Source organism: Myodes glareolus, chromosome 20 (genome assembly GCF_982192425.1).
Source record: "Myodes glareolus chromosome 20, mMyoGla1.1, whole genome shotgun sequence".
Taxonomy (NCBI): domain Eukaryota; kingdom Metazoa; phylum Chordata; class Mammalia; order Rodentia; family Cricetidae; genus Myodes; species Myodes glareolus.
The window spans coordinates 47,314,103-47,458,281 of record NC_142045.1 but is presented as its reverse complement, the minus strand read 5'-3'; the positions used below and the strand labels follow the sequence as shown (position 1 = coordinate 47,458,281).

Sequence of the window (144,179 nt, the reverse complement as noted above, 5' to 3'; positions counted from 1 at the left end):
TTTCTTGTATCTGATGAGACTTGCTTTGTGTCTGAGTATGTGGTCAGTTTTGGAGAAAGTTCCATGAGGTGCTGAGAAGATGTATTCTTTTGTGATTGGATGACATGTTCTGTAAATATCTGTTAGGTCCATTTGGTTTATCACATCTATTAGCTCTAGCATTTCTCTGTTAAGTTTTTATCTGAATGGTCTGTCCACTGGTGAAAGTGGGCTATTGAAGTCTCCCACTATTAGTGTATGAGGGTTAATAAGTGATTTAAACTGTTCTAGTGTTTCTTTTACAAACTTGGGTACCCTTGTGTTTGGGGCAACTGAAATATTCATCTTGGTGGATGTTTCCTTTGATGAGTATGTAGTGTCCTTCTCTATGTCTTTTGATTAGTTTTGAAGTCTATTTTGTCAGATAATAAAATGACTACTCCAGCTTCTTGATCTATTTGCTTGGTATATATTTTTCTAACCCTTCACTCTGAGATAATGTCCAACCTTGATGTTAAGGGATTTCTTGGATGCAGAAGGATAGATCCTATTTCCCCATCTATTCTGTTAGTCTATGCCTTTTTATTGGGAAATTGAGACCTCTGATATTGAGAGCTGTCAATGACCAGTGATTGCTGATTTCTGCTATTCTGTTGGTGGTAGTAGTGATGTGTGTGTGTGTGTGTGTGTGTGTGTGTGTGTGTGTGTGTGTGTGTGTGTGTGTGTGTAAGTGCGTGCATGTGGAGGCACTCATGCTTACCTCTCTTCTTTTGGTTTGGCTGATATGAGATTATTTATTTCCTGTATTTTCATGGATGTAGTTAAGTTCCTTAGGTTAGAATTTCCTGTTTAACACTTCTTTAGGGCTAGATTTGTTAAGTAGAAATTTTCAATTTGACTTTTTCATGGAATATCTTATTTTCTCCATCTTTTGTGAATGAAAGTTTTGCTGGTTATAGTAGTCTTAGGCTGGCATCTGTGGTCCCTTGGAGTCTGCAACTCATCTGCCCGGGCCCTTCTAGCTTTTAGACTCTCCATTGAGAAGTCTAGTGTAATTCTAATTGGTCTGCTTTTATTATTATTTGGTCTTTTTCCCTTGCAGCTTTTAATATTCTTTTCTTGCTCTTTGTGTTTAGTGTTTTCATTATTATGTGGTGAGAGGACTTTCTTTTCTTAATTAATCAATAAGGTGTTCTGTAAGCTTCCAACACTTTGGTGGTTATCTCCTTATTTAGGTTACAAAAATTTTCTTATATATTTTATTTATAATATTTTTTACCTTAGGCCTGGGCTTCTTCTCCTTACCTGTTCCTATTATTCTTAAGTTTGGTCTTTCCACAGTGTACCAGATATCCTGGATACTTTTGTCAGTAATTTTTTAGATTTAACATTTTCTTTGACTGATGTTATCTATTTATTTTATTGTATCTTCAACACCATAAATTTTCTCTGTCATCTCTTGTATTCTATTGATGAAGCCTACATCTGTAGTTCCTATACAAATTCCTAAATATTTTATTTCCAGAATCCCCCAATTTGTGTATTCTTTATTGTTTCTATTTCCATTTTCAGGTATTGAACAGTTTTCTTGTTTCCTTCAATTATATTTTCTTGGCTTTCTTTGAAGGATTTATTATTTCCCTCCAATTGTTTGTGCTTTCCTGTATTTCTTTTAAATTTAAGGGATTTACTCATTTCCTCTTTAAGGATCTCTACAATCTTCATATAGTTGGTTCGAAGGTTATTTTATTGTACTTCAGCTATTTTGATATATTCAGATCATTTTGTGATAGGATAACTGGCCTGTGGGGAGATATTGTCCTGGCTGGTATTGTTCGTGTTGTTATGCTGGTGTCTAAGAACCTGGGTTTGGAGTGATTGTAGGTCTACGTATTGATTTCTGGGTTTGTCTTTGTTGGGTGGATGGGTTTTTTTCTTTGTTTCTATTTTCTCTCTGGAATTTCTGGGTGTGATAGCTGTGTGTTGTCTTCTTACTGGCCTGCCCACCTGCTATATTCACAGGGAATGCCTGATGGTGTTGGTATCTGGGATTCAAGGACAAGTAGAAAGGAGAGAGGTTAGGACAGATGATCTGTGGGATCCCAGGAGATGTGGGCAGGGGCAGAAGGGAAAGGAAGGCTGCAGCTAACGATCTGAGGGATTGGGTATAGGAGAACAGAGAGAGTAGAGCTGTTGGGTCCATCCTTGGTATTTATTTTGTTCTTCACATAACAGCACTGAAATTAGTCAGTAAAGAAACTTAGGGCTAGGGATGTGGCTCAGCCTGCAGAGAGCTTGCCTAGCATGAAGGAAACCCTGAGTTCAATCTTTAGTACCATACAAAACAGGGCATGCTGGTATATGCCTATTATGCCAGCAGGAGAATCATAAATTCAAGGTCATTCTCAGCTACATGGTCAGTTGGAGGCCAGCTTGAGCTCTGTTGAGAACCTGTCTCTCTCAAACACCTACAAAATCTAACCTAATTTGATTGTAATTTTTTAAAAAGATGATTCATCAAGTTAAAAATAACGAGATCTAATGCTAAGAGGGAAAATTCTGTTGTGCTGGATCTATGATAGGAGAGTGTTGTTCGCACTCAAAATAACCCCTCTCTTGGTTGCTCTTTCTCTCCAAGCAAGTTTAGCGTTGCTATTTAAATGCCCTACACTTTCTAAATGCCTGTAGCGCTCTGGCAATTTCATGAAATGAAGAGTCTCCAATTTCAAACACCCTAAAGGGAGGACTGACCCTTCCCAAAAAGTGATCCACCTGTTTGTTAGGACCCTGTGACTGAGGATAATTTCATGTTATACTCATAGACTCTCGTTCAGTTGTGTCATTATGAAAAAAGTAGTATGAGTTCATGACATTTGAGATGGTTACAGAAATTCTGTTTTGTAAGAAATAGGTATTTACTCCCAGCCCTCTTTATGCCCTTACAAGTATAAACTTGGCTTTCTGCGGTTCCCTTGGCCTCACACTTTTCTGAAGTGACTGTCTTCAAAGATGGAGTTCTGGATAAGGCAGTCCTACCCTACATCTGGTACCGGCCTGCTTAGCTCTGACACCACCTTTTTAAGTCCTTCTATAGATCCAAAAAGTAGTATGTCCAAGAACAGTAATTGCCAGGAAAGGACAAGTTAGAGGAGTTGGCTGACCAAATGATTGATTAAAGGGGGAGGGCAGAAAACAGGTGGGGCCATCATCCTCTCCACTATTGGTAGTGGCCAATTTTTTACAGGGCAAAAGTCATTGTCTTAAAGAATAATTGGGAGGCGGGGGAGTGAAGGAAACACCATCTATCAATCAAGGCTAGTCTTTCTTCCAAAACAGGCTTCTCCAGTTCTGCCTCTAAGAATTTGGATCTGATAGTGAACATTAGGGCAGACTTCCTCCTGTCTGTGCTTCTGACTCATAACAAGTCTTTCTTCTTGTTGAGGTGACTTTATTACTCACAGAAGTAAGCCACACCTGCCAAACTTGAAAACTGGCTTCCCTGGGGATCCTCCCAGAAAAGAGAGTACATATTTCACAGCGCATTATGAAATTTACTCCACCTTTTATTAGGTTTGTACTTTTGCTCTACATAAGTGATGCTGGCTATATTGTGTATAGCATGTCGTGATGGGACTTCCTTCTGCTACTCTTGTCACACCTACATCAGAAGTCACCACATTTTCCATCAGAGTTACATGGCTAAAGCACACAGCAGATTGGGCCTTTTTTATGCTGCTTTCTTTCTTCCTTTCTTTTTTCTTTCTTTCTTTCTTCCTTCCTTCCTTCCTTCCTTCCTTCCTGCCTTCCTTCCTTCCTGCCTTCCTTCCTTTTCTTTTTTTTCCTAGTGCAAACATCAGTTTACAGAAATGCAATCTTCTATGAAGCCTTATAGGAAGAAAAGTAACTTGAATATTCCACAGTAATATGATTCCCAAAGTCAGGCAAACGGAGCAGACACCTCCTGATACTACCTATCTGTGCTGAGAACGTTACCAGACCATTGGCCCTTCTCTGGGCTACCCACAGTTTTCTGCACCTTTTCTTTTCCATTCTTAGCCAGACTCATATGGAAAGTGCTGCTACCTTTGCCATATGCATTCTCCATCCTGTTGGTATTGCCTTCTTCCTTATTTCACTGAACCACACACAGCTCTCTCATTTACCTACCTCCTACAATACAGAAATAAAACAAAAAGCCTAGGCTAAACTGTTCCATTGGTCTCCACCCACAGCTTCCTCTTCTATGTTGCCTTCACTGAGAATGGAACCTGTTTCCACTTGTAGAGTTCTGGTAGGCCTGCAGTGCACACACTGCCTCATGGCCATCTTTACCCTTGGCGGCCCTTCTAATTGAAAGGTTCTCTATCTTTGAATTCCGAGGGATGTTTCTCATTTATTCTCCACCTCTTTCCTTTGCTCCTCATCCTTTTCCTCTCCACATCCACTTGGAGGTAAATCTCATCGACATCTGAGTATTCCAGCTGCTTACCTCCAGCTCCATGATATTTAATAACTGTACTAACTCACTGGCCTGTTCCAATCTGATGACTTGGCTCCCTGAATCACTCAAGGTAGACCAGATGTCTAACACAGGCATGGTTTCTTCTTCACCCTGTTGCTCTTAACAGTACTGCCTGCCATTTCACTCTGTTGTTCTCCTGAACACACACACACACACACACACACACACTTGGATTGCCACTCATCCATTTTTGCTACACAATTATATGTTAGAACTTGGATCCTGAGTTTCCTTCTGAGCTTTTATTCTACATTTAGCTATCTCCCAAATATTTCCATTTGATTTTCCTGTTATCATCTCAAATTCTCAACCTTGTAATACACAACACCTTTAAAGTTTTACTAGCGTATATTAATTATTCATAATAACGAATTTCATTATATTTTATGCACATATATTATATATTTTAATCATATTTACTACAATTACCTCTTCATGTACCCTTCCCAATACTTCTTCTGATCCCCTTCCTCTTTCCAACTTCTGTGTGTGTGTGTGCGCGTGAGTGTGCATGCGTGCGCGTGTGCGTGTATGTGTATACATATGCTTGTGATGAGACTTGCTTATATCACCGCAGGTCATGGGTTATTTACAGTAGCATGGGCACTAGTGGGTACACCACTAAAACAAACATTGCACTCTACCCAACAAAGGTGCAGCCTCTAAGCTCCTCCCTCAAATGAACTGTTACTTACCTGGCACCCTTTCCCACACACAAATTATTCTTAGTGGCGCTACCACTCCCTTACTGAGTGTTGTTTCTTCTTCCCATTCTATCTACTAATGCCCCCTCTTATTTGAAATTTGTGACAGTGTTTTGCTTTGTTGCCTATACTGATCCCCAACACTTGACCTCAGGAGTCCTCCTGCTTGAACCTTCCAAGCATCTGAGGTTATATTACACACCACTGCTCCCCACTACCATACTCTCTTCATTCTTCAATATTCTTCTTTTTTCTTTCCTTTCTATTTCTATGGTCACCACCTTGTTTTCTATGCTTCATCTGCCATTGTATTCATCTTCATAAAACCCTGCTCACAAACATATATTACCTATAGTGATCAAACTTTTAATCACACAGTGTGATGGCTGGGAGTGTAAGTTAGTGGTAGAATATTTGTCTAGCATGTGCAAGGCCCTGAGTTCAAATCCAACTACTGGAAAAAAACAAATGAGAAAGAAAAGAGAAAAATGTATTGCTATACACCCAAATGTCAAGGATAAGTGCCTGTAGGAGTAATGACATCTAGACAAGCAATTCTGGAAAATATCAGCCTCCTTTCATCTTCAGATAGGTTCCTCCTAAGCCTTCGCATGCACCATGGCACAGTAGAAATGAGGCATTGTTCAAGGGAACACTCTGTCAACTGTCCAGCAGAATTCCCAGTACTGCTGATTTACAAGACCCAAGTCAGGGAGTAACCAAGGAGTCAGAAGGGTGCTCCCAAATTACACAGAGTAAGAAGAAGAAAGCACGGTTGCCAGAGAACATAAGGGTGCTGTTCCAGAATAGAGCATCTATTCTGGGTAGGCAAAGCAACAGATGTCCACAGCACTCTCCTGTGACTGTGATGGAATTAAATTCCCTCAGTCTGACACTCCAGCCTTCCACTCAAGGTTGCCTAAAATTTCCTTTCTTACCCAACATAAGCCCTTTGTCGGATTCACTCTTAACTATGCTCTGTCTCTTCATTTCTTCAGGGTCTTCCCACTCTCTGTAGCTTTGCTAATGTCACTGCCAACATCATTTCTCAATTTTAATTTCCATCCTTCAAACTCAAGAGTAGTCCACCTCACCACCCTGACTGCAATGATTCCACGCGTCATTACATAGATCAGACAGATGCAGTGGTCAGTGGCTACCATCAGATTGTAGACACAAAGTTTGAAAAAGGGAGAAAAGGTATTGACATTACTATTTATAGTGAGAAAGATAAATTAAAACTAATTATACATTTTGAAAACCTGAAACATCATAAACATTATAAAATCAAAAAATAGTGTTTTTTAATAATTAACTGCCTGGACTCTCCCACAGCACAGTATGTACCTGCTGTTTGCTTTGATCTTCATTTCTATGTGCTGTGTATTCTTTAAACCATTCATTTGTAAGACATTCTTTAATGTTTTCTATTAATTGAGAAATAACTCAGTATTTTATTTTTTGGTTTTTAATCAGTGGTTCATTCCAAAATTTATTTCATATTCAAAATTTATATTTGGTAATATTTACATAAATATTTATGATGTCATATTCAGAGAAATCTCTAAAGAAGTTGTTGCTTTATGTTTTGCTTTTTAAATAATAATCTATAGGGTTTAGGAAACTTTTAACAAGACTATTCTCTGGCTTCTCATATCGTAGAATGTGTTGTTTCTGTTAATCCCAGCTAATGAGAATAAGACCACTACCACAATTTGTAACCAAATTTGAAAGACGGTTTATTAAATACAGGCTGATGGACGCTGGCCAGGTCCATACCTGGGATTTCCAGAGTATGACTACAAATTACTTTAGTCTTGGGCTTATAAAGGCAAATCCCACAAAGCTATGCACTTCCCACCTTCATCCAATGGGGACAAATATACATAGTGACCTACTTCCCGACTAAACACAACTCACCTATGTGTGATCAAGCACATCCTGCACAGTTAGAGCAACCAAGTTTACATACAGAAGCTAAAAACATGGCTTGTTATCCTACATGAGCAAGAGTCCCAACATTCCAGGAAGTTATATGTCCTTGGGCAAGTGGGGCTTACAGGTTAGAGGGATTTTGTTTTATAGAGCTGTTAAGCACAGTAATTTAAACATAAAACATAACTTTAGCCCTCACGCTTCTTCTCAGCCCATTGCCTCTGTACCTGGGGCTGTGGGACACAGTCAAGGTAAGACTTCTGGCCCTGTTCTCTTTTAGCTGAAGAATGGCATGTAGATCCGCATAGAGCTGGGGAGGAACATTGATAAGAGTCATTTCTTTTCCTACACCAGATGGCCAGCCAGCTGTAAACTGTGTGAACTGCTCTAGGTAAATCTCACTGCAGCTGTTTACAGCTCAGCTGGACCTTAGCCTGGATTTAAAACACTCCAATACATGGAGGGGATATTCCAAAGCGAAAGTAAATGAGAAAAATCACTTATGGGTAAAATACTTAACCGTTGAAAATTCATAAAAAAACATGTGTTGGCTTTTCAAATGTGAATGATTTTTAAATGGATCAAAGAGTGTGTGTGTGTGTGTGTGTAAGAGAGATGGGGGGATAAGACATTGGATATTTTATCTCATACAACTTATATGATTCTGTAAGGCCTGGCACTTTTTATGTCTCTGGGAAACAGTCACAGCTTCGTGTGTAATATAGTAACATAGAAGATTGCCTTTATGGTTCACCAAGGCCAGTTGACTGAGACTGAAGGAGCGTTTGATCCAACCAGATTCTCTGGAGGAGGCTGGATTCCCTGAATGTGGCTGACCCGAAGTCTTTCTAAAAAGCCATTGACAATGACTCTGGGACTTGTTTCCTCTGCATATTCTGGATTTTTTGGGGATCCAGTCTGTTTGGATACTCACCTTCCTGGACCTGGAGGGAGCGGGGAGGAACTTGAACTACCCACAGGGCAGGAAACCCGGACTGCTCTTAGGGATGGAGAGGGAAGAGGAGAGGGAGTGGGGCGAGTGGGAGGGTGTTGGGAGGAGGGGCGAAAATGGAAACTTTTATATTTTAATAAACTTTAAAAAAAATAAATAAAAAAAATAAATGACACAAACACACACACACAAAAAGATTGCCTTTATGGGCATACAATCTAATCTGTATTATCTTGTGGAATACAGACCTATTCTTCATTTATGGGTACTACTCTTCCTTTGTTGTAGCTGAAAGCATAAAAGGCATGGGGCGGGGGGGGGGGGAACACGAGTCAGATAATCCCAAGCTAACTCTAAAAGATTCCAATATTATTCTTTATTGCAAGGGGGAAACTTGTGGAACAGGAACAGGCAGTCCAACCTCAACGTGTGAAGCATGGGAACCAGAGAGAGAGAGAGAGAGCTGGGTGGGCTGGCAGTTCTCTCTAGGTACCCAAACAGTCATGCCCCAAGCTGGTCCAGTCTCTTAAAGGTCATTGGCTAAAGGAGATTCCCCATCACTCTGTACTACTTGTAACTTTTTATTGGTTGTGTTATTAATTAATGAGTTGAACAAAATATTTGATATATGTTTATTTGTATGAGTGTTATGATTTTATCTTTAAAAAAGTGTGTGTGTGTATGTGTGTGTCTGTCTGTCTGTCTGTCTCTCTGTCTGTCTACCCTTTGGTTTAGAGTTAGAGCACTTGGTTCAGTCCCAAGAGTTATAAAACATATCAGGCTGGTCTTTACCCTTTAAGAGGACAAATGTAAAATTCGCCCCATCTTCCCTTCTTGAGCAGGACTGTCTGTCTGCAGGTACCAGCATCTGCTGCTAAGTTCCAGAACCACTGAGACCAGTTCCATTAGTGCACCCTCGTGGAGAGAAGTGCAAGGCCAAGGAGACTGGCCAGAATGGCAAAGCTAGTGCTTGAAGGGTCTGAGTTACAGTGGCTCATCCCAAATGACAAGGTAGAAACCTCAAATGTCCACTTACTAAACCATGTCCCCCAAATAGATGCTTTCCTGTACTAGATCTCAGGAGAGAATGACAGCTGCCATTAGTAACCCTACTACTAATCAGCCAGGGGCCTCTTTCTTTCCCTTTTCTTTAACTGAGCTGGTAATCTTACAATGACTGCAAGAGAAACATTACATGTAAAACTTATGATAGAGCTGCATTTTTGTGGCCTTCAGTTAGAAGTAAAACTCAGCTTCCAGGTGCCAGTCTTCTTATGGAAATGGTGCTTCTTTCCTGGAAGCAGCAGACCTCCAAACTGTAATAGTAACAACAACAACAACAATAAAAACATTTTTAAAAGCATGATTCAGGATAGTCTGAAGTTTTGAAAGAAATTAAGTCCTCTATCTTTAATCCTTTAGGATTCTTTTGAATGACTTTAAGAACCAAAATTTATAGTTAATACAAAGCTGGAAAATGTAGTTTTACCAGGAGCCAAAAGATTTCCTTCGGTTGATTAAATGAAGCTGAAAGGGGGGAAAAGACAAAAGTTGAACACTTGAGCCAAAGTCCTCTAAAATTCTACTGAATGTAAGATAGGAAATTAGTGTCTAGTGACTGTTACTATGTGTCAATCATTATATCCCTACTGATATGTGCCAAATCTTAGTTGTAGTGACTGTAAAGGATGAAAAAGGGTTAATTATCATTAAATGCCTGGTGGGTTATTTAAAAATAAAGATCAGAAATAGCATACACACTTTGATATTATATAATAGGTGCTCAATAAATCTTGGTTCCTATTGGCTTATAAGGAATGCTTTGGAGTTTTGTAATATAACAGGATTTATAAATATATAAAACCCCAGGTCGGAGCTCTGGTACAGAGGGAGGGAGGGCAGCAAGACAGCTCACTGGGTAAAGGAGCTTCTTGCCAAGCCTGATAATCTGACTGGTAATCTTAGTGCCATCCTCAGAAGCCACATGGTGAAAGAAAAGAACCAACACCCCCAGGTTGTCTTCTGACCTCCACACATGCATGTACATGCACAAAACACACACAGAGAGAAAGTGAAGAGGGAGGTATAAATAAATTAAAATGTTAAATTCCAAGAAGTATGGGGATGCTTGAAGAAACTCATAATCTTTAATATTTAGTAATGCTTTTATCTTGGTGCAAAATGGGGATACAGATAATACTCTCTAATTTAATTGTAGGAAAAAATGAGTTCACTTTTTATGGCCCTAAAGAAGAGACAAAAACTTTCTCTTTCTAGACTCATTTTTAAATAAAGTTCATTGTTTTGTAGTTTTCATTTCTTTGTTTATTATATGTGTGTATATATTTATGTGCCATGGCATGTGTGTGGAGATCAGAGGAAAACTTTCATGGGAGTTGTATTAGTCTGGGTTCTCTGGAAGAACAGAAGACATGGAGTGGATCTCTCTATATAGGACGAGTATAGTAATGGGCAGTGGTGGCGCACGCCTTTAATCCCAGCACTCGAGGCCAGGAGGCAGGCGGATCTCTGTGAGTTTGAGTTCAAGGACAGTCTGATCTACAGTGTGAGCTCCAGGAGAGAGAGAGAGAGAGAGAGAGAGAGAGAGAGAGAGAGAGAGAGAGGAAGAAGGAGGAGGAGGAAGAGGAGGAGGAGGAGGAGAGAAGAGAAGAGAAGAGAAGAGAAGAGAAGAGAAGAGAAGAGAAGAGAAGAGAAGAGAAGAGAAGAGAAGAGAGTGAGTATGTCTTACAAGCTTTTGGTCCACCCAACAATGGCTGCCCACTAATAGAAGGTTCAAGAATCCAGTAGTTGTTCAGTCCAGGAAGGTAGATGTCTCAGCTGGTCTTCAGTATACTCCAGAATCCCAAAGTAGGTTTTAATAACAGTGAAGGAATCGATCCAGAGCAAAGAGAGCACAAACTTCCTTTATCCATGCCCTTTGCAGAGGCTGTCAACAGAAGAGGTGTGGCCCAGACTAAAAGTGGATCTTCCCACCCTAAAGATCTGGATTAGAGGGAGGGTCTGTCTATTTCAAATGCTTTAATTAAGAAAAAGTCCCTTACAGGTGTGCCCGGCCACTTGGGGTTTAGTTAATTTCAGATGTCGTCAAGTTGACAACCAGGAATATCCATCACAGGCGTCAGCTCCCTGGTTCCACCATGGGCCTTCAGATACAGCCTCAAGTACCCATACCCACTGAGCCAGTTCACCCACCCTGATCAAACTGTGGATCTTCATGGCTTTAAAAAGCTTAACAACGGTTAAAAGACTTCTGACTGATCAATGATCCAAACTTAATTCAAATCAAACACAATGAATCGGAGGCATTTTTAGCCGTGCTTGCCCATGTTGCCTCTCAGTTCCAGTGCAGATCTGATCCTGAACACATGTATTCTCCCCTATTTGAAGCACTATGCTAAGTCATGCCAATGTATCCTGTTGACTACCTCAGCTCGGATTTAAAACTGTTAAATGTTGGGATGTAGACTGTCTCTTACTATCTAGGCAACGTTATCAGCTCCTGTAGAAAAATAAGAGCTTAACCCTAGAAAAGGTCTAGACTTTCATAATTCCTAATTTTATTCTTCAGCATAAGTATCAAATTGGTTTATCTCTGAATTATATTATGCTAGGATGATTTTTTTAAACTTCCATTTTAGTTGTTGACTTAAATTTCATTTTAAAAAAATATATCAATTTTGGGTTAGGATGAGGAGAGAATTTCAGTGGCTCTCGATTAGAACTTAAGATTTGGCCTTTCCGTGTAGCTAGTATGACACCACACATCAACAAGAATAGTTTTAAAGGTACAAAGAATATGAAGGGGATGAAGTGCTTAAGAGTGAGTGCTTACTCAGGGGACATGAGTTCACTTCCCAGCCCCCATGTTGGATGGCCACTCACAATTCCCTGTAAATTCAGCTCCAGAGAATCTGACACCCTCTTCTACACTCCATGGGCACCTGCACTCCCATGCACACAGACCCACAGACATATGCACACATACACATAACAGACAAATATTAAATAAATATTAAATAAAATACTCTAATAGGCGAACATGGAAATCAGGGTGTGGTGGTAAGTGCCTGTCATTGCCAAAACCAGAAATCAGGAGGCTAAAGCAGAAGATTTTAGGTTTGCACCCCGCCTTGGCTATACAGTGAGGCTGTGTCTGAAAATACCAAACAAAACAGAAAACAAAAACAACAAAATGGATAGAGGGTGATTAATAAAGAGGAAAATAATCCAACGTTTTAAAGAAAGTCTACTGTATACCTAGAAATTCAGACACAAATACATCCTCCATTTTAAATTTATTTAAAATAATTCTGAGAAATAATTTTAGTTCTATGAAGCGCAAGATGGGACTGAGAATCTGGGGTTCTAGCTCCTACAGGAAATTCCGAAGCAGAAGCTTGGTGTAGACACTGTGTGTGGAGAACACATATCCATATCCACAGAATGGTGGCAGCAGCTCACTCTAACCAGGAGGTTAAGTGTCCGGTAAGATTTAAAACAAGCAGTGTAAAAAGTGTAAGATGAACCTACTCATGGATCTTTGCTTTCTTTCATTCGTTTTTGAGAAAAAGATAAATGTAAGCAGGCAGAGAGATAAGACCTTGATGGCACGTGGGGCTGAACCCTCCTGATCACTCAGCCAATGAGAAAGTGGAGAAAGGACCTGTGTCCAGAATGACAAAGGTTCTTTGCACAGCGCTACAACAAACTGCCTCACTCTCACTGTTCTGAGTCCCTCGTGCTCTGATCATGACATGAAGATCTCTGCTCTGCAGAGTATGACCTTTGGTCTTTCCGCGTGCTGGGATTACACACATGCATTGCCCTGTCATGCAGTGCCCTGTCGAGCAGGGTTTCTAAGGCAGTGCTTTCACATAGAACACGGGGATTGTGATAGAAAGTGTTAGCTGACCCTGAATGAGATCTCCTCTTTCTTAGAACAATTTTTATTCAAAATAAAAAGAAATCTGTGCTTGCTTTGGTAGCATGCCTACTAAAATTGGAACAATACAAAGATGATTAGAATGCCCCTGTGCAAAAAAAACCAAAAAAAGACATGCAAATTCATGAACTATTCCATTTTTTTTCTAAAATACATAAAGAACTTTTTAAAAACTGGACATCAAGAAAACAAGTAACCCAAATTAAAAATCCGATGCAGATATAAACAGAGAATTCTCTAAAGAGGAAGCACAAACAGCTGAGACGCACTTAAAGAAATGTTCAGCATTCTTAGCCATCAGGAAGATGCAAATCAAAACTACTTTGAGATTTCACCTTTCATCTCTGTGAGTCATCTCTCCAACCCCAGAACTTCTATTTTTATCTGGATAGTATTTCTCAGCCTTTCTTGAAGATGGTTATGACCATGTGACTGAATTCTGGCCAAGAAATCATGGAACTATTACACGGATGTATAGAATACATTAACAGCTTCTCCCATAGGTGGTCATTCATGTGCCTCCCTTCTCGGTCTCTAATTCTTGATTATCAGCCATGGTCTCTAGCTGTGACTTAGATCATTATTGGCTGGAAACTTTGCCCTTTCCTTCCTAGAGCTTACCTGCCTTTCCTGTGGGAGTGATGAGTATCCGTTTCTCTAAGCACCTTCTGATGAGGTACTCAGATACACCAAGAAGCACATTTCTATTAAGCACCATAGAAGCTGACTAGGTTCACAGCCTGCCCTGGCTGCCTGGTCACCCCTCTGTAAGACTCACTGTGAGACCGGAGTCCAGCTCAGAACCTCAGCAAGCTTGAGGAAGCTCACTGTCTCCTGGCTGGCCTTCTTTCCAAGGTCTCAATGTGGTATGTCTTTCTTCAAAAACACATCTCTGTTTATAATGTCCCTAAAATACTTCCAACTAGGAATTGTACACTCTATCTCTTCAAATCAGATCACCCTTGGCTACTGACCCCCACATAAGACAGTCTGAACTTGGTCATATGCCACCTCACCAGTCCTCAAACTGTTATACCTCCCGAACAGTAAGACACTACATTACACTGTTGTTATACACTACCCTACAGAGTTACAGGAGTATGCTGTTGTCAGTAGAGCCCTTTCACATTTAGTCGCATATCTGTCTTGGCACAAAATATCTGCTTTCCTAGTATTGTCATCAGAAAGTCATTGTGTGATAGAAAGAAAGAGAAGTAGGGACATGAAGCCTTTTTCGAAAATTAGAATTCGCCCTTGGAGTCCAGTTTAAGAGCACTAAGTTCTTATATGCACTGAAGTAATTAAATTTGTTTTTGATTGATCATATAGACATAAAAAGGCTGTACAACATCAACTAATTTCATTAGTGTCAATGAAGAGCAAGCTTTAAATGTGACTTCCCAGCTCACAAGGAAAGCTAATCCACTGAAGAGGAAAGTTGGAGAGTTTGCTACAATTTCATGCTCCATGATAGAGTGTGGAAATCCAATGGAGAAGTAAATTATTCTTTGCAAGTTTGCTACTGGAATTGAAGACACATTAGTAATCCAGAGTTTGTAAGAGCAAAGGGTGCAAGTGCATTTGGGCTATTCATGACGTCTCTGGCCAACCCTTCCAGGACTCTGCAAAACAGAAGGAAGGAAAACATGAAATTGCCTAGGAACACATGAGTTTCTTGTGGGTGTTATGGTAAACTCATTATTAATTCTGGAACCAGATAGAGAAGAGTAAGCAGCAGGAAAAAAGAAGGATAGATTCCGTTGTGCTGATCCAATATGCACCCTACCCTACAGGGAGTCCCGCTCTTCCTCATTCTTCTGTAGAGTTAGACACGGATGCTTTCTGCCTTTTAAACTTGGGGTGTGCCTCGAGTACAGCAGGCGATGGTTTTCACTTGTCTGTCTCCCAACAAAGTTTCCAAAGAGTCAGGGCCTAAGTGCAGTGTCTAGCACGGGGCCTGCCAAAGTGCTTTGAATGAATAAGTAATTAATTGCATTCCATAAATGAGTACAAGTGAGGTCTAAACTTCCCATAGAATGACACAGAAAGGAGCTGGTGAAGGCAAAGCCAAAACCCGCTTCGCTTGATCTTTTCTGCAAGATAAAAATATAGCAGGTCGAATCATCTCTCTGTGATTTTTAGAAACATGTTATTTTAGGAATATGATTCATGGGGGGATAAAGACCACATTCATGTAAAATGTCTGTCAGTGTTGTAAAGTTCTGTGGTATTTTGAATATTCCTTTTTTTCTACTTGAAATTTGAATCTTGAAATCAATTCATATTATTTAGGGTTCTCCAGAGTACAGCTAATGGAATGCATGAATCATCTTTCCTTCACCTATCATTATTATCTATCCACCAACCATTATCTATCATTTGTGTATCTACCTGTCATCTACTATCTGTCTATCTATCATTTAGCCAAAGAAATGTATTATAAGGGATTGGCTTATGTGATTTTTGAGACTGGTAAGGACAAGTCTACAGTATGAACAGCCAGCAGGGAAAAAGGTGATACCATAAATTCCAAAGGCAGTCTACTGGAGAAATTCCTCCTCCCGTTGCAAGGTCTTTCCCTTCCATCTTCTTCTATGCAAGTCTCACTCTTACTGGACAGGCTTATCCAAACTGTACAACTTATGCAACCTGCTTTATTCCACCAACTAAAATGTTGATCTTGTCTAAAAACACCATTGAAGCAACACTCAGAATCCCATTTGACCATTAAATACAAAATTAACTGTGCCAGCATTCATGTGGCAAGGTCTCTATAGACCATTTATTGTCTATCACTCTGCTTGGCAGTGTCTGAAGGAAACAATGAAGCTGGATACTGCTGGTTTTGTGTATGTGTCTGGCACAGACTCTTATTTCAGAGATATCTGAATGCTAAGCTCTATTGAGCTAATGAAATAGCAGTGATAATACAGAATTAACATTTTTTATCCCTAAATTTTAACATAACATTTGGCTTTTTATTGAAAATAATTTTTTCCATACAATTCATTCTGTTTATGGTTTAACCCCCCTCATCTCTCAGATTCTCCCACCTCCCTCTCTTCCAATTCCATGCCTTCTTTCTCTTTAGAAAGCAGATAGGAAATCAAAAAACCAACCAACCAAACAAGCAAAAGAAAAAGCACAAGAAACACACACATGCACACACAAAACCCATAAAACACAAAATCAGAAACTATAATATATAAGTAAAAGGCCTCTAAGATAAAAAAAAATCCCAAACAAAACATTATGAGTCAAAACATCTCCAAAAACATCTACTACTACTGTTTGGAAGACACTGTTTCCTTGATGTCTTCCATCCCTACTGGCTCTTACAATCCTTCTATTCACTCTTCTACATGACTCCCTGATTCCTGAAATGAGGAGTTTGATGAAGACTTTGAGTTTAGGACTGAATGTTCCAAAGTCTCTCACTCTGCACATTGTCCAGCTGCGGGTCTCTATATTAGCTCCATCTATTGCATGAGGAAGCTTCCCTGCTATGGCTGAACAAGACCCTGATCTATGAGTAGAGCAGAATGTCATTAGGAGCCATGCTATTGCTGTGTTCCTCTGGCAGAACAGTAGTACTTGGTTTTCCCCTATTTCCATGGCCTATCTCGTCGCAGATTATATTGGCTGCCTGAAAAGTGTCAGTCAGGCATGGGTTCCATCTCATGGAGTGGGCCTTAAGTCCAACCAGAGAGTGGTAGGTGACTCCCACAACTGTTGTGCTACTATTGCACCAGCATATCACTGTAGATTGAAGTGTTTGTGAATTATCACTTTTTCTTTTTTTTTAAGACTCTTGTTATATAGTTCTGGCTGACTTGGAACTCTCTACAAAGGCCATATTTCTTTAAAATTTCTTCCTGAGTGCTGTAATTTCAGGTGTGCATCATCCTGCCCAGCCTGTTGAATTGGTCAATGGCTTTGGGCATTAGGAAGCTCTCATTTTAAGCATGTGACTGGTGTATTCTATTTTCATGTGCATCAAAACTTCCACTTCCAATGTAAGATTAGAAATGATGTCAAAATAACCAACAGCCAAAATTTTAGTAATACTCCTGATGCATAGTACACCGGGGGAAACAATACATGGAGCTGGGCATGGTGCCGCATTCCTGTAATCTTAGGATTCAGAAGCAGAGGAAGGAAGATTGACAGGAGTTTGAAGCCATCCAGAGTTACATGGTGAGACCCTGTCTTTAATTAAAAGACCTCAAGATACTATAAGGTCTTGCTATTCCTATTGGTGGCCCTCCAGAACTGAATGCTAAGATCCTACTGCTGAAGACAACACTCACCTTGCTTTTCAAGATGCAAAGAAATCAAGCTGGAACTGAGCTGGAAGCTGCTTCCTTGCTGGCTAGCTTTCACAGTGGTGGAAGGTGCTATGCAGGCTGCTGGGGTGAAAAGGAATCAAAGGTCTTACCAAGTTGTGAGACTCATTGACTCTAATACCAACCAGCCAGACAAAATGTCCCCACTGGTACAATAGAATATAACTCTTAAGAGTGTAACCAACTATGATTTTCACAACTCTTTGATTGGATTTGAGACCTATTCCACGAGGGGGAGAATTTATGGCTGGCACTCAGTCAAAACCTCATGGCTGAGGTGTTCTTAGGTCCCAAGAGTTGTTCAGCTAAATTGACAAAGCATCAAACTACTTTCTAAATATTTATGCTTATATACATGGGCAATACTCCTCCTAGACTTAATCAGAGAAGCTTCTCTTTGCAATGAACAGTGTCGAACACAATGTGTCTACATGACCATTTAGCGTGCTGAGAATAAGTGTTGAGTGCTCAACTCCAAACAGGGCATTAATCCCATCCCTTGTAAATTTCAGGCATCACTGCAGAAGCGAGAAATGATGCGAGAGAGAGCTGGAAGATAAGAGAGGGGTGGTGAAATGCTATTGTGCTGGTTAATTTCTGCCAAGCTGATACAAACTAGAGTCACTTGGGCTGAAAGAATGGAACTGAGAAAATGCCTCCATCTGATTGGCCAGTAGGAATATGTGGATGGATGACATTTTCCAGATTGTTAATTGATGTGGGAGGGCCCAGTCCACTGTTAGTGCCATTCCTGGGAAGGTGGACCCAGAACATACAGGAAAGGTAGTTGAACGTGAGCCTAAGAGAAAACCAGTAAGCAGATTTGCTCCGTGCTTTCTACTTCTGCTCCTGTTTTGAGTTCCGACCCCGACTTCTCAGAATGACCAACCGTGATCAAGGCATGTGTGCCAAATAAAGCCTCTCCTCTCTAAGCTGTTTTTGGGCAGGGCTTTATTACAGAAATAGGACGAATGCTAGAACAGCTGTCTTCTGGAGATGCGACTGCCAGTGTAGTCATGGTTCCGCAGCAGCTGTGGCTGTCTGCAAAGGGCCCGCATAAGACTGCGTATGTCGAGCATGATGGGGTCCTGCCCTTCTCTCACTGCTGAACTACTGGCTAATGATGGATTCTAGAGGAGGGAAGTCACTGTCTTCTGTTGTGGATCCACACTAGGGGCCAGTGGTTAGTTTTAAACCTAATGGTCCTAGTTAAATGCAATAGGCCTCAAAATAAAAGGAAAAGATGGGGAGATGGAACTGGAATGTGTGCAGAAGTAGGGACAGGAAGGAGATCAGAACGGGGAGGAGACTCAACAATGTTCTATACAAATACATGAAATTGTCAAGGAACGCAGTAAATAAAGGTTGTTTTTGAGGAGAACCTACCATTAAAAAATTAAAAAAAAAAGAATGTAGATTAAAGAAATATCTCTGAAGAAGTGGGGGTCGGGGAAGAATAAGTTTTCCTTTTGAATGTCAAGATAAAAATCAACACTGAGATAGATGCTCAAGGCAATTTTAAAGAAAGAAAAATGGTCTGCCATTGGCTGATATTACAACAGGAAGCATGGTGAAGAGATATGGCCAACCACAAAAATATAAATACGGGGAGGGGAGTGGGAAAGAAACTCAAGGCCCTGCTAACTGGTACACTGAAGTAAATGAAGAAATGTGGGTTTTCCAGCTCTAGTTTGTTTGAAGATGTTTGGCACTATAACACGGTAGCACTACACAGAAGACTCAGCACATTTTCTTCTATGCCTAGGCCTGTGCTCTTCAGGACACTATCGGGAAGCCTGACTGCTTGTGGGGTTTTTACTCAGTGACCCCATGAGAGAAAGAGATTAACGATGCTCCCTCAACTCTTGGCATTTTCATTTCATTGTTAATTAATGATATCTGCTTCTGATTTAATATGTAATTTTGCTTAAAAAGTTTACTAAATACGGACATGGTTTCACAGTCTCAAGTCTGGATAGAACGCTGAAACAGTAATTTCTTTCATCTTCTTCACATATTCTGTAAATATCAAATTCACTGGCAGGTTGCTTTTCAGAGGCCATTTCAACTGCAGGATGTAAATATGTGGGATGCATAGGAATGGTGCCCAGAAATCAGCTGTGTCCTCCAGGGCACTCCACCTCACTTGCTTCATTCTTCTTGAACTATGGCACAGCAAGCAGTTCCGAGCAAACAGCAGGTGCTCAGTAAATGTGTTAAAAGCATGGCTATACTCATACAAACATGGCGGTCTTCTACAGGAAAGAAGGAGGCGCTCATCACCTTGACCGTATCTTCCTGGTTACTGAAGCAAGTGGACCTTGTGGTGACCGGCTCTAAGGAGAGCAGAACGTCCATGATTTGAACAGTTTTTTTTTTTTTTTTTTTTTTTTTTTTAGAAAACAACACTTCCCAGGTTCCCAAAGGTGGGGACAATGTAATAAGGACAGAAGAGTCTTCCTTCTGTCCAAATTGAAGTACCAAATAATGTATTAATGTATGAATACATTGGATAATGTTTAAATCAGATCAAATCTACCATTTCTATGAGGTGAAAACTCCAAAAATTTCTCTTAAGGGTTTGGAAATGTACATTACTGTTAATGCATTCTCACCCAACCATGCAACAGCACAACAGAATTTATTGCTTCTACCTAACTGCAACTTAGGACCTGATGATCTAGAACTATGAACTTGAAAGCAAGGTTATTCACCCGAGGAATGCACAATGACCGGCATTTGCTAAGCTCTCGGCATTCATTTATTCGGTGAACAAGTGATGACAGTAGAACCACAGTGGATTCCCGACAACGGAACTGAATAAAAAAGAATTTTAAAAATGAGTCTTATAAAAGTGTCAAGTATAGACTGATTATAATGATAGCTTTCCATTATATTCTGCTAGTAAATATCTAAAGAGAAACCAATTTCTCTCATCAGAAGTGTGACAGTAGGTGGTAGTAGTGCTGGTGAGAAGGTTCAGCAGGTGGAAGCGCTTCCTGTCAGCCCTCAGGACCTCAGTTCAGTCCCTGGAGCCTACTCTGCAAGTGGAGAACTGACTCCCTCCAGGAGTCCTCTGACCTCCACTTGTGTGTGTGCACGCGTGCGCGCGCACACACACACACACACACCACAGAAAGATAAAGTAAATGAATATATAATAAAAAATTTTAAGAACAAAGAAATCTGTGAAGTCTTTCATCAAATCAATATCTTATAGAAAGATGCCTTGTTCCATCTGGTCTATCCTAGTGCTTCAACTTCTCTTATTCTCTCTGTGAACATCCAGTTTACCATTTCAGAGGATTTCTTGACTTCTCCACTGGTCACTTAAAAGTTATTTTCTTTTTATAAAGCTGCCAAATATCTGAGCTCTTGATGAATATCACACAATCCCGTAGAATCTTTTCAGGGAGGAAGACAGGAAGCTGAGCTCACAGTGCGCATGCACATGGTTACCTGTGTGCAGAGTCCAAGGATACACACTGAGAACTATGGAAATACTTAACGGGTGACAGAGCACAGCAACCTGATGGGAAGCCTCAGTACTTGTCTGGGACAACGTCAAAGAAAGCCTCAGAAAAGGAGACAAAAAGGGTTTAGGACAACTTATACAGGAGATATAGGGAGAGCATCCGAATCAGAGGAGAATCTAGAAAGAGTCACTCCGGATAAATGTGCAACCTGTTATATATTCTTCCAAGAAACAAACAGTAGTTTTGTATTATTTTCCCTAGGTTGGGCAGGGGCAACTTTTAAGCACAGAATCGTAAGCACATAAGTCCTCGGAGCTTATGCATGTTTTAATCCAATGCTGTTCAGAATCCTGACCTTCTCTGAAGGAGTCACTGAAGCTGACACTTAGCTGAGTAAGAGGGGAGGGGAGAACGGAACAGATTTCCAGAAGATGCGTGCAGCACCAGAAACAGCTGAAGGTGTTTAAGTCAAGAGTAGAGACTCATGGGGCCAGCGATCGCTTCCTGTTCTGTAGAGAGACGATTCTAAAGACGATCTCATGCAGTCTATGGAAGATCTTTCCTGAGGTGAGAGCCACAGGCAGGCAGGCACAAACAGGTCGTCAGGCTGATTTCAGGCAAGTGCTGTGCATGTCCAAGGGTTTCTCCTGCTCTTACCCTGGTCCACTGCTGTGCAACGACTCTCTCTATGGAGATGTGTCTCGTCTCCAACTCTTTGAGAAGCATGGCTTCTCCTCCTGCTTACAGTTTTCTTGCTCTAGCATCGAAGTCTCCCCTAATTTCAAACAATTCCTGCACAGTCCTCAGCTCACACCTTCTAATCCTACCTCATCACCCACTCCCGAGCAGTAAGGAATCCACATGCTATCTGCTTATCGTCCAGGGCCACAGAGGATCCAGGCATCATACTTTGATTTGAAAGATGCCCAACACACACGCACACACGTGCGTGCACACACACACACACACCGCACGCACACACACACACACTTACTTCTCACTGATAAACTGTGGCCAAAGCTAGATATTCAGCCTAAGCCCTTCAACAAACAGTTGCTCTCCCTGTTCTCAGACAGAAGTCTCTATGAACCAACTAGTATTTCGTAATTCCCAACATCTGACTCATCTTCCTCGAAATCTTCGGAGGGTAAACTGTGACTCACTTTTTATTTTCCCCTCACATTTTGTCCCTTCATGGTCTTTCTTTCCTAGCTACAGTCTTAAATTTCTTTTAATCAACTGTCTTCTCATAACATTATTCTTATAAATTAACACTTAGAGTTACTGTAAAGAAGGAAAAGCTCGTAATTATGACAGAAACAAATGGAATCATATGCTCTTTAGACTTCATGATCCAGGGCTTTCTCTACTCTGAAGACCAATCTTTATGATCTGTCCTCATAAATGACGGTTGCATTTTCCTTTGTTCTTCCTATTCAGGAAGACTGAAGGTTACTTATTAAATGTGAGTAGTGCAGCAGACCACAAATAAAGGCAATCGTCAGTCAAACGAAAGCCAAGAGCAGGCAAAGCAATAAAATGAGGTTAAAAAAAAATTACAAATGTACACCATCTGAGTCGTCACTGTAGTTACAAACCACCAAAACAGCAATGACAGGAAGCACACTGACTTACAAAATTCAAGATACCCACAAGATTGCAAAACGAACAAGTTACTCAAATAGTGGTGTAGTTATTTGTGTCATCAGTGAATTTCTGCAGGTATCTGGTATGAGGACACAGCTGATAAAAGGTAGCACTTTCATCAGCCCCTGCCCCCCGCCACACACACACAGTTAGGGGATCCTCGGGCCTCTTCTCTTACAGTCCCTGTACTTAAGACTATGTGTGACTCTGCGAGGCAGGCCTGTGACAGTAACAGGAAGAGCAATAAGAGCAGCAAAGAGTGCATCTCAATAGAGTTTCTAAAACCTAAAAGTAAAATCTAGATCTTGAGAAATAGGGTATCATGTCTAGGAAATCCTCCACCAACATCTCTTCTTTCAACTGAGCATTTAAGTTTGGCAAAGCAGAGCTGTTCTGGCAACTTACTGCAAATTCATTTGCTCCAGTAGGTGAACTACAGATATAGTAATGTTTGGTAAAATTTAAGAAAACTGAAAATATTTGAGTATTTATTCAAAATATTTTTTCCTTAGAAAACAATTTTAACCCAGAAAAAAAAATCTATGTAGCAATTACTAGAAAACTCCTACTTAATTTTAATTAAAAAAAATAAACAGACAAACAAAAACCAGAACCCTTAAAAAAAAAGTGTCTTGTGGTGGTCAGATAACAAGCTGTTGTAAAAACACTGTCTTTGGAAGATTGTTTGGTGGGCTCAACTGTGATCGCTGAAAGTCAAGTGCTGGAGGCGGTCTCAAAATTCCCGTTTTGCTGCATTTAATTTAATTCCATGGGAACGGTTGTTAGAAACTCACCATAGTTCCTTCTCTAAGCAAACGTGCAGAAACCAAGGTCACTGGGGCTGTTTTTGGTTTTTCTTTGTTTTAATAAATCATAGAATGCCATAGCCAGTGAGCCCAAAATTTGAATCAAGTTATTAAAGGGCAACTTAAAGTTAGGGAGAAATGAAGTAGAAATATATTTGTTTTCCTGTTTTCTTGCCTTTCAAGAAGTCATTTTTATGAATTCTAATTTTCACAGTTGCTTTGAATTTCAGTTAGATGTTTGCACAAATAGTCCAAAAAGTTGAAACTGAGTTCGTATCTCATAGCTCATTACAGATACCTGAGGACTTCTCAGGGTGTCATATGGCAATACTTCTCCTGAGAAGATGTAACACACACATCTCCTCACCCTAGATAGGGAGGCCAGGAAAGATCAAAGTACTTCGGAAGTCCGATCTGGTAAATCAGTGATTTTTATTGGGGTTACTTACAGAAGCAGAAATAACTCAAGGTCAGCTGCATCACCAAAGTCTACCTCAGCATGGGTGAAAACACACAAAGCTGGGACCTGGAGCACACTACACAGCCTGCAGGGACCGCAACAGGGTAGAGAGTGTCCTTCCCAGGCGCCTCAGCTGGCCTAAGCCTCTTCCAGGTGTCTAGTTTCAGTCTCCAAGTGTCTAGTTTCAGTCTCTGCTTGTCTGAGAGTGACTCCCAGCAGTCCCTTTTGCTTATTCTTGGGAGGGAGGGGCCTAGTGAATCTGGTTAGTTTCAGGGACTACCTGAAGCTATTTTGAGTTGCTTACCGTCTGTCCTTAAGGGCTTCCAGGATATAATGTTTCAATGTCAGAAGAAACTGATACACAGCACAAGGAAAGATAAAACTATGTAGTGTAGCTGTTCTGGAGCAGGTCTTTACAATGTGTCTAACCCTAGGCAGGTCCAGAAAAGTTGACCTCATTTGTTTTATCTCTGTGCAGAGTCTGGTCTAGTACTCTTGAAAAGTGATTAGTCAGAGGAATTTATTTCTAAGTGGACTATTTTATAATCTCTTTCTTATTTGCATATTTATTTATTTAGTGTGTGTGTGTGTGTATGTGTGTGTGTGTGTATGTGTGTGTGTGGTGTAAGTATACTTGCCACAGTGCATGCACAGAGGTTAGAGGGCACTTCTTAATGGTCAGTTCTCAGTCCACACATGCACCAGGGCATACACTCCTACCTCGAATTGATGTGGGAGTCCCCTCTGTGTGCTGTGATTACCATCAATGAATAAAGAAACTGTCCTGGCTTGTTGATAGGACAGAACTTAGGTAGGCGGGGAGGACTGGACTGAATGCTGGGAAAAAGAAGGGCAGAGTCAAAGAGACGCCATGGATCCGCAGCTGAAGATGTGCTGAAACTTTGCTGGTAGGCCACAACCTCGTGATGATATACAGATTAATGGAGATGGGTTAAATTAAGATGTAAGAGTTGGCCAATAAGAAGTTAGAACTAATGGGCCAAGCAGTGTTTTAAATAATAGTTTCTGTGTGGTTATTTCAGGGCTAAGCTAGCCAGGGTGGCAGGGATGAACAAGCGGGCCCCTCCCTGCAACATCCAATAAATAAATTAAATGAAAAAAAAAGCCACTGATAACTACACATGTAGAGGATTTTTACCACCATTAAAGAATTATAAGCATAGCATAAAAATACTCTCCTAGCTTATGGTCCTGGTAGAAAATGTTCAAAGCAAAATATTGCTATATTGCTGGGGGTTTTTTTGTGCCTGACAACTGAACTTTCATTACAGCCTTCACATACTTGAGTTGCTCTACCGTATTGCCTCATAACACCTAGAATCAACTCCTTCCTGATTTCCCACCCTCTTGCCTACTTCTACCTTTAGAAATTTGGAAGCCAGGTCAACAATGACACATAAAGTATTCTCTAGATAGCTGCTTCACAGGTCATGTTGGCCAGTTTTGGTGGCATATACATAAAAATTTTCAGGTCTAATTTATAACCAAATCTCTTGGAAATGAAATATGAAAAATAAGCTTGTTGGGGATACAGTTTAAAAACGCATGTTCTATTGCCTGGCGACCCATAATCTGAATCACAGTTTTGCCAAATTATTTAACTTGAGTTTCCATTTCTCCATCCACATGACAGTGATAACATGTACTTCAAAGAAATGATGGGTAAATTAGAACATTCAGTAGACTTTGATGCCGTAGGTTCAGGCACACTCTTAGGAACAGAAGTATCACCTGTTCTCTTTAATAATAAACACACCCGTACTTCATGCTGCTGTGATAAAGTAAGGCTCAGTCATAGGAACAAAAATAAGGTTACGTTTTCTCTTCAAATATCTGTCTTCTGATGTTGGATAATTTTATAGGCCATAGATACTGGGAAGAAAGACTAGAGCCGGGTTATATAAGGAATTCCTGCTGAAACCGACTGATTTGTCTAATCATGGTAGCTTAGATTAAGGTTTTTATTCAGATTACAAACTTCTGATGCTGAAGTATTTTGACTCAGGAAAAAATAAAGCACGTCGCGTAGACACACCGACAGAAGACGCCCAGGTAGTTGCGTTTCAACAGTTCTAGCTGAACTTGTTCTAGTTGCTTGTCTGTTCCCTCTTACCAGTTACCCACAGTCTTGTTAGCGAGGTCACTTCCAGGGTAGTTTTCATTGCATGTGTGACAGTTAGGGGGAATTAGCTTTCCACAGAAAGCTTTTGCAGTAGCCTTTGCAGTTTAGCTCATCAGGACAGAACCTCAGAAATACCCCCAGAAACCAAGGCGCAGGCTGGATTCTCACAGAGGAATCTCAACCTTTCCCCCGCATGAGTCAACTGCGGTCACTCGCTGAGTTATGTGTGAAGCAATTGCATGTCTTTGACATTTTAAAAAAAAATAATACTTTCACCAATTCTTTGCGAATTTTATACAATTTATTTTGATCATACTATCTCCCAAATGAAAGCCTCTAACAAATTAATGGCTTCTGGAGACGAACCTTCTGGTCGCATTCTCTGGTGCGGATGCGTATTGGGGAACACAGACCTGCAACAGGGCAGAGCCGGAGAACTGCCTGCTCAACTCCGGGGTGAGGAGTCGCTGCAGTCTCGCCCGCCGGCCGACGGGAACTCGGGAAAGGCTTTCAGCGAGGGCGGGCGCAGCCGCGCTCGCGACCAAGCTTTCGTCACACACCAGGTACCCAAAAGAAGAAAAGCAAACCCTCCCGGAAACGGCGAAAGGAGAACCACGGAGAGGGAGCGTAGGGGGCGGGCCCACGGCAGGTGAGGTTGGGACGCAAGGCTTGGGGGCGGGGCCACGGCTGGCGAGGGTGGAGCGCAGGCATGGGGGCGGGGCCACGACGGGCGAGGATGGGGCGCAAGGCTTAGGGGCGGGCCAGGGTGGGACGCAAGGCTTGGGGGCGGGGCCACAGCGAACGAAGGTAGGGCTCAGCGCTTGGGGGCGGGGCCATGGCCCGCGAGGGCGGGGCGCAGTGCTTGGGGGCGGGGCCATGGCGGCGAGGGCGGGGCGGCGCTGTGGGGGCGGCGGTGCTTCGGGTGACAACGGTCAGAGATGAAGGTGGCCGCGGCGCAGCGGGAAGCTCAGCTGCGCGGAGCGCAGTTGGCAACCAGGCCGCGCCTGTAGGACCCCCAGGGCCGGGGTGACGGGATGGGGACCCGACTCGGGTAGTGAGACGCCTGCGAGCGGAACTTCAGCCGGAGGGGGTCGCCTGCTCCGGTCAGACTCGGCGTCCTCCTCCACCTGCTGCCGCTGCGCCCCGCGTCCGGCGGGCCACGACGGCGTCGGCGACGGCGGGGGCATGTGGCGCTGGGTCCGGCAGCAGCTGGTGAGTGAGGGCTGGGGCCGGGCGGCGCGGGCTAGGCCGCGGCGGGGGCGCGCATCTTTCCTTTGGCCCGGGCTCCCTGCCGCTCGGGGATGCGCTGCTGCCTGCGGCCGCTGCGGGTCGCGAGCTGCACGGGTCCTGGGGAGACTGAGGCAACGGCGCGGGGCACGGGTCAGACGACTCTCCGGGACCCAGAACTAGGCTCGTGCAGGTTCCGAGGAGGTCTGGGTCCTCTCAGCCTCCTGGCGGAAGCCGGCTCCGGGCCTAGGAGGGAGGAGCGCCGGAAGGTCCTCACCGCACACCCCTGCAACTTCTGTGTGACTCTGTCACCCCTCCTCAAGGCGGTTAGAATGCACGGGGCTGGAACCATTGGGTAGTTAACTCTTGAACATTACTAGGTTACCTGGAGCAAGAAAGAGAAAACCTCAGGGTGACTTAAGTGTCTAAAAATGGTCACCTTTCCCAGAAATGATTCACGGCTGAAAACCTCTCATGCCTCCTGGCACCTGCAGCCCAGGAAATACAACGCGGAGGCCACGGTGACTGTTAGACTAGACATCAGGTCAGTGCGAGGAAGGCTAACCTATATATATACTTTGAAAATTTCGATACCACATCAACTGCAGTGTTTCTGGTTACTAGGTTTGAAGGCAGTGATAGACATCTTAACGAGGCAGAAAGTTACTGTTTTGAGACCAAAACATTTATACTTCTTTTCCCCTGCGCAAGAACAGCTTTTCAAGTAAAAACTAACAAGTATGTATTTCAGTCAGTCTCTTGTTTATTTTACAGTGGGCAATCATTCTTAAATAAAGCAATCTCAGAAATAACACTAGAACTGCCTGCCACTCCCTCATACAAATGGTGGGGCTTTATTTTTAGCAACTGTTGAAAACTGAAGTATTCCAGCTTTATTGGGAATCCAAACTAATGATGTCATTTGATCCACACTGTTGACTGCCTTGATTTCCTTTCGGTAAGCCGGTAGTACAGTACAGGAGTTAATTATTACAAATCTGATGTGCCTTTTGATTTCCCAGACTTCACGTGAAGAAGGCTTGGCTTAACACAGTTTGTCTGATGCTTTGTGTGGCAGGAAGATCATTTTTATGTGGGTCTCTTTAAGCATTTCCCAGTGTGTTAAGACAGTGTGTCTCAGTGTGAAGTACTTGTGTTAGCTTGACAGAAATCTGGTAATGTTGGGGAATATATTCCACAGCTGAAGGAAGAACCAGAAGCCCTGTGATCATTTACAAATCAGCTGTCTTACTGAACTGAATAACAAAACAAGTTGAACAAGTTACCGTACATTTAAAAAAAAAAACGCTATCTCTGATGTTTAGCTGCTTGTCTCTGGTTTTTCTTTTAAGACAATCAGGTCTTCAAGACCTGTGCCAAAGCAGGACTTTGCATTGCTGGCTAAGTTTGTGTAATTACTTAAATTACAAATTAAGGACTGTACAGAGTAGTGAAAATATTTTACACTGACTCAGTAATAAACGGCCATTCTAGCTGCTACATCCATAGTTCAGTTCAAAAAGTCTAGTTTAGATTATTCTAATAAGCGCTCACTGGGCTGAGTCACAAGCAGTAGGTTAATTATAAAATTTATAAGTGGAAAAATTTGAGGAAATAGATAAATAAGAACAGATTGTTTTGCATTTACAGAACATTATATGAACCCTGACTTCAACTAATACTTTCACCAAAAAAGGATACTTTTGTTTTTAAATTTTTTATTACTGCTTATTTTGTGTGTGTGTATGTATGTAAATAAGTAAGTCAGGACAACTTGTAGGAGTCATTTCTTTCCTAAACTGTGGGTCCCAGGAGTCTAACTCAGTCCTCAGGCCTGGTGGCCTCTCATTTGCCTCCTGAGACATCTCACCTTTCTGTCATTTTATTACAGAGACAATTCTATGTTCTACTTGTTTATCTGCAATTGAAAAATGATTAATGTCTTATCTCTACAAAACATTTTTGCTGCCTGACATGACAAAAACTGCTATTTTCCCTTAATAAAAATAGTGAATTTTTTATTTCTATTTCACACACAATTTTCAAATCATTTATGCTAAAAGTTATTATGTTATTATCTATTTCTGGTGTATTTCGTATTCATAGTGTGCCCTTTTTCATTAAAATTTTCAATAACTAATTTTTATATCATTAACAGCATCTCAGTTATAATAACATAGGACCTTTAGGTGCCTGGTATATTATTATTATCATTGTTATTAACTATTATCTTGCCAGTACTGGCAGTCAAACCCACAGCTTTAAACATGCAAGTGGTAGCTGTTGACCACATGCAGTCATTAAAATTTATGTTCAGAGAATGTTTTTTTTTTCCTTTTTTTAGTTTTTCAAGACAGGGTTTTTCTGTGTAGCCTGACTGTCCTGAAAGTCACTCTATAGACCAGGCTGGCCTCGAACTCACAGAGCTCCTCCTCCCTCTGCCTCCCAAGTGCTGGAATTAAAGGCGTGCGCCATCACTGCCTGGCTGAGAAGAATGTTTTCATTAGCATATTTATGCATACAATGCTGATTTCTACTTTTAAACAAAAGTCTTTGTCAGGAAATAGATGATACAGGGTTCTGTATAGGACAACATGACGCCATGTTTCACAGAGCTGCTGTGTTAGGTATATGCTAATCCTGGCGATGGGTGTGGATGCAATGATGAGGCTTCTACTCATGACGTTCTCAGCACCCTATGTTGTGCGTAGGCTTAGTCTGGAGTGTGTTTTATGAATGGATGAGGAAAAAATATTATTTCTGTGTTTCACAATATAGTGACAAAACTTAAGTCTCACTGTCCCAGAAGAATACAGAAAGTGACTGTGACTCCGCACAAGCACAACCTGCAGGCAGGTGTTTCTTTACCTGGTGATGCAGGCCAGTAATCCAGCATCTGGGAGGTGGAAGATTGTGAGCTGGGGTAGGGTAGAGTTCTTCAGTTGTTTGTAAAGGTCCTTTCAGATTTGTACTGGTCATCATGAAGGGAGGCTGAAGTCTATCTTAGGCTTCACTGAGAGTATCGGCAAGCTCTTAGCCAAAACTCCCTCAATTTTATTATCTAGTGCTTCTCCACACTTGCTTGTATCTGTGCTTAATTCTTCCTTTCTTTCTGCTATCAGAGAAAGTGAAGCCCTCTTTTTCGAAGTTTACCAGTTTCCTTGTGGTTTTGATACTGTTTTTCGTCATAATTCTTTATACTTCTGGTCAGTTGTCATGCGAGTATGTGTCCCTTCTCTTTACCTTTCACCTGTAAACACAATTAAGCTTCCCTCTGTTAACTTTCCCTGCACTGTACATGACTGCCAAATGTTCTTTAATTGAATAAAATTGAAAAAAGTTTTATCCTGCATAATAGTTCTAATATACTTGAAATGTGGTTCAGTTGAAATTTTAACTATAAAACATAATGGTTTATAAGAACAGAAGAAAAATGTGACATATCTCAACTATATCTATTTCTGTGATAATCAGATGACTTAGCAGGAAAAGATACTTGTCACCAAGCCTGATGTGCTCAGTTTGATAAACTCTGGGATCCACTCGGTAGAAGGAAAGAATTGTCTTCTGAAAGTTTGTCCTCTGACTTTTACATTTGTGTGGTAACGCGCCCACTCCCAAACTATAAATACAATAAAAAATTTAATTGTTTACTTTTAAATGTGGCTATTTTAAGTTTAAAAATAACATATATTGCTGTATCCATTGCTCATGTTTTATTTTTACTAGTTTCACTATATATGATATCAAAAGTAAGCTTTGGTTTCTATGGAATACATTAATTCTGTATCTTTATATTTTTTAAATTTTTTTAAGAAAGGGTGTTTTTTTAATTTGTTGTTTATTCTCATATATTACATCCTGACTACAGTTGTTTCCCCTCCTTCCTCTCCTCCCAGTCCTTCTCCCTGTTGTAAAATATTATTTTAACTGGACAAAGATGTGCTACATTTGTTTATGCTGCAGAATATTACTTTAAAGTAAAAGTGTGTTACTTTTGTTTATGTTTCATTTGTTTAATTATGTAAAGATGTGTTGCATTTGTTTCACCTTGCCTGCCTAGGAAACCTGATTGGTCTAATATGGAGCTGAACAGCCAATAACAAGGCAGAGAAAGGATAGGCAGGGTTGGTGGGCAGAAAGAATAAATAGGAGGATGTAGACAGAGACTGCTCGTTTGTTCTCAGCCACCCAGACCCGAATAATAACACAGAAACTATATTAATTACACACTGTTTGGCCAATAGCTTAAACATATTTCTAGCTAACTCTTACATTTAAATTAACCTATTTCTTTTAATCTGTGATTCACCATGAGACTGTAGCATACCAGTAAGTTCTGGTTTGGTGTCTTTCTCCTTGGGCAGCTACAAGGCTCCTCCCTGACACTGCCTACTTTTTCTCTACGTCTGTTCGGATTTCCCGCCTGGCTTTACTCCATTAAGCCATTAAACAGCTTCTTTAATAACCAGTGGTAATAAAACATATTCATAGCATACAGAGGGGAATCCCACAGGAGGTGGAGAAGAGAATGAGGGAGATGCTTGAGGCCAGAAGCCAGGCAGCTGCTAGACAGCCAGAAGGGAGAAGCAGTGACAGTAAGAAGGAAAGAAGTAAGAAGCTCTGAGGCAAAAGGTAGATAAAGAAAAAACAGGTTAATTTAAGTTAAAAGAACTAGCCAGAAATGTGCCGAGCATTCAGAACTACTAATAAGTCTCCATGTTATGATTTGGTAGCTGATTGGTGGCCTAAAAAAAAAAAAAAAGCCCTGATTACAACCTCCCCCCCCCCCAGCCTCTCTTTTCTTCTAAATCCACTCCTCCTCCCATTTCCCTTCCTAAAAGTGCAGGCCTCCCGGGAATATTAACCAAACATGGCATTTGAAGTTGCAAGAAGAATAGGCTCATCCTTCATATTAAGGCTGGATGACACAACCCAGCAGGAGGGAAAGGGTCCCCAAAGCAGGCAAAAGAGTCAGAGACAGCACTTGCCTGTTCCCACTGTTGGGGACCCACAAGAACACCAAGCTACACAACCATAACGTATACACAGAGGGCCTAGGTCAGACCTCTACAGGCTCCCTGGTTGTTGGTTCAGTCTCTTTGAGCCCCAGTTAGTTGATTCTCTGGGTTTTCTTGTGTCCTTGACACCTCTGGCTCCTACAGTTCTTCCTCCACCTCTTCTACAGGATTCCCCAGCTCTGCCTAATGTTTGACTGTGGATCTCTGCATCTGCTCCCATCAGTTGCTGAATGAAGCCTCTCTGAAAAAAAAAATTATGCTAAACTTCAACCCAGAAGTATAGCAGAGTATCATTAGGAATCATTTCATTGGCTTTATTTTATTTTTTTCTGGTCGTGGTCATGTTTGGTTTTTATCCTAGGTCTCTTGGGCTATTGAACTATCTAACTTCTGATGAGAAAGTGTTTTGGTTTTTGTTGTTGTTGTTGTTTGTTTGCTTGCTTGTTTTTTTTTAAAAAAGAGAACTTAGAGGAAGCCAGGTGGTGGTGGCGCATGCCTTTAGTCCCAGCATTTGGGAGGTAGAGGCAGGCAGATCTCTGTGAGTTCGAGACCAGCCTGATGTACAAGAGCTAGTTCCAGGACAAACTCCAATGCTACAAAGAAACCCTGTCTTGAAAAACAAAACAAAAAAAAAATCAACAAACAAGCAGAAACCTCAGAGGAAACTGCAACAGAGGTGCTCTAAAATGTTGGCTCATTTGAGCCATCCGCTTCTATTGGAGATTTTTTAGGAGGTCTTTCTTGATCAAACTTTATTTTTCTTAACCCAAAATGAAGCTATGGAGCCTCTCACTTCCTTTGGAAACAAAATCAAAATCTCTTTTCCAAAGTAACATACCTTTTGACTTAAATTTTGGAGTCAAGGCGTTTTCAAAATATATAGGTTGGATTAATCCAACAGCATTATAATCAAATGACTTTCAGCAGCTGTTGCTCCTTCCTCAGCAGTCAAACAAGTCCAAGACATCACAATAACATACAGTGTCAGATTCTCTGTGTATTTTCTATCTTTACATGGAAGCTATGCTGGGGCAGAGGGGAGCTGGGAGCGCTAGTTTTTCTCCTGAACCTAGGTGGTTAGGTTTGTGTCCAGCTCTGGCCTGTGCTTGTAGCCAAAAAGCAGGCAAACTGCTTTTTCATAAATGTGCACCCCAAAAATTGATCGCCAAATGAAGCACGATTAGTAAAAACTCAGAGACAGAAATTGGGGTTTAACCTAAAGACCAGAAAAATAAAGTAGCCAACCACTGGCTCTTACCTCAACTTCAGTCCAAAAATGGCAATCCTGCATGAGACTGAGTCTGTAAACTGTCTTCCTCTCTAGGGCTGGGTGAGATTAAAGGTGGGTACCACTGGAATTAAAGACATACACCACCCAGTTTCTATGGCAAATTAGTATAGCTACTGGGATTAAAGGTGTGTGTTACCTCTGCCTGGTCTGTAAAGCTGACCAGTGGGGCTGTTTTACTCTCTGATCTTCAGGCAAGCTTTAATTTATTAAAATACAAACAAAATACCACTACAATATCCCAGGCTGGTCTTAACTCATGGCCTTCCTGTTCGATCTTCTGAATGTAGTAATTATGAAAGTGTGTTCATAAGTATGAAGGTTTCCTTTTGGTCAAGGTAAAGTGTTCAAGGTGTCTAAGTATTCCCAGGCTCACTCAGAGACCTCGCATCAGAGCCTGGTGAGGACCGTTATTGTCATTAAATGCCTTTTAGGTTCATGCTGTCCATACTGGTATTCACGTGTGACTATGAAAGACTTAAAAAATATGACTTCTGATGTGTAAGTACATACTGGCCTTTGAAAACCTAATTTGTTGAGGAAATTAGCATTAACTATCACATAATAGTTTTAATTGAAATTATGTTGAGATATGTAAATGTGAAAATATATTTTATTAAATGAAATGTATTATTAATGTTGCATGTTTGCTTTTACTGGCCTTTAAATATGGAAGCTAAGGAAATAACATATTTGGGTATTTCTGTTTTGTTACATTGCGGTAACTGTAGCCTCTCTCATAAATAAATTTAAGAAAATTTTCAGTTCTAAGGACTTCTTGATTTTATTCATGCATTTGTTCTTTAGTTTGTTTCCGGAATCGCCTAAATAAGGAATACCTTATTTTTCAAAATGCAAAACTTTTAAAAATTGAGCTCATGTACAGAGTAAATGCTATTCTTTGCTTTTCTTTTTCCCCTGGAATCTCTTTATCAAATTCAGTATAAGAAATGTGTATTTATTTTATCTGTATGGGAGATAGATATTAAGGCTTATTTTTACTTTAGTTTTGGGGATTAAATTACTTTTAATTCTTTTGTATATGTGGTTATAATGGATCAAGTAAGCTTTCCCCAATGTTGTGAATAAGTCCTACAACAAATTTCTTTTGCTTCCTATCACTTGAAAATGGCTGTGTGAGACAGTTAGGATGTGGTTGTTTTTTAATGCTGACTAGCTCACTTAAAGTTATCCCTATAGTTTCAGTGGAAGTATAGCACAAATGTTACAGTGAATTATTTAGGGAACAGCACAGCAGCAAGAACAAAGTCTGATGTAGGTGTAGTACGTCTGTCATTTCAGAATTTGGGAGGCTGAGGCAGGCAGATTGAGAGTTCTAGGCTTATATATAAATTCCAGGATTATTGAGTAAGAATAAGGTATGGAAAACATAAAAGGAAAAATGAAAGACTGTGTGTATTCAGCAGAGACACCATTTGTTTATTTATTTGTTTAGTTGGTATTTTTTTTTATTGGTTTGTTTTGTTTTTGAGACAAGGTCTTGGCTTGTATTGCCCAAGCTAGTGCAGCTCACTCTCTTCCTTGTCAACCTCCCAAATCCTGGGATTCCAGTCATGTATCACCGTGCCCAGTTTAAGTTCTCAGTTGATTGAGTCTGCATATGGACCACAGTGGTACTTACATTCTCTCTGAGTTAGCCTGTGCAGAAAATCCTAAACTGTGATTTGTCTTTAGGAAAATTTAGATCGTATGCCAAATTTCCACATTTCATTTGGAAGTAAAATACCATAAAGAAAGGAATAAATAGGATAATGTTCATAATCCATTAACTCAGTCATTCTCCTATATTTTACAAAGGTTATGAACAAAACATGTATGTATGCAGTGCCTATGCAGTTAATGCTTATGTGAAGCAGGCATTGATGATATGCTACTACTTATGGTTTATATTAGGAAAAATTCCAAGTATATATAAAAATATAGAAAATGATGTATAATAAAACCCCATTTATCCTTTAACCAACTTGGTAATTATTAGCTCGAGCCAGTGTTACTGTGTCCCCTTGTATAATGTCTCTACTTCCTGACTAATTTTAAATCAAACCTTAGACATTATTACCCATAACTATGTTTCTATCTCCAAAGAAATCTTTTTAACTATATAAGTATGACTGCTACAATATTTTATGTATTTCCATTTTCCTTTCTTTCCTCCTAGTCTCAAATTTTAGAAAGCAGTTCTTTATACTGCCTTTTTCTTGTGCTAGTGTCTAAGGAGAAGAAACCATAGAGAGATCAAATGAATTTTAAAAACTTCTTGCTTCAGAATATCATATTGTATATCATGAACATGTGCAGTTTTTACTTGTCACTTAAATAAAATGTTTTGCTTATAATATGAAATATGAAAAGAATATGTGTACTTCTAATTTTTGAGGGAGCAAATCATGCTTTAGTCTTCCTTTCTAAAAAGGATGAACCAAACCCATTCTCTCCCCCCCCTCTACCCCGCAGGGTAAAGGAGTCTTGCTTCTTTGTCTGCTCTTGCTGCCCGCCCCCCCACCACCACACTAAGGCCTCTTCCCTTGATTGCTACATTGCTTCCCCGTGGCCCTGCGGTCTGTTTGTCAATTAGCAGCCAGAGGGATGTTAGTCCTGCCTGTAATTCCTGTTTGCAGCCTCTCCAGGGCTGTTTGCCTTCTTTTCATCTGTGTCCTAGCCTGTTCTCCAGATCACTTCTCACTCCCCATATTCTTTCTTTTTCTGATAGTTTTTTTTATTAATTCTTGGAGAATTTCATGCAATATATTTTGTTCAAATTCATTCCCTCAACTCATTCCAGATCCTCCCTTTCCTCCCTACACACCAACTTTCAGAGCATGCATTCATATTTCCTCCCTTCTTTCCTCACCCTCTCCTCCTTTGCTCTCTCTTCCTCACCTTCTCTCCATTTTTCTCCCTCTTAAGAAACACGTGGAGGACAATTTGTGTTGGCTGACTACTCCAGGGTTTAAGGCCTTCCCCAGAGCAAGGTCAGTACACCAGGTGTCACACCGTGGAGCAAACCTATTTTCCCTCCCCTGGCAACAATCAAATGCAGATGGCTCTTTAGGGAAGGCACACACCTAACTCACCTCCTCCATACTGAGATTTTGTTTTCTCTAGCTTGATCTCATGCAGGTCTTGTATTTATATTTTCACAATTGCTATAAATTTGTATGGATATCTATCTGCCTTGTTGTGTCTGGAAACGTTTATTTGAAGTCATCTAACACCTCTGACTCTTAAAATCTGTCCAACCTTTTATACTTAGATCCCCGAACCTTGAGGGTAAAGGTTTTATACAGACATCTAATCAGGACTGAGCACTCTGATGTCTTTTGTTCTCTACATGTTGACCACTTTTGGGTCTCTGTGCTAATGTTACAAGAAAATGCCTCTCAGTTGGGGGGTGGGAGGACAGAGATCCATGGGGCTAGCTACAAGTCATTAAGAGTCATTTATTGGCATGTACATTTAGCAGGTTAGTAGTAGTTTTACCCTAGGGCTCATGATCTGTCTAGCTACAGGTTCTTGGCCTCATTAAGAGTGTCTCATATCTCATGGAGCAGGCTTTAAAACTAATTCAGTAGGTTACTCCCAGAACATTCACACTACTGTATGTCTTGCCATGCAGGTTGTGACTGTAGTTCTCAGTGTTCATAGCTGGATGGGACTGTTGATTACTTTTCTCTTCTGGTAGTGTGCAGCACTATGAACTCTAGCCAGTATAATACGTTTCCAGTTGAGTGCCAACTGAACATATACATGTTTTATAACTCAAGTTTATGGTGTTTTCAGCAGTAGGTTTTACTGTCAAGTTCTTGGGGATAACCTGTAATTGCAGGAGGTGGTTGGCAAACAACTCAAAAAGGTAACTCATTCCTAGTACTAGGAGCTTCACTTAGTAATGGATGCGATCTAGTTAGGATTATTTTTCAGTCACTGTAGAGTAACTCAGTTTAAACTAGAAGCTTCCACAATGATAGGTTTCTATGCGACTTTTTCAAAAGTCCATCCATGTCAGTTATTTCTCCCTGTATTCCCTCTTCTACCCTATCCTTCCATCCCTCAAGCCATTTCATCTTTCCTGTTCCATTTCCCCCTTCCCCCTTTCTCCTTTTATAGTACTGTATTTTTTTCTTCCTTGATAAAGCCCCCTTTTCTTCCATGTCCGTTGACCTCCATGTGCATACCATGGCATGCTGACACCCTCCCCATGGGAATACACAAAGTAAAAATAAAATGAATTTCAAAGACTTTTAATAAATATTTATAGCTATAGATGATAGTTTTTCTTTTCTAGCTATGCCTATAGTTATTTGAGTATTATTTGAGTTATTTTGTGGGTTTTTTTTTCTTTTTTTGAGACAGAGTTTCTCCCTGATGTAGCCCTGAATGTCCCGGAACCACTTCCTAATGTTGCATTCCTCATGCTGTGGTGACCATCATCTATAAAATTATTTTCACTGCTACTTCATAACTGCAATTTTGCTACTGTTATGTATCATAATGCAAAAATCTGTGTTTTCCAATGGTCTCAGGTGACTCCTGTGAATGGGCTGCTCAACCCCCAAACTGGTTTTGACCCATAGGTTGAGAACCACTGTTCTAGAGCCTCTTCCTCTCCCTGCCTCCCTAAACTTTCAGTTCTTTAATGCAGATTTAAAGGGAGTTGATGCACTAGTTCCTTGCCAATGTTAATTAATGTCTTGGTCACCAGTTGGTGGAACTGTTTGTAGGAGGTGTGGTCTAGGAGGAGTCTGTCACTGGGGGTCTGGCTTCAAAGTTTAAAAAGCTCACTTCAGGGGTTGGAGAGATGGCTCAGAGGTTAAGAGCATTGCCTGCTCTTCCAAAGGTCCTGAGTTCAATTCCCAGCAACCACATGGTGGTTCACAACCATGTGTAATGGGGTCTGGTGCCCTCTTCTGGCCTGCAGACATACACACAGACAGAATATTGTATACAAAGTAAATAAATAAATATTTTTTTAAAAAAAAGAAGTCTTAAAAAAAAAAAGCTCACTTCATTCCCAGTTAGCATTCTCATTCTTTCTGCTCCCAACCTGCAGATCAAGATGTGAGCTCTCAGCTTTCTGCCATCATGCGCTCTAACCCTTTAAGACAACAAGCTCCAAATGAAATACCTTCATAAATTGCCTTCCTTGGCCACACTGTCTTATCACTATAGAGAAGTAACTAAGACCCTCTGCTAAGACTATTTTACTACTGTATTTGCAAAGATGGTATGCTAATTGCTTTCTATTGCTGTGACAAACGCCATGACCAAAAGCAGCTTGGCAAGAAAAGAGCTTACTTTATCTTACAATATATAGTCCATCGTTCATGAAGGGAAGTCATGGCAGGAAGCTCAAGGCAGGAACAGAGTCAGAGGCCATGGAGGAACGTGTGACACTTACTGGCTTACTCCCTGTGGCTTGTTCTCAATCTCTCTCACACCCTGAGACATCAATAATTTATCCAGAAAATGACCCATAGACTTACTTACAGGTCAATCTGATAGAGGCATTTTGTTAGATGAGTTTCCCTCCTCCCAGTTATCTCTAGCTTGTGCCAAGTCAACAAAACACAAACCAACACAGATAGTCTTCTAAATTTGAGGGCAGAGTATGTGTTCCTCAAGAAATATTGTAAACATATTTCTATCTATATTTCAGGAAGTCCTACCTGTTAATTAGTATAAAGAAAAGGTTGAGTGGCATAATCCGTCACATGAATTGTAGTCTTTTGAGAGTAAAACTTTTTGAAACTAAGTTGATCTGGGTATAGAAGAGATTAAAAATAATCTATCAGGCGTGGTAATCAGATTAGCTAGACATATTTCTTTTTCTGTCTACTAGTAAGAATCTATCACAGCAGAAAGCAAGGTACTCGCAGGGATGAAAAGCAGGGAGTGCAGTAAAGAAAGGTTCTATAGCTCTCATATCTGATTTTTTTCTTGTAGCGTGTTTGAGAATGTGAACTGTTTTTCCTTATTGAAGGTATGACTTAGCTCTTTTATTTCTGAAGGTACTGTACCTGTTCACCTTTGAAGAAAAGCACTGGTGGCTTAACTATACTACTTAAGGGGATTCAGCCGATGTGCAGTTTACAGCCAATAATATGTATAATCTGATCAGTTATTTAAAACCAATAGTAAAATATTATACCAACCGGTCTGTTGACTAGTATTCTTTTTCTGTTGTTTGGTCTTAGGGTTTTGACCCACCACATCAAAGTGACACAAGAACTATTTACATAGCCAACAGATTTCCTCAGAATGGCCTTTACACACCTCAGAAATTTATAGATAACCGGATCATTTCATCTAAGGTAAGGATAAACAACTTTATTATTATACTGTAGATGTGGAACTGGGGATATATTCATAGCTCATTTGTTAGAATGCTTACCTGTCTTTGTTCTGTGGTGTTTTACTCTTTTGGCTTTTTGGCTGGGGAGCCACCATTCAGCGCCCAAATAAATCACTCACAGAGGTTTATTCTTAGTTGTGAATGCCCAGCCTTAGCTTGACTTGTTTTTTGTCAGCTTTTCTTAACTTAAATTATCCTGACTACCTTTTGCCTCTGGGCTTTTTTATCTTTCTCTTACTTCTGTACTCTTGCTTTCACTCTTACTCCGTAGCTAGCTCTGGAATCCTCCTTTCCTCCTTTTCTCATTCCTTGCGCTCCCTTCTCCCAGATTTTTCCTTCTGTTTATTCTCCCTGCCTACCAGCCCTGCCTCTCCTTTCTCCTGCCTCACTATTGGCCTTTCAGCTCTTGATTAGACCATCAGGTGCTTTAGACAGGCAAAGTAACACAACTTCAGAGTTAAACAAATGCAACATAAAAGAATGCAACACATTTTTTCATCATTAAACAAGTGTTCCCCAGCATGAACGAATGTAGCGCATCTTAGAACAATAAATATTCTATAATGCTAATGCTTTTCCTCGAACACTGATTTCATCTTTTCTTAGATGTCACCTTAACTCAACAGTCCCTTCCCTGTCCTTTTCTTTCTGCTGTCACATTATTTCTGTGTATATGGTGATGCTAACATAGTAGATCATTTGTGCAGTGCTCCCATTCTCATCTATATTTTGATCATTTTATAGGTTTTAAAATAGCCTAATTTTTTAAGTCCGATTTTTGTGTTTAAAACTTAATTTCAATCATTTCCCTCTTCCCATTCCCCTCCCCAACTCCTCTCATGTCCCACTCCCAGCCATCATTCTGTCTCAAATTTACAACCCATTTTTCTTTGTTACTTTTACATGTATAAGTACAACCTGTTGAGTCCATTTAATGTTGCTTGTATGTTTGTGACTTTATGACTGACCCCTGGGGAAGACTAATTCTACTGCTCTTAGCTCTACTCAGTTACCTGCCTTTGTAAGACCCACTGAGATTTCCTTCTTGTGTGTTAGCATGTTTGTTTGTTGTTTCTTTTTTCTGGTCTTGTTTAAGAATCTATATTGTTGAGGTATTTTGGGTCATATTTCCCTGTCACGGTCTCACAACAGATTTCCTGGTTCTTTGGCTCTTACAGCCTTTTTACCCCCTGTTCTATGCTATTTCTTGAGTCTTAGGTTCAGGAACTGTGTTATAGACATATCCATTGGAACTGGGAATCCCACAATCAGCTTTCTGCAATTTGACTAACTGTGGCTTTTTGCAGTGATCTCTGCTTATTGCAAAGAGAAGCTTCCTTGATGGTGGGTGAGATCTACACTTATTTGTGGAAACAAAAGAATTTAGGATACAGTTAGGAATTATGTTGGTTTAGGGAAGTGGTGGCATTAGGTTCTCTTCTAAGATCCATGACCTCTAACCCCGGGTAGGTTTTCAGTACCAGACATGATTTCCCTCCAATTAAGTGGGCCTTATGTCCAATTAGAGAGATGTTGGTTACTGATAAAATATAATTGCCACCAATATAGATATTGATATGAATTTACCACTGATAAAGATAAACTTTTAGGAGTATTATCATGCTGGTCATTATTGTGGCTAATAGGCATCACAGCTGGGTGGGACTACTGGTTGCTTCCCTCTGTTGGCAGCTTGTATAGCACCTTCCAATACTATGGAAGCTAGTCTTCCAGGAGGAGGCTTTCAGATCAGATCCACTGAGTTCTGTTAAATTCTAATATTTAAAATTCTCATCTGCTAGGACTTGACAGGTCCACATAAAACATTTTAGCTGGTGTTGGAAACTAATAAGAGTCCCAAAAAATGCTGTGATTAAATAAGTGCTTTTATATGGCTGTTTTCTTTTGCAGCCATTTAGGTTTGATGTTTTTGACCAAAGTTTCAGAAATGTGTTTAAATAAGCACTCTCTTTAAAACCTTTCAGCATAACTCAGTCTCCTTATATTGCTTCCCTACTGTTGTGTCTCAGTTGTTTCCAGAACCTCGTAACTGTATTGCTAGCTGAACCTTCGCTGGATTTCTTGCTTCCATTGTGGCTTTTAAAATATAAAATTCTAAGGAGGGTGTAGATTTATCTTCTAAAGATGTTGAGTTCGTGTCAATTAAAAGTTTGCTGACACTGTTCTCTCAAGCTTCAGTGAGGCTGGCATGATGTACTTCTTGTTTTGAGTCCTATATTGTTCTCTGAGAGACTTTCTACAAAACCACAAGGACCTTTGCTGCTTTTTTTGTGTTATGTATTCATTTATGTATTTTATCTTTGACTACAACTGTTGATATTTAACTTTTAATCTCTTTATTTTACTTTTAAGCATCTTAGTGTATCTGACATGTTAGAAATGTATAATGATAAATCATGTTTGTTTGTTTGCTTTTTTTTGGACAGCATGTCAATATGTAGTCCTGTTTGTTCTGGATCTCACTGTGTAGACCAGGCTGGCCTTGAACTCACAGAAATGTGCCTACCTCTGAGAGTTGGGAAGCAGTGGTTTTCAACCTTCCTAGTACTGCAACCCTTTAATACAGTTTTTCATGATGTGGTGACCCCCAACTATAAAATTATTTTCTTGCTACTTCGTAACTGTAATTTTATACTGTTATGAATCATAATGTAGATGTCTGATATGAAGACTTTCTTATATGAGACCCCTGTGAAAGGGTCATTTGACCCCAAAGAGGTCGTAACCCACAGGTTGAGAACTGCTGGCCTAAAGGTATGTGCCTCTATGCCCAGCTTGGATAATGGTTTATCTTAATTCAGTGACCATAGTAACTACCTTATATTAAATTTAAACTTCCTTAAAAATGTTTAATTTTATTATCAGTGTTAGAACTTAGAGTGAAAAGGTCAGTTATAAAGTCATACATGACCATAGAGAAAATAATTCCATTATCTTAACCACTATTACATGATAGTTAAGATAACTTTAAAGTCCAATAGGTTATTTTTAAAGTATTTTCATATTTAATAGTATGTCCTGTCCGTCTCTGTGGTAGGATAAATGCAGAGTTTTTATTCATTCATCCTATTAATATGTTTTATTTTATTTTAGAGACCATGAGAATAATATTTTATCTTTTGTAAGATGCTTTGTAGATGAAAATTCTATCTCAATTTTCCCTTGTTTTTATGAGCTAGCTGAAGGAAATCTCTTCTTTTAAAATTGATTTTATGGGACTGGAGAGATGGCTCAGTGGTTAAGAACACTTGCTGTTCTGGAAAAAGACTTGAGTTCAGTATCTAGCATCCACATGACAGCTTTCAACTGTCTGTAATCCAGTTCTATGGGATCTGATGCCTTCTGCACTCCACGGGTACCAGGCACATATGGTGGTCCACACATAATTTTTTAAAAGATTTATTATTATTATTTGTGTATGTATCTGTGTGAATATAGGCACATGAGTGCAAGTGCCTGTGGAGACTAGAGGCTTCAGATCTTCTTAGAGCTGGATTGACAGGCAGCTGTGGGCCACTGACGTCAGTGCTGAGAACTAAGTCCTCGGAGCAGTGCACACACTCTTAACTGTGTAACCTTCTGTCCATTCCCTTTAAAGGAACTATCTTGAAACCATTTGCCTACTGCCAATTTATATCAGTGTTTACTTTAAAGTTATAGGAGGAAAAATATTGTTAGTGTCATAGTCTATGTAGACATTTGAAAGCACAGAGCATTGCCAGCTTAATTCTTAGAAAGTTTTGTACATTCAGTAAGGTGACCAAGAAATTTCTGTGGAGACACTCTGACCCCTGTAGAACAGTTGCTTTCTACTCCAGTTGGGATCAACCAGAAGAGCCTAGTTGATCAGGACTTTAATTATGCCTGGACTTTACTCAATCAGTAATGGATTTGCCAAAAGCTTGAGGACCCTGAGTTTGAATCTGTAGCACATAAAGTAGAGTTGAGTTGCTCTTGCAGTCCCAGTGCTGGGGAGTCAGACACAGGAGGATCCATAGAGCAGAGATTAAGTCTAAGCGTACTCAACAAATGTTACAACTTTGAACCACAGGATTTTTACTCTCCTCCATCTGTGCTTTTGACCATTATACTCAGCTGTCTTGCTCTTAGGACTTTGTGGCAGTTTTGCATCCTTTATAAATTGTTTTGGTGTTTATCCCATTGGTTGCTTGTCTAATTATTTAACATTCTAGGTCATTTTTTCTATATTTCATGTAAAAAGTGAATAATTGACTAGGCCGTTTCTTTTGTTTCTGACACTGATAGTAAAATAAAATGCTTTTAGTCTTGTTAGCATTCCTGCCAATGCTTTTTCATCTTTTCTACTTCACTTTTATGTAACCAAATCCAAAATATATTGTTAAAGTGTTAAGACGTTATCTCTAGGTTTTTTAAAAAAAAAAAAAATCAACAACTAGTGGTTGTGCATGCCTTTAATCCTAGCACTCAGGAAGCAGAGGCAGGTGGATCTCTGAGTTCAAGGCCATCCTGGTCCACAGAGCCAGTTCCAGGAAAGGTTCTAAAAGCTACAGAGAAACCCTGTCTCAAAAAAAAAAAACAAAAACCAACAACTAGATGCAAAATTAAAGGGTTTCATATCTCATTTTTAAAAGTATACTAAAATTGCCAATAAATAAAAAGGGGGTAAAAGAAAGTAGCATAATTTTTTTTAATTATAGAAACCAGATAGTGTTTGTAGCATTAAGTTATATTAATTTGACTAAGAGATTTATAAATCCAATTTTACTTTTCTTATAATTGCATCTATGTAGTACATATTGTTTTTAAATATTCTTTTATTGATTTCTCTTTTCTTTTTTCCCTAGTATACTGTATGGAATTTTGTTCCAAAGAATTTATTTGAACAATTCAGAAGAGTGGCAAACTTTTATTTTTTAATTATATTTTTGGTTCAGGTAAGTTTTGTCACTCAATGGATTATTTATATGTTCACTGCCTAAGCATATATTTTACAATAGGGAAAAACACATTGTATTCTTCGTTGTTTGACTGTGGAATTTATTTTTATCCTGTAACTTCCCCATTGTATTCACTAATAAATTATCTAAATCAAATCTAGATTTCTAAAACATAGGCTATAAATCTTAAGATCAGTTTTATTTTGTTTCTTTACTACTGTGCCATAGTACTGAAAACTGTAACCTAGTCAAGGAGTGTTACTTGTGATTTTCAGGCACCCGCCTCAGAGTGTACATGTTTTGGCTGTTGCTGTGTAGTGCATCATTTGCATATGTCTGCCTGTGGGATCGTCATCATACAAGATTGTGTGTGTGTTTATTTAAATTTTATTTTAATCAGATATGGCATGAGTCTAAAGTCACAGATACTCAAGAGGCTGAGGCAGATGAAGATTGCTTGTACCCAGAAGTTTGATGCTAACTGAACAACATAGCAAAACCCCACCTCAATAAATTTCATTTATATTTAAAAAGTTTTTAATATTTCCCTCTCCCTTCCTTTCTTTACTTCATCCATATATGTGTGTGCATGTGTGCCTAAGTGTTACAGCTCTGATAGAAAGGTATCCTTCAGTTGCCAAGGATACCTACTGCTCTAAAGGGGATGTAAGCCCTCAAGTCACACAAGTGCCCAAGCCACACAAGTGCCCAAGCCACAGGGCACTCTTAACTGCCCTAGCTGCTGGATCCAGCCCCACACCCTGCAAAGTAAAGAACCCAGTCTCTGTACGTGAAATCCCACCAGTCTCCACCCTGGAAAGCTCTACCGTGAAAAGTTCCACCCCCTTCCCAAGAAACTCTTTGTAAAGCCTGTGTCTTGCTCAGAAAGTACTCCACTGTTACTCGCCTGAACAGAGACAACCACCCTCATAATTTTTTGCCCTTCCAGTAAATCTCTTGTGTGAGGTTTGTTTTGCAGTATGACTTTGTGGCATTCCTTGGCTCTCAGCTGCCAGCATACCTTTCCATCTGAGCTGTAATGCTTACAACGTACCTTAGAGTCTTATATAGTCTAGACTGGCTATGAGCTCACTATCTGTGTCTGTGCTTCAGAAATTACAGATGTTTACTACCATATTCAATCAATTATTCTTAATTCTTAAGTATTTACAAGAGTATTTTGGGCTTAATTACAAGTTTTTCATAAACTGTTCAGTAGCTTCTTAATCTAAATATTTTTGCTTTGCTTTTCATATATTATATATATATACACATATATATTTCAAAATGTAAATTGAAGCTTGAGTGTAAGTCAATTTTTAAATATCGTGATTATCACTTCCTTACAGTTATTATTTTCTGATAAAACCTTAGAATTTTTCTTCAGTGTTAAAAGTTTGTTTTTACTCTAAACTGGTCTATCAGTAGAACCTAGAATTTCAAAAGAAAAGTTAAAATTACTCAGGTAACCATTTTAAAGCTTTAGGAAACATTTAGTTTAAAATGCTTTTCTTCATGAATGGCGAAGGAACTTCTAATTTTATATCACTAGAGCATCTAGTGGCTTTCTTGGGAAAATGATACTATGCTAACTATATTCACATGCCATATATGCAGTTTTCAAATTGCTAAGTTCAACATGTGTATAGAATAGAGCAAATTCAATTGGCCAATTCAAAGTCAAGGGAATTAATAAATCATAAGATTTGTGTTCTTACTAACCAGTGTAATTACTGTAAGTATTCTTCAGCAACTTGTAGAGACTTCATTATGTGATTACATCATACTTGCAGTGCCATTTTCTTAACTCTCATCTTCTGATTCTTCTGCGTATAACAAAATCACTTGTAGGAACAAGTGATGTACAAAGAGATATGAAATGAAGAAAGACCCATCATAGGCAACATTGAAGAACTTAAGAACTGTTAAAGCAATGTGCCTACACATGGTGGTACATGATTATATCCCAGCACTTGAGCAGCAAAGACAAGGGGATCAACAGGAGTTCAGATTTGCAGGGATGCATGTAGCAAAATCCTGTCTCAAAAACCAAAACAACAGTAAAAAAGTAACTGAGGTCAATGTAGCAGTAAATGAGAATGTACAGTTGAAGGGCTTTAACCACACCTATGAAGTAGTCAAGAAAGCAAAATTGTAAACCAAACTATACACATTGTACAATAGTATGATAAATTAGCTATTAATATAACATGTGTAATATAAATATGTAATATTCTTCATTCTTTTCTCTAAATCTAGCTTATGATTGACACACCTACCAGTCCAATTACCAGTGGACTCCCATTATTCTTTGTGATAACAGTAACTGCCATAAAACAGGTATGTAATACTTCTTACCTTTGTTCTTCCAAAATTCTTTCGGAAACCTTAAGTAGTCCCACTCCAAATTAACATTATTGTGAAAACAATTTATACAACAAAGCATCAGATTTATTTAGTACACAAAATTTATACTTCAGGTACCTTGTGACTTATTGCAGTATTTAAAATATATTATTGTCTTGACATAGGTATCAATCTAAAAACATATATATGTACAGGCTAATTTATAAAATAAATTAGTATAATCATTTTGTTGTGATGTTAGTGCTGTTTAAAAAGAAGTATAGTTCAAAGGAAGTAAGTTTATAGAATGGAACATTTGCTTTTGACAGGAACTTCCCTAAATTTTACAGTTTTCCTTGGTAAAGTTATTTTTTGTGTGTCCTAGTACCCTAATGGAAATAATTTCTGCCAGATTATAAATTGACATTAAGATTTAGGAAAAGGAAAATAGAATATTGGATCAACATGCTAATTAAGAAATAAATTCTTTGAAATGTCAAACTGATATTGCTATCACTTCTCAAAACATCTAGCCATGGTCTCATGATACAGAGATGATTTCCTTCTACTAGACAGAGAGTTCATTATATTATCTTACCTAAATCTTCTGTTTTATAATATTTAAGGATAACATGTTGATTGATGGAGAAATAAAATTAATAAATAATTTGCAGTTCTGGGATGAAGTGTATTAATTACCTTTACTTTGCTCTATCTGTTTATATAAAATTAAGTACATATTATGTGTGTGTGTGTGTGTGTGTGTGTGTGTGTGTGCGCGCGCGCGCGTGCGCATGCGCGCCATACTTTGCTGATGAATGTCAGAGGACAACTCATGGGAGTCAATTTGTCCTCCTAATACATGTAGATCCCAAGTATTGAACCTAAGTCATCAGGCTTAGTAGCAAGTGCCTTTACCTGTTGAGCCATTCCACCAACCCTACTTTATTTTTGTTGAAAAATAAAGGATAAGTGCCTATAGATTATCAATTATGTCATATAACTAGTATGTCAGAATAGTAGCCTTAGCTCTCACCAAATTTGATTTCTTTTTCTTTTTCTTCTATTGTAGACTAGGATTCATTTGTGTTATTCAGTAAGCATCTGAATCACTCCAGTTACATATTTTCTTAGTTTTACAAGTGTCATTTATTTCACCAGAGTAACACACCTTTGTCCTTTGGACTTATCTTCTATATTTTCACTAGGTGATTTCTGATCAGTCTCTATGTTGATGTTCTCAAGTTTACATCCTAAAACTATTAGAACCATATAAACACACTGTTGCAAAAGGAGCAATGGGCTGCTTCCCACCTCCCAGCTAGCTTTACCCGAAATAATTACATGGAAACTGTATTCTTTTAAACACTGCCTGGCCCGTTAGTTCTAGCCTCTTATTGGCTAATTCTCACATCTTGATTAACCCATTTCTAATAATCTGAGTAGCACCATGAGGTAGTGGCTTACCGGGAAAGATTCAGCATGTCTGATCTGGAGGCTGGCTCCATGGCGTCTGCCTGACTCTGCTTCTTTCTCCCAGCATCCTATTCTGTCTACTCTGCCTATCTAAGCTGCTGTCCTATCAAAAGCCGAGGCAGTTTCTTTATTAACCAATGAAAGTAACACATAGACAGATGACCCTCCTACATCAACACCACACACACGCGCGCACACACACACACACGCACACACACACACACACACGCTTACTCATTTGTATACTTGCATTTGAACACCTCATAAGAATCTGACATAGAACTCTGTTTTCCCCTGTGAAGCCATTCTGCTCCTGCTACTCTTGCTGCTCCCTAGCTTATTAATGGTTCTGCAGTTCTCTGACTGCTTCTATCTCTGCTTTTAAGATGTACCTAATTAGTTTAAATAACCAGCATCCGTTTCCTAGACCACTGTATTATTCTCTAGTCTTTTACTTCTACTCTTAACCTCCCTGTTTCTTATAGTAGCTAAATTGATCTCTTAACATTAGATCATACTACCCTTCTGCTTAAAGCTGTTGAGGGATTTCTCTTCAAATGTCAGCATCTTTAGTTGTTAATGGAGACACAGACAGTGTAGTTCCTGCTTTCTACATTTTTTACTGCTTTGACCAAACTCCTCACCTGATCATCAAACACAGAAAGCAGGCTTCTATTACACAAGCTTTATGACTTGTTGTCTTCCTTAATTGAAAGGTTCTTCCACATAATTGCATAACTCTGCCCCAGATTTTTTTTTTCAAATACTTAAGCTTTGACTGTTCCTGGCTATTTACCTTCCTCCATTTCCTTTTAATATTCTCTGTTCATATCATTTGTCATGAATTTGTGTTCTGTTATTTTTTGTTCAGATGTTTAGCACAGCCAGGGCAGACTGCCTTGTGTTTTCAGTGACTGATAGACCATTCATGTATGGGAACTTTGATAAACATTTGCTGAATAAATAAATGAATGATCCTATTGAATACTTATTAAAGCAAAGGAAAATATAGTAATTTTGATCCTTAACTCTTAATAAATATTTGACCAACTGTAGACTGCATTTAACTAAAAAATGATACCATTAACTGAATTGAAAAAAATTGATGGATGTATCTTTGCAAAATTAGTTTAATAGTGATAATTGACCACATTTCACTTTCCAAAATTGGTTTAAAAAATATATAATCTAAAGAGAGGAAGCAAATACCTCACACTTCTGTTAATATGGTTGCTACAGATGACTACTAAGCTTAAATAAAAGCCAGATAGTAAAGACAAAGGGGGTAAAATGCAAATTTCAAAGAGAATATTTGCTCTAATGCAATTCATTCATTTTCTTCTTTCTAGACTTCAGAAACCTACATTTACTCTTGTAATAAGAATTTCTAAGTTTTACTCATTTAATAAACACACAGGTGCATTCATATATTGTTCAGGTTTATGTATCCATCACTATGGATCTATCAGACAAAATTTGGAGAAATTATCCGCGTAAATGTTTCCTTATTCTCTTCTCTTTAATCTGATTTGTAAGGAAAATGCTCTATTATCACTTGTCGAATTTTATTTTTTTCCAGCTGTATTGTATATTGTGTCTTTTCTAATCATGTATTGTGAGATACATTGTGTAGCTTGAATTCTAATTGGTCTTAATAATCAAAACCCAGAGTCAGATAATGGAGTAAATGCTGAAAGATCAGAGAAGTAAAGGAGGGACTTTTTACCTCTACCAAATCCTAGGATCAAAGTGGTCAAGACTCTGTCTCCATGAATCCTCAGACTGAATGGACTAAGCTCCTGTCTCTTTTTACCTTATATTTGTCTCTCTGCCTAGCCATGTTCCTTCCTGTCTGCATCTTCTCTAGTGCTGGGATTAAAGACCTGGGACTCTCAAGTACTGGGATTAATGGTGTGAGACAGCACTGCCTGGCTCTGTTTCTCTTTTAGACTGAATCAATCTAGTGTAGCCCAGTGTGGCCTTGAACTCACAGAGATCTATCTGCTTCTATCTCCTGAGTACTGGGATTAAAGGTGTGTGTCACCACTGTCTGACCTCTATGGCTAGCTCCACACTCTTATCTTCAGGCAAGCTTTATTTGTTAGATCACAGACAAAATATCACCATATTCCTCCCTCCTTTTTTTGTCTAAAATAAAAAAGGTTATAACTAATATAAGAAAAACTATATACAACATGTATAATGACTATGTACAGTATATACAGGCAATAAATTCATCAGCAATATCTAGTCCACAAACAGTTGACAAATTCAGAGAAAATACTCCATATATATCTTATTTTGGTGAGTTCAAAGGTTGTACCTAATTCGTTTTCTAACCTAACTTGTATTACCATCCAAAACTATCTTTTGATGTCTCTTCAACCTTATACATTTTACACATCTTCAGTGAATTTTTTTTCTGAATCTGTGAACAAGGAAAACTATAGCAAACAAGTCTTCAACTTCCTCAGAGACATGAGAAGAAAATAACATTGACTGAGTAAGCAGGATGTGCAAGCAAGCAGCTTCCAAAAAATGGGAGAAATGACAGAAACAACTAGCTGACTGTATAGTCACAGTTCCTTTGCAACATTGGGGCATCATCTTTGGCCTACAGCCTAGCATATCTGACAGACTTTGTGTGAAACAGGGTATTCTGAAGGGCTATCCTACCTTATCTTGGCAAGGTTTGGCAGTCACTTTCTCATGTATCTGTTGTGGGAACACCTTCAGCCAATAGCCTTTAAGATACCAGCCCGCTTTGGACGTGGTCTCATGTACTAATTAAGTGCAGATGAAAAGCCTGCATGGCCCTTTTTTTCTGGATTTGATTCTAGTTCCCAGCACAGACAGAGAACTACAGATTGCTACTATTACTTTGAGTTTATCCCCAAATAAGTAAACCTTTGTTATACTCCATTCCATGCTGTTGTGGAACTTGTTGGTACAAGTACAAATTGGCACCCAACATGGGGCCAACTACATCTACATAAAACCTGAGAGTGCTTGGGAAGGAATCCTAGACATAAAAGAACAGAGTTAAGCATGACTTTGAGTGGGCTCTGCTTGCTAAAGGCAAGCAGAGATGCACTTCCTTTAAGAGAAGGCTTCTTGACTCTGTGTTAGCAGCAAAAATCTACATGGCTCCTTTAAGAAATAGCTTCCTGGTTCATACTGGTGGCACAAATGGCTCTGATTCTTTCTGGAGGCTCTGTTATAGAACACTTGAATGGGTTTGTGAGTAGAGTGCTACAAGTTGTTTAATAGTGGTGACATAAACCCACTGTGTCCCTGGAGCTGGGGCAGTGAGAATGGCTTGCAGAGCTGGTGGTGAATGTACCTCTGCCATGTTGGACTGGATAGAGCCAAAAGGCAAAACCGTAATCCTAGCCACACTACTTAGTTTTTTAAGAAACTCTCTTGGTCCGAAAAGGATTCTGTGTGATTATTCAGGTATTGGCAGCCGGGAAATATAAGAGCAGTCTCAGCTTGCATGTATCCTGCTTGTCCAACTTGTACAGCATTCTGTCAGCAGTTGGCTAACTTTTTCCACAAAGTAAATTCCATATGGAGTTTCTTCGACGCCCATCATCTTCTCTAAAGTAGATCGCTACTGTCAGGAGCAGATATGTCTCATTGTCATTAAAAAAAAAAGAAAAAAGAAGAACTTACATCATTAAAACATTTTAAGTGCCGTATTCTGTAGATCTCTTAAGTGTTTGAAGATGATCTGTCTATATAAAATAAATCTGTTTGATCTTTAAAACATTCCTGACATGATTACAAGTTTGCTTGTAATAGGTGACTAATTACTAACCTGTATTACTTTATTATCCTAGATAGTTGATAATAATAACTTTCAAGGACTAGAAATTTGCATTACATTGTTAAATGAGCTGTATAGGTACAATACCTTGAACCAGATCAGAAACACATGTACAGTATGTTCTAACAAAAATAATCTTAAATTTGTATCAATATAAAAAAATCCATGTCAATGTAAAATATTTATGACTATAAGTTACTTTTTGGTTTAAAAGTAAACCAAAAGTAATTTGGTTTAAATAGTCTACCTTTTTATCCTATTTCTATATCTACCTTTTTCTTTTCATAGTAGATTTAAAAATCTACCTTTTATCCTATCATATCTATATTCCCCCTTTTTTTCTTTTCAAAACAAGAACCCTGAATCTATGTTCAACTTTTTTTCCTGACCAGTACCAATAACTACTTCTAACCAACCACCCTAATAATGACAGATATCCATAACACAATGAAAAACCAAAAACCACCACTCTACCTCTTGGGAATGTGGGTGTTATGTTCTTAAATTTATGTTCTGCTGTCTTGGGGCAACAGCATCTTTAGAGAACTCTGGAAGAAAAATTTGGGTTAACTGTCAAGTCCTGGCAGAGGTAGCCGCATCATTTGTTGTCTTGTCTCTGCAGAATGGGAAAGTGCAGAACTTGTCAAGTCCTGGCTAGAGTAGTAAGGATGGATCATCTCAGCTATCTGCCTCTACTTTGTCCTGAGCAGTTTGTAGTCCAAGCCAATCTTTAAGTCGTATTTTTCAGCTTAGTGGTGTTATTGTAGTCCTGGTAGAATTGTTGTTGTGGGACCCCATCCTCCTTTTGGAGACTTCAAAGGTTGCTTGTAGGCATGGTCATGGTTCACTGCAGAAAGTTGATAGAGACTAAAACCCAAAATCATGTACAGAAAACAAGATGAAGCCTTTTTCTAGAATCAGTTAGTACTCTATATGACCATTAATATCATGACAAAAAGTTCAATATCTTATAAATTTTGAGATATTTATGCCTTAAGAAAATAAAGCCAAAGAATTATGAGATTAGTGGCAATAAAATAGTCCCTAAGTTTTTGTTTTTCTTACATTCCATATCAGATGGCTCTTCTGACTTGAGAGAAAGATTTTGGATTTTCCTTTAATAAGCATGCTTGGGTTTAGAGAAGGAGAGAATCACACTTCAACTCCAAAGCCAGCTTTAATCTTTAACTGGACTGTGACTACAAAAAGATCATTTGCATTATATGTCTGTAGGAAATAGCAGAAACAAACAATTGGAAAGATTTATGACATTTTATCCTGTTGAAAATGTGATATACTAATAGGTCAATATACTCTTTTTCTTGGGAAATTTTTTTAGATAATTTGTTCTTTTTCTTCACATGTCTCATTTGTCCAGTGGTCTTCAGATTCCTTAGCTGGATGTCTTCATTCTCTTGAAAAGACGAAAACAAAACCCTTCTCCAACCCTAATTTTGGGGAGATTCCCTCTTGGCAAGTTACATCTGATCAAATGAAAAGAATTTGTTAGTTATGTAAGTTAGTTTAACTTGAATGGTCTCACTGTTTGATGAACTATCTTTTTTTTTTTAATTAAGAGGTCTCCCTTGTTCAAATCTGGCCCTTATCAATTTTGATTCATGGTTTCTCCTGAAACTTTTGTTTTATTTTATAAAGCTGTTTTATCATCCAGAGCAGTATGGTTTTTTACAATAAGCATTGGGTTCTTTAATTGCTCTGGTCAACAGTGACAGGACACTGAAACCAAACTTGACATGGGAGCCTTTGAGAGGCCCTTCAAAGCATTTCCTGATAGCAAAGGGTTACCTTGACTGTCCCTTGTTGATCTACATTCATTACTCCAGTGTCTGCCTTTGCCACACCTTCTGCATTATCCAAAAGGAAGAGTTCTATTTGGATTATGCTTAGAAAAAACACTGTTTCTAGAATGCAATCCCTTTTTAGGTGACCTTGTTTACTGACTTTGAAACACTTGGCATTTCCATTTTTCTTCAAACCTCTGGAAATCAGTCACCTCTCTTATCCAAGTAGCATCATGGTCATGAGATTCAATATTGATTGTATATCTGATCTACTCCTCCAAGGGTGCTGATCTTGCCTTTAACAGCCTAGTTATCCTTTGCATTGTGAATTAGCACTTACAAAAGCCAGAGATTCAATTATTATTTGTCTGACTTCTAAATTTGGTATTACTGTATTTACTGCTGAATTCAATCTTTATGAGAAATCAGCTTAGGTTTCTTTTCGGCCCTGTATCACTTTAGTGAATGACTCAATTTTCTTTCCTACCCCTTCAATTCTATCCCAATATTCAAAGTTGCTGGATGGCATAAAACCAGGGTGTTATACTCATCATACAGAGATTGACTTTGTACATTAGCATAATCTCCCTCTCCAAGAAGTTGGTCTTAGGAGATTTCAATACCTCTAGCCCTACTTTGTTGTTGAGTGGTCTTAGCCTCATCTTTCCACCAGGTCCTCCATTGTAATTGAGAACGAGGCTCCAAGACTGCTATAACCAATTCTCTCCAGTCTTGAGGGATAATTCTCTTTTAAGTTGGCTATTAGTATAACATCTGTTTCACAAAAGGTGAATTCATGCCATATGAGACTATTGCTTTCATGAATTTCCTTAAATCTAGCATTTCCACAGGATTCCAGAGAATGCTTAAACAGCCTTGTGGATATTTGGCATTTGGCACTTCTTATAAGGTGACTGGATAAATTAAGTTTGGTTGTTTGAAAACCTTAGACTATTCCTCTCTAACCTTATAATGCAAGGCTGAAATTGGTTCTCCTGTAAACTCCTTTGTCTGGATCTGAATAGCTTTATGATCTGTTTTAATAAGTTTTTCTGAGGCCTATGTCTTTATACTCATATCAACCAACTTTTTAAGAGATAAACCAAGAATTATCAAACCAACAATAAGGAATATGATAATTAGCATTATTTCAATGCCAATTAAGTTAATTATCTCTTCATTTAATTGATTTAATTTTTCCAATTTTAAACCATGTAGTTTGTAATCATATAGAGACCTAACTCCACTGTAATAATGTTTTCCATTTTTTAACATGGGGAAAGAAATTCTCTTTTAACTAATTCCTGCGTTTAAGAATTCCCAATTGTCTCACCAAATCTGCTGCCAATGAAGAAAGCCCAGAACCCACCATGAGAAAGGAAAACCTAGCCAGCAGGGAAGTGACTCAAACCAAGTGTAGCTCCGGTGCTGGTGGCTGCAAAAGCACAAGCAAGCGGCTTTTTCTGAATTTGTGCCCCACATTGGGCACCAGCTGTAGCACGAATTCTTATTGGTCTTAGTAATAAAAATCTGGAGTCAGATAATGGGGTAAATGCTGAAAGATCAAAGAAGGAAAGGAGTCAGTCACTAGAGAGACTTCTTACCTCTACCAAATCCTCAGATTGAAAGGGGAAAGATCCTGTCTCCATGAATCCTCAGACTAAATAGGCTGAGCTCCTGTCTCCTCCTGCCTTATATTCCTCTCTGCCCAGTCATATCCCTTCCTGTTTCTACTTCTCTAGTGCTGGGATTAAAGGTTTGAGACACCATCGCCTGGCTCTGTTTTTCTTGTAGACTGGTTTAATCTAGTGGAGCCCAGTGTGGCCTTGAACTCACAGAAATCTGTCTATTTCTGTATCCCTCCTGTGTGCTGGGATTAAAGGTGTGTGCCCTCACTCCCTGGCCTCTATGGCTAACTAGTGGCTAGCTCTACACTGTGATCTTCATGCAAGCTTTGTCAGATCACAAACAAAATATCACCACAACATTGCTCTGGTAAATCATAGACATTATTAAGGAAAATCATCTGTTTAAGCTTGTTTAGAAAAATGCTAAGATTTTTGAAATGGTGATACCAGTTAAGGTAACTGAAAGATTCTTTGCTGTAAGCATTGAAACTCAATGAATTGGGATGAATCTGGCAATGAAGTGCAAAATGAATTAGGATTTATGAACTTATATTAAAAGGTTAACATATTTATTGTTACTGTAAACTTTTTTCCTAGCCTCAGAAATGGTATTTTAAGTCTCAGCTTCTTTCTAAAATTGACATATTGTAGCTTAAAATGAACCAATATAATTTAGATGTCTTACAGTGCTTTCCCAAAATGTTTTTTCCAAAAAAGTAGACCTTCAAAAAACAACTATCAGTAATTTGATTTATCACCTTCAGCTCTTATAAGCTTTCTGCCAGCTCTTCTACCTAGCTCCCTGAGCCTTGACAGAAGGGCTTTGCTGAAGACACCCATTTAGGACTTAGTGCTACACAGTCTTTCCTGCTTTTCACATTACCCAGTTGTGGGTATTTGTTGATTCCCATTTACTGCAAGAAGAAACTTCTCTTATGAGGGCTAAACAAGTCACTGACCTATGGGTATAGCAGTAGGTCATTAGGAGTCATTTTATTGCTATGTTCATTTACCAAAATAATGTTAGATTTTCCTCTAGGTTCATGACCTATCTAGTCTCAGGTTCTTGGCTACTTTCGCAGTGTTGGCTATAGGTTCCACTTCGTCGAGTGTGCCTTAAATCCAATCAGAAAGTTATTGGTTACTCCTATAATATCCCATTGTTGTACCTGTTTATCTTATAGGCAGGTCTCTGGTGTGTGTCTTAGGGCTTGTACCTGGACAATATTGTTGATTACTTTAACAGTGTGCAAAGTATCTGCATGTACCATAAACTTTAGTCAGTGGACAGCATAAAATTCTAGTCAGTAGGAGTGAGGTTTCTAGTTAGATACCAACTCTACATCTTTGTGTTCAGTGCCTTAAGTTTTATCTTCAGCAATAGGGCCCTGTGGAGAGCACCCACACCAACAGCCTTAGTAATAGCTATGATGTTCCGGGGTGGGGATTCCCCTATTGTACTTTATGTCCTTACCCTGAAGGTAATTTTATGCATTAGTTTCTAATATTTTATATATAAAATAATGTTTTACATGTGATGTCAGATGTGGAAGTTTTCCCTTGTCATATTACACCAGGACTTAAAAACTTTTGTATTTTAAATTATAATTAGTTTTGTGGTCTATATTTTAAGAAAGGAAAAGAGATCAGCTTCAGATTTGAAGTTTGGTTGGTTTTTGTTTTGTTATGCTTCTGTTTGTTGCCTGCAACAATGCTGAGTGAATTTATGCTGTATGACTAAAACACTTTGTACATAAAAGTCATTTAATGATTGAAATTTTTAGGAAAATACAGAAGTCACGAATGTCATCCTGAACTTTTGGCATGTTTAGCATGGCATTTGTCATTATGGACTTTAGGATGCAATAGCATCCAAAATCAGCTCTGAATATCTTCAAGATATTTATGAGCCCCACCCTTTACTAAGGATATATGAGTTAATGAGTATTGAGAGGAAATGTATCTCTCTCTCTCTCTTTCTTTCTTTGTTTCTTTCTTTCGTTTTCCTCCATTTTCTTAAAGATTTTTATTTTAATTACAACATTTCGTCCTTCTCTTTCCTCCCTCCAAACCCTACATATATGCCTTCCAAGTGTTCTTCAAATTCATGGCCTCTTTTTCATCAATTGCTATTGCATGTATATGTGTATTTATATATACATTTGTTTCTAAATATAACCTGTTTGAGTCCCTGTAATGGTACTTGTTTGTATATTTTCAGAGCTGTTTGGCACTGAACAACCAGCTGGTGAGCTCTCCTGGGGAATACTACCTCTCTTGATCCAAGCTTTAAACAGTTGCCTATAGTTCTTTGTGTAGGCTTGAGACCTCATGGACTTTTTCCCCATGCAATTTGGCATGTTCATTGGTATCCTCCTTGCTTAGCTCATGTTTGGGCAGTCATATTGGTGAGACTTCATGGCTGTAGCTTCTGGTGTTGCTTAGCAGACACAGTGTCAACCAAATTACCTGAACATCTGACTCTAATGCTCTCTGCCTCCTCTGCTGCAATGTTCCCTGAGTGTAAGGTGTGTGGGTATTCTATACATCCGTTGAGTTCTGGATCCCCAATTTTGCATTTTGATTGAGTTTGGTTCTCTGTAGTGGTCTCTGTTATAAAGAGAAGTTCCTTTGATGAGGGGTGAAGATGACATTTATCTGTAGATATAAAGATACCACCCCCTACCCCCCACGCACAACATTCCCATGCCTGCAACCAATATTAAACTGACATCACAGGAGTGAGCTTGTTGAGAGGAAGGTTTCTAGGGTGAGGGTAAAAATGACTAGGAAACACACACACACACACACACATTTTTATGTCAGAGTATCAAAAAAGATGTTTGAGTCCTCAAGTGGAGATATTAGTAATGCAGATAAATATTCACTTTTGGAATCCAGAAGAGGTAGGAGTTGGAGAAAAGATACTTTAGAATTACCAGCATATTTTATATTATTTGAACACATAGAAATGAATAGAATAATTTTATTGCTAAGAGTGAAGTTCATTGAAAAAACTCAAAAAAGGTAACAGGAGAAATCTTCACAGGAAAACAAGGAAGGTCAGGATCTCAGAACACTAGGAACATATATGTAATGGAAACAGAGAGATAATGTTTCTGGTAAGAATAATGCCAGAAATGTCATTATTTCTGTAGGCATCTAAGTAGTCTAATAGAATTCTAGTGAATGTTTCAGGGAAGTGTGTGTGTTTGTGTTGTGTGTGTGGTGTATTTGTTTTCTCATTTGATAAAGTATCTTTAAAAACATTCTGATAGGATAATTTTTCTTCTGTGTTTATTTACAGGGATATGAAGACTGGTTACGCCATAACTCAGATAATGAAGTAAATGGAGCTCCTGTTTATGTTGTTAGGAGTGGTGGCCTTGTGAAAACTAGATCAAAAAACATTCGGGTATGTAGATGCAAAATCGTGTAGAATTGTATTTTGTTGTCATAGTTTTAGTCTTAATTTAAATATATTATAAAATAAAATTCTCTGTGTGTGTGTCAGTGGCAGAGTATTTGCTTCACATGCTCAAGCCCCTGAGTTCCTCTACATTTCAAAAAATACATAAAAAGTTAAATAAACCATCTCTCTGGAACAGAATGGAAACAAATCCTTGCCTTTTAAAGTGTGTAATCCCTTTTCTCCTAATTTCTCATAGGTGGGTGATATTGTCCGTATAGCCAAAGATGAAATTTTCCCTGCAGATTTGGTGCTTCTGTCCTCAGATCGACTTGATGGTTCATGCCATGTCACAACCGCCAGTTTGGATGGAGAGACAAACCTGAAGGTTTGCTCATATATATATTCCAATATTGTTCCAATATTGTTCTGGGTGAATATAACATTTCATGTTTATAATATTTTTCTGTTGGTAAAGTGATCAAGTTTGTCCTAATAAAGTGTTTTTTTGGTGTTTTTTTTTAATATAGGTTGACAATCTTTAATGGATATTGACAGGTTTTGAGTTACTGAAACTTTTTTAAAAAATTTTAGAAGTTGTTGGATTGAAACAATGGCTATGTTGGTAGAGCACTTGTTACACAATACGGGCACCTAAGTTTGTATCCTAGCATCTACTCAATAAAAAGCCAGGCATGATAGCACATGCTCGTGACCCAGCAGCACTGGGGAGGTTTAGGTGGGAATCCTGGAGCTTGATAGCCAGTTAGTCTGACCAAAATGGTAAGCTTTATGTGTCAGGAAGGAAGGTGGAAAGATTGAAGATTACTCCCAAGTCAATTCTGGACTCTTTACACGCATACACATCTGACATCTGCATACTTTTCTGCACAGATGGATACACAGATTCCATACACATGTATGCAAGTAAGTTTTAAATTTTAACAAGTATAATTTTTAAGAATAAAAAAAATGTTATGTATTTAAGGGCATGCTCACCCTGGCTGTGTTCATGTTGAAAGTGGTGAAAGTGGAAAGGGAAAATGTCTTAAGAAAAATAAAATCTTTTAATACTTTTGACACTATTTTTCCCTATTTTTTTTAACCCAGCCTGGCTTTAAACTTCAGGCAACACTAAGATTATAGATATGAACCACCATTCCCAGTTTGATGTATTTTTAGTGAGAAACAAGTATAAATTTGCCCAGTTTTCAGAGGCTAATAAGGTGTGAAAATTCACATTTCTCCTACTAAATAGGATGTAATGAGTCTTTAGACAGTTGTGATTGCTAATGGATTCCATATACAGGTGAATGCAGCAACCCATTTGTCCCTGCTTATTTCTAATTGCTTCCCCTCTGTTATCTTAGCAGAGTGATCTACAATCTAGGCCATGGTTCCATCTAGGAGACATTTGAAGCAGTTGATACCTGAGGTCATACTTAGGTACACATTAATCCTTCTTCAACTTTCATTTTTCAGACACATGTGTCAGTTCCAGAAACAGCAGTATTACAAACGGTTGCCAACTTGGACAGTCTCATAGCTCTGATAGAATGCCAGCAGCCAGAAGCAGACTTATACAGGTATGGGGTATTATTTGGTGAGTTTATTCTCACTTAACAACCTTTATTAGAAGTAAGATTCTAATAGAATCTTATTAAATTTTTAATAATAAAATTTATTCTTATAAAATTATTTTATAAAATTTATTTTATATTACAAATCCTATTAGAAGCTCAGCTTCTATTAATAAGACCTTGTTTTTGTAATCATAAACATAAAAATAATTTTTAAAAAATTTTATGACATTTTATATATTTTGTGTGCATATGTGTTTGGGCACATGCATGCCACTGTGTGTATATGAAAGTCAAAGGACTACTTTCACGAGTCTGTCCTCTACTTCTAACATGTGAGTGTTGGGGAACTTGGATTATCAAACTTGGCAGCAAGTGCCTTTACTCATGAGACATCTTGTTGGCCTTTAAAATGAAACTCTTATCTGATTTGATAATAATATTTGTGAGGCCTGAAATTAAAGTAAAAAACTAAAAGCAAAATTTAATAGAATTCTAAACAAAAGGTACCAATTAAAATTTTATATTAGATTGTGTGTGTGAGAGAGAGAGTGTTTATGTATGTGGTCATGTTGGTTGTGTGCATCTTTGTGTGTGCCTATAGAGACGAAAGGTCAGTGTGCAATGCCTTCCTCAATCATTTTCCACCTTATTTCTTGTCTTCTATGAGACAGAATCTGTTACTGAGCCTGGAATTCATAGATTGGGCAAGACTGACTACTGGTCAGTGAGCTCCAGAGTTCTGCCTGTCTCTGTCTCATCAGCATTAGGTTTACAGGTGTGCACTGTTGCATTCAGCTTTTATCTAGGTACTAAAGATGGACTTCGATTCTCATGCTTGATGGCAAACTCTACTGACTAAGCCATCGCCTCAGCCTAGTAAATACTTTTTATAGGACATATTAAGTTAAGAGGAAAATGTTACGTCGTGACCCTGTTTGTGGTTTTAATATAAGGGCTCAAATGTGTGTATGTGAAGTCTAGAATGCATATATACTCCCAAACATTAACAGTATTAAATAGTGAGATTCCTAATGGTTGTTGACTTCGTTTGCTTCTCTATTGTTCTCAACACCATGACCAAAAGCAACTTGGAGAGGAAAGGGAGGGTTACTTCATCTTACAGTCTATAGTCCATCATACAGGGAAGTCAGAGCAGGAACCGTGAAGGAACAATGTTTACTGGCCTGCTCTCCATAGCTTTCCCAGTTTGATTTTTTTATACAACCAAGTACCACCTGCTCACACTGGGCTTGGCCCTCCCACATCAATCCATAATCTAGAAAACGCTCCACAGATTTGCTGTAGGCCAGTCAGATGAAGGCATTTTCTCAGTTTAGGTTCTTTTCACAGATGACTCTAACTTGTGTTTTTATGATTAAAAAACAACAACAACAACCAAAAAAAAACCCTCATCAACAAAATGTTAATTTTTTGCCATCTTATTTCATCTGAATCAGTTTGTAAAATATATGTGTGTGTGCCAGTGTATAGCATATATTTAAGAATTATACAGTTGTTTTACTTTGAAAAAAAATAGATTTGAAGAAAGGACAAGGGACTGCAAGAGGGGTTGGTACAACATAGAACTGGCCTGAACACATACTAGAATTCCGGAAACAAGGTTAACAGCATATGGAAAGAGAAAACAAAGTCCTTTCTGAATTTGGCTTGTTAATAAAAAACAAACAAGCAAAAACTGGATAAGATATCAGTTCTTAAAGCTGTTCAGGGAAACACTGGCAGAATTGGATCTAAATTTAAAGTCTTGGCTGGAGTCAGGATACATAAACTTCTCTGGAACAAGGAGAATTAAAAACAACTCTCGCTGATATAAAGACCTGATAGGAGTAAAAATGAGAAATCAGAAAGAAATATGAAGTCAAATTCTTCAGCAGATAAAAGAATTGGCCTGAAATGGAAAGGGTAGTAGAAGAGACATTTGGAATGAATGCTAAAATTTCTACCACATGGACATCAGGCATGCATGCATGTGGTATGTAGACATATGTGCTGGCAAAATACACACACACACACACACACACACACACACACACACATCACAAAAAATAGTAAATTAAAAAGTTTAGAAATCTCTTTACCTAAAGATTTACTTGAAGCTTTGTCCAGAGTTTGCTTTTGACTGTTAGGTAGTTGTTCTCGTGAATCAGCTGTATACTTGGTGCTACTTTCAGATGTGGAAACTGGAGCTGAAAATCTAGACTATGGAAGTGCATTATAGGAGCAGGCCATTCACCCTAGAGTTTAGCCTCAAAGCGTTAGAGAGGGACTTTACCTCCACTACTTCTCTCATACATGATAGTTGCTCATTGAACATTTGTTGAAAGGATAAAATAAATATTTCATATGGGTCCAATGATTTGTAGGTCATAGGGAATTTTATTTGGTAAACTGTAGTGAAATATATAAACATTCATTGTTGGCTAAGTCATGTAACCATTTTTATGTAGTAATTTATAAGTTATGATAAGTAGATTAATAAAAATAGTGACATGTGACAGTTACATGGTCAATTTGAGATTTCATTACTTCAATCACAGCTAGAATAAGAAATGTATAATAATAAATAATGATAATAAAAATCTATTTTTAAAACTTAAGGTCTAAGTTTAAAAAAATACAGTGTAGCACTAATATCGGATGATTTGTATATATAAAATATGTACTGGAGCTGTGGCTCAGTTAGTTTGTGCTTTCCTAACATCTGTAAGACCTAGTTTTAATCCCCAGCACCAAAATAATAACAACAAAATTTCCATAAAAGGTTGATTAGGGCCTGGAAAGATGACTCAGTGGTGGCTTGTAACACAATGATGTGGACTTCAATTTGTGGCCTAGAACAAGCAACAAGCCTGGTGTGGCCTCTTGTGCTTGTAACCCCAGTACTGTGGGGACAGAGACAAGACTGAACGCTTCAGAGCTGGAGAAAAAGCTGCCGTAGAGGAGTAAGAAGACAGTGCCAGAGGACATCTGCTGCGCTCCTGCACGAGCACACGCACACAGGGATTTTATTGCATTTGCTGACAGTGCCAAATGTATTCTATCCATTGATTTCATGTTGCCTGTCTTTGTGATATGATACATCTTTCCACAGATTTATGGGACGAATGATAATAACTCAACAAATGGAAGAAATTGTAAGGTAAGAATAAATCACATTATCTAATTATTTCTATTGGAAACTAGTAGAGAAACCAAAAGTTAAAGGAGATTAAGTAAATAATCAGCATATCATGAGAAAGCATAAAACCAGCTAGTAGGTTTTAGCAACAACAAGTGAAAATGATGCACTCTATATAATAACATAAAAGCAATTGTTTAGGTTTAAATATTTGTATTTTTTGATAGTTCTTGGTAGCAACTTTAAATGAAACACTGCTGATTTAATTCGGATGTTTAAACATTTAAGTCATGACACTCAAAGTCAAGTGAGTTGGGGTTCAGTGCGTCCTCCAGCAAGTGTACCATGTGTGAAGTCCAGGACTCAGTCCTCCTACAAAAAAGTTTTTAAAAAGATGCATGTTTTACATACTGTTTAGCAAATGTAAATCCCATGGTGGCTTTGTTTCAAAGTTACTGAGTACAATTATAGTATTTAAGTGACCAATTCTGAACTGTTACAGTCTTTCTTCTGTTTGGCTTTTTTGGTTGGTTGGTTGTTGTTTTGATCTGTTTTCCCAACATAATTGTGCATATAAATAAGAACGAGACTTTGAATCTGTTTAAAGATTTGTTAATAGGATGAGATCACATTTTTACTTATGACCTGAAGGCTTACTTTAAAATTAATCATAGAATCAGCTATTAAACTTTTATTTTCATCTGACTTTGTCAACTCTTTTGTAGGGACACATTCATTGTGTGCTGACTACATGAAATAAGTCAGTAGCAAAAAGAGTTGAGTATTTTAAAATTAGATCTTCAAGATATGCCATCAAAATGTCATGTGCCAGCACTGATTCTTATTTAATAAACATTATCATAGAAGCATCTTAAATAAACTTTAATACCCACACGCAAATCCCTGATGAATAACTATGACTAAGTTTTATTTTTATTTCTGCATTGAAATAGTGAAAATTTTGTGGGTATATCGTCTGAATTGTGTTCTAAAGTATTGTGTCTGGCAAAGGAACCCTGGCAGTACGGAACACCCACTCCTGCTTGCCTGAAAGAATGATCTGTGTTTTCCTGAAACAGTGGCAGTTAACTATTGACTTGTCTTGATTTGGAAGCTGTCATGGTATCCCAGTTTTGCATGCCTTTCATTTCATTATTGGAACCAACACCACGCTAGGGAGTAGGAAAGAGTAGGGAATGAGTGTTGAATGGGCACGTGGCTTAGTGATGAAAGCATTTTCAGTGACACATGTGTTTTGTAGGTGCTGAGTAGTCAGTCGCCACACTAGTTCTGGGGTAGCAGAGATGAGCAGTCACCAAACAGGACTCTTTAGTGAGCATACTTGGAAACATGTCCCAAGTGCCTGGCCTTCCTGGTTCAGTGCATTTTTCCATCACAGTATTTGGGTTTGCTGTATTTTTATAAATGATCCAGGTTTTGTTTGATTTAAATAGTTTTTGCATGTTTCAGAAATCTTAAGGCCTCTCAACAAAATAGAGGACTATAACGAACTTTTAATCATCTTGCTATCATTTTAAAAAATGCAATTTCCTTTGCAGTTATTTCTTGTCATTTTATATCTTCTTTACGGAGAGGAATCCAAGCAGCAAGAAGGCCTGTACATGAGACATGTGTAGTACAAGTAGTCAGCTGGTGTTTTGTGATCTTGCCTACAAAACACTAACATATTTTGTACATTATATTTTATAACCTAACATAATTTTAATTATGCAGAACTCATACATTTATATTGTGCAGCTCTCATGATAATTTTATGTTTGCACTGCATTTTAGTTCTGTATTTTCCTTTCTTAAACTGATGATTAATTTTGCTAACAAAATTTAAATTTTGTGTTCTGCTAAATTTTCTTAAATTATTGCTTAATTTTTTATTTTATTTTGTTTTAAATTTTTGACATTCGCAAGTTTTTTATAGTTTTAGTTTTCTTTTTAGGTCGCAAACCTTAATTTAATTTTTTTATTTTTATATGTATGGTTGTTTTGTCAGCATGTATCTGAGCACCACTTAAGTGCCTAGTGCCTGCAGAGGTCGGAAGTGAATGTCAGATCCATCGGAACTGGAGTTACAGATGGTTGGGAGCTGCTATGGCAGTGCTGGGAATCAAACCAGGATCTTTGCAAAATCAGCCAACTTTCTTAACTGCTGAGCGAACTCTTTAGTCCTACCATTAATCTTAACAGCAGAGCAATCTCCTTAGTCCTGCCATTTAAAATGACTGACATGCTAGAGCAGATGTTGGTTGTCCTGGTAACTGACTTTAACCCAGGTAGTATTCCAGTAGCTAGGGTTTTGATTTTATATGAAAACTGTTGTAACTATAGGTTAAGTACCTCTGACTGAAGATGCCTTTTAATTTAATTGAAAATTTAATATATTTAGTGCCTTTTGGGTTTCTTTTTTCTTTAGACCTCTGGGACCAGAGAGTCTCTTGCTTCGTGGAGCCAGATTAAAAAATACAAAAGAAATTTTTGGTTTGTACATACTTAAGTTTTTTTAATTGTTTGTATGTTTTGTATTGGTGCTTTATATGAAGCTTTGCTGTTACTTCTGAGGTGCTGGGTACTGAACTCAGGGTCTAACACACAGTAGGCACGCAGTTCGCATAGCACTAGACAGCATCCCCAACCTCTGTAAAGCAGCTTTAAAATATAGCATTCCATGGTCCTTTGATTACATAACATTACTGTATTCAATGTAAGACGCGGTAATTTTCTTTTAAAGTTTGTTTTAATATTGCGTTTTGTTGTTGTTGATCTCTCCTTTTGAGTAGTCCTTGAGTCTTCCTCTTCCTGTGTTTGTGGATACTTGTGAAACTGAGCACTAAGAAAACGATTCTAGTAGACTTCAAATAACATGGGTACAAGTCAGTGCTTTTCAGTGCATGGTAGTAGTCCACACCCCTTCAGGTCTGTTAATAACTGCTGACTCTTTCATTCACATCTTTACGTGTTCAGCAAAATCTTACTGAGCTCTGACTGTTGAATCAGTCCTGTTGGGGACAAACACTTTATTTCTCTAAAGGAAGCGTAAATAGTACCCTTGCCTGGTAGAAATCAGGCAGAAAGGGCCACAGATTATAATCTGCCTTTCATTTGAAATGCCCCTCATGGGTATATCCATAGTGAGGATACAGTAGGTGATTTCCAGGGCTTAGAGAATAGAAAGAAAGTGGGATAGATATTTAATGGGTCCAGCATTTTTTAAAAGTGATTAAAGTATTCTCTAGTTAGATTGAAAAGATGACTTCACAAAATTGTGACTATGTTATCCTCACTGAACTATCCATGTTAAATGGTTAGATAGTTACATGTATTTTGCAACTATTTTTTAAAAATTATAATAATGATCTGATATCAGAAACCAGACTAAACTTCCAGGGTTTAGTTTTCTTATGGGACACTGAATCTTACATGACTTCCTAGGGGTAATACTTTTTGTTCTTGTTACTTTAAAATGAGGCTCCAAATTATGCAGTGTTAGAAGCAATTGTGTATTTGAGTGCTTTTAGCTTAGTCTGCTGTTTGCCTCAGCATCTTCTTTGCTATTATTTCATTCTGTTTTATTCAAATTGCATGATTTTAGTGTCTTTTTTCATTTTAGTTATTACCCCTGAATATAAAGAATAATTTTTTTAAAAAAATGCTAAGTCAAATATTTACTAAAAAGGCCCAATTGGTCTGTCCTATCTTGTTTCTTTAGTCTTACTATGCAGGAATTTGAAGGAACGTTTAAAGTTTGGTCTTGCCTAATTAGTTTCATTCAACAGTGTTAGTCCCACTATTAAGACCATACGTTCTCATCTCAGGGTCTCACATAGCAGTTCTTTGTGCGTACTTCATTTACTCTGAAAGACATGAATATTATTCTTCAGTACTTACAGAATGACACGTAGACTCCAGATTCTGGCATTCTGGGTTTCTCAGGTTAGCAGGAGTGTTTCACTGTTACTAGCATCATTAGTGTCATATGCAGGGGTTATCTGTTATTCCCACCCCTTTCTTCCATTAGTCTCAACTCTGTTGCAACCGAGAAATGAGACTCCATGGAGGTTGAATGTCTAGATCAGCAAAATTTTAGACTTAGCAGGTCTGGCAAAACTGTAAAAGACTCAAGAAAAATTCAAAGTATACAAACTCTGAGGCAGTGCTTTTTCACTGAAGCTTCCATGCTAGTGAGTCCATTTAAAATAGCAGTTTTGTTTTATAGGTGTGGCTGTATACACTGGAATGGAAACGAAGATGGCATTAAATTACAAGAGCAAGTCACAGAAACGATCTGCAGTAGAAAAGTAAGAAAATTCTTTTCACGTAATTGTATGTATATCTTACTCATATATGTGTAACATATATAAAAATAGATATTTCAGGAGCTACAGAGAAAACTCATTGGTTAAGAACACTGTTGCTCTTCCAGAGGACCCAGGTTTGGTTCCCAGCACCCACATGGTGGCTCACAACCGTTTGTAACTCCAGTTCTAAGGGATCTACATGGGCATTAGGTATATACACAATGCAGTTACTCACATGCAGGCAAAACACTCATGCACATAAAATTAAAAGTAAGTCATTTAAAAGGGCATTTCATATTACATATACAAAATGATATTCTTTTTGGATAAAGATGATGTCTTCTGACTTTGTATATACTTAGCATTGACTGTAAGTGTTAAAATATGACTAAAATTAGTGAGGGTATGAGGCATGTAGGTAGCTCTGAGTAAAATATTTGCTGGACCTGACCTCTGATCCTTATCATCCTCTTAGAAAGCTGGCCATGGTGGTATGTACCTGTTACCTGCTGCTATGTGGAGACAGAAAGATCTCAAAGGCTTAACAGTCAGCCATTGTAGCAGAAATAGTGAACTCTGGTGTAGTGTGAGGGCCAGCTTGTTGGGGTTTCCGTCCCGCCCGGTACCCCAACAGCCGGCAAATCCCAAAGAGAAATTACACACAGGACTCCATAAGGTTATAAACTGATTGGCCCTTAGCTCTGGCTACTTATTAGCTCTTATAACTTATGTTACCCCATTATTCTTATCTACGTTAGCCACATGGGCTCAGTACCTTTCTCAGTGTGACAGCTTACATGTTGCCTCTTTGGTGGTCTGGACAGGAGTGGCTGAGAGAGAGCTTCTGCTTCCAGAATACTCCCAGTCTCTTTGCTCCACCCCTACTTCCTGTCTGGCTTTCCCGCCTATACTGCCTGCCTGGCCAATCAGCATTTTATTAAAATATGATTGACAGAATACAGATAATTCTCCCGCACCATTTCCCTCTCTTTTTTTTTTTAAACAAAGGAAAATACCCATAATCCATTTGTTGGGAATGTGGGCGTAGTATTTCAGGCTACTTCCTGCTGATTGGGGGCGCTGATAGTCTTAAGGGGACCTAAAGAAAATTTAGAGTTATAATCAAGTCATGACTGGAGTATCCTGTGAGTCTCGATCATCTCAGGCAGCAGTCTTGGATCAGTTCTGGATGTCGACCTCTGTCATCTGGGCCATCTGTTCCTATCGGAGATTTTTCAGGTGGCCTCCCTTGGTCAAAGGTGATTATTCTTAACTCTGAATAAATCCAGAGTCTCTCGTTTTCTGTGGAAACAAAAGCAAAATCTCTTCTCCAAAGTAACATACCTTTTGACTTCAGTTTTGAAGCCAAGGTATTTTCAAAATTCCTATCTTGGGTTAGTTCAGCAGCATTTATAAACAAAAGTCTTTTAGCAGTTGTTGCTCCTTCCTCAGCAATCAAACAATTTAAAGAGAGCATAATAGCATACAGTATGAAGATTCTCTGTGCATTTTCCATCTTTATGTGGCTTTATTTTAACCTCTATTTTTTTTATTTTTACTTTTACTTTTTGAGACAGGATCTTTGTATATCTTTGTCCTGGAATAACACTGTAGACCAGGCTGTCTTTGAACTCACAGAGATCCTCCTGTCTCTGCCTCCCCAGTGCTGGGATTAAAGGTGTATGCTACCACACCTTGAACTCACAGAGATCTGTCTCTGCCTCCCAGGCATTGGGATTAAAGGCGTGTACTACCACACCTTGAGGTCACAGAGGTCAATCTACCTCTACCCCTTGAAGTCACAGAGGCCAATATGCCTCCGCCTCCCAGGCATTGGGATTAAAGGTGTGTACCACCACACCCAACTACTCTCTTTCTTCCTTTTTTTACATTAAGAACTTTAACTTTTAGCCTGCATATATATTTTTAACACACTGTAAAATGTTTAGAGGTTTTCTTCCTCTTTGAATCTCTCTTTACTGTATATCTCTTTTTCTGACTACATAAGCCTTTAATTTACTAAACAATATGGAGAGCAGTGGCTTTGACGGCTAGATGCAGCCCAGTCCCCAGCTCTTCAGCCTCATGGCTGAGATACCAGCCAGAGCTGTGTTCACTGCCACAACTCTATGGCGTTTCAAGGTCCCTGCCAGCAAGCAAGCTGCAGCATTCTGCTCACAGACCACACTCAAGTGCTTCAGGCTGCCTGCCTGAAAGAGTCAGAGTCTGCCTTGGCAGGACAGCCTAGAAAGCCGGCATTTTAAAACAGCGCAGCTTTTTTCCTGCTACGACTGAAAACCGAAAAGCATGCATTCAGCTTTTCACCAACAGCATTTAAGTGTTTCGTGGCAGGACCTCTTAATGAGCTGCAAGGTTTTGCAGCTAAGGCTGAGTCAAGAAGCCTCTCTTAGATGAGAGCATTTGCTTGCCTCTAGCAAGCAGAGCAGAACCGAAAAATTGCTGCTACCAAGAAAACATACTTTACTCTATTCTTTCCCAAACTTTCTCAGGCTTTCTATGGATTCATTTATCCACGTTGGGCGCCATATGTAGTGTGAGGGCCAGCTTGTTGGGGTTTCCGTCCCGCCCGGTACCCCAACAGCCGGCAAATCCCAAAGAGAAATTACACACAGGACTCCATAAGGTTATAAACTGATTGGCCCTTAGCTCTGGCTACTTATTAGCTCTTATAACTTATGTTACCCCATTATTCTTATCTACGTTAGCCACATGGGCTCAGTACCTTTCTCAGTGTGACAGCTTACATGTTGCCTCTTTGGTGGTCTGGACAGGAGTGGCTGAGAGAGAGCTTCTGCTTCCAGAATACTCCCAGTCTCTTTGCTCCACCCCTACTTCCTGTCTGGCTTTCCCGCCTATACTGCCTGCCTGGCCAATCAGCATTTTATTAAAATATGATTGACAGAATACAGATAATTCTCCCGCACCACTCTGGGTTTAGTGTAGAATCCTGTCTCAAAATATAAGGCAGAACAAGATATCAACCTTAAGCTTCTACATAACACACACCTGTCTTTGTAGGCATGCAAACCTGCATAGAGGCACACACACCCAAGTACATAAATAATGTCACACCATGCATGGTGAGGCCACTCCAGTAATCCTAATACTTGGAAGGCAGACAGGAAGATTATGAGTTGAGGCAAGTGACCAAAAGCATGTCAAACCTGGCAGTGAGTCCAATCCTGAAAACAAATGGGGGGAGGAAGGATAGAGGGTAGTTGAAGAAATAAGATGGGGAAAGTGTTATTTCTTTACTGAGTTGAAATATCAGAAGACACAGTTTAAAACTAGAAGAGAACCTAGAAAGCTAGGGGAAAATATGTAAGCCAGCATAGAAAGTAATGGACTGGGCCTGAAAGCGTGTACTGCCCAAATTTTCGTGTATGGATGATAAAACTCTAGAGGTGCAAATTGGCAAGAAACAAACAATAGAGCCCAAAGAATGCTGAGAGAAAGAGAATATTACTTTGACCAATTGCAGTGATGTTAGGTGCTTAAAGTCAACTGCCCACTAGAACAAAAAGTCAACACTCTTCTGAGAAACATGAAAAGCTATAGACCCTCCAACCCATTATTTATAATAATTATTTCTAATAAAGGTGAGGGAGTAGAGAGTTTTTGCCAATGCGAAAGCATGCGCCGGGCCATGGGCTCAGTCTTCAGCATCCAAAAATAATGATGATTGAATACATGTGAAACAGAATTATAAAGACTTTTAGAGGAAGTCAGGAGTCAGACTCTAGACAAATGATTGTTAGGCAGGCAAAAAAGCATAACTCCTAAATAAAAATTAATAAATTAAATTTTATTTAAATGAAAAATGTTCTCAAACTCTTAAAGTATGGAGACAAGTTACAGACTGGGGGAAAATGTTTGCAAAGCTCACAAACATTTAATTAGCTGTGATCAGAAACATGAATCACATTTCATCAAAGGATTTGTAGGTGGCAAATCAGAGCAGACAGAGATGCTCAGTCAATCCCATTCTTAGGAGAATATCATATCACAACCACAGTGAGGCTAACCCGCTGTTGGAGCAGTCATAGTATGTGCTAGGAGGAGGCAGAGGAACTCGATCTCACACATTATTGTGAAGAATGTCAGATGGTGACATTCCCATTTGGGAGATAATTTGACAGTTTCATTTTTTAACAGCTTTATTTATAACAGCAAAAAATCTGGAAAACAGCCCATTGTCCATACGTGGGTAATAGTTGAACAGGAAAATCTGGTGCAGCTATGTCATAGAGCACTATTCAGCAAGAAAAAGGATTTATAGTATATGCTCAGCCAGAACAGGCTGCAAAAATAGAGTTTTGCATTTGGTGAAAAAGTCAAATTCAAAGATTGCATACTATGTTTCCAGTTTTAGAAATTATAAAACTGTATAGGTGGGGGAAAGATTATTGCTGCCAGGAGACAGATTCAGTATGGGGTGAGTCAATATAAAGACTGATGGAAGCTGGAGAGTTGGCTTAATGGTTAAGAACGCTTGTTGATCTTGCAGAGGACTTTTGTTTGGTTCCTGGCACCCACATTATGGCTCACAACCATCTATATAACTCCAGTTCTAGGGGATCTGACAACCTCTTCTAACTTCCACAAGCCCCAGTCGCACATGCGGTGTACATACGTAATATGCATGCAAAACATTCATACAATAAAATAGAAATTCTTAATTTTGTTTATTTTTTTGAGACAGAGTCTGTCTATGTAGCCCTGTATGACCTGTTGCTGCCTTTTAATCCATGGCTGTTCGTATCAGAAACTGCAACTTCACTGCTATCAGCAGTGGTTAGGCCTAGAGGGCCTCAGCTTGAGGGAATTCTGTCCGGAGCTCAGGCACCAACTCTTTTAAAGCTATGAAGGGAACTTAACTAAATCTCTGTCCCTCTAAAGAACAGAAAATTCAAGGTTTGAGGTGGAATTCTGTTCCTCAGAGAAGCTGAATAGCAAGTAGCTCACCTCCTCTCTTTGTGTCTCTCCAAAAGCCTCTCATGCTTCTCTTCACCTCTCCTTAAAAACCCTTCTCTGCCTGGCTCCTCCCTACCACTTCCTGTCAGCTAGTTTGATCCCTATCTTCACTCCTTTTTTAAAAAAATTTTTTGATTCATTTTACATATCAAATACAGTTCCTTCTCCTTCCCCTCCTCCCCTGGCCCCACCTCCTCTCAACCCAGCCCCCATCCACTTCTCAAAAAGGATAAGGCCTCCCAATGGAAGTAAACAAAGCCTGGCGCATTCAGTTGAGGCAGACCAAGCTCCTCCCTCCTGCATCAAGGCTGAGCAGGTATCCCACCATATAGAATGGGCTTTAAAAAGCCAGCTCATGCACCAGGGATAGATCTGGTCCCACTGCTAGGGTTCCCGCAAACAGAGCAGGCTACACAACTGTCGTCCACATGCAGAGAACCTAGTTCAGTCCTATGCAGGCTCTCCAGCTGTTGATCTAGAGTCCCTGAGCTACAAGCTCAGGTCAGCTGTCTCTGTGGGTTTCCCCATCATGATCTTGACCACCACCCCACACTAATAAAATCGCCCCTCCCTCTCTTCAACTGGACTCCAGAGCACGACCTGGTGCTTGACTGTGAATCTCTGTAGCCACTTCCATCAGTTACTGGATGAAGGTTCTATGGTGACAGTTAGAGTAGTCACCTATCTGATTACAGGAGAAGGTCAGATGAGGTACCGTCTCCACTATTGCTAGGAGTCTTAGCTGGGGACATTCTTGTGAATTCCTGGGAATTTCCCTAGTGCCAAGTTTCTCCCTAACCCCATAATGGCTCCCTCTATCAAGGTATTTCTTTCATTACTCTCCCTTTCCATCCCTCCCCCAACTCCATCATCCTGTTCCCTCATATTTGCATCTCCCTTACCCCCAGTTTTTCCATTAGATCTCATCTGTTTTCCTTTCCCAGAGCAATCCATGTGTCCCTCTTAGAGTACTCCTTATTACCTAGCTTCTCTGCAAAGTCATGGAGGTGGAAAAAATATGGACTTAGAGTTGATGAAACCCTTTGTACTGATTTTACAGCTTTCTGTGAGGCTACAGTTTCAAAATTAAATCAAGAAATTCTTTAAAAATTTATTCATGGAATGGCAAGGTAAAAGAACCACCAAAAAAATTAAATGGGTAATTGGAATGGAAGAAAGTGTAAGTGAACTGAGAATGGTAATGGTAGCATTTTGACCATTGTTGAAGCTATGTCTTGTACATGAAGATTTATTATTGTGTTCACTTTATTTGTATGTTTGAAGTTTATTGAGAAGCATCTTCTTTAACTATACATATGTATATTTACCTATTGAGTTCATTTAGTGTCACCCATATGTACATGGGTGTGGGGCTGACCATTTGGGATTGGATAACCTGTATGGGAGCCCATCTGTATAAGAAACTGATTTTCCCCCTCCCAACAACCATTGACCAGCTCTAACTCTTCACCTAGAAGCAGAAACATGTGGAACTTTCTTCATCCGTGTTGGAATGTCAACTGATGTTCTTATGTAGTCTTGTTCAGGCAGCATATTGTTGAGAGTTCACATTTTCCCTGTCATGTGTTGGGACGACTATCTAACAGCATACATCCTGGTCCCATGGCTCTTAGAACTTTTTCACCCTCTCTTTGATGTTCCCTGAGCCTTATGTGTAGAGATCAGTTTGCAGATGTGTCAGATGCTATAATTGTGAATCTCTGTAGTATTCTGAAGTTTTTGGTGATAAAATGTTTCTTCATATCAAATTTATGTTTTTAAATTTAAAGTTGAATCTGTATGGTTCAGCAGTACCTACTCAGTCTTGTAGCAATGCACAGGTGACTAGGACCAAAACCTGAAGGAGTCCATTTGATATATGAAATATGACATAGAAAGCTTGTTATAGTAATAGACACAGAACAGATGAGGGAGTATTAGTGAGTTAATATCATCATAATCAGAATTTTATTACTTATAAAGTTCACTATGGTATTAGTATTGTAGTTGTTTCCATTCCAAAGTCTCACTTGTGAACCATAAGACTCTTTGAAACTATTATCAGATGTCTGCTTGAGAAAATTCAGTCTAGAAATATATATAAAGTGTGAATCTGTTATGCGTTAGGTTTTTTGAGATACAATTCTTCCTCCTTTAGACTTTCTAGTTCAACTGAAAATTAAAACTAATATACAGTGAAAATTAGATAATATTAAGACTTTCTTTCTGGAAAGAAATCTTTTCAGAAATTTCTTTCTGAAAAGACTCTTGTCTTCACCCTTGTGTTTAAACTCTAACTTTAGTAAAGTCTTTAATAAATATCTTTAATAAAATCTCCAGATCTACTTTTATACTGGCTAGTCCTGAATTATTTTTAGTGTCAGAGCCAAGAATTCCAGTTTGACCTGAAATAATGTCCCTAAAAGACATTTTAATGTCTTTTTATACAACTTGCTAAGAAAACTTACTGTTTAGGGCTGACTACTTAAGATTGGATAGCGTATAATGGGGCACATCTCTAGAGAAGACTGATTCTTCCTCTTTTCACAGGCAATAATTAATTGCTTATAGCTCTTTGTCTAAGAGAGGAACCTTGTGAAGTTTCCCCATCCATATTGGCATATCAACTGGTGTTGTCATTGTTCAGATCTTGCTTAGGTGACCATATTGTTAAGATTTTATGGATGTAGCTCCCTGTCATATATAGAAGACACCATCTTTTGTGTGACAAAACTTTTCCTAGGAAAATATAGCATACATGTCTACTCACCCCAGATAGGGAACCCGCAACAGACCCAAGTACAGAAACCAGCAAAATTCAACTTGGTGAACCAATGAGTTTTATTGGGGTTACTTATAGGAGCAGAAAAGACTCAAAGAAAACTGTATCACCAATGCCTATGCCAGCATAGGTGACAGCTTACATCTGGAAACCTGAAGCACACTGCATAGCATGCAGACAGCTCAACGGGCTGAAAAGTGCTCTTTCCAAGTGACTCATTTGGTCTAAACTTCTAGGCAGCTGGTCTTATCTGAGAGTCTTCTTTGTAACTCAGCTCTACTCTTCTGGGAAGGACTGTAGGCATTTAATGCTTACTCTGGCAGGGAGAGGCCTAGTGAGTCTGGGCAAATTGAGGGATTTTCTCAAGTCTTCTGAGTTGTTTACTTTCCTGCCTAAGGAGCTTCCTTGCGGTATGAACTATTTCGGTCTCAAAGTAAACTTTACCTAACACCATCACACAGCAGGTGTCCTCTGGCTCTTAAATTATTTTCTACCTTCTACACTGTTCCTTGAGCTTTAGACGTAGGAGTTGTGTTGTAGATGTACCACTTGGAACTGGCTATCTCATGGTCGGTTGTTCTTTGCATTTGATCAGTTGTAGACTTCTGCTGCCAAAGGAAGCTTCTTTAATGAGAGGTGAGAACTACACTTATCTTTGCGTGTAAGGATAGGTATTTAGAATGAAACTGGAAATTACACTGGCTTATGAAAATGATAGTAGTAGGTTCTTTAGGGTTCATGACCTCACTAGCTACAGATGGCAATGTTTACAGTACCAGATATGAATTCCCTCCTGCTGAGCAGGCCTTAAGTCCAATTAGATACTTGCTGGTAACCCCCAAGATAGAAGTGTCACCATGGTACTTTTGGATCTATCTTGCTGTGCTGTTATGATTCATAGGCTTTACAACTGGGTTTTCCTGGTAATTATGTTTTATTTAATGGTCATTACAATAAAAATAAAGGCTGTCGTTTAAAACAGCTATAATAAAATCAAATATATTCAATACAAATATTAATTTGTAAGCATATGAACATACAGTATATTGATATGTTTATATTCTTTTTCTTTAGATCAATGAACACATTTTTAATAATTTATCTAATAATCCTTATTTCTGAGGCCATCATCAGTACTATCTTGAAATATACCTGGCAAGCAGAAGAAAAATGGGATGAACCTTGGTATAACCAAAAAACAGAACATCAAAGAAACAGTAGTAAGGTATTATGTGTTATTCATAATTCAGCTTTAAGGAAGCTCTTTGGGGACAATTGATGCTTTGCTGGGAAGGACCACAGTGATGTCATCACAGCATTGGTATTGACAGGATGCTTTTGCAGAAGAGCAATCAGCATGTTAGCAGTGGTGTACTTTCCCTAGTTTAGGGCCTAAACTTTTTGTGTGTTCTAGTAGCATGGCTTGAATAATTAGATCACAAAAATTTATATGTCAATACATGTACATTCGACTTCGATATTACAAATTCAGGGCTTTAGAAGTCATTTATTGTACCATATAAATGAATTAAAGAATATATTTGTTTTCATTCATGTTTGAATAATTGAAGAAGTCATAACAGTCTTGATGTACCAAGAGAATTTAACCTGCAATTTTGGTAAATAATCACTCTTTAAATTTCCATTTAATTAATATGTACCTATTAGAAAACATCTTGATCCAGGAGACAACAAAGCAGATCAGTATAGGACCCTGTTACCAGTACCATGTACATTCCACAGAGTACATATTGAAAGGCAGCTCTGCCGTGTTATTGTCTGTGTAGTGTGTGTTCTTCAGTTTCTATTTTTTAACAATTCTCCTGAGGAATTATGTTCCAGTGTGTCTAGGTTACACTCACATTTTAGTCACCCATAGTAGGATGGCTAGCACATTGCACAGAGTATAGTGATAATGTGGTGCTTTCATCATGCCAGGTAACTTCCAAAAAGGAACAAATTGCGCTGTGGAAACTTAACCTTTACCTTAACCAGTAATATAAGTAAATAAAGGAAATGCAATATTAAAACAATTTACTCAAGGAATTTCATATTAGTTTACCTCAGAATATAGTTGATAGTTTACTTAGATAAGAACCTTCCGCTAATTCCCATGTATGTTATCTAATAATCCTTTCTCCGTTTTCTAGATTCTGAGATTTATTTCTGATTTCCTTGCTTTTTTGGTACTCTACAATTTCATCATTCCAATTTCTCTGTATGTGACGGTTGAGATGCAGAAATTTCTTGGATCGTTTTTTATTGGCTGGGATCTTGACCTATACCATGAAGAGTCAGATCAGAAAGCTCAAGTCAATACTTCTGACCTGAATGAAGAGCTTGGACAGGTGAAGATGATCCTGATATTTTGTTTTTCTCAGAAAATTATATGTAAAGATACTGATATAATAGAAAATACTATAAAACTTAGGCCAAAACACCTTTTACTTTTTTCAGCTAATTCTTATTCCCACTTTATGTCCTAACGTCTTTCTTCCACTATTTACCAGTATGTTTCTATATGATATTTTATCATGATTTAAAATTTTTAGGCATCAATTACGGAATATAAAGCTATACCTGGGACTAGAGAGATGATTCAACTGTCAAGAGCACACAGTTTTAGGGAAGTTCAGCTCCTAGCACTCACATTGGGTGTGAGTTCAGAGTCACAACTACCTCTAACTCCAGCTCCAGGAGATGCAGTGCCCTTGACCTCTACAAGCACCTTCAGTCATGTGCACTACCCACACACACAATCTCATGCATGTGCATCATTAAAAAAATAAAGTTGCCAGGCAGTTTTGGCACACATCTTTAATCCCAGCACTCGGGAGGCAGAGGCAGGTAGATCTCTGTGAGTTCGAGGCCAGCCTGGTCTACAGAGCGAGTGCCAGGACAGCTGCACGGGGTAATCATATCTCAAAAATAAATAAATAAATAAATAAATCTTTTAAGAGGGGAGGGACAACGAGGAAACTTACTTTACCATTTTGTATACATATCCAAAGCCTTGCCCACTTTGCCTACTCTGGTGGTGGTACAATTTAACATCTAATAAATATTTACATTATGATTTATAATATTATTTCCAAACCCTTTTCTTCCTAGTTTTTTTTCTTTGTAGTACTATAATTATGTTTTCTTCATGCATTTTATTTCCCCTGAAGTTAATTGCTGTTTCTTTCCTTGCTTAGTTTTGTATACTTGAAACAAGTCTTCATAAATATATTCTCTCTCTCTCTCTCTCTCTCTCTCTCTCTCTCTCTCTCTCTCTGTATTCAAAGCTATCAGTTAATCTATGATCTCCCTCCCTGTCCCCATGTATAATTTGGGTTTGCCTTTTTTATTTTCTTTTTGAGATGGGGCCCCACTTCTTGATGCCCAATCTATGTTTAAACTTCTGAGCTCATCTGACACTACCTTTAATCCCAGGACTTGGAAGGCAGAGGCAGGAGGATCTCTGTGAGTTCGAGGGCAGCCTGTTCTCCATAATGAGTTCCAGGACAGCCAGAGTTACATAGTGGGAACCTTTCTCAAAACTAACAAACCTGAGCCAAATGATTTTCCTATCTCAGCCTTCTCTGTAGTTAAAATTACATATGTAGACTGATATTGGGCTATGTGCAATAAATTATTATTTTACGTAGTAGACATTTCCTATGTCTAAAATATTGTAGTTACCTTTATTGTCCCCAACAGTATGGACGTTAAGGTACAGTTTCTTATTATTCTTTATTTCTTGGTTAAAACAATTTTCCCACTTTATTTCTTTGATTTTGCACATTGATCTTTTATCCTGGAATCTCATTAAACTTTCTTATTAGTGCTAATAGATTTTTTTTAAGTGAATTCCCTTGGATGATGTATATGTAAATTCATTTGATATGCAAATGGAGATAACTTTGTCTCTTTTTTCCCCAATCAGATAACTCACTTCTTTTTTCTGACTAAAAATTTTAGTACGATGTTGAATAAAACACATGAGAACAGACAACCATGCCTTATATCTCTGCTTATAGGAAGAAATCATTCAGTATGATATTACTAAGTTTCAAAGAAGCTTTTATCATAGTATGTTAAGTGTTTTTATCATAGAGTATTGGATTTTTATCAAGTGATTTTTCTGTATCTGTTGAGATAGTCATTTTATTAATCGAATAAAGGACACGTATCAATCTGATAATTTGTACACATCAAATTAATAATTGGATTCCTGAGATATCTCATATACTTATGATATATAATCTTTTTTATACATTTCTGAACTTAGTATATATATATGTGCATATATATTCATGAAAAATAATGGTCTGTAGTTTGCTTTTCTTTTCTTGTGATGTCTGTCTCTCTTTCTACTTTTTATTTGTATTTTTGTTTTTGTTTTGAATATGTGTCTATGTGTGTATATGTGTGTTTGTGAGAGATTAGGGGTGTATTTCTCCATTACATATGGAGGCTTGAGAGGGTCCTCCCCTATCAATCTCCACTTTTTCTTTTTGAGACAATCCTTTTCCTATGAACCTAGAGCTTGGATTTTTCAGCTGGTTGGCAGTCAGCAAGCCCTACCGATCTTCCCTGCTTCCCTTAGTGCTGGGGTTGCTGTCGTGCATGGGTGTCGCTCTTCTTGTTGCTGCAGCAAGTGTTCTTCTCTCCAGCCCCACTGCTTCTCTTTTTAAAAGACTTTTCTCTCATCATTATAGTAATCAAATCCTCATACTAGTTTGCTCTCAAGACTTCACCATTGTATCCTTCTCGTTCAGAGTTCATCTCCTTGGATCAGCCCCCAAGAGTAGTAATATAATTTGTCTCACATTCTTTTTAAACATTATTTTTAACATTTATCTTTTTCACTCTATTTGTCTCCTGTCCTCAGTTTTGACTTCTTCTGTCCTTTATAAACTACTTCTCATCTCTAACATCTTGTATTGCTGTCACTGTTTTCTTTCCTGTTTTTATACCATCTCTCCTGGTCTCTGTTTACTGTCTAGGTTAGTAAGCATTCCTTCTACCCTTACTTCAGTGTAAGTGTCAAGTCATACTGTTTTAAATGTAGCTTGACTGAGAGATAGACGTGAAATTCTTAACTTTATTCTCAGTCACCTCTACAGATCAACATATATCAAAAAATATGTGTAAATTTTAAATATTTTTATTTGTTTTATTTTCTTTACATCAATAATAGCTTCTTAGATTGTAAGAAACTTGCCTTTTGTATATTGATGTTAATAAACTAGACTTTAAAAAACAGGAGAAAGTTTGCTTGTTCAACAGTGACCCATGACCACAAAGGTTTCTTTTGTTCTGTTTCTCTAGGTGGAATACGTGTTTACAGATAAAACTGGAACACTGACAGAAAATGAAATGCAATTTCGAGAATGTTCAATTAATGGCATGAAATACCAAGAAATCAATGGTAAACTTGTACCTGAAGGACCAACCCCAGACTCCGCAGAAGAAAGCTTATCTTACCTTGGTAGTTTATCCCATCTCAACAACTCAACACATGTCACAACCGGTTCTTCTTTTAGAACCAGTCCTGAAAGTGAAACTGAACTAGTAAGCAACTTTCAAATTAGTAATTATGGGTTTTAGATGAATTAATTCTCTTCAATAGGTGGACACAGGAAATTTCTATCAGTGAAGCAAGAAGTATGTATTTGAAATAGATGTCTTGATTTAGCACCACAAAACACTATTCTGAGACCGTAGTTACAGCCCAGTTTAGTTTGTCATTATTGAGCATCTTTAATGCCTTAGCTCACTAGTTAGTAAATGCTGTTACTACCTAGAAGTAAAATGAGGAAAATGTATTTTTTTTTCTTCTTAAGACCTTACTTTTTCACAAGGACATTGTCCTTGCTTGCAGTTTGTTTAGGCTGTCTAAAAATATGCTCTTAACTAAAGACTCCTAGAACAGCATGAGATTGAAGTGCAAACTTTGCAGCTCTTACTCAGGCATCCCAAGTCTTTGCACTCTTGTTTTAGCTCACAAGGTTTTATGTCTGGTTTCCTGTATGGTGTTGGAAATGTGCTTTGGTCATGAATGTTTATGTTTCTTCAGATCAAAGAACATGACCTCTTCTTTAAAGCAGTCAGTCTTTGCCATACTGTCCAGATGAGCAATGTTGAGGCTGATGGCATTGGGGACGGCCCCTGGCAGTCCACCCCCGCACCTGCACAGCTGGAGTACTATGCGTCTTCACCAGATGAAAAGGCGCTCGTGGAAGCTGCAGCAAGGTGACTGAGCCTGATTTTCCTGATCCTCCAAGAATACTCTTGAAATAAATGTTAGAATATTAGAGATGTCATATAAAGTTCTCAAATGTAAATTTAAGTTTTTTAATGATCTTTTAAAGTGTTTAGTATGAATTCTACTTGAAAAACTTGTAAAAATACTTTGCATTATTTTGGATATAGTCTGACCTGTCATGTTCTTAAGAATAGTGTCATATTATTCAAAGGCAGTATCATAAATACTCCTTAAACTTTCAATTCACGTACCTCCATTCAAACCAAATTATAAAGGTATAATGTAAAATATAAAATATTTTCCTTTCAATATTATAATTTCTTTGTTCCTCTTATTCCTAGAGCTGGTATTATATTTATAGGCATTTCTGAAGAAAATATGGAGGTTAAAGTACTTGGAAGACTGGAAAGGTAAATTCTTTCAAATATGTTCTAGTCCATAATAAGTATAGGATAGGAATCTGCAAATTATGGCCTATAGGCCAGTTTTGTCCTCCAGTCTGTTTTTGCATAGCCTATGATCTATTGCATTTAGAGTTGTTTAAGAAAGAAAAAGAGAGTAAGGGTGTGGGATAATGCCCTTTTACCCTGTAAAGATTTATCACTTGTATTAGTTTAATAAAATGCTGATTGGTTAATAGCCAGGCAGAAAGTATAAGAGGGATAACAAGACTAAGGAGAATTCTGGAAAGAGGAGGGACTCTTCTCAGATGCAGACTTTATCATTCAGACACAGTGACAGCAAGATGAAAATGCCATACTGAGTAAGGTACTGAGCCACATAGCTAAACATAGATAAGAATTATGGGTTAATTTAAGTTCTAAGAGCTAGTTAATAATAAGCCTGAGTCAGGCAGTGGTGGTGCATAACTTTAATCCCAGCACTCAGGAGGCAGAGGCAGGTGGATCTCTGAGTTCAAGGCCAGCCTGGTCTACAAGAGCTAGTTCCAGGACAGGCTCCAAAGCTACAGAGAACCCTTTCTTAAAACAAACAAAAAAAACCAATAATAAACCTGAGCTAATAGGCCATACAGTTCATAATTAATATAAGCCTCTGTGTGTTTTGTTGGGACTGAATGGCTGCGGAACTGGGCAAGACAGAAACTTCCAATAAGAGAGAGAAGGAGAAAGAATAAAATGACTCTGGTAGAATAGAAGTTAAAGACCTGCATAGGCCACAGAGTGATACTAGCCTAGGAAATCTGGTAAAGCCCTCTCTCAGAATTGAGAAAGGAAAAGAAAGGCTGGCGATATAGTTTGCCTTGCATGCAAGAATAAGTCCTAATATACAGCAGAGAGAGCTATATGGCCTATAAAGTCTAAAATTACCTGATTTTATATGTAAAACACTTGCTAACCACTTCTCCAGAGTAATGGCATTATTATATTGTATGTCATACAATAGTATTCTGTACTTTAGTTTACTGTTTACTGAATTTGCTTATATATTGAACACACTCTTGAGGTTGAGATTCCATAGGTTATCGAATGAAGAAAGCTTTTTTTATCCTGTTTTTGTAGTACTGGAGATCAAAACCAGTGTCTCAGGAATGTTAAGCAAATGCTGTGCCATAAAGCTGCACCCCAGCACACGTTCCCTTGTGTTGCCTATGAACTTATGCTCAAGCATTCAGGAACACCAGTCTACTCATCCTCTTTCTAATCTGATAAGTTAGTCTATATGCCCGTTGCTTGTATACCTCAATCCTTGCTCTGCTTTTTCATACTAAAGAAGTCCGGCCCATTCTGAAGCTACTTTTATGAGGGAACATGTTGCCAACTTAGAACTTTGATTGCTTACATATCATTATAGAATTCTCTCCTGGAAAACATTGTCAAGCCCCACTTCAGTTATCCTCGTAAGTTTTCCCTCAGTTCCCTAAAGAGGCATTTGCTACCTGCCCTCTACCCTCATACCTGCCCAAGTTCAGCATCATTGCCGACAAACCTCAAAGACTGCATAAAGGGAGATCTGGTGAGATGTGTTAGGAAAGGAAATGATGGCGAGTCAGTCCGCTGGGCAGATGTGGGTCCCATTCCTTCTCTACTGCACAGCAGCTTCTTGAATATTAATCTCTCTAGTAGTCTTCATCTTGGCTTCTGTGGAATTTAATTACAGACCCAAAGTCTGTGCAGTAGATGTTAATTGTAGAGGACGTGATGCCATCTCCCTCATGTCTCGTACTATTATCGACTATTTAGCGCCTATCTTCATGAAAATGCAGTTCTAGTTTCTTACTTTAAACTTGTATCTTTTGTTCTTTCCAAATGGTCTAATTATTACTCTAAAAATTAAGGATTATCTTTCTTAATTTTTAGGTATAAACTGCTTCATGTTCTGGAATTTGATTCAGATCGTAGGAGAATGAGTGTAATTGTTCAAGCACCTTCAGGTAACCAATCTAAGCTTTTATGAATATTTATTTACGTAATATAGAACTTGATTACCAAAGAATAAAAAGTAAGGCCCATTCTGGAGACACGTTCATGAGGGAACGTGTTGTCAACTTACAACATTGATTGCTTACATATCATTATAGAATTCTCTGCTGGAAAATTTTTATTTTTTTCTTTCAGGTGAGAAGCTTTTATTTGCTAAAGGAGCAGAATCTTCAATTCTCCCTAAATGTATAGGTGGAGAAATAGCAAAAACCAGAATTCATGTAGATGAATTTGCTTTGGTAAGTATAGATATTATTTAAGTATAAAAAAATTAAAAACAAACTTCAAAAATATATTTGTGAAATGGTTGAGGATTTGTCTTTTTAATAGATCTTCCATGTTCTGGAAATTCAGTAGTTCTTAGTTCTTTTACATTAAATGTTGGCTCTTTATTCTTGTAAATACTGATTTTTAATCTGGTAACATGTAACTCTCTTCCAACCTGATGTTGTAGGAACTTCTGGTTGTGTGTACCACTCAAACTATACCCTTAACAAACATGAGTATTTGTGGCCTAGAGTGAGGCACAAATCCTTGGGTTTCGTCTCTGAATGGCTTGTCTCTGTTCTTTCTCTTTTCCTTTCCCCATCATTGCCTTCCCTCTCCTTCCCTTCCCCTTACCCACAGTTTATCCTGGGCCAATGGTGTGAAGGCAGAAACCAGACAAAAGCTTGAGCCCAGAAATTCAAGAGCAAATGGGACAACATTACTAGATCCTGACTTTTAAAGAAAAAAAAAAAGTGAGGGTGTGGCTCAGTAGTCGAGGACATACTAGAATGACAGAAAGGGACCTACTAAAGGAATAGGAGTTATTCTAGGGGTGTGCAGATGATATAAATCATTAGCCTTTGAACAATTTGGCATCTTTTCAAAAGATAAAAATGAAGTTAAAACCTGACCTAGTCATATACCTGGTGTACACCAAAGAGAAAGGAAAAAAATACATCCACACATGATCTAATGAATGGATGCTCATAGCCCAAGCTTGGAAAAGTCTAAGTGCCCAACTGATGAATGGGAAAAATATGATACAGCCTTGTAATGGAATGTTACTTAGTCATTAAGAGAAATGAAGTGCTGATGTCTGATATATGCTGCAACATGGATGAACATTGAAAAGATTGCTTAGAGAAGCCAGCCACTAGAGAACGCACACTATATTTATATACAAATCCAGGATTGGCAGATTCATAGAAAACAGGTGAGTGGTTGCCAAAGGCTACTGGACAAAGGGAAGAGAAAGGAGTGTCTACTAATGGATAGGGAATCTGTTGGGGGTGAAAATTCTGATAGTGGTAATGATCATACAATTTTGTAAATATACTATAAAAACACTGCATGACACTATTTGAGAGAGTTAATTTTATGTAATATGACTCTAATTTAACAAGGAAAACCTATAGGAGACTCATCCAAAAGCAAAACTTCAGGCTGTCTCATGCCTGGACTTCTGTGTGTGCTACATACTTAGCTCTCTCTCCTCACCTACTGCTGTTGCTGGTTTGCAGTTGCCTGTGACCTATCCACTGTGATATCTAACAGCAGAGACTGTTCTATCTAGAACAGTATCCACATGTACTTACTGGAGAGGGAATTAATCAGTACATGTTAGTATCTGATGGGGTCTTAAATGTTAATTATGAGAGTTATTTACAAATCAGGAAATAGTGCTATTTAGAAATTTGCTAAACATAGTCATGGTATTTTAAAATCCGCTGTTTTCAAGTTTATTGCTAGAACATTTATTTCCGTCCTTTCTAAGGAAAATATATAGTGAGAAGTATTTAGATTCAGGCGCTAATTTTCAGAGATTACGAAAATTTGAGGCCCATGTAATCAAGTAGTCAATACAGATTCCTAAGTTTGTGTAGTTCCAGTTTATAGGTGAAGATAAAATGACAGCATTTAAAGTCGGGTTGTGAATCTGGCTCTTAGAAGTGTGTGCCTATCTTTCTTTTCTTTTAGAAAGGACTGCGGACACTATGCATAGCTTATAGACAGTTTACAGCTAGAGAGTATGACGATATCGATAGGCGCCTGTTTGAGGCCAGGACGGCCTTGCAGCGACGGGAGGAGAAGCTGGCTGATGCCTTCCAGTACATTGAGAAAGACCTGATATTGCTAGGAGCTACAGCAGTGGAAGACAGGCAAGTATCAGAAGTAGGCAGTATCATTTTTTAACATTTTTTCAAATGCTTCTAATACATTAAAATAAATACTGTTAATTACCATTCTGGGGGCTGGAGAGATGGCTCAGAGGTTAAGAGCATTGCCTAATCTTCCAAAGGTCCTGAGTTCAATTTCCAGCAACCACATGGAGGCTCACAACCATCTGTAATGAGGTCTGGTGCCCTCTTCTGGCCTGTGGGCATACACACAGACAGAATATTGTATACAAAATAAATAAATATTTTTTTAAAAAATTGCCATTCTGTAACAAAGTAGAAAACTAAAGCTTTCATTTTTCTGTTCAGAATAATGCTGTTTTATTCCATCTTTCTATCTTTGAGATAGACAAAGGAAACACTTGTATTATTCTTCCATTTTACTATTCCTTAGTCAGTGTGCCATCCCATCTTCACACATTCATATCTCTCCATCCTCATCTACTACTGCCCAGTCTGCTTCAGGCTTCAATAATGCCGCACTGACTGTTGTGCTCCTGTAGACCTCGAACTGAAATTGTTGTGTTCATGCCTTTGTTCCTTGGCAAGGCTTTGCCTTCTGCCTGGATGATTCCTCTTTTCCAGGGCGTTTGTGAATAAGGTATTCATAACAAGCCCTCATCCAAGAAGGCCTTTTCTGGCAGCTAAGATGATTGAAAATGTTCTTCTTTATGAACATTCTGTTTATTGCTGACATTTTGATGCTATAGTAAATTATTTGTTTAAACATATTGTTTGCTTTTTTTAACCCAGCATCTGTATCAATTTTAGCTTCTTATATTGAATTTTATTGAGTCAAATGGATTTTTATAAATTAAGCCTGTTGTTTTCTTCTGTCCCCTTTATCTACAAAGGTATTAATATTTTAAATGGGGATTTTCATTAGATTGTGTGATGTTTAAACAGAAAACTGTAGGAGACTCATCAGCAGAAGCCCTGAATTCAGGATTTCATGCTTAGACTTCTGTGTGTGCTACATGCTTACCTCTCCTTAACTCCTTCTATTACTGGGGTGGGGTGAGAAGAAATCTTTATTGAAAATTTAGACTTACTAGTGGCACATTTCTTGCCTAGCATGCCCCAGCCCTCAGTTCAGGCTCCTCCCAATACCACTTCCCAGGAAGATGGGTTTATGATGACTATTTTAATTCACTGGTTTTCTTATAACTAGATGGCTGCTAGTAGTTTATTCTTGTTTCCTGGATAATGAGAGAAAAATCTCAGTCATGTTGATGTACTGTAACAGTCCTATAAAGAGTATACCTTATATGTACTGTGTAGCTTATACTTAACATAGACTACAGGAGTATTTTTATTTTTCTCTACCATTTTTTTCTTTTTAGGCTACAAGATAAAGTTCGAGAAACTATTGAAGCATTGAGAATGGCTGGTATCAAAGTATGGGTGCTTACAGGAGACAAACATGAAACAGCTGTTAGTGTGAGCTTATCGTGCGGACATTTTCACAGAGCTATGAATATCCTCGAACTGATCAACCAGAAATCAGACAGTGGATGTGCTGAACAGTTGAGGCAGCTTGCCAGGAGGTAAGATAGCAAGCAGTGTCTGGAGGCCAGCTTGCCACTTCTTGCTTTCATCAGCCCATAGTTAAAAGATTTTTTTAAATTTAATCTGTAATTTAAAAACATTTTTAAATTTTGATTTTGTGCGTATGGATTAGAGACCTTAACACTGAACCTGTTAGAAAAGAAAGTGGGGAAGACTTAATGCATTGCCACAGGAGACAACTTTTTGAACAGAACACTGGTAGCATAGGCACTAAGAGCAACAATTAATACTGAAAAACTTCTGTAAGGCAAAGGACACCATTAATTGGATAAAATGACCTTCCAGAATGAGAAAAGATTTTTTTTACCAACTTCACAACCAATAGAAACTAATATCCAAAATATATAACTCAAGAAACTAGATATCAAACAAACAAATAATCCAATTTAAAAATGGAGTACAGATCTTAAGAGAATTCTCAATAGAGGAAAATTTTTCTTAAAGATGAATAAGATTCCATTGTATATAGTTACCTCATTTTCATTATTCTTTCATCAGTTGATGGGTATATAAGCTGTTTCCATGTCCTGGCTATTGTGAATAGAGCAGCAGTGAACACGGATGAACATGTAGTGTACTCGTATGGGAAATAAGTCCTCTATCATCCCTATGGGATGACCAGGAGATAAGAAGACAGGAGAGCTGAGGTCAAGTTTCTCACAAGCTGTGTCTGATATCAAGCAAGTGTATTAAGAAGTGCACCCTCTTCCATACAGTTTGTGGGCATGGGGAAAGGGAGAGTGGTGGAGGCTGGGACAGTGTCAGCAGAAAGCTTGCATATAAGGGGATGAACACAGGATTTCTCATGTGTGTCACAGATTGAGCACACAGCGACCTTGGAATTGATAACTCTCCAGTCTCTTGCAGGTTATGGGGAGGGAGCCAAGTTCCCAGGAAACAAAACCTTAACTCATGCAAGGTTCTGGCCTCAGCCTGGACCTTGCCAAGGCTGCCCCTGTGCAAGGACACAGAACTAGGTTCCCTTTGTCCTTTCATCAGGGCCCTGAAAGAGCCTTGGATCATCCTTATTCTTAACAGTGGTATAGAGCTGGGTCCAATGGTAGATGTATTTCTATTGTCTGGGGAACAGCCATGCTGGTTTCCAAAGGACTGCATCATTGCACACCCACTTGCAGTCGTGAGGCTTCCCCACTCCCTACATCTTCACTAGCATTTTTGTCTTTGTTTTCTTGGCTTAGTGGTTCTGACTGGGGTAGCATGAAGCCACAGAGTTGTTTAACTTACATTTTCCTAATGTCTAATTAAAATGCTTTTTAAAATAGTAACTTAGTCCTACATCTTCTTTTTGAGAAGACAGATATTTTAGTTTCTGAAATTTTTATAATTTAAATATATTAATCCTCCATCAGATATATAGCTAACAAAGATCTTTTCCCATTCTGTGGGCTGCCTCCCCAGTCTATCAACAGTTTGCAAAACAGAAGCTTTATAAAATCTCATGAAGTTCCATTTCTTGATTCTTGGTCTTATTTCCTGGGTGACTAGAATTTTATTCAGAAAGTAATTACTTAATCAGAAAGAAAATCTGCACTTTCTTCTAAAAATATCAGGCCTAACATTGAGAGTAAGAGAAGGATCGAATTTCATTTTTCTATATGTTGAGAGGCAGTTTCCACCACTGTTTGGTAAAGATGCTGTCTCTTTTCCAATGTATGTTTTTGACATCTTTATCAAAAATAAAGTATATTTGAGCCTGGGGACTTTGGGTCCTCAGTTCTATTCCATTGTGTTTGTTTTGTGCCATTGCCATGGTGCTGTTACCACTATGGCTTTGTAATTTAAGTTGACATCAGGAATGGTGGTATTTGTCGCAGTGTTTTCGTTGCTCAGGATTGTTTTAGGTATCTGGGGTCTTTATGCTTTCTTAGGAATTTTAAGATTGCCTTTCAATCTCTGTGAAGAATTACATTGGAATTTTTATGGAAATTGTATTGAATCTATAGATTGTTTTTAGTAGGATGATTATTTTCATAGTATTAATTATACCAATCCACATTATGGGGGCCCTTTTCTTCATCTCCTATCTTTTTTATTTATTTAGTTAGTTTTTTAAAGTTTCTTTGTAAAGGTCTTTCTCTTTTGGATTTTTTGTTGTCTCATTTTGTTTGAGGCTATTGTACATGAAATTGTTGCCCTGATTTCTCAGTCTATTTGTCTTTGGTGTATAAGAAGGCTACTGATTTGCAGGTGTTAATTTTGCAAACTGCCATTTTGCTAAAGTGAAAACATTAACTTTTAACCTCCATATTCTGTATAGTCCAGAGATTGATATGCAAGGACCATGCTTTGGTTTTGAATGAGTAAGTTTATAAAGTATATTGCAAACAAAATACACTAAATTATTGCTACAATTTAAACTTAGTAAAATTTATTTTCTTTTGTGGTTCCTGTATAGCACCCTGAGTTTTGCCTTTGGCTAACAGACCCTTAAAAAATTGTTTCCTGATCATTTACAGAAAACATTTGCTAGCCCCTGGGCTATTTTATATAGCCAAACTGTTAAATTAATCTACATCTCACAGTTCAAAGATTATTTTGGCTACCCCCAATTATTGTAGTCAAATTTTTTATAACAAATAGAGTACTTCACTGTAGGTGTAAATGTTTTAGGTCAGCACAGCAATCTCTCACTTACAGTCTATGATACTAACCCGGGAAAACAATCTCTAAAAGGCAAGACTGTGGGTGTGAGTATATATTCACTGCTTTATTTATATTTGTTATATAGGCATTGATGTGTTCTAGATTTCATCAAAGAATAATATTAAAGAGATATATTTTTAACAGAATACCTTTAATTTACTCTTTGATATATTCAGACATGAATTCAACAATGATATTGATCAAATGTATCCCAGACTCCTTATTCTCATTCCCACCAGGCAACCCCAGCATGTCCTCTTCCCTGTTCATGTTCTTTTTACTTTTATTTTTATTTTTTTGTAACTACTAATTAGTGCTGTTTACTGGAATGCTGATTGATCTTGTGTCTTATGCAGGTAACCATAATTGCTGTGAGTTCATGAGTGAAATGTTCATGTGTCATATCCACAAAACTTTTCACGTCTCCTCCTGTAGATAGAAGTTTCTGTCCCACCCAGTCCCATAGCCCTTCCAGTCCCAAATAAACACACAGAAGCTTATATTAATTATAAAGTATTTTGCCTATTGTTCAGACTTATTACAAACTAGCTCTTTACAACTTAAATTAACCCATAATTCTTATTTATGTTTAGCCATGTGACTTGGTACCTTTTCTCAGTAAGGCATTCTCATCTCGCTTCCTCTGTGTCTGGCTTGCAACTGCATCTCTGCCTTTCCTCTCCAGAATTCTCCTAGTCTAGTCACCCTGTCTATACTTCCTGCCTGGCTACTGGCCAATCAGCATTTTATTAAGCCACTATGAGTGACAAATCTTTACAGAGTACAAGAGCATTATCCCACAGCATCCTCCAAATGTACATCCTTTCCTACCTCATTCACAATGTTCTCTGTTCCTTGAGTGGGGCTGGTGGGGTTAATACAGATATCAGTGAGCACTCAGTGGTCACCTCTTCTCAGCACTATGGCCACTATGAGTTATGCGTGTCTGCATTAACTAACTTATGCATTAATTAAACTGCAGAGAGAAGTTTCTATTTTCAAGGCTGAATGCAGTGTTAATCTGAGGGTGTAAACAGATATTTAGAAGGCAGTTTGACCTCCCTAGCTGAGGACTTTTGACCAGGTTCATAGTACAAGGCATGAATTCCTTCTTGTGAAGAAGACTTCAACTCTAATCCAAAAGTAGTTGGTTACCCCCATAACTGTCATGCTATTATTCTAACAGGGGCACCTCTTCCCTGGTACATCAATATTATAGCATACAGGTAGGCAATACCACTAAAGACTTTTCTCCTGTACTGGCCTACAGGGTACCTTCTGGCACAATGAAAGCTAGCTAACAGAAAAAAAATTTTCAAGACAATACCAGGATGGTTTCTCAAATAAATTTTCTTTTCTTTCTTTTTGGGGGTGGGGTGGGGGGAGAGGAGTGATATTTTGGCTTACAATATTTTGGTATTACAGTGTCACAGACTGAATCCATAATGGTGGGGACAGCATGGCAGCCAAAGCAGGAAGCTAAGTACTCCTATCCTTTGGTGTAGGCATGAAGGAGAAGGAGAAAACTAGGAATGGTGCACATCAGTAAACTCTCTAACTTATCTCCAATGACATACTTCATAGAGAAAGCCTGTACCTCCTAAACCTCCACAAATAGGGCCACTATCTGGGGGCCCAGTTTGCAAATACCCAAGCCCTTGGGGGGCATTTTGTATTCAAATTACCACATTCTACTCCCTGTTCCCCATATCAACAATGCAAAATACGTTTAGTCCTACCTCAAAAGTTCGTATAGTCTTTCGTAGTCTTAACCCTTTACAAGTCCAGTCCCTTCTGAAACTCAAGGTACACTTTTTAATTGTAAGCCCCTATAAAACTCAAAAAGCAAATTACATACTTCTAGCAGGTGGCACAGAATATACGTTTACGTTTCAAAGGGAAGAACGGGGCATAGCGAGGAAATACTAGATCAAAGCAAGACTGAAACACAGCAGGGCAGGCTCCTAATCCTGTAGCACTATTCTGACCTCAAAGGACTTAGATGGCTCTACCCCTCCAGCTTTGCTACATGCAACATAAATCTGTCTCTGGGGTTGCCTCTGTTCCTCTTATACATCTCTTCCTGTGTCTCTGGTACCTCCAACATCTGGGGATCTCCTATGCAATGCTGGTTTTGCTTCCACAGCTTCATGCAGTGAAGTCTCCTATTCTCTTGTCCTCTCAGGGCCTTCTTGCAAATAAGGCCACATTTTGTCTTGCCCCAGGGCCTCTCTGAAACCATAGAGAAAGAATCTATAACTTCTGCACTCTTGTATGCATTGTGCCTCTAAAGTTAACACTACATGTGTTATGATTATCTAGCCTTCCCTGTCAGTACTCTGTCCCTTTAAGAGACAAGCTCCATCCACTCCCAGCATAATCATAACAACATGCACTATAAGGCCGACTTCCATAGCCTTCATGAAGTGGATCCTGACTCCCTTGAATCACAGAACAGCTGCTTATTCAGTTTCTTCTTAGTATCATAAAGTGCCTCGAGCATCTTTTATAGGTTTGAACCTTATCTGGGTGGGTTCTCTTTATTTCGGTGCATAGCAGGCCTCTCCTTAATGACACTAATCTCCTTAATAACTGTAGCCTCCCTTCCATTCAATGTCTTTGTTGTAACATTAAGCCTCCTACTGTTTTTCTCCAAACTCTACATTTTGTGTTTCTTTCTGTCCCACTTGACTCTTTTTCATTGTTGATTTGTAGATGTATTATCATTAATAACCATACTACAGACTCAGTGCTATTCAGTCTTGACATTTCCCCCACCTAAGAAATTAGTCTATTAATTTTTTTTAAATTTATTCCTAGATAAGTTCTTAGGACACAGACAGAAGGCAGCCAGTTTCTTTGCCAAAATAACAGAGGTATATCCTCTAGCCAAGTTGCTGTTAAAGTCCTTGCTTCCATCTGAAACCTCTTGATTCAAGCCTCTAGTCTGCTTTGCTGTCAGCAGAACCATCTTCTAGGCTCCTAGGAAGGCCTTCTGAGCTCTGATTACAGCATTGAACTGCTTTTCTAGTCCCGAGTTCCAAAGTCTTTCATAGTCCTTCAAAAACAAACAAACAAAAACCCAACATAGTCATGTTCTTCATAGCAACAGCCCATCCTCCTATTTACTTTCCCATTGCTGTGATGAAGCATCATGACCAAGGTGCTTTATAGAAGAAAAGGTTATTTGAGTTGATGGTTCCAGAGGGTAAAAGTCCATAATTGCAAGGATAACACGGCAGCAGGAAGCTGAGAGCTCACATTCTTTATTGCTACCAGTATAACTTTTAGACAAATCTTTGCTTGGATATAGAAGGCACTTCATCTTGGAAATCTTGGTTTTTTTTTTGGTTGGGTCAGAGGCATGCAAAAAATGGAGTACTTACCACCAAAGTCTATGAAACCAGAAGCAAACTTACTCCAAGAGGAAAAAAAGTCAGTGCAGGGCACAGAAAGCTTACCAGTGAACTAGGGCCACAGCCAGAGTGTGGGCTTCTGAAACTGTGGCAATGGGGATGTGTTTTGGGCCCCCTTTTTAGCAAGAAGTAAGCATTAGGCATGGAAAAATAAAATTTTATAACTTAGAAGTTAAGCTCAGAGACATACTGCAATTTAAGATTTACAATTTTTGATAACAATATTTTAGTTGAGTTTATATAGACCTGTAGATTTCCTTCACAGTTAATAGTGTTTGCAAGAACTTAACAGTTTTTCCTGTCACAACCAGTTTCTCAGAGCAGGGAAGGATATGAAATTATGCAAAATGTAAAGTCACAGAGGAGCTTTTGGTCAAAGTTTATCGGATGGAATGGATGCTAAGAATCACATACAAACTTCTACTAAAAGTTAACCTTGGTCCATGGCAATTGTCAGTTGTAAGTGACGGGGTGGGGGGGGTTATAAAAAAAAAAAAACAATTAACCCCTAGATGCTGAGAGCCATTGAGCTGCCGGTCACAAGCTAAGGAATCCATTGTTAAGAGTTAATCCAAAGATGATGATGGTTTGTTCCCATTTCTTTAGGCTTACAATTTTACAGTTTTATATTTTTTATTCCTATTACTAGACCCTTCAATTTTGAGAACCTGTGAATACCTTTATGGTGAGTTAGTAGTTAAGAATAATGTCAGGGAAAAATTAACTACTCAAAATCATTTATATATACATTCTGAAATTATTTCTTGGTTATTAAAAGTTATGTTGTACCAGTGAGATGACTCAGTGGGTAAATGTGCCAGTTACCAAGACTGACTATGTGAGTTCAGCGACTCAAGAGAAAACCATCTCTTTCACATTGTCCTCCAATTCTACACACATATATATAAACAATAAGTAAATAAAACATAGTAAAAATATTTAAAAATTAATGTCTACTTAAAAATACTGAAAATTATAAAGAAGATAGAGTTTTGATAATACTATACAAGTATGTAATGCTCATTAATTGTGTTTTCTTTAGGTCTTCTATTTTTTTTGTTAAATGTGTTATAAACGTTAGTGTGCATTTCTCATTTTGTTCAAAAGCTGTATTTCATCTTACCTTTCAGGTACCGCAGCTGAGTTTGTTCACTTGTACACAGATCATTCGTCTGGTTGAACTGTCTGTCTTTCAATAATAAGAGTCTTATTTTATTAAGTAAGTAATCTGGCTTCAGAGTATGACATAGAGAATATAATTGTATTCTTTTCTAGAATTACAGAAGACCATGTGATTCAGCATGGGCTGGTAGTGGATGGGACCAGCTTATCTCTTGCACTCAGGGAGCATGAAAAGCTGTTTATGGAAGTTTGCAGAAACTGCTCAGCTGTGTTGTGTTGCCGCATGGCACCTTTACAGAAAGCAAAAGTAAGTATATGTCATAAAAAGTTCCTTGAAAACAGTTTCTAAAGGAAGGAATGGGGAGAGAAGGAAGGAAAAAAAAGACCAAACAAGATAATTCTTTGTTAAAAGTTACCAACCTCTGCGTACTGGCACACACCTGTAAATCCTTACATCCAAGAGGCTGAGGCAAGAGGATTGAAAGTTTGAGGCCAGCCTTGACTAACAAAGTATCATCAGGAAGAGGAAGAAAGGAGGGGGCAAGGAGAGGAGGCAGCTATCAAGTTTTAAATTAGGAAAGTTGAAATACAATCTATTTTTTGTCATCCTAATATGTAAAGCTTTATGCACGAAATGTTTAAATTTCAGATGCCAAGAATTCAACTGAAAACCCACTCAAACAATTTTTTTGTAAATCTGCAGTTTGGAATATTTTGAGGTTTAGGACTGTTTCCTTCAAAAGTCATTCTTGGTAGGCCAACAAGATGGCTCACTCATCGGTTAGAGACACCTGCTGCTAAGCCTGACTCCCTGAGTTCCAGCCCCAGGCCTCACACGGAAGAGAGAGAGAACGACTCCCATAAGTTGTTGCCTGACTTCTCTTGGTGTACTCATACATATAGAACACATGCATACACAAACAAATAAATGTAATCTCATAAACTTTTTAAAGGAATATCTTATACTGTTCTTAACAATACAAATATAAATACTGGTTGTTTTGCACAGAGACATCCAGGTTTATTTAGATTCATGGAATTTTGTTATAGTATTTGTGTGTCCAGTCTGTGGAGATTAAAACTAGGACAGACATGTCTCTGCTCTTATAAAACACATCCAAGAGTGTGAGACCAAGGATCAGTGGGTAAAGGTACTGATCCTTTATCGGGTAAGTCCAATGACCTTGATTCACTACCTAGAACTTCACAAAGTTGTTCTCTGACCCCCCCAAATACTGGCCATCTCATGCGCACACCCCTACACACACACACACAGGTTTAAAAATATTTTTTAAAAAATTCCAGATAACCGTGTTTTAATTTCACTTAAGATAATATCTTCTTAAATCTTGAGACTTAACCAAATAGACTAAATAGGTATCTTTTCTTTGTTTCAAGTACTATCTTTTTTGTGAATTTTGTTTTGATAACTCAGTGAAATATAGTTATTCATTTAAATAAGTTACTAAAGATTTTAGAATACATTTTAAAAATCTTCTTAAAATGCAAAACTACATAGATTTTGTTATAACATTTGTGAAAGCCATTCTTAAACCCTTAATCTCCATGCCCCTCAAAGAGTGAATCCTACGTTAGTGTTACTTTCCAGCATGAACTCAGATGTCTTCACCACCATACTACTGCATTGGATTTCAAATGAAAGATGTACCCAAATACAAGAGAGTTGAAACTTTATCACAAAGAATGAATTCATTGTGTGTTTTTCAGGTAATAAGACTGATAAAAATCTCACCTGAGAAACCGATAACATTGGCTGTTGGTGATGGTGCTAATGATGTCAGCATGATACAAGAAGCACATGTTGGCATAGGTGATTGACTTTTCCTTGAATTTTAAAGTGCTATAATTATTTGGTAGTTTTGAATTTTCCTTTTTGTGAAGTACAATGTCTAGTGTTTAAGTGAAAACAAATACAATATGGCAGTACATAATAGTATATCCCCCTAAGAAACCAATTGTTTAATCGACTATATTAGTTTAATTATTAAAGGAAGTGGCATCACATTAGTGAATTTTTTCTTTGCTTATTCTCCTTAATAATAAAAGTAATTTTATTTTTACCTACCATTTTGTATCTGACAAAGAACTCTCACACATCATTTATCTTTTAAACTCTAGAATTCTGACGTTGTTATCAAGGTTTTAAATTCTTATTTTATACTTATTATTACTTTTATTTGTGAATCCAAAAATTATTCTGTACATTTTAAGGACAGTTTTAGAGAAAAGAATTATACCAAACGTTGGTAAAAACAAAATTTCTAGTACTTTTTTGATTTTTTTAATTGATTTTTATTGAGCTATACATTTTTCTATGCTTCCCTTCCTGCCTTTCCCCTCCCCTTCAGCTCTCTCCCAAGGTCCCCGTGCTCCCAATTTACTCAGGAGATCTTGCGTTTTTCTACTTCCATGTAGATTAGCTCTATGTATGTTTCTTTTAGGGTCCTGGTTGTTGTCTAGGTTCTCTGGGATTGTGTTTTGTGAGCCGGTTTTCTTTGCTTTATGTTTCAAAATCACTTATGAGTGAGTATATGTGATAATTGTCTTTCTGGGTCTGGGTTACCTCACTCAAAATGATGTTTTCTAGAGCCATCCATTTGCCTGCAAAATTCAAGATGTCATTATTTTTCTTCTGCTGTGTAGTAAGTACTCCATTGTGTAAATGTACCACATTTTCCTTATCCATTCTTCAGTCGAGGGACATTTAGGTTGTTTCCAGGTTCTAGCTATGACAAGCAATGCTGCTATGAACATAGCTGAGCACATGTCCTTGTGGCACAGTTGAGCATCCTTCGGATATATACCCAAAAGTGGTATTACTGAGTCTTGAGGAAGATTGTTTCCTAATTTTCTGAGAAATCGCCACACTGACTTCCAAAGGGGCTGTATCAGCTTGCATTCCCACCAGCAATGCAGAAGTGTTCCCTTTCCCCACAAACTCTCCAGCATAAGTTGTCATTAGTGTTTTTGATCTTGACCATTCTTACAGGTGTAAGATGGACTCTCAGAGTTGTTTTGATTTGCATTTCTCTGAAGACTAAGGATGTTGAACATTTCCTTAAGTGTCTTTCAGCCATTTTAGATTCCTCTGTTGAGAGTTCTCTGTTTAGGTCTGTACTCCATTTTTTTATTAGATTATTTGTCCTTTTGATGACCAATTTCTTGAATTCTTTGTATATTTTGGAGATCAGACCTCTGTCTGATGTGGGGTTGGTGAAGAACTTTTCCCGTTCTGTAGGCTGTCATTTTGTCTCGTTGACTGTGTCCTTTGCTTTACAGAAGCTTTTCAGTTTCAGGAGGTCCCATTTATTAATTGTTTCTCTCAGTTCTGTGCTGCTGGGGTTCTATTTAGGAAGTGGCTCCCTTTGCCAATGCGTTCAAGTGTACTTCCCACTTTCTCTTCTGTAAGGTTCAGTGTGGCTGGCTTTATGTTGAGGCCTTTGATCCATTTGGACTTGAGTTTTGTGCATGGTGATAGATATGGGTCTATTTTCATTCTTCTACATGTTGATATCCAGTTATAGCAGCACCATTTGTTAAATATGCTTTCTTTTTTCCATTTGATATTTTTTGCTTCTTTGTCAAAAATAGGTGTTCAAAGGTGTGTGGATTAATATCCAGGTCTTCGATTCGGTTCTATTGGTCCTCCTGTCTGTTCTTAGTACCAGGCTGTTTTCAGTACTGTAGCTCTGTAGTTGACTTTGAAGTCAGGGGTTGTGATGTCTCCAGAAGTTCTTTTATTGCACAGGATTGTCTTGGAAATCCTGGGTTTTTTGCTTTTCCATATGAAGTTGAGTATCATTCTTTCAAGGTCTGTGAAGAATTTTGCTGGGATATTGATAGCATTGCATTGAATCTGTAGATTCCTTTTGCTAAGATTGCCGTTTTTACTATGTTAATTCTACCTACACAAGAGCATGGGAGATATTTCCACTTTCTGATATCTTCTTCAATTTCTTCAAAGATTTAAAGTTCTTGTCGTATAGGTCTTTCACTTGTTTGGTTACTCCGAGATATTTTATGCTATCTGTGACTATTGTGAAGGGTGATGTTTCTCTGATTTCTTTCTCAGCCCATTTATCATCTGTGTACAGGAGGGCTACTGATTTTTTTGAGTCAATCTTGTATCCTGCTACATTTCTGAAAGTGTTTATGAGTTGTAAAAGTTCCTTGGTAGAATTTTTGGGGTCGCTTTTATAAACTATCATATCATCAGCAGATAGTGAGAGTTTGACATTCTTTTACGATTTGTATCTCCTTGATCTCCTTTTGGTTTCTTATTGCTCTAGCTAGGACCTCAAGAACTATATTGAATTGATAGGGAGAGAGTGGACAACCTTGTCTTGTTCCTGATTTCAGTGGGATAGTTGGGAGTTTCTCTCTATTTAGTTTGATGTTGACTGTTGGCTTGCTGTATATTGCCTTAATTATGTTTCAGTAAGTTCCTTGTATCCCTGCTCTCTCCAAGACCTTTATCATGAAGGGATGTTGGTATTTTGTCAAAAACTTTTTCGTCATCTAATGAGATAATCGTGTAGTTTTTATTTTTCAGTTTGTTTATATGGTGGATTACATTGACAGATTTTCATATGTTGAACCATCCCTGCCTCTGGGATGAAGCTGACTTGATCGTGGAGGATGATGGTTCTGATGTGTTTTTGGATTCTATTTGCCAGTATTTTATTTAGTATTTTTACATCAATGTTTATGAGTGAGATTGGTGTGTAATTCTCTATCTTAGTAATGTCTTTCTGTGTTTTGGGTATCAGGGTAATTGTAGCCTCATAAAAGGGGTTTGGAAATGTTTCTCTGTTTCTATTGTGTGGAATAATTTGAGGAGTATTGGTATTATTTCTTTTTTAAAAATCTTGGAGAATTCTGACCTGAAACCATCTGGTCCTGGACTTTTTTTGGTTGGGAGGCTTTTGATGACTGTTTCTATTTCTTCAGCAGTTATGGGTGTGTTTAGTTTGCCTGTCTGGTCTTGATTTAATTTTGGCAAGTGATATTTATCCAGAAAGTTGTCCATTTCTTTTAAGTTTTCCAATTTTGTGGAGTACAGGTTTTCGAAATATTACCTGATGATTCTCTATATTTCCTCTGTGTCTGTTGTTATGTCCCACTTTTCATTTTCGATTTTGTTAATTTGGATATTCTCTCTTTGCCTTTTGGTTAGTTTAGATAAAGGTTTGTCTATTTTGTTGATTTTTCTCGAAGAACCTACTCTTTGTCTCATTGATTCTTTGTATTGTTTTCTGTGTTTCTATTTTGTTGATTTCAGCTCTCAATTTTATTATTTCTTCCCATCTAGTTCTCTTGGGTGAGTTTGCTTCTTTTTGTCCTAAAGTTTTCAAATGTTCTATTAATTCACTAGTGTGTGATTTTTCCAGCTTCTTTATGTAGGCATTTAGTGCTATGAACTTTCCTCTTAACACTGCTTTCATTGTGCCCCATAAATTTGGGTATGTTGTGTGGTCATTATCATTGAATTTTAAGACGTCTTTAATTTCTCCCTTTATTTCTTCCTTGACCCATTGGTGATTCAAGTGAGCATTGTTTAATTTCCATGTGTTTGTGGGTTTTCTGGAATTAGTATTGCTGTTGACTTCTAGTTTTGAACCATGGTGATCTGATAAAGTACATTGGGTTATTTCAGTTTTTTTGTATTTGTTGAGGTTTGTTTTGTTACCGAGTATGTGGTCAGTTTTTGAGAAGGTTTCCTAAGGTATTGAGAAGAAGGTATATTCTTTTCTGTTTGGATGGAATATTCTATAGATGTCTGTTAACTCCATTTGAATCATAACATCTGTTAGTTCTCTTATTTCTGTGTTCATTTTTTGTCTGATTTACCTGCCCAGTGGTGAGAGGGGAGTGTTGAAGTCTCCCACTCTTAGTGTGTGGGGTTTAATGTATGATTTAAGCTTTAGAAGCTTTGACATATGAGGGTGCCCTTGTATTTGTGGCATAGACGTTCAATATTGAGATTTCTTCTTGATGGATTTTTCCTGTGACTAATATGAAATGGCCTTCTTTGTCTCTTTTGACTGATTTTAGCTTGAAGTCTATTTTGTTAGCTATTAGTATAGCTACACCCGCTTGTTTCTTAGGTCCATTTGATTGGTATATTTTTCCCAACCTTTTACTCTGAGATGATGTCTCTCTTTGAGGTTGAGATGTGTTTCTTGTATGCAGAAGAGGGATGGATTCTGTTTTCGTATCCAATCTGTTAGCCTGCACCTTTTTATGGGTGAGTTGAGTCCATTTACATTAAGGGATATTAATGACCAATGGTTGCTATCTCTTGTTAATTTGGTTTTCATCATTAGTGATGTTAATTTGTGCGTTTTTTTCTTCTTTGGGATTTGCTGTATGAGATCATCAATTGTCTGTGTTTTTGTTGGTGTAGCCATCTTCCTTGGGTTGGAATTTTCCTTCTAGTAGTTTGTGTAGGGCTGGGTTTGTGGCTAGGTATTGGTTAAATATGGTTTTATCACGGAATATCTCATTTTGTTCTTCTATGGTGATTGAAAATTTTGCTGGGTATAGTAGTCTGGGCTGGTATCCATGGTCTCTTAATGTCTGCATAATGCTTGACCACAGCCTCTGGCTTTCATTGTCTCCACTGAGAAGTCAGGTGTAATTCTGATAGGTATACCCTTTATATGTTACTTGGCCTTTTTCCTTTGCAGCTCTTAATATTCTGTCTTTACTCTGTATGTTTAGTGCTTTGATTAATATGTGGCGAGAGGACTTTTTTTTTGATCTAGTCTATTTGGTGTTCTGTAAGCTTCTTGTATTTCATAGGCATATCTTTCTTTAGGTAGGGAAAGTTTTCTTCAATGATTTTGTTAAATAAATTTTCTGTGCCTTTGAATTGAACTTCTTCTATACCTATTATTCTTATATTTGGCCTTTCATGGTATCCCGTATTTCCTGGATGTTTTGGGTTAAGCTTTTGTTAGATTTAATATTTTCTTTGACTGATGAGTCTTTCCTCTATTGTATCTTCAACACTTAAGATTCTCTCTTCCACATCTTATATTCTGATGTTTATGCTTACATTTGTGGTTCCTGATCATTTTCTCATGATTTCTGTTTCTATAATTCCCTCAGTTTGTGTTTTCTTTATTGTTTCTATTTCAGTTTTCAAGTCTTGAATAGTTTCTTTCATATGTTTGATTGCTTTTTTCTTTGTTTTCTTTAAGGAATTTGCTGATGTCTTCCAATTTTTTGTTTGTCTTTTCTTCCATTTCTTTGAGGGAATTTCTTATCTCCTCTTTAAGAGTCTCAAACATTCTCCTGAAGTTATTTTTTTAGGTCACATTTTCTTCTGGTTCATCCATATTTGGTTGTTCAAATCTTGCTGTTGTAGGGTCTTTACGTTTTACTGGTGTCGTGTTGCTCTTTGTGGTGTTGCGTGTGTTCTTACCTTTTCTACTTATCTTTTCCTCTAATAGGTGTGGCTGGGGCTGTCTGAGATTCTGTTGAATAATCTTCTAGGTGCCAGTGAATCCAAAGCTCATATGGTTGTTCCTCATGGTACAGTTAGTGCCATGGTTCTAGTTGCCCCACTGGTAACTTCGTATTCTTGGAGGTTGTTCAGCATTCCTGGGCAAACCTTAGAGTTTGCTGTCTCAGGCCTGATCTAACCTAGGTTGTCAGCTCAGACCTGTTTCTGTAAATGTCCCTGGTCTGGATCCGTTCCTGCAGAGCTCCCTGACTTGGGGTTGGTCCTGCAAAGGTCTCTGGCTCCAGTCTACTCCCTTAGAGGTCCCAGACTCACACTCAGACCCTGCAGAAGTTTCTGGTTCCTACCTATTACCTTTGACGTTCCAGACCAATGCCTGGACCCACCAAGGTCTTGACTCAGGCCTACTCCCTCTGAGGTCCCAGATTCATGCCCAGAACCACAGAGGTCCTAGTTCCTTGGAGGTCCTAGACTCATGCCCAGACCGACAGGGGTCCTGGCTTAGGTCTACTCCCTTGAAGGTCCCAGATTTACATCTGGACCCACGGCAGTCTTTTGTCTCTTGCTCACTCATTCAGCAGTTGCTCCCCTGAACCTGTTCCTGTGGAGTTTGCTGTCTCGGGTCTGCTCTGGTCCAAGTTGCAGGCTCAGTCCTGGTCTGCAAATGTCCCTGGACTGTATCTGCTCCCACTCCCGTGGAGCTCACCACCTCAGGCCTGCTCTGGCCTAGGTTGCTGGCCTAGTCCTGCCTCCACAAATGACCCTGGTCTGGATCCACTCTGCTCTCATGGAGTTCACTGCCTGAGGCCTGCTCTCTACTTTTCTGATTTTAATGGTTTATCATTTTCTGTATTCTTAAGACCATACTGTAGTTATCTCTCAAAAATATTTTCCTTGTTTCCATTCTTATTATGGAATCATTTTATTGGATTCAGTATACTATTAATTGTATTGTCAGTGGTTCACCAATGAATATTTTAGTATTTAATCTAATCTGATCTGTCAGCATTATTTTACAAATGAAGAACAAGGAAGGGGACTGTGGGTCGTAGTATGTAAAGTGGCTCCACTGAAGTTTACAGTCCCAGAATAGAGGAGAGTGAGTCTTGTCCCAGAAGAGTCTTCATGATGTGTCATGATGGGTAGAGTTGAGGCCTGATAGCTCTTACTTATCTCTTAAAATCAGCCCTCCCTATTTGGGGTGATAAATAATTCATTTTGAAATTTCAACTTTCTCTGTGGTTTCTAAACTATTTCTAGTAATTCTCAACTATAATTTTTAAATAATTTTACACTATATAGTAAGCATATAAAACTGACTTAGGGACTGTGGAGATGAGTTGATGGTTAACGTGCTTCTTCCTAGGCAGTTAGCCCCTGAGTTCAGCTCTCTAGTACCCACAAAAAGCAGCCATAGTGGGTATCTGTAACCCCAGGTCCCCCCTGGGGTGGGTGCCGCCTGACACCAGGGGTTTTTCTACACAGCTTAGCTTAACTGAAATAAGAAGCTCTAGGTTCAGTGAGAGACCCTTTGCCAAAACCATGGTAGCATGATAGAGAAAAGGTGCTTTGTATCCATGTTTGTCCACTATTTGCAGACACATGTCATACATGGGCAAGTGTGCGTACACAGGTACACACATGCACACATATACAAGGATACATTGCTTAGTATATAGCGAAGGAAATACATAAAGCTTCAATAAGAAAAGCAACAATAAGTTATTTGACAAAAAGAAAAAGAAAGAAGTTGTATGTCTTTTTTTAATACCTTTACCAAAACAAATTCCAGATGAAGTAAGAATTTAAGTAATTCTTTGAGGTCATAAAAGGTAACTGGAGAAATTTTTACGAGTAATTTTGTTATTTGAGTTATGTAAAGATGTTTGAATCACAATACCACACCAAGACACTTAGTTGACGGTAAGGAAATGATCACTGTTTGTGGCAGGGAAACAAACTCTGAAAACTGTTTTAAAGACTAACTAATAAAGAATAATTGCAAACTAGATTGCAAAGCCTTAGTCCTCATAGTGTAAGATGTCAGCACACTAAAAAGAGGAATGCACTCAAGTAGACACTTGAAGGGAGATGAGCCATCTGCTAGCATAAAATGGAAACCATTTAAATGAACAACAAGTATATGAAAACAGTCTGTCAGAAAAATGCAACGTAGTCTGATTGCAATAATGATAAAAATTGATAAATTTGGCAACATTATTGAGAATATAAATTGGTACACCATTATTGTACAAAAGTTTCAACTGTGTGCCTGTTAACCTTCTAATTATGTATGTAGGATTTTATAACAAGAAAATAAACATTTAAAAATAATTTGTATTCTTTGACATTTTTATATATATACAAATATAATATATTTCTAATCCTACTTCCTAGTCTTCTTTCTGCCCCACTTCCCATTGAATTCTTCCCAGCATGTCACCCAGGAATTTCATGTCTTTGGATTTTTTGGTTTTAGGTTGTTTAAGAAAATAGTTGAACATATTGATAAAGGTGTGTGTATATATATATATATATATATCAGGATATTTACAGATCATATCTGTAATCTCAGTGCTGACTACAGAGACTTCAGATACTGAGACAGACTGTGAAGTTCCAGGCCAGCCTGGCTACAGAGTAGTAGCTCATCTCAAAAACACACACATGCATACATACACATAATAAACAAATGTAAGATGAAAACCAAATAATCACATTTGTGGATGATACATTAGTTATATGTGTCAAATATACAGTATGCTGAAAGAATTCCAATGATAAAAGCTTTAAAACCTGGTTTTCTCTAGGTGGTGTAACTAAATTACTGTCTTTGCCTGTCCAGTTAGGACATTTTTGTCATTTCATGAGCTCCCTGGGGAACTCTGCCTCCAAGTTCTGCAAAGCACACCGCCAAGCTCAGTCCACATTCGCTTCATCAGCTTCAGTTCACCTTCTCCCCACACTCCCAGCTCAGGAACAGGGAGCATGGGCCAGGCAGCATTCACAGCAGGTGACACAGGAGGGAAGCAGAGTATTTCCGTTACACAGCCAGCTAAGAGGGTTTCCTAAGGACAGCTCAAAGTCTGCCAACAGATATGAATGTCTTTTGACGCAAAACGTTATTTGCTGTCATTTCTCTCTGAAAACTTTCTCACCAAAGCCACAGGATTGAGTGACACATCTCTCCAAGTTTAAAAAAATATTCATTTTGCACCACCAAGTCTCTGCACGCGCTCTCTCCTTTTCTCGCTCATACTAACTTTCCATGTCTCTGCACTACCATCAGCACTGCCGTCAGTCCTGTTCTTGATGTAAGTTTTGAGGCCGTGAGGCAGCTTGGTCCCCACACAACTTAGCTACCAGTTATGGCAAAACCCAGCCCTGGAAACACTGGAGGTGAACCCTCCCCACACCCATTCTGAACAACCTGGATCGTAGTTTAGGGTTACTAACAGCAACACAGTCACTGGCTTGACTTTCTGTAGCCTGCCTTCCCCCAGGAGGAAGAAGAGCCTGGCTGCTGTTGACATGTAGCTGTAGCTAGCAGATCCAAGTCCTAGGGATTAAGCCAAGTGATGTGCTTTGAAGTCAAGTTGCTGTTGGCTACTCTGAGAACCGAAACCATACTGGGCCCTGAGGGTTATAAGCTGTGTTGTGATTGTCTGCCTGTTATCCCAGAGTTCTGCAGTTTGCGTATCCTGGGTTTCTGTGACACGATGGGTACTTTGAGGCTGATTTTTTTTTTGAATTCTAATATGGAAGTGAGTTTGTTGTGTACCTCTATCTTAATACTAATCCACTTCTATACCTAAACATAGATTTAAAACTCCCATCCCCAGTGTCTCTGGTGTTGTTGCTTTGACACTTGGCCTTTGTGGTCCTGTACTGTCCTGAGCAAACTTGGCTGAATATAATAGATTCTGTGTGCATATCATTCACTTAAGTGCTTTGGAAGTGATATCTCCATCATTCATGATCATACTTTTCCAAAAAAAATGGGTCTCATTGTGTAGCCCTGTCTTGCCTTGAACTCTGTGTGAACCAGGCTGTCCTCAAACTCAAGAGATCAACTTGCCTCTGTTTCCTGAGTGCTGGGATTAAAGTGTGCACCACCACAGTCCCCACTGTAAACTTTTAAAAAGAGTGTTTTTATTCTTGAGAGCAAAAAACACCTTGTTTTGTAGTTTTGTATATAAGACCTGTTGGTTTTTTAAAAAAAAAAAAGAAAGAAAGCAAAAATAAATTAGACATACACACTTGAATGTTTATTATGGTTAGTCACTCATTAAAATATAAATAAAATGTTATGAAAATATGTATTTGTTAAAAGAAGACTTATTTTCCAGGTAAAATGATGCATTGCTTTCTGAGTGTACAGTTTTTACTTATTTTATTTATTGAAAATTTATAGAAAAATCTATTTTTTACTTTAAAATGCATTCATTTATACACTACAGCTTAAAATCATAAAAATATTCTTATTTTTATTGGGTTCAAATTCCTGAATTTTCATCTTTTTATATTGTTTTGAACTAGTGAATTTAAAGATGTCCTAGAGCCACCTGCTCATCAGAAGTTTAGCACTTTGTGCTCATCAGTGTGTAGTTGATGCTTCTACTAGATCTGAACATTTCAGTATTATCATTTTCTTCTGATCCTTTGAAAATTGATGTTACATGCCTGGTATATATATGACTTTTATATTAAGCATATATATTATAGAGCTAACTGCTGTATATAAGTATTTAGTGTTACAGCAAGTATAAATAGTTCAAAGTGATATATATTGTGAAAATTAGACATTGTTTATTAGTGAACATGCCTTTTTTGTCTTCTTTATTACAGGCATCATGGGTAAAGAAGGAAGACAAGCTGCAAGGAACAGTGACTATGCAGTAGCTAGATTTAAATTCCTCTCCAAATTACTGTTTGTTCATGGTCATTTTTATTATATTAGAATAGCTACCCTTGTACAGTATTTTTTTTATAAGGTGAGTTTCTTTGGATTATAAGGATCAATTATTGATATTTTAACTTAAAATTCTAATTTAAAAATGATACAAACATTCAAATTACTCCTAAAATAGTTTCTTTAAACAAAAATAACTGTTTTGTAATAAATTTATTGCTCCAACTGCAGATCAGTGGTCATCTGTTCCACCAAGACACAGGGAGTAGGATTGCTTGAAAGGGGGGGCTATTAGAGCATTTTTGGGTCAGTCAGAGGGCTTAGTGGGTGAAGGCACTTGTCAACAAGCCTGATACCCTGTGTTCAAACCCAGGACCCCATGGTAGAAGGAGAGAACTCCTGTGAGTTGTCCTCTAACTTTTACATATGTGCCATGGTGTGAACTTGCTCACTTTCTCTCTTTGTCTGTCTCTCTCACCCCCACCGTCTCTCTCTCATACACACAATAAAATGTCAAAAATGAGAAAGCACACAAACATACACTTTGAGAAAGTTCTCTAATCTTATGGTATATAAATTTATCAAGCATCAAAATTTACACTTAAATGTATCCTGTGTAAACTCAACTGCAAAAAAAAATGTAATTTGCTTAAAACTATTTTATGTTGGTCTAGTAAATTTAATTGAAGCTTTAATTTCATGGATTCATAGCAAAGCTCCTTAATCTTTTTTGTTTCAAGGGTAGCCCTGTGTAATGTGTAATATAAGCCTCAGTTACAGAGGGTTTATTTGTATAATAAAACAGATTATAATATTGAAATAATGTTCTCTCATTGGACCCTTTCAAAAAAGATGAGATTCAGTGGAACCCACCAGAATATATTATATATGTTGTGTAATTAATAGTTACAAACTGATAGAACATAAAAAGTCGTATTACCTTGAGATGATGTGACAGTTTTTCTAGCCTGTTGTTCTAGCTTCACTTGTGATATGAAAGATACTGAGGTAGAAAAATGTTAAGATAGTGCCACTTGTGTGCCTTAAGTAGTTCAGCAATATCAAATTGTCATAGCCCTGAAATATGAGCAACGATTACATATTATAGTATCTATGATACAAATTAGGAGTTAAAACATAACTTTTACTGCTTAGAACTGATAGGAACTAAGAATATTTATTATAATATCTATGTGATTCCTTAAGCGGAAAATGAGAATTCTGTGTTTTCATTTTCCATGGACGTGTCTTTAGAGAAAAGGCATCTTACAGTGTCAACTGAGATTCTGTTTCTAGATACTTTAATAACCATTTTAAGACTTCTTTCTCTTGGGTTGTAAATATTTTAATTACTTCCCATTTTGTCTTGTTTTTCAGAATGTGTGCTTTATCACACCCCAGTTTTTATATCAGTTCTACTGTTTGTTTTCTCAGCAAGTAAGTAAAATAGACGCTTGTGTTTGTCCTTTTAGAAAAGTAATGTGTTCAAATCTTGACAAGTATTTAAACAGATTTCATTTATTTTGTTGTTGTATAAATAAGTAGGTATATTTATTTAATTCACCTAACAGTCATAATATTTATTCTGGCTTTTAATTTGAAACTACTGTTAAAACCAAAATATATGTTAATTGTGGACTTTTTTCAAACTGCCATTAATTCTCTTCATTTATTGTATGTTTGTTTGTTTGTGCAAGGTTTTATGTGCCCCAGGTGTCCTCTCACTATGTAGTCAGGGGTAATTTTGAACTGGTGGTCCTCTTGCCTCTACTTCCCAAGTGGTAGAATGACAGGGGAGAGTTACCACCACCACCTCCAGTAATGCTGAGTATTACACTCCATCAAGTACTCTTAGTAACTTCCCGACCTTAATAACTGACTGCTTGTACAAACTATCTATGGTGTTTCTGTAGAATCAACAACAAGTCAGACCAAGTCAGACAGAGGTTCACTTCGTTTTTTTGATTGCTGATCCTGAAGTTTTAAAAATTTGGGGATAGCCTTAGTGATTTGGTTCAGGGATTACATAAATCTCACCTCAAAAACTGGCTTTGCATAATCACCCTTTCACATAGCTCACTATGTATCGTAAAATGATCGCTGCATTACACAATCTTCAGTTATGATTAAATTCATTAGTTCTGCCAGGCAGTGGTGGTGCACGCCTTTAATTCCAGCACTCAGGAGGTAGAGGCAGACAGATCTCTGTGAATTCGAGGCCAACCAAGTCTACAAGAGCTAGTTCCAGGACAGGTTCCAAAGCTACAGAGAAACGCTGTCTCAAAAAAAAAAAAACAAAAGAAAAAAGAAAAGAAAAAAATCATTCCTTTTCATAATTGCTTTTTCCCCTATTTTCAATACAGAGCTTTAACTCTTAAATGCCTTCATAGACATTGATTACTAGCAATAGCTTACCTGCATTAAATAAGATCATATGACAATGGGAACCAGATATATTTTGACTGGGTGTTCAAAGAGATAGTATTAATAAGTGTCTTCATTAAGGTGTATATTGCTATGATAAAACATCATAACCAAAAGCAATTTGGGAAGGACAGTGTTTATTTCACTTTACAGCTCTCAGGCCATACTCCATCCCTGAGGGAAGTCAGGGCAGGAACTCAAGGTAGGAACCTGTGGCAAGAAGTGAAACAGAGGCCATGGAGGAGCACTGCTTATTGGCTTGTTCACTCAGCCTACTTTCTTAGACAACCCAGGACCACCTGCCCAGGGATGTCATCGCCCACAGTGGCCTGGACTCTTCCACATCAGTCATTAATCAGGGCAATAGTGCCTACAGGTCAATATTATGGAGGCATTTTTTCAGTTAAGCTTCCCTTCTCCCAGATACGTCTGGTTTGTATCTTGTTGACAAAAACTCCTCAGCACAATGACATTAGGAACATTGTGTGAACCCTAAGTAAAGAGTTAAAGCATTAGTATCAGCAGCAGTAGCTAAAACACTTGAGAGGAAGAGATCATCAAGGACTTAAGCCACTTAAAAGAAAAAAAAACAGCCTCCATGGGGGGGGGGCTCAGTAATTTAGGCAGTACAGACGAAGGTAGGTGAGAAAATGATGTATAGCCCAACAGAGATGCCCCAGGATCCTAGAATGCTTATAGGAGGACTGTAAAACCACATCCCACTGACCAAACTGAGGAGTTCTGAGATGGAGAGCCAATTTACTACATTATGAAAACTAAAAACCTATCAGTGAAATATTTCAGTCCCACAGATATAAATCTAGGAACAGTATAGATAGATTCTATACTAAAATAATTCACATTTATTAATTGAAACTCTTTAAAATAGATTTTAGCATAAATTGAAAAATTAAGGTACATATTTTTAATACTTTTCCACTATTATATGTGTAATAGAAATAACTTAGAATCTCAAAATCCCTCCAATTTATTTCTCTTTTTAGACACTGTATGACAGCGTGTACCTGACTTTGTACAATATCTGTTTTACTTCCCTGCCTGTTCTCATATATAGTCTTTTGGAACAACATATAGACCCTCATGTGTTACAGAGTAAGCCTACCCTCTATCGGTATGTATTTTCTAACATCAGATGTGTATAGGGAGTGTCTTGGTATAAATACTAAAGCATAATTGTTGCATGGCTTAAAGTGTTTCAGTATTAAAAGGAAATTTTCCATAAGTTTCTGGTGTTTTTAAGAGTAAACACTTCCACCCTTGGACTGTTGTCCACAGTATTCTACTCCTCGTACACAAGAGAAGTTACTCGCTTGTTAATAGCATCGAGAGTTCCTAAAAATTGTTTATGTTCTACTATTAGATAATTTATTAGTGTTAACATGCAAATGAAGGAGAATAATTACAGCTTTTTTCAGAACTCCCCCAAAACCTAGAGATGTCGAGTCTGTCAGGCCCAGCCACTATCCTCAGCCAGTCAGAGACATAGCCAGTTCTGGTGTAGAGTAGCTTTCTCTAGTTTACCAGGAAACTCATGGCAGTCTGCTATTCCCATAACGGTTAACTTCTCAATGAAGATGATGAGGCACCTTGGTGCTGACTCCAGCTTGTCTCACTAAGAGATGATCATGGCAGAGACTGATGGGAGCAGACTATGATACAGATAATCAGGTTTTTCACAGTCACACTGAAGTACTGTGCTTGTGTTGTTATTATCAAATGAAAAGGTATATGAACTCTGAGCTGTTATAAATTATTAGAAATGATTGTTTGCAAATTTAGGTTTATTCTTTATGCTGATATTTTTAGTCATCTTAAAATTCTATTGTTTAAATTATCAGTTTAAATTAATTGCCTAGAAAATTAAAAAATTAATCCTAATGTGTTCCTTTTTCTTTTTAAAAATAATTATAGGGACATTAGTAAAAACCGTCTCTTGAGCATTAAAGCATTTCTTTACTGGACCATCCTGGGTTTCAGCCATGCCTTCATTTTCTTTTTTGGATCCTATTTTCTTGTGGGGAAAGATACATCTCTGCTTGGAAATGGCCAGGTAAAAAAAAAAAGTGAGAATGCTTAAAAAATATTAAAATGTTGATAAATATGTATAAGTCACTTCTGTAGCCTGACCCCCAGATGCCTTCTGCCTTGCCTGTAGTTGAATGGGATGTCAACGTGCAGAGACCTGGTCTTTATGAGCTTACTCCTCACCCTCCAAAGAAGTCACCAAGTGTGACTTACACAAGCAAAATGCTGTCTGCCCTCTTTCTAGGGAAATACAGCATAGCATGTCTTAAGTAAAATCCGATCCTCGGGATTAGGACATGGAGTTCTTACTAGAGGTCAAAGTTGCCTGCCTGTATCAGAGTACTTGCCACCATATTCCTGAAGACACTGCCACTCGAAGATTTCAGTTGATACTAATTGATTTTAGAACTTCTAAGTCTGCATATTTAAAAGATTGAGAAAGAAGCATTGGTTCAATATGATTTCTACATTTTGTATCTTCTTGGTAGACGACAAGGTACCCTCAAATAAAGGAGTGCTAATTGATGCTCCATTGTTAATCACATTTATTTACCATTCACCTTTTAAGTTCTAGAAACTTTATCCTTTTTGGATACTTTAAATTTTACTAACATCTGTGAGATTTACCCTCATTTTACAAATGATATAAGAAGTCAGGAGCTTAAGTAATTTGTCAGGTAATCACTATAGACATGTATACATTAAAAAACAAGTCAGCCTTTTACATAAAAGTCTAAATGAGTGTCAAGATTATGACTGCTTTGTAAACTAAATTCATATAAGCGCATACTTATGGTCTTAATATGGAAATAAGATCATGATAGTCTTTTGGGATTCTGTTTGATGGACTTTGTAAGTTTGGTCTATAAAGACAAAAAAATACTTCTGAATTACTTACAGATACATTCCAATTTTTATATGGAATCATTTGAGGAATAGTTCCACTGGCCTTTTTTTTTTTTTTTTTTTTTGGCTTACTAAGTTTTTTTTTTTGTTTTTTTTTTTTTTTTATCCAGACACATGATAGCAAATTTTCTATTTTAACTTCTGGTTGGAAATGTTTCAGAAAATAACTGTGGGTCAAGCAAGGTTTTATTACCATTTTTGCAGGGGGACAGGAACAAAGCAATCACATCTATATCATCCTAAGTAAAAACAATCTGATACACAGCACTGAATTCTGACCCGTCTTTGAATTTCTGATATTATCCAAAGGGTCATTATCCAGAATAGTTACCATAACAAGGCCTCATTCTTGTTGTCTTCATATTTGTAACTTTATTAATATTGTCAGAGTTCATGTATATATCTGTCTTAAATCAGAAAATTTTTATAAAGAGTAAAATTACTTTTGTATTACAGTGGAATTAACATCATGATAATATATATATAACATATTAGTCTGTTCCTTGTGTTTAGATGTTTGGAAACTGGACATTTGGTACTTTGGTCTTCACAGTCATGGTTATTACGGTCACAGTAAAGGTATGCCACCACATTAGAAACCTGTGCATACTTTGTCTGTATATCTCATTTACTTCACCTTTTAGCTATCCATATATAGTTTCCCTTTTGGTTTTTTACAGTACATGGTTTCACTAAATTTTAATCAGTCATTTAAATGGGTCTAAAAATTCTCCTCTCTGTTCGAAAGTTTCATATAGTTTTGATTGCAAATCTCTGAAATGTTGCTTCACTGTATATCATCTAAAATAGCACAGTGTATTTTGTGCCTTGGAGTTAAGGTAATATCATTACATGATATTTAATACTGCTTTCCCTCAGAAGGAAAATACTACACTATTTCCTGTGAAGACTCTTATTAATATTGTGTCTTCTAAGGAACTGTGCTATGGGGATAGGAACTTCTAGACATCTATAATTGATATGTGTAATTCTTAAGTTTTATCTAGAAGTTAAACTGAATTATTTTATATTGCTAAAACACATTTTTTTTTTTAGATGGCTTTGGAAACTCATTTCTGGACTTGGATCAACCATCTTGTTACTTGGGGATCTATTATATTTTATTTTATATTTTCTTTGTTTTATGGTGGGATTCTCTGGTGAGTGATTACACTATGTCTTAATTATATTGATTTAACTATAGTGAACATTTACTATGGTGGGTTCCTTGATGACCAAATTCTGCTCCTAGTAGTACTTAGAAACTATGCTGGTGAGCTCATTCCTTTGAATTGATCTTTGTCCTCATTTTTCTACATGAAAACTGAGCCTCTTGGTCACAAAGGTGAAAGCAGAAGAAAACTAGGCCATAAGCCATTTGTCTGACTTCATAAGTAGTATTCTTTATACTAATCATATTAATTTTAAATTATTTTCTCATGTGTGTAATAAGTCATAAAAACCCATTAGCTTTTTATTGATAACATCTCTCTCAAAGGTTAATAGTATGCTTCATCTTCATTAAATGTAGATCATTAGTAGGCTTTTTGAAAGATTAACAATTATGCTTCCCTAAGATTTTTTTGGTAAGTGATGGTCAACTGGTACCTTTCTTTTGGAAAGCATATACATTACATGTGTCTATTGTACCTTAGGTCCACTTACCAGGCAAAACTTTTTAAAGGTAAGCTCAAACAACTTGAATTGACTGATCATTACCTTCCATAAAAGGGCCACAAAAGAGCACACGTATGCATATTGTTTGTCTGTAAACCTTGCCCTATTTGTTTCTATATTCCCTATAGTCTCTAGAAGTTGATACATACAAACACCCAAAAAGAATACCTTCATAATACCATGGTGTAGCATCTCTGTGTGTGTTTAAAGAAAAACCTAGCATTCAGTCTGAGATTTGGATAATCAGGAGGGTGGTGGTGGTAGTGGTTGTCGTCATTGTCATCGTCACCATTGTTGTCAGACAGCTCTGTGGACATCAGAGGACAACTCTGCAGCACCAGTTCTCATGTTTTCCTTTCCTGGGTTCCAGGAAAGTCCAAGTTGTCAGTATTACACAGCGAGCGCTCTACCCGTCCCAGTGTTTCCTTTGTAGTCAGGAGAAAGTACTTCCTCGCGCATTATTTCTTGGCCTCTTATTTCTGTAGTCTACATTAGTCTAGTATTCATTATTCTTTTTATAACGTGTCAGGAAACTAGGGTGATCTAGTTAATAGTTTGCCATTCCCCTATTAATAAAAAATATAATTGTTAAAAATAATTAAACTGGATTTTACATTTTAATCTAGTCTATATTTCATTAGTTTATTTAAGTTTTTCCAGTTTCAATTTAGAAAATTTTCCTGGCACTCTTAAAATTGTTATTTTAGTTATTTAAGTTTTGCTGATGTCTTGATTTAACTCGTTAAGTTTTTATTTCACTTGTTTGTTTCTAACACAACATCTCCCTGTGTGTAGGCCTCAAACCCAGGGTTCTGCCTACTCTTGCATGTGTTTAGAATACTGGCATGTGATTCTATGCATAGCCAGTATTTGCTTTTAATGAGTCTACTATCTTTCTTTGCAGGCCATTTTTGGGCTCCCAGAATATGTACTTTGTATTTATTCAGCTCCTGTCAAGTGGACCAGTGTGGTTTGCCATACTCCTCATGGTTGTTACTTGTCTGCTCCTTGATGTTGTGAAGAAAGTGTTTGACCGACACCTTCATCCAACAAGTACAGAAAAGGCACAGGTGCGCACTTTCATACTCAGTGCTCCTGTGGGAACAGTTAGTGATGTAACTACAATTACAGATTTCTTCTGTTGGAAAACACCTATTCCTATAGCAGAGCATCTCTGGTAGTTTTAAGTCTGTTACTTTAATTTTTTTTCTTTTTCTATTAATTTTTATGGCTGCTAGTAATTATAATTTAAATATCAAACTATCAAGTTATGTCCAGATGATAATAGTACTAAATCCTCTTCAAATGCCACAGTATTACATAGGCTAGCTATGGCTAAGGTGTATAGCATGTCCTTAAACTACAGCAGACATTAAGTATGGTGACCTTTAGGGATATGATATTTGGGGACCAGTACCATTTTAGCTACTAGCTATGCCACATGTTAGCACTAAAGCTTCTAGCCTCAATTTCTCATTAGTGAAATTATTATAGAAATATCTTTCATTTCCTTTGCAGTGAGGATTAAATGAAAGTATGTTTAAGTACATGAGTACTAAAGAAGTGGTTCCATTGGTCACTTCAGCATTTACTTATCATTTTCTTAGTTTGGCTATATAATTCTAGTGAATGTGTATTTGGTGCAGTATAAAATGGTGAGGATGAGAATATTACTCTGTCATACTGATTTCTGAATGGTGCTGAGAAAAGTTACATGATTTTTGTGTCTGCCTGTATGTATATGTGCATGAGCAGAAACGGAATTCCATTCTACAATATGTTATTTAAATCTATATCAGAAGGATTTATCTTATTTTTAATCTTCAGACATAAATATAGTCAAAGTATTATGTTAAAATGTTTATTATATTTGTTTAGGCTTTTCAAATAAAAGATTTTGTTTTTAATTTTCAATCGTATGTATAAGTATGGGGGTGTGTGCACGTGATTTCAGTGCCAGTGGAGGCCAGAAGAAGGAGTTGGATCTCCTGGAGATGGAGTTACAGGTGCTCGTGAACCCCCAGAGTGAGTGCTGGGAACTGAACTCAGCTTCTCAGCATGAGAAGTATATGTGATTAACCTTTGCTCAAGCTTCACTTTTCTAGATTTTTATGGAGAATAGTTTGTCTCACCCTGTAATCTATAGTATATGTCCCCAAAAAGTTGAGTAACAACATAATAACATTTATTTGCATTTGTCCTACATTGTTTTATGGTTTGAAAGCTTCAAGTGTATTTTCATAGGGATTGCTTACTGATCCAAAAGGTATGATATTACTTATGTTAAAAAATATTCCATATATTTATTTTAACATAAGTTAAAATTTATTAAAAAGGGAATTTACACTAAATTATTTTATCATATGTGAAGTCATAATAATTTTCCCTTTTTTATATAAATTAGTATTCAATGATAAATGAGATTTTCTGGTTCTCATTTGGGAAAAGGAAGGGAAGTTTTACTTCTATTCATGGGTCTTCTAGCCTGTTGCTGTCATTTTGTGTTTTTTCTTCTCTTTTCTTCTTATGCTGTGACAGTATATGTCATTTATATCACAAATGTGATTTTACTCCTTTCCTGTAAGCAGTAATCACTTCAGCTTCTACTGTCCCTTCCGACTTCAGATGATGCAGAAATGGCTACTAAGTTGTCAGATGCCTCATTGCTTATCAAATATAACAAGAAAAGTCACATCAAAGGGAGGGCTGTCAGCATTTATTCTAAGTGCTTTTTTTTTCTTCAGAATAAGAATTTTTTTAAGGCGTGCAATCTACAAATACCAGTTGTGTGCATACCGTGCGTATTTCCTGCTCTTGTGGGAACAGGTGTTTGGTATTTACAAAGCTTGTCCTGTATCTGTCTCCCAAATGATGACTACAGCTCACTGACTTGTGTGTGTCCCATCCCTTTTCTGTCCACTTATAGATGTACTCCAACACAGTTGCTTTAAGTGACGAGTTCATCGCACTGCAGCCTTTGCCGAGGGCAAGGAATCAGCTGAGCAAACTTAGGTAGAGGAGGAGTAGACCCTTGTAACCCTTATGCATGCAAAGGTCAATTAAATAATATTCAAAAGATGGGCAGATGCATCAATAGTCAAGCATTTTTGTTAGCACAGCTCTGTCTCTAATTTGACCTTAATTAATACATATATTAAAATTTCAAAATGACTTCCATTCTTCTTCAAAAAGAAAATTCAGATGGAAATTGAACATGAGGACAGAGAACTGTATCTTTTTACATATTTCACACCTATTTTTCTAACATAATTCTAATGCTTCTGCTTGTCATAGTCATTTGTGTATGCTTCTGCATGTTCTCATAGTCATGTTTGTGCTCCTGCATGTTGGGTACTTAAAAAGTCATCATGAAGTTTAAATCTAAGTTGTAATAACTTGTAAGAGTTGCCTATGTTTTTGTATTGCCTTAATCTGTGATATAAATACATGTGTGTGTGTGTGTGTGTGTGTGTGTGTGTCTTTGTATACTACAGTGGCTACATAAGTATCTTATATCTTTGCTGTTCTTTACTGCATCTATAAGTTAAAATATATATTTTATATATCTTATATTTAACTATTACCTCCACAGCCATGCCAATTTGGAAGTTTACCCAAAAAAAAAAAAATAGCTTCAAGATAGAAGGAAATGAAAGCCAAAATCCTATAACTTTGATTTTTGTTTGTTTGTTGTTTGTTTTGAAACAGGGGCTCTGGCTGTACTAGAACTCACTATGTACACCAGGCCGGCTTCAAACTCACAGAGATGCACCTGTCTCAGCTTCGTGAATGCTGGGATTAAAGGGATATGCCACCAGTCTGACAATTATGTGTATTTTAAATTATTTTTTATTCTCAAAAGTTCTGATTTGTGTGTATTCACTTGATCAAATGAATAGCTTTAATATAACACTATTTAACTGTCAGGTAATATGAGTTTATAATTTAAAAGGTGTTTTAAAGTTTTACTAACCTTTTTGTGTTTTTATTCCTAGTTTTAAATTTTTTTTCAGGTATTTTTCTTTGAATGATAGCTACAATAATTATATATAGCAAATGAGTGGTAAATCATTTTTCATATTTACAAGATCTGTAATGAAGATTTGATTTTTACTTTTGGTTGAGGCAAATATGTATCCCTTACTTTTTTGAATAGCTGATTTTCTATAATCAGTGGCTATCTATCTTATATTTGAGGATCTGCCAATAGAAGAGTTTATTATATAAAAGAACACAGGCCAGCTCTTGTTAAGGGATGATAACTTACAATATGATTAATCATATTCTTATGAATTTATAGTTTTACATACTTTGTCTTAAAGCAACCCCTTTTTTAAAAAGCAATCGTAAACATAAAAGAATGAGGAAAGAAAAGTACAATAAGGCCCCAGGTATTATAATATTGTAATAAATTAGTAACATTAACATTCCTCGGAAAGATTACCATGAAAACAGGACCTTTGGGTCAGATGTCACTGAAGAAGAGTCTACTGCTCTCCTCACAGCTGGCCTGAACACTGTGCCACACTTTGCTCCTTCTCGTTGCAATAGGCACATCTCTGTATGTTCCCCTTCCTAGGAGTCTAGGATTGTTACTTAATACATGGATGTTTCTGTACTGTTCACTTCAAATCAGCAGCAAAGAAAAACAATAAGAAGATACTATTCTCAGCCAAATCCAGACAGAAACAAGTTGACCTTTGCTGGCTATGGAGAGGGCTTGGGTTCAGTACCCAGCACTCACCCGGTGTTTCAATTATTTGTAACTCTAGGTCCAGGGCATCCATCACCCTCTTCTGGCTCCACAGGCACCAGGCTCATACATACACGCAAGCAAAACACTCATACACATAAAAAATAAATATTTTTGTAAGTTGAAACTCCCTAAAGAAATAGTTCAACTTAATTTTATTAACAAGTAAGTTATCCCCTCTTTCCACATCTGCTGTTTATGGTCATGTGACCTTCTACTCTTCAGCCCAGTTAAAAGTAGAGCAGTGACTTGGTGAGAGTGCAGATGAGAGAACAAATGCTAAGTCTTGGTGACACTGAGTTTTACAGAAGAAATAGAATTTAACCAAAGGAAACTTGGCTTTTACTAGGCTGTGTGCTTCTAAGAGCTTTGCACTGTCTTCATATCATATGCTTTGCTATATTCTCCAAGAAGCTCCTTGGTTCTCTCTGTCCTGTGACAGTAACTGTGCTGTTATGTGAACTTACGTCTGTGCCCCACAGATTGTAGATCAACTTTGAGTTTAAACTATGTGCTGTGAGAGTATTATTCTGAATATGAGACTTACTGCTTTTCTGTCCTTCTAGATGGAAGAAGATAAGGGTTCAGTCGGCTCAGCATATGAATTTGCTGAAAGCCAGCACAGAGGGGAGGACAGTAGGCACCTGCTAGCTGAGGCTTGCAGCCAGCAGGACAGTTGTTGCGTGCACTAGGTAGTACTTTGTTGGGCCTTCCTGGGGACTCCTATACTGCATTCTCATGTTTGGGGTATGCCATGGAGAATGGGCATCACATTTCCATTCCACTGTACTGATTCTTCCCTGGTCCTCATCCATTGTTTTGGCTTCATTCTTTTCCTTGTTTGTATCCCTTCATTTTTCGTGTTTATCCCTGAATTTCTTATTCATATTTCTTTGGAGTTACAGTAATGAATCACGCTTCACTTCAGATTCTGTCGTAATACGGTGTTTTCACAGCCTGTTGTCTCACAGTCCAGAAGTTATTCCTTTCCACTTGTTTTGAAAGTATGTCATACCTCATCATTTTCAAACCATTGCCTCCTTTTAAGTTGTAATTGTGTAATTTTATACATTTTAATAGAGACACTGAATTACTGAAGTCCTCCTCTTTTTGGAGTTGAATAATCAAATGAGCAAGTGTGCTTAGACTGAGTGACTGGCTTTCCATTAACTGGCATTTAACAGAGGTGTCTTTCCATACATTTTCATAGTTGTAACTCTATAAAAACATTAATTGTTGGGGCTGCAGATGGCTCAGTGGTTAAGAACACTTGCTGTTCTTACAGAGGACCTGGGTTTTTTCCCCAGCACCCACATGGTAACTTACAACCATCCCTAGACATGTACATGGTACACACACATACATAAATACAGGCAAAACACTCATATGAAATAAGTAAATCTTAAAAGTATTAATTTTTATGAGAATAGTTTGCTCCTCTTTTGAAGAATAAATCCAAGCTACTTCTAGGTATAATTAGGATATGGACATTTTGGTTTGTAGTACTTATAAATCCTACACCAGTCATTCTCATTCTCCTTAATTGTCATTTTATTGTGACTTCTGTTTAAGAAGACCCTGTAGTCTCATCTAGAATAAGCAAATAAAGAAACCTGAAGACAAAGCCTTTTAGAATATAAATCTGATCAAAGAACATATACAGTAATTTGAAAAATATGAATTATTCCATGAGACTTAAAGTGAGATTCCTTTAGCAAATTGCCCTCCGTGAAGACAGTTAATTGGTTCTCAATCAGTAGTAGTACCAGTAACAGTAGTAATTCAGAAGAAATTTAAATGGATTCTAAATTTTCACTTTGTTATGTTTCAAGAGATTATAGTTGGGTGACTGGAGATGTAGCGCAGTTGGTAGAGTGCTTGCCTAGCCTGCACAAAGCCTTGAGCACAGTCCCACCACTGCGTAAACTGGGCATGGTGGCATGTACATCAGTCTTAACACTTGGGATATGGAGTCAGAAGGTTCAGGAAAGAGTTCAAGGTCAGCCTGGGATCCATGAAACCCTGGAATTTATAAGTCAAGCTTCTCCTTTTCACCTAAAATATGAATGAACTTACTCTTTCCATTATATTAGGGAATTTTAGTGTTTAACAAATACTGATGCTCTTCATTAACCAAACTAAATTCCCAGCATATATTGTTAAAGAACCAGTTGAATAAATATATTATTTATATAAAAGGGCTCTCCAGTCTCCTCTGAAACTAGGAATAAATCAATTATTAAAATGTTTATATAATAATACAGTTTTTCATATATTTTTATTTTTGCATATGTGTGGTGTGTGTGCATATGTGGAGTATGTGTGCATGTGTCTTGGGGTGTTTAGGCGTATTCGTGTGTAGCGGGCCCAGGCCAATCCTGGTGGTTATCCTCAGTCTGTCTCTACTTTATCCAGCAGGGTGGGTCTGACTGTCTCTGTCTCTCTGTCTCTCTGTCTCTCTGTCTCTCTGTCTCTCTCTCTCTCTCTCTCTCTCTCTCTCTCTTTCTCCCTCCCTCTCTCTTTCTCCCTCCCTCTCTATTTTATCTGGCACTACCTGTTTCAACTGATTTAGCCAGCCAGCTTACTCTAGGAAAAGGCACCCTTCTCTACTTTGCCAGTGCTGGAGTTACAGACAAGCTGCTGCCCCTAGGGCGTTTCTATGGGCTCTGGGACTCTAGTACAGTCTTCACGCTTGCACAGCAAACTCTGCCTGCTGTGCTCTCTCCTCAGCTCCTAGTCAATGTAGTTTTTAATTATATGCTTATTTTTGTGTTGAAATGAGGCAACGTGTATAGAAATACCTCTCTAGAAAACTCCCAAGCCAACATAGAGATATTTCATTTATGTTGTAAATGTCTTTCAAAGTTTTATCATTTTGGAGTTGTTTGTTTTACTTAGAGGAGAGAACTGAAGGGTGACTAAGAAAACTGTAAGCTGGAAACAGGTTCTGGATCCAGGAGTTTTGGAATAAGATGGCCAGCCATCTTGAGCCATTCCTAACTGTTGTATGAAAAGAGAAAGCTCTTGCTTTTTTTAGGGAATTTGTAATTTTTAACAAAATTTGAAATTCAGCAATAATTTTTTTATCTTTGACTTCACATCAAAAAGAAAACATTTTTCTGAAAACAAACCTTAAGTCTAGACAAGGTATATGTGTGTGTGTGTTGTTTGTTTATACATATATATTATATATAATATTATATATATATTATATATATATATTATATATATATATAATATAATATTATATAATATATATATATTAATATAATATAATATTAATATAATATATATTAATTCCATTGATGTGGAAGCAAGGAGAGTAAGTCAGAATTTATATCAGAAGTCAAAATCTATAAAAATAGATATTTTTCACTAGCCAGCCATAGCCATGTTGAGTATTTGTGGGGTGAAGTCAAGGGATGTTGCCTAGGAACCTGGAATCGGGTATAACAGAAGAGTGTGACCTACTAACTAATGATCAGATGTCTGCTATACGCAGAGCTAATTCTTGATACAACCAGATGAGATCTCACACCATTAATTTTTGTGATTCCATAAATCCTAAAAAAAAAATGTCTCCCCTCTTTATACATTGAATGAATTGAAACTGCATTCCCACCCCCATTACACTTGCTGCGGTAACTCTAGGTTCTCTGCTTAGCTCTTACTTCCTGGATATGGAGATAGGTGGCGTTCCTCTAGGAAAGTGACCAAGTGTGGTGGTTTGCTGGAGAGGGGTCTGTAGAGAGCTGTGCAGTAGTCAGCGTTTACAGTGCACCTGAATTTTTCTCGTTACTGTTTGTTTTGTTTCTTTGGGGGGTGCTTTTTTCATTCACTAGATAACCTGAAAAGGGTTATATACTAGTTTTGAAACACTTGCTCTCTTGGGTGTCTAGGATTTAACAGTTGGCCATAGGTTTATGTGATGTAAGACAGATACCTAAAGCCAGATGCAGATGCAAACGTTATTTTTCTCATAGATGGACGCTAGCATGCAAGTGGCCTGTGGATGTGACTTTCAGGGAATCCTGGTCAGTTGGCTGAATAGCAGCTATGAGCAAAATGTAGGACATTAAACTTGAAGTTCCAGACAAGACCCTTCCTCTTTAGTTCTTGGGATAGCTCAGTACTTCCTAAATAAAGTATTGAAAGATCAGGTTTTAGGTTCTTTTATTTTTTTAATATCCTGTCCTTCAAGTACCAATACTGTTAAGCTTGTGATAAAAATGATGTTATGCCTGTGATTAAAAATGCTCCAAAGTTTTTCTTAACTCTGTCTCTCCCAGGTCAGAAACACTTAGTTCATACCCGGTGATAGTCTTTGCGGGTTAGCATTGAGTCGCCAGTCTCACTGTGCCGCACACTGCTGTGCTGATCTTTCACCTTTCCCTTACCCTTACCTCACTAGATGAGTGCAGGGTTGCTTCATCTCAGAACTGCCATGGTGCCTTCTCAGTTGACTTACAGGGTTTCTACCATTCAAGGGATACTGCAAAACAGTAAACAATACAGAGAGATTCCTTCCCATTGGGTTGAGATAGTAACATTTAACCAGGCCCACAGGAGCTTATCAGGGAACATCCTCCCATCAAGAAAGAAGCTTGAGTCCAGTGTTTTGCCTCAGCATGAGCATGTGGGAGCACAGGAGTCAGCAAAGCCTAAACTGATGAGAGCCTGTTACCTAAGCCAGCATTACCCAGATTCCTCCGTTGTACATTTATATTATTTCTATTGTAGTGAATGATTCCTGGTTCTTTGTACATTGTGGGGGGTAATGGAGCAGTTCCTTAAGTAGTTGGCCAACACAAAATGGATTCCATGGTGTGTGTGTGGGTGTGTGTGTGTACGTACGTACGTGTATGTGTATACTTGTATTGTTTTGGTATTTTTTGCCCTACTGGGTTTTTGTTTTTGTTTTTTTGAGAAAGAGGGAAGGAGAGAGAGAACATGAAGTTGGGTGGGTAGGGAGGTGGGGAGGATGTATGAGGAGTTTGGGGAGGAAAAAGAGTATGATCAGAATGGTGGGCTTAGACTGCACCAGCTGAGGCTTAAGCACATTCGTCTGTTTGAAGCTTCGTTGAATTAGTGTTTCTCAAGCTACCAATTTGGCCAAAGGAACACCTCTCCTTTTTAAAATGAAATGTTTATGTAAATATCTCACAGAACACAATTAAAGTAGTAGTGCATTAAACTAAGTCCTAAATCACAATGTGTTAATTAAAGAATATATGAGGTTTGTTTTCTCAGTGCTTAGCAGAGCCCAGGGTTTGGGTGTGACCAGGCACTTGGAAAACAAGAAACCCTGTTCTACTCCCACCACTTGGACTGAGCAGGGACTCCATACAAGAATATTATAGGACTCCACCATTTGCTTGCTTTCAGAATATCAGGTTATTTACATTTCATATGTGTGTCTCTGTCCATTGTGAGTTTCCACAGTGTCTTCTTTTACCATGCCTCACATGGCGCATGGTGATTCCCAACCTTGTAAATGAGAACTTTACCAAATTTATTTTATCCTTCTTCCTAATACAGGACATTGTATACATAAAGGAAAATAAATTCAAATAAGTTCTTTTAATTTGCACTCAAAAGATAAAGGTAGATGGATTTTGTGATTTCAAAGCTAGCCTGGTCTATTCACTGAGTTCCAAGCTACCTAATGAGATCCTGACAGAAGGAACAAATAGAAGAAGAAGAAGAAAAAAGAATACAACAGGGTTGGGATTCATTCAGCCATATAGTCAGACCATTTACCCTCAATGTAATAATTAATTAATGTTAGTAGTATGGGGTTGAATTATCTTGCTTAGCCTATTTATTGCTAAATCAATATAAATCTTAGAAATTTAATAAATTCAACTTTAAATCTTAATAGTCCTAGTAACTTGCTTGACAAATTTCAATCCAGTGCCACCTATTCAATACTAAAAAGATAACTTGATAATAGGTATGGATGGCACCTTAGAGTTGTTCAGCACAGCTTAAAACCTGAAAGGGCAGCTGAGACTCACTGTGTGCTGGGCATCGTTCCTGGCACAGAAGAAACACTACTGAAGTGCTTACTGTATTGTTGATCTTAGTTATTAGCAGACGGTATACATCCTGCCAGATAATTCCCAGTCTTCAAGATAGTTTATGCTCCACTGTTCTCAGTTGCTGGGCATTTATTCTTGAATCATAATTGCAGAGACATTTCACCTAAGCAAACTGCAGGATGAATTAGAGTTGTAATTGATATAAACCAAATTGACCATAGCAGATTAAGTGATAAAATAATAAATTTTTGCAGACTTAAATACCTATTTACTCATCTTTATACCATTATTTAACTGGGTTTCTTATTAGGACACATGGCTTTTAAATGTTTAAATTTATGAGTGTACACCAAAGAATTCTGTACTTTCCATATTATAGTAAGCCATGTATGTTTGTATCAGTCACTTTGTTTTAAAATGCTTGTTCTGATTTCATAATGGTTTTATGAAGTCCAAATGTATGAATAACTAACTTATATTCTTCTGCAGCTTGCTGAAGCACATACAAGTGTCAAGTGCTTGGACTCCATGTGCTGTTTCCCAGGAGAGACCCCATGTACGTCTGTTGGAAGAATGCTGGAGCGAGTCATAGGAAGGTGTAGTCCCAACCATATCAGCAGGTGCGACATTTTACTGCCTAGCCTTTGCTGCAGATGAGTGTCCTGTGAAAGGACAGAAAGACCTGCAGCTGCAGATAGCAGTGAGTCCGCTGGCTTTACCTGGCGAAACAGGGTAAATTTATTTGCGGGCCTGGAACGCCACTTGACAACTCAACCAGAACCTGATATGGAAGACATGTTTCATAAGTGTTATGAAAGTATTACATAAGTGTTATGAACGTATTATTCTCTTTCAAAAAATAAAATATTTGGCAACTTATTTATAGCAATAGGAATCTCAGGGCTGGAGAGATGGATCTGTGGTTGAGAGTACTGTGAGTTCCAGAGGATCAAGGTTTAATACTAACCATCATAGTAGTATACACTGGTAATCTCAGCACTTGAGAGGCTGGGGCAAAAGGACTGCAAGTTCAAGGCCTTCCTAGATGACTTAGAGAGACCTTGTCTCAAAATTCAAAAGTAATAGAGGGATAGGGTATAGTTAATTTCAAAGCACTTGCCTAACATGTTGGTGGTCCTGGAAGGGGAGTGTGAGGGGAAGAAAGAAGTTATTAGTTCTTAGATGTTTCAGGTGTTTAATATTTTGTTAAAGTGAGTGCACGTGTGCTTTGAAAAGATGAAAAACAAAAGATACATTGCCTGATAATTTTTTCTCTGTAAGCAGTGTTTGAAGAGGAAAAACAAATGTAAGAGTCTTGCAGATTCGAGTTGGACATTGTATTGCATTAGAGTGTAGGCAGTTAGAATTAAAGGGACACTGTCTCCCATGTACTCAGTGAGACGTGTTCATATTCTCACTTTGATTTACTTTCTAATTGTTGGCTGCCTAATACCTGCCAGCTTAAGTTCTCAGTGATTGACCGAGTTGTGAACAAGACTTTCCTTAAGTCAAGGTGAGGGTAGCAGGCTTCTCTAAATATGAAGATGAGACTACTACTGTTAGTCTCTACTATGCTTACTTTCTGTCAGTGTGTTCACTTGGTCACTGACTTAAGTTACATGCAGAGAGAGTCACTGGGAAACAAGATGCTGGATACAAATGAGTCAGGACTTCTAGCTTTAACCCTGTCTAGGGAAGGTGGAGACCCTGGCAGGAGGTGCATGCTATGTGTTTAAAGTTATACGCTTTCAGTTTTTATAAAATTACTTGGTAATTTTGATACTGTCCTTGGGCTAAGGGCATGTGTTTTAAGCATGACAGACTTCTTGTGGAGTTCTTACTTCATCTTAGGTTAATTCCAGCTAATTTAAAGTAACATCTGCAAGTGAATATTATATATTGAATTGCTTAGCTTAAGGCCTTGCCAGTCAGCCAGTAGTTAATTCTTCAGACTAGTAAAGAATCTTCTGTGTCTTCTGATGCTAACCATTTATGACATGCAGGCTGATTAAGCTGAAATCCTTAGAGTAGAATTTATACCCGAAAGTGACTGATAATATGAATGATTCATTCTTAGGCTTTTAGTAGGTAAGAATTTTTTTTCTGTAATATCAAAATACAAACTGACTTGATTTTCAATGAAACTGAATGTATGGGGTTTTGTGGCTGCTGTTTTTGTTTTTTACTTTATGCTATTTGTGTGTGGGTGTGTGTGTTTGTGTGTGTGTGTGTGTGTGGTGTATATGTACATTGTTATTTGTGTCTCTCTGTGTGTGTGTGTGTGTGTGTGTGTGTGTGTGTGTGTGAGAGAGAGAGAGAGAGAGAGAGAGAGAGAGAGAGAGAGAGAGAAAGGGGTAACTCCTGGGTATGTGTATTTTTAGGATTAGTGTGGTTTGAGACTGTTCTATTTAAATCTGCTTTTATAAATTGTTCTGCTAAAGATTTGCCTTGAGAAACCTATTTTTTATTAGATTATTATTATTTGAAACTTTTCATGGAGAAAATTAATGTGAAACTGGAGGTGGATGTCAGTGCCTTCCCCGGTTGTCCTCCCAGTGTTTATTGAGGCAAGTCATGACTGAACCCAGTACTCACAGTTTGCCAGGGCTGCTCACCAGTGAGCCTGTTGTGGAACCTGCTTATCTCTGCCCAGTGCTGGCATCACAGGCTCCCACAGCCATGCTCAGCTTTTTATGTAGGTGCTGGGGTTCCAAACTTAAGTTCTTGTGTTTGCATTGCAGACCCTTTATCAGTTCCCCAGCATTCATCTTTCTAGCACCTGGATGTGTATAATTCTTAATAGTATACTTACTTCATACTGAGTGACGAAGATTTCAAAAGCACCTTATGTTTACTACCTATAGAAACTGGTGCTGAAAGTGAGTGTGTAGATTTGGGCCAATTTCTGTATGATAACTAAATAGCATAACTTTTCTCAAGTGTTTGTATACTCTAGGGTTCAGTGCTAATTTGAAGAACTCTTTAGCATTTAGAAATAAATTGGTGATTATTTTAAAATTTAAATTGTATTTTGTTCCCACATTTTAGGTTCTGGTTTGTTGTTTGTTTGTTTTCAACTAACCGTGGATTATGGTGAGCCAAACTTTTCTCTTATTGTTACTTTAAGGTTGTGGAGTGCATCGGATCCTTTCTATACCAATGACAGGAGCATCTTGACTCTCTCCCCAATGGACTCATCTACTTGTTAAGGGACAGGAGGACTCTGTGGGGACAAGTTCCCCTGTCCTCAGATTTGGGGTCATCCTATAAAAGGCCACGCTGGCTCTGAAGTTACCATCTGAAATGTCTGGAGCAGTTGAGAGCTTCTTGGAGTTCCGCAGGAAACAGGCCTTCTCTATTCTCTTTCATTTGAATGTGAGCATACTAAAATTTGGGAGTAAAGAGATAATTCCAATCTCTTTGTTTGGTTTGTCCCTTTCGCTCATGGGACTCCCGGTGGCATGACAGCCTTTGCTGGAGCAACTGTACTTTAATACCAAGATTGAAGAAAGTGGCAGCCTCCTGGGTATGTGTATTTTTAGGATCAGTGTGGTTTGGGACTCTTCTATTTAAATCTGCTTCTGTAAATTATGCTAAAGATTTGCCTTGAGAACTCTATTTTTTTATTAGATTATATTTGAAGCTTTTCATGGGGAAAGTTAATATGAATATTAAGGAATTTGGTCCTTCAGTGACCTGTGTTGTTAATTCATTTGTGCTTCTTAAGTCACAGCAAATATGGAGAGCACATTTCTAACCATTGTCTTCTTCAGTGTGAGTAGAAAGCTTGGACCGACCCCAGATTTCTTTAATGAAACTAAACACAGCCAGGGAAGCTAATCTAACAAGGGCACAGGGAGTTTGACGTCTCATGTCCAAGTCAGAGGTAAAGCCATTCACTAGACTTCAAATTGATGTTTGCTAACATTTTTGTAGTCAAATTCGTAAAATCTGTAGTGGGTAAATTAGATATCATTATCTCACATTGATTTACTGAATCTGTCTTATCTTTTGCATGCTTCAACCTGGCTAATATATTTAACCCCCTCCCCAATTACCCGCTCCCTCTCCAAAGACTCTGTTCATAATTTTATAACAATGTTGTAAAGTTCAGATATATCAATAAAAAAACAAGTTGAACAGTGTTTATATATTGCAAATACATTGAATTATACAAATTAAAATATAAGCCATAAAATCTTTCCATGGCCCACTTAGGATTACTCTTGACTTTCTGTAAACCAGCCTTTAGAATAAAGGATTTTTGTTAAGAATCTTGTTATTTTTAGGTTATTGTATGTTATCTAATTTAAAGTAGACTTCCACAATAAAGTGAATTATGCTTACATTCTCATTGTAAGATATGGTTGTTGAATGAAAATAAAACAAAGTTTAAGATGCTAAATTTTGTGAGCAAAAATATGAATTTTATCAGCAATAAGTTAGTATCTATGGATGATTAATCAGATATATTATTCCTAATTTCTTGAATCTCAAATTTTGGTTTGCAGATTTCTGTCACTGAAAATTAGTGTTAATTGTTTTATGTAGAAGTAGTTTTTTTAAGATTTGTGAATGATTACTAGAGAACTAACACCTAGTTCTGAGCATGTGATTCTGTGTGCACCTGTTTTTGTCAGTTCCTCTGAGAAGATGGTGATTGCTTGAGATTGTCCTGCGGCTCTCTGCTCATTGCTCCTCACATGAGTGGGACTTCAGGTCTGTGCTAGGAAGGCAAGAATCACAGAGTAATGAGGACTGTCTGTGTTTGCAGATTAACTGTTTGCTTATGTTTCACTAATGCAAGGCTAGTTATCTGAATATTAATTTTCATAAATAGCCCTTTTTAACTTAGACATTACAGAATTATATTTATTATGACCTATTCTGGAAATACTCTTATTCATATTCTAGAGATGATATATTACATACACATTCAGTGGAATAGATGATAGAAAGATAATAAATGTTTTATCCCTTAGAATGTCTTAGACAGCATAAATACAACAAAATGACATTGAATAGGTATGCCTTCTTTGTCTTACGGCATTGATTATTGACCGAGTACTACAAAGTCACCATGAGAAGCTGGCCAACATGTGGCCTAGCATTGAATGGTAGTAATTTTGAGCTTTCACCACTTTTTAGTTAAGAAGACTTAATTTTTTTAAATTTTATATGCATTGATTGGTGTTTTGCCTGTGTATGTCTGTGAGAGTGTTGAATTTCCTAGAACTGGAGATATAGACAGTTGTGAGCTGCAACGTGGGTGCTGGGAATTGAACCCGGGTCCTCTGAAAGAGCAATCAGTACTCTTAACCATTGTGCCATCTTTTCAGCCCTCTTTTTTTTTTAAGTGGTGCTGAGGATCAAATTCATGGCTTTATGCATGCTAAGGAGATGCTCAAATGCCAGCATAAACCTACACCTCCAGCCTATATTCCACATAACAGTTGGGGAATAAACAGCTTAGTGGTGGAATGTTCGGCTAACGTGTTTGAACTCCTCAGTTTCATCTCCAACACCACAGTAAACAAATAAGACCTCCACTGGTATACTCATTCTGCTTTGTAGCTCAGAACAACTGCTTTCAGGAAAGAATATTTTCTATTCTCGAAAACATGATTTTCTTGTATTCACTTAAGAATGCAATAATGCAATGGAGACTTTGTTTTGCTTTTGGTTTTGTAGTATTCTGGTGCTATTGTTCATATGATAAAACTTTACTACAAAATGCCAGAAGAACTCCCCTTGCATATTTCTGTCCAAGTCTTTGGATAGGTCAATATTAATAACTAACTTCTTTTTTTCTATCAAAGGACAGTACAATGCCAAATGTTACTGTTGGTTTACCAATGGTCTCAAATCTGTTTGCCTCATCTGAAGGCTAGACCTGAAAATAATGGTCTAGCCTTCAAGTTAATTGGCATAGTTGCCAGTCAGCACCCCACCAGGCTTTAACATTACAGGCTCGCCCAGAGTTAGCTGTGAGCCAGTGAGAACTGCAGCTGTCAACGTTTGCTGCGGGGTAGGAGAGATGCAGAGTTTATGGTTTTGTTGCCTCTACCTTTTCTTTGGGTCTGAAACTCTGGAATGCAGAAAAACTCTCAGTTGACCTAAGCCCGGGCAATATTCTGAGACAAATCTATCCTGAGATTTGTAGCTAGACAAATTGCCCGATGGAAAAACCTGTGGTTAGCCCTGTCATTAGTTACTACTAATGGGCTGAGGGTAATTTCTCTTGTACAATATTCAGGAACTGAACTTTTCTGAGATGCTTGAGACTCTTGTTGGACAGAGGTTAAAGCTACTAAAACTTTACAACTAAAAACAGAATCTTCAAAGTAAGTTTGGAGCCTGGGGGAAAAGGAATCTTCTATATTCGTGTATACCCTGTCCATTTTGGAATATAAGCAGGTATAAATTAGCCAACCAAAGAGATATATGTTGTATTTATTTTGGCTTCCCTTTATAGGCATTTTTATTTCTACCTTAAAATGAATCATTTATATAAAATTGATGCATTACTAAAGTGCTATTTGATGCAAACTAGCTTGAATGATATTCCACAAAAAATAAACCATCCCTGATAATATGTTTGTGGTGGCAAGTGCTAGATTCTTGTGAGGAGTGAGTAACTGGAGACATGGCAGCAGTGTTGAGTGTTGGCCGCAGGCTGTGTAGCGTCTATGGTCATCCTTTCAGTGTCTGATCATCAATAACCATACCATACTGACTGTACATCTCTAGTCTTTTCACGTTTATGAAATTTATCAAATAAAAATTGTCCGGTATTTGAGTGCTTCTCCATTATTTGAATTCATCCTTTGTCTTCTCATCATAACCAGCAGTGCCAAACTTGCTTCAGGTTAGTTTCCCAAGTTAATTCTCCATTATTATAAAGAAATATCATGGCTTTCACTGGCTGCATTGGTGTGGGAGTTGATTTTTTTTGACATAAAGTCTTACTCTGTAGCCTGGCTGACCTGGAACTTATGTAGAACAGGCTGACCTTGGAATTCATCTGCTTCTGCCTCCTGAAGAAGGGTGTGTGTCACAATGCCTGGCATAAAATAAAGCCTTTTAAAAAGATTAACTATGGATTAGGGATGTGGCACTTTGTGTAAAGCACTTTTTGTTTAAATGTGAGTATCTGAATTGAGATCACCAGAATCCACATTAAAGCCAGGCCTAGTAACTGTCTGTAATCCAAATATCCTATTGATGAGTGGGAGACAAAGCCAGCAGAATCCATAAAAGCTTGGAGGCTAGGTGACCTAGTGTATGCAAGTGCAAATATAAGAGATCCTGTTTCAAGCAAAGTAGGAAGTAAGGCTGTTTACAGAAAACCCATAGCCAACATCATCTTAAATGGAAAGAAATGCAAAGCAATTCCACTGAAATCAGGAATAAGACAAGGTTATCCACTATCTCCATAGCTATTAAATATAGAATTGAAGTGTTGTCTGAGGTTTTTGTCCTGCCTGGTTCCCGCAATTGTTAAGTCCCAAAGAAATCACACAGAGGTCTACATTAGTTATAAACTGATTGGCCCATTAGCTCAGGCTTTTTATTAACTTTTACACCTTATATTAGCCCATTATTCTTATCTGTGCTAGCCAAATGGCTTGGTATCTTATTCAGTGGGGCAGTAACATCTTGCTTCTTCTGTGGATGGGATAGAACTACAGACTAGGACTTATTTCTTCCCAGAATTCTCCTGTTCTCATTGACCTGCCTCTACTTCCTGTCTGGCTACTGGCCAATCAGTGTTTATTTAAAATATAATTGACAGAATACAGACCATTGAAGAAGGAGATAAAGGGGACACAAATGGGAAAGGAAGAAGCCAGTGTATCATTATTTGCAGATGCTATGATAGTATATATAAGTGACCTAAAATTCCACTGGGAAACTCCTACAACTGATATAACACTTTCAGCAAAGTAGTTGAACACAAAATAAACTCATCAAAATTAGTAGCCATATATACAAATGACAAATGGATTGGAGAAAAAAATCAGGGAAACAACACTTTTCACAATAGCCTCAAGTAGTATACCCTTGGATTGACTAATGAAGCAAGTGAAAGACACAAATACTCATGATATTGAAGAAAGAAATTGAAGATAATAGAAGATGGAAAGATCTCCCATGCTCATGGATAGATTAAGATAGTAAAAATGAGTACCTTACCAAAAGCAATTCAGTTCAACCACCATCAAAATTCCAATACAATTCTTCACAGATCATGAAAGGACAATTCTCACCATCATATGGAAACACATACACAAATGGATAATTTTTTCAATGCATACCACTTAGCAACACTAAATCAAGATCATGTAATCAATTTAAATAGATTGATAACCCTTAAGAAACTAGAAATGATCATTAATCTCCCAACCCCCCCCAAAAAAAAAAACCCAGGGCAAGAAGATTTTTAGCATTAAGTTCTACCAGACTTTCAAAAAAGACTTAATGTCAATACTCAAATTATTCCACAGAATAGAAACAGAAAGAACATTGCCAAAGTCATTTTATGAGACCACAGTCATCCTGATACCCAAGCCACACAAAGATTCAACAAAGAATTGCAGACCAATTTGTCTCATAAACAAAGATGCAAAAATCTCAAATGCTTGCAAACCAAAAAGACTATCTGCCATGATCAAGTAGGCTTCGTCCCAGAGATTCAGGGATGGTTTAACATATAAAAATCTGTCAGTGTAATCCACCATACAAACAAACTGAAAGAAAAAAAACCACTTTATTATCTCATTATATGCTGAAAAAGCCTTTGACAAAATCTAACACCCCTGCCTGACAAGAGTCTTGAAGAGAACAGGGATACAAGGCATATACCTGATCATAATAAAAGCCACAGACAGCAAACCTATAGCCAATATCAAATTAAATGGAGAGAAACTCAAAGCATTTCCACTAAAATCAGAAATAAGACAAGGCTTTCCACTCCTTATCTATTCAATATAGTACTTGAAGTTCTAGCTAGAGCAATAAAACAACTAAAAAAAATCAAGTAGATAAAAATTGGAAAGGAAGACTTCAAAGTATTGCAGCTGATAAATAAGGTAGAATAAATAAGTGACCCAAAAAAAGTCTACCAGGGAACTCCTACATCTGATAAACACATTTATTGAAGTGGCTAGATACAAGATAAAACCAAAAAAAAGGTAGCCCTCCTATATGCAAATGATAAAAGGGCTAAGAAACAAACACTCTTCACAATAGCTACCAAAAAAAAAAAAAATCCTTGGAGTAACTCTAACCAAGCAAATGAAACCTGTATGACAAAAACTTATAAGTTGTTGAAGAAGGAAATTGAAGAAGATAGCAGAAGATGGAAAGCTTAAGGATTGGAAGGATTAACTTAGTAAAAATGGTCATCTTACCAAACACAGTCTACAGATTCAAAGCAATAAAAATTCCCACACAACTCTTTACAGACCTTGAAAGAACAATAAGCAACTTCATAAAGGGAAAAAAAGACAAAAAAAACAACTAAAATAATCCTTTACAATAAAAAAGAAAGCCTCCAGAAGTATCACCATCACTGTAGTGCAAAGCTGTAATATTAAAAACTCCATGGTACTGGCATAAGAACAGACTGGTTGATCAATGGAATCTAATCAAAGACCTACACATAAATTCATATACCTATGATTTTTGATAAAGAAGCCAGAAATATACAAAGGAAAAAAGTGTCTTCAACAAACAGTGTTGGTCAAATGGATGTTGGCATGTCGACGAATACAAATAGATCCATATCTATCACTTTACTCAAAAAAGTCCAAGTTGGTCTGGAGAGATGGCTCAGTGGTTAAGAGCACTGCCTGCTCTTCCAAAGGTCCTGAGTTCAATTCCCGGCAACCACATGATGGCTCACAACCATCTGTAATGAGGTCTGGTGCCCTCTTCTGGCCTTCAGGCATACACAGGAACAGACTTATGGATACATAATAAATAAACATTAAAAAAAAAGTCCAAGTTGATCAAAGATCTCAACATAAAATGAGGTACACTGAAATTGATAGAAAAGAAAGTATGAAGTAGCCTTGAGCCCATTGTCACAGGAGAACACCAATGGCACAAACTCTAAACTCAATTAACAAATGGGACCTCATGAAACTGGAAAGTTTCTGTAAAGGCAAAGGACACTGACAATAGAACAAAGTAGCAGCCTACAAAATGGAGAAAGAGTTTTACCGAATCCATATCTGACAGAGGGCTAATATCGAAAATATATAAGAACTCAAGAAACTAGACAGCAACAAACTAAATAATTCAATTTAAAAAATAGAGTACAGACCTAAACAATTCTCAACAGAGAAATCTCAAAAGAGGAATATTAAAGAAATATTCAACATTCTTAGCCTTCATGGAAATGTAAAGGAACACTGAGACTCCATCTTATACATGTCAGAATGGCTAAGATCAAAAACACAAGTGACAGATCATGATGAAGAGGATGTGGAGCAAGAGGAACATCCTCCATTGTTGGTGGGAGTGCAAAATTATACTGCCACATTGGAAATCAATGTGGTGGGTTCTCAGAAAATTGGGAATTGATCTACCTCCAAACCCAGCTATACCACTTTTGGGCATATACCCAAAAGATGCTCAATCATACCACAAGGACACTTACTCAACTATGTTCCTAGCCACTTTATTTGTAGTAGGCAAAACCTGGAAACAACCTAAATGTCCCTCAATGGAGAAATGGATAAAGAAATTGTGGTATATTTACACAATGGAGTATTGCTCAGCTCTTAGAAACAAGGACAGTAGGAAATTTGAAGGCAAATGAATGGAATTTGGAGAAGTAAATCTTGAGTGAGACAACCCAGACCCAGAAAGACAAACATGGTATGTACTCACTTATAAGGGATATTTTGTTTACGATCTAACAAATAAAACTTGCCTGAAGATTAGAATGCGGAAGTAGCCACCAGTTAGTCATAGAGGCCAGGCAGTAGTGGCACTCATCATTTAATACCAGCATTTGGGAAGCAGAGGCAGACATATCTCTGTGAGATCAGGCCACCGTGGGCTACATGAGATTGATCCAGCCTGAAAGAGAAACACAGACTGTTGGCAGTGGTGGCTCACACTTTTAATCCCAGTACCTGGGAGTTACACGCTGTAGTAAAGAGGCTGCTTGTTGGTTCCCGGCTGCCCAGATTCCAAAAATAATCACACAGAAACCATATAATTTAAATCACTGCTTGGCCCATTAGCTCTAGCTTCTTATTGGCTAACTCTTACATATTAATTTAACCCATTTTTATTAATCTGTATATTGCCACATGACTGTGGCTTACCAGGTAAAGTTTCCCAGCATCTGTCTCTGGCGGTGGCTCCATGGCTTCTCTCCGACTCTACCTCCTTTCTCCCAGCATTCAGTTTAGTTTGCCCTGACTACCTAAGTTCTGCCCTGCTATAGGTCCAAAGCAGTCCTCTATTAGCAAATGGTATTCACAGCATACAGAAGGGAATCCCACATCAGCATGTCTTTAATCCCAGCACTAAGGAGGTAGACACAGGAAGGGATATGACTGGACAGGGAAAGGAATATAAGGTGGGAGGAGACAGTAACACGTTGCATTTAGTCTGAGTATTTCTGGAGGCAGTATCTTGCTCACTTTGGTCTGAGGATTTGGTAGAGGTAAGGGGGCTCTCTAGTGGCTGGCTCCTTTACTTCTTTGATCATTCAGCACTTACCCTGATATCTGACTCCAGATAAGACCTATTAGAATTTGTGCTACATATTAATTATTAAGTAAATGATAATGATGCTACAACCCACAGACCCAGAGAGGCTGAGTAACAAGAAGGCTCTAGGAGGGAGATGTGTGGATCTCTCTAGGAAGGGGAAATATATTGATGAACTGGGGGCTGGAAGGAATGGGAACAAGAGGCATCAGGGAGAGAAGGTGGGATGGAGAGAGAAGTGACTGAGAGGGAAGTGGAACTGGAGGACATTTGGTGGTCAATGAAGAGACCTAGTGCAGTCAAAACTCCCAGGATTCTATTAAGGTCATCCTCATGAGGACTCCTACTAATGAAGGATACTGAACCTGAACCAGCCAGCCATCTTCTGTACCCACACAACTTTCAATGGTGAGACTAAACCAGTCACAAAACCTTTGACCTACAATTCATCCTGCCTGAGAGATGTGTCAGGAAACTGGAAGCACAGAACTTGTAGAAGCGACCAACCAATCACTGGTCTAATTTGAGTTCCATGCCTGAAACTGCCTGAATGTCCGTATCAAAGGCTGGATGTCCCAGAGACCTAAGATAGGAAAATAAATAAATAAATAAATAAATAAATAAATAAATAAATAAATAAATAAATAAAATGTTTCCTAGTGACATCTTGATCAGTGCCTAGTCTGCTCATCAGAAAGGCTTCCTCTGGCAGCTGATGGAGCAGATACAGAGACTCACAGCAAAACATTATGTGGAGAGAGAGCCCAAATCGGAGAGCTCCATTGGGTCCCTCCCCTCAGAACTCTGGGACCCCCCCCCCCACACCGAAGGATGAGTTACAGGAGCCAGAGGGTTGAGAACACCAGGGGCAAACAGCCCACAGAATCAACAAAGTGGGGCTCATGGGGGCTCACAAGAGAGTGAAAAAGCAATTACAGAGCTTACGTGGGTGTACATTAGGTAGGTCCTCTGCAAATATGTTATGATTGTTAGCTTGGTATTTTTGTGGGACTCCTAACAGTGGAAGTGGAGTGTGTCTCTAACTCTTTAGCCTGCTCTTGGGATGTTTTCCTCCTACTGGATTGCTTCACCCATCCTAGTCTTACCTGTTATGCTGTGTTCAGTTGCTATCCCTGGGAGCCTACTCCTATCTAAAGGGAAGTGGAGGAGTAGATCTGAGAGAGAAAAGGAAACTATGGTCAGGATGTATTATATTAGAGAAGAATTTTTTAAAAATCCTAAACAACAAAAGAACTGCTGGAGGAACTTGAACCATCTCTAATTCAAATTGCTCTATGGAGCTATAGTAATAAAAGCAACGTGGTATTGGCAAAAAAAAAAAAAAAACAACGGCAGGCATGTCAATCAAATTGAAGACCCAGACATAAATCCCTGTGTACACCTGATTTTTGATAAGCCAGAAATATACACTGGGGGAAAAAAAAGACAACCTCTTCAACAAATAGTTGCATATAGAAGACTCTAAATGGGGGGGGGGGGGCTGGAGAGATAGCTCAGCAGTTAAGACATTGCCTGCTCTTCCAAAGGTCCTGAGTTCAATTCCCAGCAACCACATGGTGGCTCACAACCATCTGTAATGAGGTCTGGTGCCCTCTTCTGGCCTGCAGGCATACACACAGACAGAATATTGTATACATAGTAAATAAATAAATATTTTTTTTTAAAAAGACTAAATAGGTTTATACTTATCACCCTACACAAAACTCAACTCTAAATGTACCAAAGACTCACCGTAAACCACATACACTGAACCTGATAGAAGGGAAAGTGATGAATAACCTTGAACCCATAGGCACAGGAAAAGACTTTCTGAACTAAAATAATTAATAAATGGGACCTCATGAAGCTGAAAAGCTTCTGTATGATAAAAGACACTGTCGTTTGGACAAAGAAGCAGCACACAGAATGTGAAAAGATCATCATCAGCTACACATCTGAAATATATTAGGAAGTCAAAAAGCTAGATATCAAGAAAACTACCCAATTTAAAAATTGGGGACTGGAGAGATGGTTCAGTGGTTGAGAGCACTGACTACTCTTTCAGAGGACCCAGGTTCAATTCCTAGCACCCACATGGCAACTCACACCTGTCTGTAACTCCAAGATCTGACACCTTCATATAAATGCAGACAAAGCACAAAAGCAAATTAAAATAATTATTTTAAAAAATGGGGTTCAGAATTCTTTTTTAAAAAAATATTTATTTATTATGTATACAATATTCTGTCTGTGTGTATGCCTGTAGGCCAGAAGAGGGCACCAGACCCCATTACAGATGGTTGTGAGCCACCATGTGGTTGCTGGGAATTGAACTCAGGACCTTTGGAAGAGCAGGCAATGCTCTTAACCTCCGAGCCATCTCTCCAGCCCCTAAACAGAATTCTTCATAGAGGAAACTCAAATGGCTGAGAAACACTTAAAGAAATGTCCAACATCCTTAGTCATCAGGGAAATGCAAATAATAATTACTTAGAAACTTTATCTTACTCTGTCAGAATGACCAAGATCAATAAAAAATATGTAACAACAAATACTGGCAAGCATGTGGAGTGCAAACTTATAACAGCCATTGTGAAAATCAGTGTGACAGTTTCTCGGGAATATGGGAATCAATCTATTTTGTGGAATATTATTTTAAGATGTGTTATATTCATTTATGCTGTGGAATATTTGTTGAATGGTGCAAAGATGTGTTGCATTCTTTTATGTTGCATTTGTTTAACTCTATGAAGCTGATACTTTGCCTATCTAAAACACCTGATTGGTCCCTGTAATCTACAAGTTCCACAAACCCAATCATCCCCCACGGCATCAGTGACCCCCTCAAAGAAACAGACATTGCCTGCACCAACTGGACAAAGAGTTGAGTGACTGGTCTCCTGCCTGAACAGCCCCATCTCTAGGCCCCAGGCCACATCTCGTGCCCTACCTACCCATTGCAGCCCCACTAGCCAGACAAGTAAGACTCTTTGCTGGCAGACTGCACCACCACCACCCACTCCCATTGGACCCTGTAATCTACAAGTCCCACCCCACCCCCCAAGCCCAGCCACACACTGGGATATCAGTGACTCCCAGAGGACAGACACTGTCTGAACCAACTGGACAAAGAGAGGCCCCTGGAGGTATAAACGGCACAGCCATATCTGATGGTGACAGCAAAAGCCATAAAAACACAACTGCTTGATGAAGATCCAGCACAGCTGAGCAGCATCATGGCCGCAGGCCACCTCTGGTTTTCATCTCCACCTGTTACATACTTGGGTAACTTTTAATATTTGTACAATTTGGGGAGATTGGATGGATGGAAATTACCTATGAATCATTTATGCCTTCTCCCAGGAGTACTGCTTATAAGCTTCCCCAGAAAATTCCTGAACATACTTCCCCTCCTGCTTTTAGGGAGATATCCTTATCTACTTGAAGGCCTTGGAGGCTGTGACACACATAAAGAAGCCAGAGGTCTCTTTATGAGGCTGTGAGATATTCTTAAAACATCTGCCCATGTACTTACTGAGGAACAAGATAATCAAAATTAAACTTTAAGAGGTCAACAAAATTCAGTGGGCTAAAGGAGTTGGCCACAGATCAGATTGCAAGCCTCTTCCCACTACACACTCAGGCAATTATATGACATATACAGCAAAAAAGTTAAGATTTGCTGAAGTTACCTCTGCCTTACACAGAGACTTACACTAATGGGCAAAGAATTATGTAGAAAAATAATAATAAACGTATGAGACGTCAGGACCTCCCTTTCTTATAAAAGTTATCTCATGTAGTACACTATGGTATCATATAACAGAATAACCAGGATTAGACTTATAAAAATTTTATAAAGATATAAATATGAACATTGTATTATGCCAGAATTTGAATAATACTGCAACAGCTTTGGCCTGAGGATATTTCTTGGACACTCTAACCAATAAGAGTTAATAATACACTGCTTTGGACATGGCAATATGTCTGGGTTGGCTTGAATATGTTTAGGTTTAGTTGTTGATTCCTGAATTTGTCTTTGTTAGATGAATGCTTTGTTCCTTAGTTTCTCTTTCCTCTCTGGTTTTCTAGCCTAAATGGTCAAGGATTCTGCTAACTAGCATGAACTTCAGGTTCAGTAAAGTGTCTCCTCTAGGGTTTTTGTAGCCTTTGATCCCTAGATCTGACCTGTCCTCTGATAATGCAAAAATCTTCTGATGCTGTAGACCAGAATATAGAGCCTAGGGGAGGAAGTAGTCTGGAGTTGTTGGGCGGGGTTTTAATAGATGGTGGGTAGTATCTTACCTAGGGTCCCTATGACTACTTCGGCATCCTTTAAGACTGCAGGATTGCAGGGCTGTGAACCCTAGTGTGGAGCCCAGGGGAAGGGGGTCAATAGATATTTAGATAGATAGATAGATAGATAGATAGATAGATCGATCGATCGATCGATAGATAGATAGATAGATAGATAGATAGATAGACAGACAGACAGATAGATAGATATAGAGTCACACATACACACCATTAGAACAATGGCTTCAGAAAAAAATATAACATAGGACCCTCAAATAGTGAAGCATGCCATCAAGCCTGGTGAACTAGGTTCAATACCAGACTGACACGGTGGAGTCTGAAATTGCTCCCTGGTCTCTACAAATGTGCCATATAACACGCATGCACCCACACACATGCATATTATTTTAAAAATAAATATTTTAAAAGGTGCAAAATACAAATAATTAAAAAAATAGTCATCTTTCTATACATTAACCATGAACAATCAGAAAAGAAAGACTGAGCATAGTAGGAAATGCCTGTTAAACTCTGCCAGAATACTGCTTTGACTGGGACAGGAGGATCATGAGTCAGCCTGAGTTACATAGCCAAAGTCTACCCCTCCCCCAAAGCCCCATGAAAATGAAAAAATTATGTTTACAAAACTGTCACAAGAATAAAATGCCTTGGAAAGAGCCTAGGTAAGGAAGAAATGGTTCTAGAGACTTTAAAGATGACATGAGTGCCTTAGGTTCTCTGCGCATCAGTGGGCTCATTGTGAAGATTACTGGAGCGATCCATGGAGGTGAAGCAATTACTATGAAAATCCCTGGGGGGTTTCATTGCAGGAACAGAAAAATCCATCCAGAAATTTATGGGAGCTTGGGCATTCCACATAATTCCCCCAAAATTCTACTTTGGGTGACAAAAGTTCATTGTTTCAGTAAATAATATGTTAATTACCAAGAAAAGGTAATTTTTCTATCTGAAAAAGAAAAGAGAGCTTCTGTTTTGGTCTTTTCTTTCCTGGGCAGTCTTAATGCATGCCTCCTGCCTGGAGCTGGAGGCTTCTTCCTGACCTAGTCTTCCGTGCTTGAGAACCCTGCAGCATTTGAGCACAGCACACTCCTAGGATGCACAGAGACACCTTGGATTCAGGATACATTCTCCACTACCCGCACAGGATCCACTCCTTACACAAGTTCCCTTCCCAGTCACTGCACATGAATCCTTCCCTTGTGTTTACCAGTGCCCAAGTGCTATGCTTCTGTCAGGTCAAATCAGGATGGAACCACAGGCTTGTGAATTCTCTATCCCCAACCAGCTTCTGGTGAGAGTTTGCTCTGGTGGGACCCCATCAGACCTTCTAGACAGAGCACAGGATCAGCATTAGACACTTGACAAAGTCTGAAGCTACAACCACAGTGGAGAAAGGGAAGAGATTTAAAAAAAAAAAAAGTCGCCAAAAAAACCTTTTTAGAAGGAAAAACAACTTGGAGGACTCAGAATTTCAAGGCATATTCCACAGTTACAACAATGGAAACAACACCAGCATGAAGATAATCACAGCACGGTGCATCAGGAAGCCCATAATAAACCCCCTTGTATACAGCCAGTGGCATCCAAATAGGATACCAAGAGCCTTCAAAGGGCATAGCAGCTTATTTAACTAGTGGTGTTGGGAGAGTTGATGCACATATGCAAAACAAGTTTGACACCACCGTATGTGGCTTTGCATCATATGTAACAATTAAGTTAATTAAGGATGTAAAACACAAATGTAAACTTTAAAAATTACAAAATAAAGATGGAAATCATCATGGCCTTTGAGCACAAGAGCACACCTATAATCGCAGCATTGGGGAAGCAGAGACAGGAGAATCCTTGGAGCTTGATGGCCACTCAGCCCAACCAATTATTAACATCCAGATTCAGTAAGAGACCTCAAAAAAACAAAGTAAGAAAGTGGGTGGAGACACTGACATCATTGACATCTGGCCTGCATACACACACACATCATCTTCATCATCAGAATGGAAAAAGCCCCTGCAAATCATGAATCTGGTAAGTGGTTAATATCCAGAATATATAAAGAACTACAACTTTATAGTAACAAAATCAACCTAATTTAAAAATGCAAAGGACTTAGACATCCCCAAAGATGATGTGCAAATAGCTAGCAGATATGAGATGTGTATACACCCCC

The 144,179-nt window shown here is 38.1% G+C and overlaps 1 protein-coding gene and 1 pseudogene across 3 annotated transcripts; both read left to right on the top strand.

Moving 5' to 3' along the window:
- Positions 1–13,082: 13,082 nt before the first annotated feature.
- Positions 13,083–13,199, top strand: LOC125397533 (U6 spliceosomal RNA; annotated as a pseudogene).
- Positions 13,200–26,862: 13,663 nt separating this feature from the next.
- On the top strand, positions 26,863–130,364 carry Atp11b (ATPase phospholipid transporting 11B (putative)). 3 transcript variants are annotated; one of them, XM_085682342.2, is made up of 31 exons: positions 26,863–27,145; positions 39,685–39,801; positions 44,690–44,779; positions 47,042–47,122; positions 59,171–59,278; positions 59,532–59,660; positions 60,755–60,858; positions 63,968–64,015; positions 66,423–66,487; positions 68,223–68,304; positions 77,156–77,306; positions 78,232–78,429; positions 81,398–81,640; positions 82,146–82,321; positions 82,676–82,744; positions 84,653–84,726; positions 84,911–85,014; positions 86,741–86,922; positions 88,284–88,487; positions 95,865–96,018; positions 97,440–97,542; positions 108,049–108,194; positions 109,490–109,549; positions 111,541–111,668; positions 112,469–112,607; positions 114,002–114,067; positions 114,545–114,648; positions 116,070–116,235; positions 118,092–118,177; positions 126,449–126,579; positions 129,087–130,364. In XM_085682342.2, exons 1-30 carry the CDS (start codon positions 27,119–27,121, stop codon positions 126,549–126,551), a joined length of 3,507 nt encoding a protein of 1,168 aa, XP_085538468.2. In that variant the 5' UTR covers positions 26,863–27,118; the 3' UTR covers positions 126,552–126,579; positions 129,087–130,364. The 3 variants fall into 3 exon arrangements, with proteins under 3 accessions (XP_085538468.2, XP_085538469.2, XP_085538467.2); XM_085682343.2 differs by lacking the exon at positions 129,087–130,364 and adding an exon at positions 120,485–120,610 and having other exon boundaries at positions 126,449–126,581; XM_085682341.2 differs by lacking the exon at positions 118,092–118,177 and having other exon boundaries at positions 26,864–27,145.
- Positions 130,365–144,179: the final 13,815 nt, after the last annotated feature.

Coding starts and splice junctions, on each gene's coding strand:
- Atp11b (XM_085682341.2), top strand. CDS start 27,119: ATGTGGCGCTGGGTCCGGCAGCAGCTG. Junction 78,430..81,397: donor TGAATGAAGAGCTTGGACAG/GTGAAGATGATC, acceptor CTGTTTCTCTAG/GTGGAATACGTGTTTACAGA. Junction 109,550..111,540: donor ACTGTTTGTTTTCTCAGCAA/GTAAGTAAAATA, acceptor TTCTCTTTTTAG/ACACTGTATGACAGCGTGTA.